The sequence below is a fragment of the Macrotis lagotis genome, chromosome 1, assembly GCF_037893015.1.
Source record: "Macrotis lagotis isolate mMagLag1 chromosome 1, bilby.v1.9.chrom.fasta, whole genome shotgun sequence".
Taxonomy (NCBI): domain Eukaryota; kingdom Metazoa; phylum Chordata; class Mammalia; order Peramelemorphia; family Peramelidae; genus Macrotis; species Macrotis lagotis.
In genome coordinates this window covers 335,843,986-335,988,164 of record NC_133658.1, presented here as the reverse complement: position 1 = coordinate 335,988,164, position 144,179 = coordinate 335,843,986, and the positions used below count along the sequence as shown (strand labels likewise).

At 34.9% G+C, this 144,179-nt stretch overlaps 1 long non-coding RNA gene across 5 annotated transcripts; it reads right to left on the bottom strand.

Moving 5' to 3' along the window:
- Window positions 1-43,359: 43,359 nt before the first annotated feature.
- LOC141505678 (uncharacterized) lies at window positions 43,360-126,990 on the bottom strand. 5 transcript variants are annotated; one of them, XR_012473668.1, is made up of 8 exons: window positions 126,788-126,990; window positions 121,748-121,800; window positions 79,107-79,274; window positions 72,080-72,255; window positions 63,372-63,457; window positions 62,517-63,043; window positions 53,913-54,039; window positions 43,360-45,464 (listed from the first exon to the last, which is right to left on the bottom strand). It is a non-coding gene; the product is annotated as an uncharacterized LOC141505678 (long non-coding RNA). The 5 variants fall into 5 exon arrangements; XR_012473667.1 differs by having other exon boundaries at window positions 126,894-126,990; XR_012473669.1 differs by lacking the exon at window positions 79,107-79,274 and having other exon boundaries at window positions 62,517-62,606; window positions 62,692-63,043; window positions 126,894-126,990.
- Between the last annotated feature and the right edge of the window lie 17,189 nt (window positions 126,991-144,179).

Sequence of the window (144,179 nt, the reverse complement as noted above, 5' to 3'; positions counted from 1 at the left end):
TCTGCACTCCCCTACCTAGGCTGAGTACTCAAGGCTCAGTTACCTGGGGATTTCTGCTTACTGGCTCTGCCTGCTTCTGGTTCCTGGATCTGGGCTGCCAAGACCATGCTCCTTGCTGAGTGCCCTGAGGGCTGGGCTTCATGTGCTTACTCTGGCAGAGAGATCTTACAAGTTGTGCTCGGTGCTCCCCAGGGTGTAGATCAGGAAACTGCTCCCGCTGCTATGAGCTTTGGCTCCCAGGCACCCTGGGGCTGCCTCTAGGAGGTTGAAGTTCCTTCACTCCAACCCCATGGAGTGGAACTTTTCTGCTATTTTCCAGGTTTCCTTGAGCTGGACAACTGCCTCACTGGATCCCTCTGTGTGGGTTCTGTCTCTCAAAAATTTAGTTACAGTCCTTATTTTATAAGTTTTGGGAGAGAGCACCTAAGAGAGCCTCTTCTCCTGTCACCATCTTGGCTTCCCCGCAGGAGTTTACATTCTAATGAAGTAGTTTCATATGTTTATAAACATATAGTATTTGAAAGGATTCTAGGTATATATATATATATATTTACACTTAGATTCATAAATACATCAATAAATTCACACACAAATAAACCTACATATGTACACATAATATATTGCTGTTAAATACAAATTAGTTTCGGTAGGATGGCACTAGTAACTACTGAGAGGATTAGAAAAATCTCTCTAAATAAGAGAGATCTTGAGGGCCATGTTAACAAAGTTTGAACATCTATGAGGTAGAAATGAAGCATTACTTAAGAAGGAGAATATTCTAGATATGAGGGATAATCAGGGTAAAGGAACAAAGGTAAGATTTTATCAGTGTCAAGGGTAAGAAAGTGAGCCTTTAGATCAAATATAAAAACAAGTAAACAAGTAATCCAAAACTGTTTGACATTAGAAGTTTTTCACAATCTAGTTGCTTCCTACTTTTTCAGACTTCTTAAATCGTTTCCTTCAATGAAATCTAAAATCCAGTAACACTGACTTTTAACTGTTCAACACTGTGACATGCTAGTAATAAAAATAATTCAATAAATAAACATTTATTAATTGCCTACCAAATGCCAGACACTGCTAAGTGCTCTCTCCTTATTATACCTGACAACCCCCCACTCTTAGAATATTTTCTGTCCAAAAATTTATCTGTTAGCTTCTTGGATTTCTGTCAAAATTCAGATTAAATAAAGTTTTTAGAAGAGGCATTTCAAATTCCCTTATATTTCATTCATCTCTGCTGCCATTTTCTTAAATATTTAATTATTTCCCACTTATTCTGTATTTAATATATACATTCATAATTATTTGCATTTCGGATACTTCAACAGAACATGAGCTATAATGGGAGCAAGAATTCATTTTTGCACTCCTTTTTTCTTCAGCACTTAGCATAATTCCTTCTATACTGTATAAATAATAACAAATTAGTAAATGCTTGATGAATAATTGAGCATTGAATGGTAATCAATCAATGAAGTGAGAAACATGAAGCAAGGAGGCAAATCTAGCAGACTGGACAATGGTGATGTCTTTAACAGAAACAGAGATAAGTTTTTAAGAATTAAGCATTTCATGACTCAGAGGGGAAATAATATATACACTTAGTAGGGTGAGGAAATCTATCTTACTATAGAGAAAAATAAGAAGAAAGGGACAGTATAAGGGGGAATGGGGGCAGGAAGGGGAGAATAGGTGATAGAAGTGAGGGAAGTTTGAGGGAGAGGGTACTCAGATTCAACACACTTTTGGACAGGTCCAGGATGAAAGGATAGAATGAATAGAATAAATGAGAGTGGGAAGAAATAAAGTGGAGGTACAGGTAGTAATAGCAACTGTGGATTTATGATAAAGAAAGCAACTCACCCCAGAGACAGAGCCATTGGAATTTGAACATAGACTGAAGTACATTTTTAATTTTTTTTCTTTCTCTCTCTCTCTCTCTATTCTTGAGGTTTCATATCTTCTTGGTGGGGAGGGGGTTTATGTCTACTCTTTTGTTTACTCTTGGAACACATTTAATTTACATCAATGTATGGCATGGAAACAATGTAAAGACTATCAGACAGCTTTCTGTGGGCTGGGGGGAGGAAAGGGAGGGTGGGGGAAAATTGTAAAATTCACAACCTTACAAAAAATGATAGGTTCATATTACTATTGTATATAATTGGAAAACAAATAAAATGTTAAAGGTAAAAGAAGATGCTAAATAAAAAAAAAGAATTAAACCTTTCAGAGGAAAGATAATCAAATCAGTTTTGAAAGTTTTAAGTTTGAGATATCTGCAATAGATACATTTGAAATGTTCAATGGGTAACTTATGATGCATGTCTGAAATTCTAGGGGGGGAAATGTATGTTTGTACAGTGGTAATAGTTAAACAAAGAGTAGATGATAAAGTTACAGAAGGATGGTTTAGAGGGATAAGAGAATAGGAATTAATACTGAACTATGGAGACATTCATCTTTAAGGGACATGATATAGCTGGTGAACCAGGAAAGAAAACTGAGGAAGAGAAAAAATCATCAGAGTTGAAAATTAATAGCTCATTGAAAATATTGAATGGGTCAGGTTTGTTTGTAGAATGAGACATAAAGCCCTATTGTAAAGGGCTGAGAAGTAAGTTAGAGGAGAAGCCATGATCATAGATGGATATCAAGGAATTTGATTAACTATGGAGGGGAGATTTGGAGATGATAGATTAAGACTATGGTAAGATTTTGTGAAGGCTTTTTTCTCCCTTCAGAATAAGGCTAGATTTGGATGTTTCTGAAGATAATAGAGAAGCAATTAATAGCAAAAATTTGAAGATTTAAGAGAAAGCATGTGATTGAGTATGTAATCTGCTAGCAAATTTAGGAGGGTATGCATTCAAACATACATGAAGAAAGATTTATCTTGGCAAGGAGAAGAATTATCTCTGTCAGAGATTGTGGAAAAAAGAGGAGAAAAATTGAACATTATGTCAATAATGACTGAGATTAAAAGAAGGGCGAAAAGCAAGTTCACATTGAATGACCTAGAATTTCTCAACAAGAATCTGAGTACCTAGGTGAAAGATATTGGGGAAAAGTAGATATAGGAAGTTTGAGGAAAAGAAAAAAATGTATATCAGTTCTATAGAGAATGAGATAAGGAATCTATTAAGGAAGAATAAAAAGAATACCTTGATTTTGTGGTGATTCAGTTGAAGTTAGATAGAATGAATTTATGAAGTCCCCAGTCAGCATAGTTGTGAAAGTTCCATACATGGTTTTTAACAGATCTTGTGCAGAAGCAAAGAATTCAGCATTTAGAGGTTTTGTGGAAGATATGAGCAATAGCAGGACAATGGAGATCAAATCATTCAAAAGAATATGGCAGTATAAAGTTGAAATGGTTACCTAGTAGATTTGAATTTATATAAAGAAAAAAGTGAAGTGCGAGGGGGTATAATAGTGTGGGAAAATATTAAAATTTAGATATTTTGGATATTTCAATAAGGAAAAAGATAAGGTTCAGCAGGGGAGAGGTATAAGGGAGTAGAATAATTGGAAGTTATGGGCAGATAAAGGACTGCCAGTTTTAAATTAGTGAATATAATCTTTTGGGGTAATGGTGAGATTGAGTATGTGATTTTCCCTGTTTGACTTAGGAAAAATGAAGGACTTGATCATGTGATTAAAATAATATGTAGAACTGGGATATTAGTGAGTTGGGGGTGCATCTATGTGAATATTAAAATCCTTTACTAAATAGGCAGGAATTAAGGAAGAAAGAAAGATTATGTATCAGGGCTTGAAATCCTTGAGAAAGGAAGAATAATTCAAAAGTTGGAGTGATATAACTACCAGAATTTGAATTATGTAGAAACTTTTGATTTAAAATATTACAAAGGAGAAGAGATTATTGAGCTAAGGAGGTAAATGGAGAAAGCAACAGTAGAAACCAATAGTATTATGACTCTTATCCCTAGAATGTACAGTCAATATTGGATAGGATGAATGGAGAGACTAGCTTGGGAATGGGTTGAAGAAGGAACATACCTAGAATTGATTGAATGCTACAAAATACTCATAATATGATCATCTAGGGGAAGCTAGGTGGTGCAGTGGATAGAGCACCACTCTGGTGTCAGAAGGACCTGAGTTCACATTTGACCTCAGACACTTAACAATTACCAAACTGTGTCACCTTCAGCAAATCACTTGACCCCATTCCTTTGCAAAAACTAAATATATATACATATATATATATATATATTATACATATAATACATATATATATATATATATATATATATATATATATATATATATGATCATCTATCATCTAACACATCCCATAATGGGAAATCATTTCCTATATTTCACTTCATGCACTCACCATTGTAGAAGCAAAGGGAGATGCAAGGGAAATTTAGATAAGACTGGTAAGTACTAATGGTAGAGAAGAAAGTCAAGAGAATGGGATATTTTTCTACCATCCTCTTCCCTTAACCTTGACATTAACATACTTGATAAATAGTGTTGTGGAGGAAGATAAAAGCAAATGTGGAATAATTACAGTCATAAATTATGCCTATATCAAACAAGTAGACCTATAAAGAAAAATTTGTTTGCTATAGTGTAGGAAAAGTAGAGAAGTAACTTTCTACTCAAGATCTTAATATTGGCTTCAGGGAGTCAAGGTCAAAATTTAGGAAAGAGAAGTGAACTGAAATATATTATACAATAAAATATGATCATTGCATCATAGAAAATAGACTATTAAATCTAGAGGACAATTGGAATAGAGATTGCTAGAGCTAGAAAGGCCCTAACAGCACAAAACTTTGCATTTGTGTATGTCTGTGTATTTATATGTAAGTGGGTATAGGGGAGAAAGAGACAGTGAGAGAGAGCGAGAGAGATTTTGTGTGTGTGTGTGTGTGTGTGTGTGTGTGTGTGTCTGTGTGTGTGTCTGTGTGTGTGTCAATGTGTGTGTGTGAGAGAGAGAGAGAGAGAGAGAGAGAGAGAGAGAAAGGGGGAGAGAGGAAGACAGAGACAGTGAGAGGATAATGTATAAAAAGAAAGGAATAGAAAGGATTTTTATGCAAATACATGCAAATTATTATGTAAATATATCTAAAGAGACATGGAGTGATAGAACCCTGCTAGCAGTAATAATTCAGTGCTTACACTTTCTTTAGAATAATGCAGTTTCCCAGAATCCCTTAGCCTTATCATGCTCAGTAGATGACTTATTGTTATTTTGGAATTAAGATTATGGGACAAGGATCAGTCCTTTGTTATCCCTGAGAATCTTCTTCTCTCCCATCCTCCACACCAAATGACCATGACAAGAGAAAACTGGGCAGCTCTAAATGAAAGCTTTCCAGCAAAGCATGGCTGACATTGCTTCATTATGAAGATGCATGGGGTGCCTAGTTGCTAATGAATGCCGGTGCTCCAAAGGATAAACTCGGCTTCTCTCTGATACAATTTAACATCGTATTTCCCTAATTTGAGGCTGATTTAGTCACTGGGGTATTTGGATGCCTCCTCTATGGTGCCGATAGTTAATTAAACAGATGTTGCAGAGGGAATCATTAATTTTAGTGCTGCAGATGGGAGCAGAATGACTTTGCGAAGTTAATGTTTCAGCAAAACAATAGGCTTCTGTCATCAGTTGGTATAAACCAAGTAAATTAAGAGAACAAGTAGAGTAGTGGAGGTTGTTTTGAAGAAATATCAATTACTCATTTGAGTCTTTGCCTGTTCTTACTTTTCATCACCATAAAGAACAGGGAGTGGAGAGTGGGAAGAGGGCAAGAAGGAATCAGGAAAATTGGGGGATTTCAGCTGTCCAAGGATATTAATGTTCTTTGAATTCATTTGGCATGTAATACTAAATGAGCTTGTGAGATCTACTGAGTCAGAATAAGCAGGAAAGCCATATGATCAGAAACATCAAAACCACAGAATGGGAAGCATAGGGTGCATTCCTAGAAATATTTCTTAAAATGATAATACTTTTGAACTGGAAGACAATTTAGAGGAAAGAAAATTAGAACAAAGAAAATAGAACATTTCAACTTAAATGTACCATGAATATAAAATATTAAATCTGTGAGGGACTTAAACATGATCTAGTTCAATGAATGGGGAAATATCTTGCTCAAGATCAGAGGCCTAGTTTATCATATAGCTGTGACTAGAACCCAGATTTTCCAAAGACCACCCCAATACATTCTTCATTTTGCATTGCTTGTCTTTATATTGTTTTCTATCACTTCATTTGCTTGACCTTAAAATGCTGTAATTTGTGAGATCATGCCTACAATTAAGATAATTTGCAACCAGAAACCACTTCCACATTTAACTTTACCCTTGCTTCAGAAGGTTTCTCCTTTTCTGGTCCAATGGACTAGAACCCACTGATAGAGAAAACAAGATTATTCTTTACTGTTAAGTGTGGTGCACTTTTAGAGTACTGGAACCCATACAATATTCAGCTGTTACTACTGAGTGTATCTACTACATTCAGGCTCCTCATTGAAACTGCTGTCCTACAATACCTAGTGACATATTTCATGGTATGTTATATCATAGCAAACTCTAGCAATCACAAAGAATAAGGATGTACTAATAATGTATACTACTGTGCATGAAAATATCTCACTCGCTGAGAAATATTTTTTGAAATAAAATTAGAAAGTCTTGAGATTTTCTGGAGCAAATTAAGAATCCTTCTGGAAGATCTCTGCAATATAGTTATACGGTTCCCACAAGGATATTTACAGGAATAAAGTTTGCTAACTCTCAAGGTGATCTATTCTACTTTTGTTTAGGCTCTATTGTTTTCTTTAAGCTATTTATTTCTATGTTTTATTGCAAAATAACCACACACCTGTAGGATACAATTTACTCAAATTTAAATTATCTTGAACCTAAAGGAATCTATACTTGATGATTCACAAGACACTTTTATTATCTAGGGATTAGCACCATACAAGTGTGGATTTATTGAGGGCAATTGGTATGATTTCTACCCTGTTGTGTTCCTGTTTCTGCATTTTTTTAATAATTGCAATTCTGAGGTAACCTGCACACCAAAACTAAGTGGTTGCCAACTGTTTAGTATAAGAAAGGCAAAGAGATAATGTCTGAGAATAAACAGATTCATGGTAAAAGACAAAGGATATTCCTGATGGAAGGAGGAAACAGTAGGTAAGATATGATATTGGCGTTTTGGTAAGTCCTTATTACTCTTTCTCCTAGAACATTTTATGAACAAAAATATAATAATCATGTAAATATGAATTTATGAATGGAAGTTTTCCATATATTAGTGTAACATTCAATAGTAAAAGAGGTTTAAGCTATCTTTCAATCCTTCATACCTCTCAATTAAGTAGCATTTTGCCAAGGCAATAAGTGATATTCACTCAACAAGCATTGGGGAAGTTCCTACTGGTTTGAGAACTTCATACTAGACTTTTAAAAGGAACATAAAGGTAAAGATGTAATTACTTTTTAACCTCAATGATTTTATAGTATCAATCCTGGAATTTTTTTATTAAATAAGGCTAGATTTAATCTTGTTCCAATTAATTTTAACTTAATTATTTTGCATTATCCAATTGTTATATTGCAGTAAGTCAGGAATACAAAGTCTCAAAGTAACGAAATAAATATCACCCAAAAAGCAACAGAGAAGTGCATGGGTCAACCTAAGCAAGTTTGAAAAACTAGAGGAAAATATATCATCAAAGAAATGTGTGTTTTTCATCATAGAAAATATCATGATGCAATATGTCATCACAAATAAATATTAGGAAGGCAAGAGAAGGTTGTTATGTAAAGAGGAGGAAAGGTGAAAGATAAGAACTGTGTTAGAAACAGCACAATGACAAGAGAAAGTGAAAAAGGCCTTGGCCTTTTGGGTGAATCCTCTTTGTGAATTTTCTGGAGAACATGGATAAGAGACATACAAGAAGAGAAAGCATGTGAGTCTAGATTTGAATCATGGAGAGAGTAATCAGTTCTTAGAGATCACAGAAGTATTTGAACATCTCACCTTATTATATGCTGTTTTAAAAATTCAGAATTCAAACAATTTTCATAACCATATTTTGGATATTTCTAAAATATATAGAGAACTTAGACAAATTTATAGGGATACAAGTAATTCCCCAAGTGATAAATAGTCAAAAGATATGAATAGGCAGCTTTGAGGGGAAAAAAAATTAAAGTTATCTATATTCACATAAAAATGTTCTAAATCATTATTGGTTAGAGAAATGCAAATTAAAACAATTCAGAGGTAACATCTCATACCTATCAGATTGGCTAAAATAACAAAAAAGGAAAATAATCAAGGAACAGGAACACAAATGTCTTTTGGGGACAGTAGTGGATCCAACCATTCTGGAAGGCAATTTGGGCATTAAAACTTGGCATACCCTTTGATCCAACAAAACTAATACTAGGCTTGTATCCCAAAGAGATCATAAAAAGGGAAAAAAGACCCACATGTACAAAAATATTTATAGCAACTGTTTTTTGTAGTGACAAAGAATTGGAAATTGTAGGGATGCCCATCAACTGGGAAATGGCTGAAAAATTGTGGTATATAAATGTGTTGGAGTACTAATGTTCTCTGAGAAATAATGAGTGAACAGACTTCAGAAAAACCTGGAAAGACTTGCATGAATTGATGCTGAATGAAGTGCACAGAACCAGGAGAACTTTCTTTGCTTTAATGGCATCATTGTTAGACTTAACTCCTCTCAAAAATTCAATAATCAAGTATAATTCTAAAAGACTCATGATGAAAATGCCATACACTTACAGAGAAAAAATTGAGGAGTCTGAATGCAAACTAAAGCATATGATTTTCATTTTTTAAAACTTGTTTTATGTATTTTATGTTTCTTCCTATTTAATTTCAATTCTTTCACAATATAACTAATATGGAAATTTGGTAAATATATTTATATATGCATAACATATATCAGATTACTTAGTATTATGGGGAATGGGAGAGAAAGGAGTGAGGTAGAAAAATGACCAATTCAAAAATTCTTACAAAATGATTAATGTTGAAAATTATCTTTGCATGTAATTGGAAAATAAAAAAAATAAGATTAAAAAATCACAACCCATGTGTAGTAGTAGTAGTGCAGGTTGATGAATTATATAATATTGCATCTTTGGGCCATTATATAACAGATTTTTTCCCCTTAAATGGACACTAGTTATACAGATGAATATATGGAAGAGGCAGGTAGGCAGTAAACAACAATATTATTAATGATATATGTGTAGAAAGCCAAGTCACATATTTTTTTTCCTTTATGGGCAAACTTCAAATTATCAAGTTGAGTTATTTCACATGATCTTTACCGACTGAAATTCTTCAGAATTGCAGTTCATGTAGGTCTTAACTTTAGCAATGCATTCCACTACCTGTAACAGGAAACTAAATGAGGAGAATGATATTTGATTCCTAACTCACAAGTGATGCTGACTAAGTCATTTCCTGTATTTCAAACTTAGAATACATATATTCAAAATGAGGGAGCTGGATTATCTAAATGTTTATCAGAAGATTTGAAGTAGAGTTACATAGGATGGACAGGCATGATTCATCTGTGATCTCCATTGCTGGGAAAAACACCTAAAGTCATTAGATCTTGTGTCTGAGTCAATTCTACTCTATTTTTGTTGTTTTTGTTTAAATTTGGAATCCACATATGTCTAAAAGGTCCATTGAAGACCTAAAACTCTATGACCATGTCTTCTTCTTCATCTTAAACTTGTTCATTTACTACTCTCTTGGGAGTTGGCAAAGTCATCATTATAAAGTCATTCTCCTGAATCCCCTAATCCATTTCCTAGCTCACTGATCCACCCTGTCCTAGCTGGAAGACACGGGATACAAGATTCTACAGAGGGACAAAGCAGCATTGATACATAATGATTATTGTGCTGGATCTCAGCATGGGAACAACATCCCAGCTGTGCAGAGCCTGCTCATGTGCTATGACTGAAAGTGCCCTGATTAAATCCTTATGCACATAGTTCCCTAGGGGGTCTCATTCAAGTTATCCCACTGACTCAGCTGGGAGAACAACTTGTTATTTTTTAGCAATGAGCGCATCTTAGAAAGGTCACATGCTCTTATTCTTACAAGCTCCTAAACATAATTAATTTCACTCTTCTTCTACCCCTGATTCTAAGAAGTAGGCACTTCCCACCAACAACCTCTACTTTTTATTTTCTCTCCTCCTGTATCTTCCTATTTTAATTATTTAGAAAGGTTTCCTCACTTATAGACGTGTCTTCTATTTCCAACCAATACTATCTAGGGATTCTGGCCAACATTTACATATAAAATTAAGATCATGCGTGAACAATAAAAAGTTGGAATAATATCTTCTACTGATCAATGACCTCTGCCTTTGACCATTTTTATATATTTATTTGTTTTTGATTTAAATGGCGATAGTAGTCATATAACTGAATATATGACCTGAAAGCAATTAGGATTTTTCTCTGAGCAGGAAGTGAAGAAATAAGAATGTTAATGCAAGATTGAAAATAAAACTTTAAATGCTGGCAAAAGTATTTTTGGTTGGAAATTATTTTAGTATGATGGCAAATTGTTCAGTTTATCCTAAAAGGTAGGTATACGGATGCCTTATTAAATATCTAGATGGAAAGGATTGTCTTTTAAAGTTCTGAACAAAATGTAGCATGCTGAGGACATTAAATAAATATGAAATACTCCCCATCAATCAAAGAACAATTCTATGGAGTATGCTAGAGGGCACTGTACATGTCTAGACCCCTATGTCAGATTTAGTCAACTTCTAAAATTATCAAACTATATTTGCTCACTTAAACCCCCATCCTACTCAGCTTCTATCCCTGCCCACAGCAGTCTCTAATAACTACATATGCCTTTATCAGAATTTAGTTTAGAAGAGACCTTTGATTAGAATGAACCACAAATAGACATAGTGTTTGCATTGCTGTGATTACCATTTTTAGAATAGGGTTTCTTATTTAGTAGTTTATTGTCTTTTTTTAGCTTACCCTAAGCTTTTGAAAAGTGAATTTAATGTTGACAGAGAACTTTCATACGGAAATCTGGGATGCTCAAAGGGAACTCTTATATGTCATTTTAGAGGTTAATTTTTTTTAACTATGAAATCAATGATGCAGGATGAAAAAATTCAGAATTTAATTAAATGTGACATAAAATAATGTCTCTTTTGATATTTTAGGAGATGAAATCTCTTTCTGGAACCACTACAGTGAAGGAATACTTAGAGATTTAAACTATTTTTAGATCAGGTTGAATTTATATTAATAGTCAATAAAGCCCAGACTCACTGATTGAAGATTTGAAAGGGGCCTTAAGACCATCATCAGTCCAAAGATCATAAGATCATAGATAAGAGTGCTGAAGATGTCATCTAATTCAACTCGCTTATCTTTATAAAAGAAGAAACTAAGCCCTAGGGGGTGTTAAGCAAAACATCCAAGACCAGAAGTAAGAAATGGCAGAAGATATATTTGTACTTCTCATTCCATACTCTGTTTGGTTTGTTTATCCAAAACTTCCAAACTCACTTGCTCTTTACCAGAGAAATATTAATGAAAAGGAGAATAAGATGCATCCTTATTACTTAATATACTTTTATAATTTATTCTGATTTTATTCACTTAATATATTATTATTTTACTTTTTCAACAATTAGAAACATGAGTTGCCGTACTGAGAGTATATTATTCAGTATTTGCACTGGTTAGTTTTATAAAACATAGAATCTATGAAAGGAAAGAGAACTTAAAGGTAACCAAGTTCAATCATCTATTCATAAATTAGGAATTTAAAGTTCTTAAAGCGAAGTGATTTGACCAAGGACGCACAATAAATTAATCACAGTCATGGTAAGAATATGTTTTCAGTGATTTATTATGTCAGTGATCAAGGAAAAGGCATATTTTGAAATGCACCTTTAAAGAATTTGGATTGACAGAGAATCACCAGGATGCCTATTCTAGATAGTGAGATGAGAAGGAAATAAAGGGGAATATCTGCTTTGTGCAGAACTGTGAGCACTTGTTTCCTGTTTCTCCAAAGGATTTGGAGAAACACTTGATTGGGGCAATCAGGAAAAAGCAAATAAGGTTACACTAATAAACACACAAACACACATACACACACACAATACCACATACCACACACACTCTCAAAACACTAATATTTAGATGCAGAGTCAGTCACCCTAACTCTATCACCTATGTGATCTTGTCAAGTTACTTAAATTCTTTAAGAATTCTTCCTCAGCAGTAAATGAAAGAATGGGACTAAATTACTCCCAAGGTCTCTTCTAAAGTATAATTGACCCTAGGCCTGGTCTTTGGTTATTCAGTCCCTCTCTTGAACTGCTTTGATCCATGGTGTGAATGTTCACCATCATGATGGACTCCAACCTCATCTAGTACATTACTTTCCCAAGAAGAAGTTGCCATAGGTTTTCAGAGAAACAGATATTAGTGATATTCCCCATGATCTCCTTCCATTTTTGCAGCTAAAAATCACACAAACCAGCCACTTGCTTTCATATCCCTGTAATACCAAAAACATATTCAGTGCAACTGGTTTGAAGCCTCCTTAAACTCCTCAGTAATGAAGCTCAGCAAAACAGCACATTCTAATTCTTTATTTAATTAACTGAAGGTATGAATTAATGAGCTTAGATGAGGCATTTGAATCAGTACTTACTCCCCAACCCTACCCCCATACACATACACATAAGAATTCATTCTTTTTTTCCCTCTCAACTTGCCAACAATTCCCTTCTACTGATATATGGAAATAATCAATGGTATATTCTCATCTCTTTTATAAGAGCTACCAATTTCAATGCCAAGAAAGTAATTATGAATCCAGCAGTCCCAATTCAGAATAAATCTTTCTGAAATGTATTCTCCTCTGTCTGTAAACAGCATCTTTCTTCCAAGGGACCATAAAGACTGTACACAGTATTAGGAGATTTAAACACAACACAACACACACACACACACACACACAAACACACACTCACACTAACATGAGTGTACCAACCTGAAAAAGAGAAAAGTGGACCCTAAATTCAAGTTTATTCTCCATCTTCCTAAGAAGATTTCACACTTGGATTTACTTTTCTAGACCTCAGCTGGATCAAGACATTGTACCTTAATGAGAATTTGCTAAATTTTCTTATTTCAGGAAGTTGAATTAAGCATCAAAATCAATATACTAAACTATTTTTAGTATTTAAATTTTGATTTTAGATCTGTTAGAGTAATTCAACAAATATATTGGCATTGGGAAAGGGAATATTTCATATATATATATATATATATATATATATATATATATATATATATATATATGTTCTTGGAGTCCTTCTCTTGATCTGCTTTAACCCATGATGTACCCCAATCTGATCTAGTAAATTAATTTCCCAAGAAGAGGTTGCCATAGATTTTCAGGGAAGAAGACACTAGTGATATCCCCCATACTCTCCTTCCCTTGTAGCAGCTAAAAATCACACAAACCAGCCACTTAATTTCACACTCCTGTAATACCAAAAACATATTTAGTGCAACTGATTTGAAGTCCATATGTATATTTACTCTAAGAATATTGTTTGAGGGCAGCTAGGTAGCACAGTGGATAGAGCACTGGCCCTGGAGTCAGGAGTACTTGAGTTCAAATCCAGCCTCAGACTTAATAATTGCCTAGCTGTGTGGCCTTGGGCAAGTCACTTAACCCCATTGTCTTTCAAAAAAACTTAAAAAAAAGAATATTCTTTGAATGTGAACTATATGAGAGTAATCAATTAATATGTCTATGTATGAACTAAAAGTCATTGCTGAGGCAGTGTGGTAAAGAGAACATCATTATCACTGGATTTATATTCAGGCAATGTCAGTTAAAATATCAGTTCTTCCACTACCTATAAAAACTTGGACAAATTGCTTAACTTCTCTGGACTTGTTTTTTTTTAATATCTGAGAAGAGGTGCATGTAGATTATTATTAAGATTCCTTCCAGCTCTTCATCCTATCCCAAGATCCTAAAACTGCTAAATTTCAGAATCTAGAATCCAGTTCTTAATATTCATCTGGATTGGTGAAGTAAGGATTTACATTTAATATCAAAGATTACTTTAGATACTAGCACATAGATCCTATCTCTTATTTTGACCCATTTACAATCCCAGATTACAAGATTCACTAAATTTTCCTGATATTTTCTAACCTAAGGCTTCAAACATTGGTCTTCTGAGTTGTAAAAAATATTCCTATAACATTTTAGTGGTGATTGATCAAAATTAAATAAATTTAGCCTAGAGATTAAAATAGTTGAGGTCTTGTCTTTAACTTTAATAACCCTGGGATTTTAAGTATTTCATTTCTTCATGGGTTTCAGTTTCTACATCTATTGTGTGAGAGTAGATTGTGTAATTGCATATGAGGGTTCTCAGTGATAACATTTTATGTTCTAACATTCTATATTTGCAGGCTTTTCTATAGTGCTAAATTTCCTTACAAACAATATATAAGTTTTAGTATAGAAATAAGTCTGGATTAGGAACAAGCAAAAATAATGCATAAGCAGGAGCTGAAAAGTTTCCAAACACTCAGTAACTAACAATGGTAACTTTGTTACATATTTCATCTGAGCTAATTTTGCTGGGTGACTTCCACCTGAGAGCATGTGAACTCAGATGAGACCAAAGCTACTTTCATAGTGTGACCAAAAGATTTTTCAGTTTGCCACCAATTTGTAAACTGCTAATATCTAAGTGACTTCTAACTACTTCCAAAGAACAAGATGAAGTGAGGCCTTCTCCACCAGTCATCTGCCTTCACTGGTAGCCTTCACTGGAAGTAATTGATAACAAGTCCCTTCAGAGCCCTAATTGAAAGTGCACTGAATTAAAATGAAAATATACTGAAAACAATTAGCTCTCTCTTTTGTCTTTCCACTCAAATCCCTAATGCAAAGCAGTCAGGTGTCATGTTCAACCAATGTCCATTAGGTGATGATTATGGAAGAGGGCAAAGTTGGAAAGCTTCATATAGACTTGCAGACTATTCTCTAGAGAGCCTTATTCCAGCCTTTCCAAGTTCATGGCATCACACTTTTAACCATGTCACTTATTTTGCCCTTTCTTGCTACTTCTCTACTATCTTAAATACTCCTTTACTTCAGTTAAATTAGCATGGGGTTGGAACTCTCTGCCAGTAGCTCCTGTTCTCATTACCACTTGAGGTCTAGACTATAGCAATAGTTTCCTGTCTCATTTTTCTGCCTCTAGTCTTTGCTCACCTTAATTTATCCTGCTCACCACTGACAGATTGACCTTCCAGAAAAGAGTACTCTCATTTGAAACTCCTTTTCAAAATTTTTCACTGACTTCTCCTTGCCTGCAGGATCAGTTCCCAAATCCCTATTTAAGATCTTCTTCCTTAAGGTCCTAAAGAGTACTTGATTTATAGTCAAATAACCTGGAGTTAAATCCTAGCATTTTAGACAAATAACAATCTCTAAATTGCTCTGAACCAAAATTGTTTCATTTGTAAAATGATCATGGAAAAAGTTAATGATTAAGAGGACAAATCTAATAGTAAACCTTTCTTAGAGAACATTTACTATTAGATTTGTTATTACTGTAACTCTAAATTGATCTCACCATTGTAGAAAACAGTTTGGAATTATTTGAGAAAGGCTATTGAATTGTTTATCTCATTAATTAAGAATTGCCTCTACTGGACAAAATCTATATCTACGTATTACAAGAAAGATAAGGTAGAAATAAAGGTCTCATATACACAAGTATGCACAAAGGTTAAGGAGGAAGGGAGGAGGGAAGAGGAAATAAAGAGAATTGAGAAGGAAGGAAGGAAGATGATAAATTAGAGAATTTGAGAATTCTTTTAAACGATATAGAACCAAAACAAAATACACAATGACTACAGTGACAAAGAAAATCAGTACAAAAATGCATCAGAATTCATATTACTATATATAGACTGGACCTGATTACATAAAGGATATTCCTTAGATACAGAGGTGACAGGCACCTTGGAGGTCATCTATTCCAATGCCTTCATTTTATAGTTGATGAAACTAAAAACCATGAATGTTAATTTAGTTGAACAAGTTCACATGGGTAGTAAGCATCAGAGACAGTGTTTAAATCCAATCCTCTGATTCAATACAGCATGTTGTTTCCAGAAAGCACTAAAAATATAAAGAAGTCAACATAAAATGAAAGGTAAGAATTGGCTATCTAGAGAATAATGTTTTGTGTTAGTTACCACATTTTAAAGAAATATATTGATAATCTGGAGGGTGAACAATAGAACCTGCACAAAATTGTAAAAGAACATGAAATAATTTTCACATGTGGATCAATTAAAGGGACTGGGGATGTTTATCCTAGAGAAGACTTAGAAAGTCCAAAATATCTTTTCAAGTAATTGTAGGAATTTTATGTTGAAGAGTGATTCATTTTTATGTTTAGTTCTAGAAGGCATAACTAGAAACAAAGGATAGAATTTGTAAAGACGACTATTTTGTCTTGATGTAGTGAAATATTTCCTAACAATTATACTTACAGCTGGATGATCATCTATATGCATTTTAAGGGTTGGGATAGATGGGTACCAAAGTCTTTACTTTTGTGAATCTATAATAAAATTGTCACCAAGATTCCTATTGAAATAAAATATAGGGTGTCTAGGTGGCTCAGTGTATACAGAGCACTGGTCCTGGAGTCCTGGGAATATCTGAGTTAAAATCCAGCTTCAGACACTTAATAATTACCTAGCTGTGTGTCCTTGGGCAAGCCACTTGAAACCCCATTTGCCTTGCAAAAATCTAAAATTAAATCTAACTCTAAATTAAATCTAAAATTAAAAAAATAAATAGAAACTTCTTTCATCCTGTTTATTTCAGTGGTAACCAAACTAGACTACTCACCATGCCCAATAAAGCTCCCAGAATTCACCTGCAACTACAGCTTCCATACTTCCTTTCCAAGATAGATGCTGTTTCTCTCATAGTCATCAGAAAATTCAGATCTGCTTGCACACTAGTAGCAGTCAATTAATCTGTAATTGAATTTAAAGGAAAGATCTCTGGCCTGCAAATCAGAAATGTTAACTTTTACTAACTGTGTAACTTTAAACAGACTGTGTCTTCTCTTTGGACCTTAGTTTATTCATTTGTAAAATGAAGGATTTAATTTACATGATCTGAACTATTGCTTCTAATCTTGATAGTCTATATTCTAACATGTTATGCTCTTCTTTTCTTCAGCATATTATATGTTATGGTATAAGCCCAGTCCAAAAATCTTGTCCTCTATAATTTTGGGCCTCCTAATAATAGTAATTATTAGGTGGCTTTGTGAGTGTATCTCATATGATTTGGAAAAGATTTTATATAGATTCTCTCACATGACTCTCCTTACAGCCCTGTGAGATATGGACAACATTTAGTAATGTTCTCCTTTGTCAAATAAAGATATCATTATTCAGAAAAGAGAAATGACTTGCCAAAGGACCCACAAATACTAGAGAGAGGATAGGAAGTCAGTTCTAAGGCTAAACTTTGTTAGTATATCCTAGGGTGTTTTCCTCTCCCACTCCAACTCTTGCCTAATAGTCTTGGTCTCATTACTTTCAACTCAACAATAAAACAATGGTGGAACTTCAGTCATCAGTGGAGGGGGGCAATCTTATGCAAGGAGGGCATTCTTATTGACTTTTCAACTGTCTCATGTGAAATCTTTACTTTTGGAGAAAACTGATTTTAGAATGGGACAATGCCATGTGCATTTTGTGATGTGAATGTATGGAGAAGTCACTGGGAAATAGCAGAAAAGAGAAAGGGCTTGAATTACCTGGGATTCTAGGCACCTAGACAAGAAAATATTAGAAAATTCAATGGTATTCCTTTCATGGGTTTGGGGGCTGGGGCCTTTTGGTGATCAAATAAGAAACACAGTGAGTCTAGGAAGAAAACTGGGTATATGCTTTTTTAAAGGAGATAAGTTTAGAAACAGCTTTATAGGCCTAGGGCAAAGGGCGAAGGAATATTTCCCAGAAGCCTTTGCTATTTAAGCTACTTCTTTGTTCAGTGATCAAAAGCTTCTTCTACCCCCCTAATCTAGGGCTATCTATACCACATGCCCCCTGTGAGGAAGTTTTTCTTTCTTTTTTCCCTCTCTGACCACTTTGTCTTTTCCCCTAGCTTATATGAGTATTGAGCTCCAGTGCTGTCAGACAGAAGTATTTTTTTCCCTTTTTTTTTCTTGCTCCAATTGAAGACCCATTTTGATTTTATCTTTCTCTCTGAATGGACTTAGGGGTCTCTGACTTGAAATTGCCCACGTCCATGAGTCCACTCAGATCTGCAAGACCACATGGTCCAGAGGATGCCCAGTGTTCCATTCCCCCAACACTGTAGTCAGGATACAATCCCCTTTATTCCAATGATGAAAGTTGGGAGATTGTCTGTCCCAGTTGATTTATTGCTTACAGAAGCAATTATGATATAAAGAAAGGTTTTCAATCTATTTATCAAAGGCCTCCCAGTTCCCTGTTTCAAGGTAGGTAAATCAATTAGCCAGTATTGAGCTGAGAAAGTTAATCTGCATCCAGAGCATTTTACTACACAAATGAGTTAAATCAAAAATTGACAGGAGTCCTATTGATTTTGCTTGACTTTTGTTGGAAGTGGAGGAGGAGTAACTACCCCGCCTCCTCCCATACCACCCCTTCCCCTCCATCCCCTAGCCCTACTTCTTGGTCATTTATAAGGAAGGCTTCAAGGACAGAGGCTATACATGGACTGCTCCTAGAAGGGTGAGGAGGATGATAAAAAACAAAACAAACAAAAAAACTGGAGGGGTAAACAGAATCTTGAACAAAGTTGTAGTGGGAGGTAGAAAAGTGAAGGAAGTTTAGTTGAAAGTAAATGTAGAAGTTTGGCAAAAGCAGAAGGATTGTTCAAAGGAATAAGGGGAGATAAAAATAATTTACTTCTATTTATAGTTAGCTGATTATCATTGCATTTTATAAAGGAATAAGGAAATTGAATGGAAGTCATGTCTCTTAAGATCCATTATGTCTTTACTTTGATCTGCTTTTAAGACACTTTAATTTTAATAATAATAATAATAATAATGAATAGTAATGATAGTAAAGAGCTTGTTTATATGGCTATATTATTTTATATGCAAGCATGCTTACATTAAAATTTTAAATAAAGTGCACTTATCTTATTTTAACCTCTTGACTCAAATAGAAAAGGAGTGCAAATATTTTGATACTGACTTTATTAGATGGGAAGGTCATATGGTTAATGTCAAAACCAGTCCTCTAATTCAATTGACTTCATATCAACTCTAGGATTATTTCTACTGCACTATCAAAGTTGGAATGGACTATAAAAAATCTGAAAAATAAAGTATAAACTTGAACTTTCTTCCATATGCAGTTGGGAGCCAAGTAATAATTTTGAGTAGAAAAAGTACATGATGAAAATAGACCTAAATGAAATGCAGGGCAAATGAAGTCAAAGGAGAAAGCAAGACAGAGCTAGCCAACAAGGACCTCTGAATAGATAGCTCTGTCCCTTGTCCTGAACTGTTCTTCTCCTTCCATGGAGTAGGACTTGATGAATACTGATCCAGGATTGAGGTAGGACTGTTCCTCTGGCCCTACCACCTATTTAGTAGCTTAATCTTTTTCCAATCTCAGCTGCTACCTCATAATGTGTTTCAGGCCCAGGAATTTCATTAACTCCTCAACTCTGCCCATGGATTTTAGGCACAGATTTCATCTGTTAAGCTACTTTTATTTCAGCCAAAATACAAATTACCCACTGCTCAGAAAAAAAAGGCCCTAAACAAAACAAAACAAAAAAGAAATGAAAAAAAATGGATGAAACCCTTCCATATTTTTCAGGCTCTCATCAAACAGCTTTCCACTTTTTAATGAAAATAGATGTACTGAGATGAAATTGAATTCCAAAACAATGCCTTAATAATGGAAAAGCTTTAGTTTCTACTGTCGCAGATGTAGAGGGGTGGGTTTGGGAGGCAAGGGGAAGTAGGGAAGAAGAGGAATCATCTCAGAGTTAGAAAATACTGATTATTTCCAAGCTACCTTTATCAGTGCTTTGGAATCTGGGTTTGAGATCAGAAAAATTATTTAGGAACTGATTTCATTATATAACCAGCTATAGGACCTTGAGTAAGTTGGTTCTCTTTTCTGGGGCATAGTTTACTCCTTTTTAAAGTAAAGGAAGTCAAAGAAATAAATTTTAATGTTATATCACTTGTGATAGTGGATATTTTATCTCTTTCAAATTCCAGAGTTTAATTTCTAGCAAAAGTAACTAATATAAAATTTTTTCCTAATTTTGTCCAGAAACAGGCCTCCACAGTCTTGCCAGACATGTCCAAATCAGATGTGTCCCCATCCCCTTCTTGCTCCAATCTATATGTTATCACCTCCATTGAATCTAAGCCTATTGGGGGGGGGGGATTATCTTGCTCATTTACATTTCTATATCAAGTACTCAACCCACAACTTGGTTTATCACAATTCAACAATTTTTAAAAAAATTATTCATATAATAAAAATAGATTCATTTGTTCCTTGATAATTTTCTAGAGAATCTTTTGCTATTTTGATTGTTTACATATTTTTCAATCATAGATTGAAATTTTCCATTTTTATGACTATTTTGTATATGAAGAACAGATTTAAGTTTGAGAAAAGATGTAATTTAGTGGAGTAGAGGTGTCCTAGTGTTCTGATTTGTAGCCTTGAAGGATTCTTTGGTGTTCATATTATCAGACTAAGTTTGGAAATGAACTAGTTTTTGATAATGAATGGAGTCTCTGGCATTCTCTTAATCTTCTTTGAAGTAGTTGATAGAAGTTGAAAATTCCTATCATTAAGATTAGAGATCCAAGCTTATGTGACTTCTCTAGGATAATAAAATGAATCACTGGTGTACCTAAATAATGTTTCTCAAAATAAGATTTCTCATGTCCCAGATAGTATTTACAGAATCATCAAAAAGAAACTGAAACTAACAAGTAACTAGCTACTATGAGAAAATCTTTAGTGAATGGGAACTTTAGTATTTTTATAGAAGGTCCTTTCCATGTCATCGAGAACTTCAACTCATCTCTAAAATTTAGTCTAGATCAGGAGCCAAGACAGTGGATTGAAGGTAGGAAATAGTAGAAGCTCTCTACCTAACCCCTCTAAATACTCTAAATATTGACTCTCAACAAATTATAGGGTGACAAAACCCACAACAAAACAACAGTGAAACAGTTCTCCAGTCCAAGACAACTTGGGAGGTAGGCAGGAAAGGACAATTGCACCAGGGTGAGAGAGGAGCACAGCCCACAAGTCACACCAGGAAACCAGGAATATTCCTTGGGATTACTGATCAGTAACAACTACTCAGAAAAACTGAGCATACTATTTTAGGGGGAAAATGGATGGATATTCAATGAAATAATGGACTTCCAAATTTTCCTGATGAAAAGACCAGAGTTAACAGAAAATTTGATCTTCATATACAAGATTCAAAAGAAGTATAAAAATGGTAAACAAAGAAAGGAAAATCATAAGGGACTTGATGATATTGAACTATTTATTTTCTGACTCCAGAAGAAAATACTGGTAACTCATGAGACCTTACTTTTTATATCAGTTCATGCAAGTCCTTTCATATTTTTCTGAGAGGATTCTGCTCATTATTTCTTAAAGCAGAAAAACTTCCATCACACACACCACAATTTGTTCAGCCATATCCCTCAATTTCCAGTTTCTTACTAGTAGGAAGAGAAGGAGATGGGGAGTGTGATGGAAAGGACAGTTTAGGGAAGAGGATAGCAGAAACAACATTTTTGAGGAGGGACAGGGTTAAAGAATAGAGAAAATAGAATAAATCAGGTGAGCAAAATGGCATAGAGGTAAATATAATTAAAAATTTTAACTGTGAAAAAACTTTTAAGTAAAGTTTTTCTGATAATGGATTCATTTCTCAAATATACAATCAAATTTATAAAAATAAGACACATTTGATAAATGATCAAAGGATATGATCAGTTTTCAGATGAGGTGATTAATGTTATCTATAGACATATAAAAATGTCTGACTCACTACTGATAAATTAAAACATTTCTGAAGTATTTGTCTATTGGATAGAAAAGAAAAATGACAAATATTGGAGAATATAAGGAGAAAATGAGACATCAATGAAGCATTAATTGTTGATGGTGTTGTGAACTGATTCAACCATTCTATGGAGAAATTTGGAACTATGTACAAATGGCTCTAAAAACATAAATGCCATTTGGCCTAGCAATGATATTACAAAATCTGTATCCCAAAAGAGATGAAAAGAAAAGGACATGTGTGGCAGTTCTTTTCTGATGTTAAGGAATTGGAAATTGTGGGGATGCTCATCAGTTGGGAAAAGACTGAACAAATTGTAGTATATGTTTATAATGTTGTGATTTTCTGCTAAAAGGAATGATGAGCAAGATACTCTCAGAATAACATGAAAAGACTTAAGAAATGAAATGTACTTTTATAAAGGGAAATGTATTGTACATACAGGAGCAAGTTTATAGGATGATCTATTGTGAACGATTTAGTTTTTCTCAGAAATGCAATGACCCAAGACAATTCTGAACAACTTATGATGAAGAATACTATCCATCACAGAAAAAGAGCTAAAGGTTTTCAGAATACAGATTGAATAACTTTTTACTTTATTTTTCTTGAGTTTTCTTTTTTTGGGGGTCTATTTTTTTTCATTCACAACATGACTGGTATGGAAATGTATTACATGACTACACACTTATTATCTATGTAAAATTGCTTGCTTTCTCAATAAGGTAGTTTGGGAAGGGAGGAAGGTAGAGAGAATTCAAAGTTTTAAAAATTAACATTATAATTGTTTTTACATGTAACTGGGAAAATAAAGTATTAAATAAATATATTTTTAAAATGAGATAAAATCATTCTTTTCAATTTTGACTGTTTGATCATAGTGCTATTCTCTGGGTCCAAGCATGACTCTGTATTCTAATATTCTGTGATTTAATATATAATTGTTCCCCTTATCTTCGCAGTTTTAGGCTCATAAATATGCATTTATAATGGGCATTACAATTTCCAAAAGGCAAATAAGAAAATGGTAGAGGAAAGCTTTATACAAAAATATCATACTCAGAGGTGGCTAGGTGGCGCAGTGAATAGAGTACCAGCGCTGGAGTAAGGAGTACTTGAATTCAAATCTGGCCTCAGACACTTAATAATTACCCAGCTGTGTGGCCTTGGGCAAACTACTTAACCCCATTGCCTTGGAAAAACAAAACAAAACAAAATATCGTACTCTTCCCCAATACTATCCCCCTATCCCAGACTATCAGTAGAGTTATTTCTTATACAATAACCCAATGGTCATTTGATCTGGGATGAGAACTCCTCAACCACCAATAGCTGCATACTTTGAGCCCTTACCTAAGAGACCGAAGCAGCTTGTATCTCACCTCTAATACAGATCTCCTGCTAAATGGAAAGCCTTGAGATTGCCACTTTCAGCAGATGTCTGCAAGTGCCCTACTTCAATTGTAGTTGCTGATATATTTGTCTTACAAGCTCATTTTTGAGCAAATGAGGTGTAATCTTGAATTGCTAGAGAAGAGGAAACTGATGCTTGATAGCACTCATTCTGGTAGTCCCTATCTCCCATTTGGCAGCATTTTAATGGCAGTAGTGTCAGATAAAACCTTGAGAGAAAAGAATAAACGTTGTGTCCTTGTTACCTCTTTGAGGAGGAAGAAAGCTTTAATATACAATGCTGTTCCAAATGAATAAAGAGGAAAAAAAATCCTCTTAACTGTTCTGAGAAGAACTGAAGGAAATATCAGAATCACAGAATATTATATTTGAAAGAAATTTCCAATTTCTAGTCTTGACCCTCTTTTAATAGAGAAAAAGAAAATCAATTAAGGTTTAATAATTTCATACTCCTTGCCAGGCACAATGTTTAGTGCCCAGTCTGTATGTTTGTGTGTCTGTCTTTAAGATGTTTACATTCTAGTGAGAGAGACAACACATACACACATTATTTAGTACATACAAGATAAATATAGGGTGAAATAGAATATAAATACGGAGTAAATGGAAGATAACTTTAGAGAAGGCACTAACAGTTAGGGGCATAGTGGGTGGTGAGACCAAAGAAAACCTCCTTCAGGAAATGGTTCTTGAGTAAATTTTAAAAGAAGTCACAGCTTCTAAGAGTCATACTTCTAACAGTCATAATTAGGAACGAAAACATTCCAAGAGGAGAAATGCAACATTGTATGTGATGAATAGCAAATAAGCCAAAGTGGCTGGACCATGATTTGTTTAGAGAGGACTAGTATATTAAAAGTGACCTACTTCAGAGAGAACACTGATGAACTCTAATGGCGAATTGAAATATACTGTTTTATTATTCTTGATATTTTGGTAATATGGCTAATATTAAAATATTTTTGCATGACATCACATGTATAATTGAAACTTACTGCTTCCAAGTAGTAAGTTGGGAGGGAGGGAGCAAGAAAGGAAGAGAACGTGGAACTCAAATATTTTAAAGATGAATATTAATAATAAATGAAAACACTATTTGACAAAAAATTGCTGGGGAACCTGGAAGACAATAGGACAGAAAGAAGTATAGACCAACATCTCACTCACATATAAAGATAAGTTCAAAATGGGTACATCATTTAGACATAAAAATGATACCTTTATTATACCTTTAGATGCTGATTTTTTCTTCTTTTGTCCCAGTGCTGGATATTTTGTGCCAAATTTGGGCCAAAATATCATTTTCACGATGACAGTTGCTGTTAATGTTAGTTTCTTCCTAACAACCCTATAAAGGAAACTAAAAATAACCAGATAATAAATGAAACTTGCAAAAAATGCAGTTTTCAACATAATGTTTCTTCATCGAAAAAGTTAGAAAAACGAGGAAACATCTACCTCTAATATTTATGAGAAGGGGAAGCATTATGACCAAACAATAGAAAGTGAACATTATAAAATATAAAAAAGATAATTTTGATTATATTAAGTTTAAACAACTTTTGAACAAACAATCAAAGGAGTGATAAGACAGATATGTTTATGTGATGAACTTTTCAATATGAGGGAGCATTTTCAAAATATCCTATGGATATAAAATTAACTCCTATAGGAAAATAGAGAAAAAAATTTGTGTCACTGTAGGACAATAAGTCAAAAGTTACCTGTAGGAATCTGAAGGGCTGAAAATGGAGCAGGTTATTCTAAAATAGAAGTAAAAATCATCAGGTTTAGTGTTAGAAAGAACTTTTGAGATCATTTAGTCAATTGCCCCATTTTATTAATGGGAAAAATAGAGTCTAGATACATATAATGACTTGCCAGGCAATGAACATATAGTAAACAGCAGAAAAATAATTTAAGCACCAATCTTTTTATACTTAATCCACTGCTAATCATACTATATAACATGTTCTAGTAGAAAGGAAACCAGTTCTCTGGGGATCAAAATCATAGTTGTATAATGATGATGATAATAGCAAAACCAGATAGGTGAATCAGGAATCAATAAAAATGAGTCACAAAATCAGACTGAAAAGTATAGTAAGATGATCAAGAATTATAAAACTGACAAAAACAATTCTTATCTAAACTTCTTAAGGTTTAAATATTTTCTTCAGAATAGACCTGTCTTTGACATTGCTTCTTTTCTGAAAATCTGTTAGCAAGTACTGACTATACATATTCTCTTGTCACTTAAAAGGAGGAGATTTTGGTGATTTGAAACCAACTATAATTCCTTCCCTATCCAATACTATCATTCAGCTAGAGTGCTGGCCCTGAAGTAAGATCAACCTGAATTTAAATCAAGCCTCAGATATTTACTAACTGTGTAACAACGGGCATGTCACTTAAACTCCTCTAGTTGCCTCAATTTCCTTCACTGTAAATAGTTGGAATAATAACACTTCTTTTGAAGGATTGTTGTGAGGATAAAATTAGATAGAATTTATAAAATATTTAGCACAGTGAATGGCTTTATAAATACTCATTCACTTCTTCCTTAACTCCTTTACTTTTTTTAGGACTGACACTAGCATCTCACTCCAGGTCAGATTCTTTCTAGCCTATTAGCAAGGCATTTGTGATAAATGGTCTGCTAAAAACTGGGTGTTTTCCCATGCCTAATGTACTTTATGGGTGCAAACATATAAATTAAAGAATAATTTAATATTGATTAATTAGAAATAGGGATGAAACTGCCAAAACTCAAGAAAGCTATTTAGGATTTCATGAGTCCCACTCTACATCGGTCCCCTTCTATTCTCAGAAGTTGTAAATATCTTTCTGGCAGTTTTGTCCCTTCTCCACTAGAATGTTCTAAACCTTCCTATGTCCCACAATGGCCATTTCCAGTTTGCATTTTGGGCAAAAGTTTCACACACTATTAAAGGTAAAAAAATCAAAGAGGAAATGTTTTCTTTTTTTCTTAAATGGCTTGCAAAGAAAGGATATTGATGTGGTAGGAATGTAGCATTATGATAAAAATTATGAGTACATAAAATGAGGCATAAATAACAGGCATTTTATTTTTTCCATCAATGAGATAACTTAGTATTCTACTGATCCCACCTTACACTTCCTATAAGATATATTTAGAAAATCCTTACCATCATTGCTGAAAAGTAAAACTCCAACAATAATATATGACATTTTGATAGGTAGCTGGTCAATAAATATTTCTAAGAATTTGCTATGTACCAAACACTATATTCAGCTTTGGGGATCCTTGCTTTTCAACACCACACTGTCTAATGGGGGAGATAATATATAAGAAAATGTAAAAACAAGTTGTAGACAAGATAAATTGGACATAATCAATAGAAGAAAAGTACTAGAAAGGGATTCCCTATGATCTTGTAGAGGGAGAGGTAAGCTCTATTGCTTCTTGTGGACATTATGCCTCCTTCTTCAGAAGGTTATTAATGTTTTTTTAGTTTTTGCAAGGAAATGGGGTTAAGTGACTTGTCCAAGGTCACTTAGCTATGTAATTATTCAGTGTCTGAGGTTGGATTTGAACTCAGCTTCTCCTGACTCCAGGGCCAGTGCTCTATCTTCTGCACCACCTAGCTGCCCTAGTTTATTAACTTTTTGATGTGTCACACACTTTCAATAATCTGGTGAATACTATGAGCCCCTTCTCAGAAAAAAAATGTATTGTTACTTTAATGATTGACTGAAAGAATTGTTAAATTTAAAATTGTTTTTCTGATCCAAGTTCACAGACTGCTGTAATCTATCCATGAATTCGTTGGGGATCTGTGGGGAATTCATTGGGAATAAATGTCCTTAAGATAGTCTTTTGTCTATTGCAGGGTCATCCATGAAGTAGATTCAAAGTTATAATAATAAAAATAAAAATTTAAGAAAACTCTTTCATAGTCCTTTTCTCCTGCTCTTCACAGTTCTCTTGTAAGATACATCATCATCATCACATTATATTGCACTTTAAGTTTACAAATAACAGTACCTATATTACTTCATTTGTTCCTCAGAACAACCCTATGAGTAGGTGCTGTTATTATCCTGATTTTATACAGGAGAAAATTAAAGCTGAATGTGGTTATCTATCTGAGTTAGAATTTGATTTCTTCTTCCTGATTCCAAGTACAACACTCTTGCTCATTGTTCTGCATAACTTCCTCCACAGGTTTAATTTTATGTATTTTAAAGATTTTTCAGATGAGTGTTGACAATATATTGAGATGAGTACTAATCCTCATGAGACTGCTTAGTAGGTCAAAACTTATGTGGGCTTGTTATTTATAAAAGAAGTACTAGCTATAATAGTTAGAGGTAAAATAGATCTTTAACATTTCCTAATCCAGTTTTATTATTTTTTAGATAATGACACTGATGTCTGGAGAAAGAAAATGACTTGTTGAGATCACACAATAATAAATAGCAAAGCTGGGATTTAAACCCAGATCATTTGACTATACAGATTTATGACACTTTATATCTTACTTCAATGTTTCCACTATGGTGTTCTATTGTCCTTTATGATTAGAAGAATCTACTATGTATTCAATTCTGCCCCAAGACACAGTAATTCTACACTATAAAATTCTATTGGTAAACAGGGTACAAAATGAGAGTTGACCCTTTCCCTCATCAGTGCTATTTTAAAATTGCTCCATTGCATTGAGATCTTCAAAAATGGAATTGTACTTAAATGAGTGGACATCACACACACACACACACACACATATGTGTATATATGCATATGTTTATATACATGCACACATGTATATTTTACACACGTATGTTTATATATGCATATGTTTATATAAATGCACATACACACACACACACACACACACACACACATATATATATATATATATATATGTATATGTACATATATATATATATACATCTATATTTCAATGTACCCCAGTCCTTCCAAAACTGGAAAATGACACAGTCTGAGCTAGCATCTTGTTCTCATTTAATCTGATTTGACTCTTCCATCAGAGTGCCCTGTCAGCTAGGGGTATATAATGCAATGACTACATCCTAGCCAATGAGGGATGGCTCAGAAAGAAAATCCACTGGCCTTGCAGGCTTCTTCCTAATAGTTTCCCTCTTGAGCTTATTATTTTGTTGATAACACACAAAATCACTTTGCAAGAGTTTATTTTTCTGTAGCTCCTCGTCAATGTGTTTGTGTGTATGTGTGTGTGTGTATGAATGCAGTATAAACTGTAGAATTTAAAGGACTAGATAGAATCTCACCTGACTTTTAGTCATTATGGTGAATGGGCAAGAATTAGGCATCAGAAAACCTGGATTCCTATCATATTTCTCCTGTGTATCAGCTATGAGATCCTGGTCAAGGTTACTTAAGCTCTCTGAGTTACAATTTCATCATATATAAAATGGGGATTATAATGAAGAAGTTATAGGAGTAAATAGAAGATACAGTGTGGTAGGATAGAATGACTCCCTCTGTTACAATCAGACAACTTAAGTTTAGGTCCTACCTCTTCATTTATGTGAACTTGTGTGCTCCTTAATATGTCTGGATCTAAGTTTCATAATCTATTATGTGATGAGTTTGAAAAAGTTGACCCTTCAAATCCCTTCTAGGTCCTAACTATTGTAAATATCATTTTAATCATTAACTATAAATGCTTTACTCTGTCTTCCCTTAGAGGGAACATGACTTAAGTTTTCATCTACTTAATGGACTATCACACTGAAAAAAAACACCAGAAGGTAGAATTAGGAGCATTATATGGATGTTACTTAGAAGCAGATTTCAGCTAAATATAAAACAGAATGTCCTAATGAAAAACTTTCAGGAAAGTGATAGCATGTTATCAGTGAGGAAAAATCTGAAAATGGAATGGGCTTCTTTGGTAGACAGTAAATTTATCTCTATAGGATGTTACTTAAGCAAAGACTGGAAAAAAGATGGCAGAGTGTCTATGTTTGTTTATCTGAAGTCACTTTCAGGCTATATTATTACACGATAATATTTTCTTTAATTTTTACATTTTTTATTCATGAATGAATAAAACATAAGTTGCTATAATGTGCTAAGCATTGTAAAAAGCTTAAAAAAGGACTCTCAAGGACCTCTCTTTCTAATTGAGGAGGTAGGACAAATAGGACAGTTAAAAACAGTAACAGGGCAAATGAAAAGATTATAAGACCTTCATAATTTCAGATAGAGGTTAGATGCCAAGGTCCAGGAAATCTTAGGATGCATTGGAATATCTGCCCTCAGTGGAGGAAAAAATGGCCACAATAATTGGGAAAGGCAAAGTGAGCAGAAGCCTTAGAGTAGACTGAAAATTCTGAGAAAAATATCAGAGAACATTCTAAAAAAATGAGGCCACAACTATGGGGAAGAGGGTGAAAATTCCCTAACAAGCTCAAAGGGCTGGATCAAACTGAGGCCTTGATCTCCTCATTTTATTATGATATGAAACTGAATTTATCTAAAGATGAAAAGTCAGCACAAGTGCCCTAAAATCTAAATAGAATGAGACCTCAAAAAAACTTTGGGTATAGACTTCTGGCCAAGATGGCAGAGAGAAGATAGGCACTGTGCTGAGGTCTCCTGGTTTCCCCTCATATATAATATGAAACAAACCTCCTAAAAGAAATTATATCTAAAAAACCCAGAAAGTGAAACGAGAAGAACATCCACCAACAAGTTCTATTTCAGGGAACCATGGATGAACATGGAGCAGAGAGTAGAGAGGCATGGAGGCTGGGTGAAGCCGGAGGACCAGCCTTATCTACATAGGTTTTAATTATGAGAGCTAGGATCCAAGACCAGCAGAGCTTTGGCTGTGGGAGCAGTGGTCCAGGGAGCCCCAGCGGGGCTGGAAAGCAAGTTCCAACACTGAGAGTTGCAAAGTGTGGATGGACACAATTGGCTCAACTCAGGGCTGTAGACCTCTTCCCAGAAAAATTAGAGTAATAGTGCCCCCCTTTCCCCCCAGGAAGAGGTGTGGACAACAAAATAGGGAGACAAACATTCTTGCCCCAAGGTCCAGCTCAAATTGTTCAAGGATAATTCAGACCCTACTGTTCCCCTCACTCCCTCCAGGCCTAGTGAGAGGGCCTCAAACACTCAAAATCAAGGCCAGAGACACTCCAGAGGAAGCAACTAGCACCCCCTACTGGCTAGTCCATTTGGCATTACTAAAGCCAGGCAACAAAGCCTCTATGGTTTTCAAAACCAAACCTCTGAGAGCCAGCCCCTTTCCCAAAACAAGATCTTAGGAAAATAAAGAAAGGCCTTCAAGAAGGGGAGCCCCTGCAAAGCTACTTTGAAGACAAAGACCCTAACCTAGAGAGAACATTTTTTTAGAAAGATTTTATTTATTTGGAATTTTACAGTTTTCCCCTAATCTTGCTCCCCTCCCCCACCCCACAGAAGGCAATCTGTTAGTCTTTGCATTGTTTCCATGGTATACATTGATCTAAGTTGAATGTGATGAGAGAGAAATCATATCCTTAAGGAAGAAAAATAAAGTATGAGATAGTAAAATTACATGATAAGATAATTTTTTTTAAAATTAAAGGTAATAGTCTTTTGTCTTTGTTCAAACTCCACAATTCTTTCTCTGGATACAGATGGTATTCTCGATTGTTAGATACTCCAAATTATGCCTGATTGTTGCACTGATAGAAGGAGCAAGTCCATTAAGATTGATGATTAGTCCCTTGTTGCTGTTAGGGTCTTCTTCTGGTTCTTTTCCTCTTGCTCAGCATCAGTTCATGTAAATCCTTCCAGGCATCCCTGAATTCACATCCCTCCTAGGTTTCTAATAGGACAAAAGTGTTCCATGACATACATATACCAGAGTTTGTTAAGCCATTCCCCAAATGGAGGACATTCACTAAATTTCCAATGCTTTGCCACCACAACAGGACGGCTATGAATATTTTTGTACAAATGATATTTTTACCCTTTTTAATAATCTCTTCATGGAATAAACAAAGTAGTGGTATTGCTGGATGAAAGGGTATGCACATTTTTGTTGCCCTTTGGGAGTAATTCCAAATTGCCCACCAGAAAAATTGGATGAGTTCATATCTCCACCAACAATATATTAGTGTCCCAGATTCCAGAGAGAACTTCTAAGGATATTATGAATTGGTCTCCAGTCCAGATAGAGTTCCTAGGAAGGAGTTTTAAAATCAATTGGAAGGAATGGGAAAAGAAACTCAAGAGAAAATTAACACCTTGCAAGAGAAAAATTAACAACTTGCAACAAGAAAACAAATCCTTGAAAAATGCAATTACACAAATATAAAAAGAAAATAATTCTCTCAAATACTCAATTGGGCAAATGAAAAAAGAAAATAATTCTCTCAAAACCTCAAATGAGTAAATGAAAACCTTCTTCAAAAAATAGACCTGACAATTTGAAAAGAAGTTGCAAAATGTAAATGAAGAAATTATTCTCTGAATAAAGGAATGTAATCTGTGGAAACTAATGACTTTAAAAGACAATAAGAATCTGTTAAACAAAACAAAAAAATTGAAAAAAATAGAAGAAAATGTAAAATACCTCACTGTCAAAACCACTGATCTTGAGAATAGAACCAGAAGAGACAACATAAGAATCATTGGACTTACTGAAAACATTGAAGAGAAAAAAGTTCTGGACTTAACATTACAGGATTTAGTGTTGGAAAAAGATGGCAAAATAGATATTGAAAGACTTACATTGATTTCCTCCAGAAAGGGATCCTCAAATGAAAACACCAAGGAATATTGTGTCCACATTACAGAACTAGCAGATAAAAGAGAAAAATCTTCCAAGCAGCCACAAAGAAATAATTTAGATAACAAGGAGCCACAGCAAGGATTACACAGGATGTGGCTGCATAAACATTAAGGGATTGCAGGGCCTGGAATGCAATATCTCAGAGAGCAAGGGAACTTGGAATGCAGGCAAGAATCCATTATACAGCAAAAGTGTGCCTTCTCTTGCAAGCGAAAAGATGAACATGTAACAAAATATGAAACTTCAAATTTTACCTGATAAAAAGACCAGAACTAAATAGAAAATTTGGACAACAAACTGGAGACTCAAGAGACACATGAAAATTAAAAAAAAAAAAGGTAAAGAAAAATAAAACTGCTATCCAATAAGTTGAAACTGGCTATATCCCCAATTGGGAGAAAGATTCTCATAATTCTCAAAAATTGTAACTTTTTTAGAAAGAATATACTTAGCCAGAATTGATAGATACTTATGACTTATCTGTGACTCTGACAGGATGATTTAAAAGCAACATCTCCTTAAAATAGGGGCACAGGAAAGAGATGGGAGGATTGAGGAGATTAAATGAGCTGAATTTTATTGCATAAAGAGGTACAAAGGGCCTATTGCAATAGAGGGGAAGAAAGGAGGAGGTGATTACCATCTGAAAAGAACAGATGTTAGAAAGGGTAAAGGGAAAAGGGAACGAAAGGTGAGGGGGGTTGGATACAAGGTGGTAAGCACAATGAAAGTGGTGATATTCAGAAACAAAATACGGGGAATATGGATAAAGTGAAAAAAGGAGGAAAATATAAATAGAGGGAAGATAGCATGGAGGGCAATAAGGTGTTAGTAATTATAAATTTGAATTTGAATGGGATGGACTCTCCCATAAAATGTAAGTGAATAGCAGATGAAATTGAAAATCACAATCCTACAAAATGCTGCTTACAAGAAACTCATTTGAAGCAGAGAGAAAGATACAGACTAAAATTAAAAGGTTAGAGCATAATATATTTTGCTTTAGCTGATGTGAAAAGAGCAGGGGTAGCAATCTTTATCTCAGACAAAGAAGCTACAAAAATAGATCTCACTCAAAGAGATAAGGAAGAAACTATATCCTCCTCCAAGGTACCATAGACAATGAAGCAATTTCAATATTACACATGGATGCACCAAGTGGTACAGCATCCAAATTCTTAGAGGAGAAGTTGAAGGAGTTACAGGAAGTCATAGACAGCAAAACTCTAATGGTGGAAGACTCCAATATCCTGCTCTCAGATTTAGATAATTCTAACCAAAAAATAAAGAAGAAGGAAATTGAGTAAGTAGAATTTTAGAAAACTTAGACATGATAGACCTTTGAAGAAAGTTAAATGAGGATAGAGAGGAATGTACTTTTTGTTCCTGAAGTACATGATACTTAGACAAAAACTGACCATTTACCATGGCATAAAAACCTAATAATCAAATGCAGAAAGGCAGAAATAATGAATACATCCATCTCAAATAATAATGCACTAAAATCACATGTAATATTGGACCAGGAAGAGATAGACCTTAAACTAATTGGAAACTAAATAACCTCAGTTTAACGAATGAGTGGATCAAACAACAAATTATAGTAAGAATCAATGATTTCATTCTAGATATTGACAATAATCAAACAACAAACCAAAACTTAGGGGATGCAGCCCCGCAGTTGGGAGGGGATATATAATCTCTTTTAATGCTTACATGAATAAATTAGAGAAAGAGGAAATCAATGAACTAAACATACAAATAAAAAAAATTAAAGAAAGAACAAATTAACCCCCCCCAATTTAATACCAAATTAGAAATTCTAAAAATAAAAGACAAATGAAATTTAAAGCAAGAAAACTATTGAATTAATAAATAAAACCAAGAGTTGATAAAAATATTAAAAAACAATAAAATTGATAAACCTCTGATTAATTTGATTAAAAAATCAAATTTTGAGTATCATAAATGAAAAAGATGAACTCACCACCAATAAGGAAGAAATTAAAGTAATAATGTGTAATTATTTTTCCCAGCTGTATGCTAATAAATTTGATAATCTCAGAGAAATGGATGAGTATTTACAAAAATATAAGGTTCACAGGTTAAATGAAGATGAAATTAAATACTTAAATAACTTTGTCTCAGAAAAAGAAATTCAAAAATCTCCAGGGTCAGATGGATACTCCAGTGAATTCTATCAATCATTTAAGGAGAAATTTGTTCCAATTCTATATAAACTCTTTGACAAAATAGATGAATGCTGCCTAACTCTTTCTATGGCACCCATATGGTGCAGATACCTACTAAATGAGGAAGAGCCAAAATAGAGAAAGAAAATTATAGACCTATATCCCTAATGAATATAGATGTAAAAATCTCAAATAGAATCTTAACAAAGTGATTACAGCAAATTATCACTAGGATAATACACTATGATCAAGCAGGATTTATACCAGGAATCCAGGGTGGGTTCAATATTTGGAAAACTGTTAGTTAATCTATATTAATCGCAAACCTATCAGAAATCATGATTATAGCAATAAAAGCTGAAAAAGCCTTTGGTAAAACATAACACCCATTCCTACTAAAAACACAAAAGAGCACAGAAATAAATGGTTTGTTCCTTAGAATGATAAACAATTATCTATCTGAAACCATCAATAAGCATTATATGCAATGGGGATGAGCTAGAGACATTCCTAATAACATCAAGGGTAAAACAAGGATGCCTGTTATCACTGCTACTATTCAATATTGTTTTAGAAATATTAGCTTCAGCAATAAGAGAAGAAAAAATTGAAGGAATTAGAATTGGGAAGGAAGAAACAAAACTCTCACTCTTGCGGAAGGCATGATGTTATACCTAGAGTATCCTAAACTTCATCTAAAAATCTACTAGAAACAATAAGCAACTTTAGCAAAGTCACAGGATTTAAAAATCAGCCCTCATAAATCTTCAGCATTTGTATGTATTACTAGCAAGTTATAGCAGCAAGAGCTTGAAAGAGAAATCCAATTTAACATAACTTCAGACACAATAAAATACTTGGGAGACTACCTGCCAAGGAAGACTCAGAAACTCTATGAAAACAACTACAAAACTCTTCTCTCTCACAAATAAAATCAGATTTAAAAAACTGGGCAAATATCAACTGCTCATGGATAGGCCAAGCTAATATAATAAAAAAATGACAACTCCACCTCAATTAAATTACTTATTTAGTGCCCTACCAATCAAAATTCCAAAAAATTACTCTGAGTTAGAAAAAATTGCAAGTAAATTCATTTGGAGAAATAAAAAGTGAAGAATTTCCAGGGATATTGTGGCTACCTGTCACAGTAGGGAGTGGCTAGGTGGCCAATGGATAGAGCACTGACCCTGGAGTCAGGAGTACTTGAGTTCAAATCCAGACTCAGATACTTAATATTTCCCTAGCTGTGTGGCCTTGGGCAAGCCACTTAACCCCAATGACTTTCAAAAAATTAAAAAGAAATAAAAATTTAAAAAAAAGAATTTCTAGTGATTTAATGAAAAAAATTACAAAAGAAGGTGGCTTAGCCCTACCAGATCTGAAATTATATTATAAATCATCAGTCATCAAAACTTTCTGGTATTAACTAAGAAATAGAGTGGTGGATCAGAGGAATAGACTAGGTAAAAATAACAGGAAATGGTTATAGTAATCTACTGTTTGATAAACCCAAAGTGTCCAGCTTTGGGGATAAAACTTTCTTTGATAAAAACTGTTGGGAAAATTGGAAGTTGGAAGTCCAGAAACTAGGATTAGACCAACACTTCAAAGCCTATACCAAGATAAGAATGGATACAGGAATTAGACATAATAAAACAATATTATAAATAAACTTAGAGATCAAGGAATAGTTTGCCGTCAGATTGGTGGAAAAGGGAGCAGTTTATGACCAAGGCAGAGATGGAGAACATCATTAAAAAATTACATAACTTTTATTACATTAAATTAAAAAAGCTTTTGCATAGACAAAACCACTGTAACCAGGATCAAAAGAAAAGTAGTAAATTGGGATCCAATATTTACAACCAATTTTTCTGATAAAGGACTCGTTTTTAAAAAATAGAGAGAACTATGTCAAATTTATGAAAATAAACAAGCTATTTCCCAATTGACAAACAATCAAAGTATATGCAAAGGCAATTTACAGATTAAGAAATCAAAATGATCCATAGTCATATGAAAAACTGCTCTAAATCATTACTTATTAGAAAAATGCAAATTAAAACATCTCTGACGTACCACCTCACACATCTCAAACTGGCTGATATGACCAAAAAGGCCAATGATCATTATTGGAAAGGATATGGGAAATCTGGGATACTAATACATTGTTGGTAGAGTTGTCAACTCATCCACCCTTTCTGGAGAGCAATTTGGAATTAGTCCCAAAAGGGCAATAAAAATGGGCATATCCTTTTATCCATCAATACCTCTATTACAGATGTTCCCTGAAGAGATCATGAAAAAAGGGTATAAGTACCACTTGTACAAAAATATTCATAGCAGCTCTGTTTGTGGTGGCAAAGAATTGGAAATTGAGTGAATGTCCATCAATTGGGGAATGGCTAAACAAATTGTGCTATATGTATATTTTGGAAAACCATGGTTCTATTAGTAACCAGGAGGGATGGAAATTCAGAAAAGAATGGAAGGATTTGCCTGAACTGATGCTGAATGAGATGAGCAGATCCATAAGAATATTGAACACCATAACAGCAACATGGGGTTGATGATCAATCCTAATGGATTTGCTCATTCCATCAGTGCAATAATCAGTGACAATTTGGGGGTATCTGAGATGGAGAATACCATCTGTATCCAGAGAAAGAAATGTGGAGTTAGATCAAATATGAAAGATTATTACCTTTAATTAAAAAAAACCCAATTTCTTATTATGTAATTTCATTATCTCTTTTATTATTTTCCTTAAGGATATGATTTCTCTCTCAACATATTCAATTTATATCAATTTATATCATATAAACATTGTAAAGACTAACAGACTGCCTTCTGTCAGGGTGGGGGAGAGAAGGGAGATTAGGGGGAAAAGCGCAATTTTAAAATATATATATATATATATATATATATATATATATATATATATATATATATATATATGTGGAAGAAAGGGAAAAAAAAGCAACTTTAGAACTTTAGGGGCAGCTAGGTGGCGTAGTGTATAAAGCACCAGCCCTGGAGTCAGGAGTACCTGGATTCAAATCCAGTCTCAGACATTCAGACACTTACTAATTACCTACCTGTGTGGCCTTGGGCAAGCCACTTAACCCTGTTTGCCTTGCAAAAACCTAAAAACAAAACAAAACAAAACAAAAAAAATAAAACCAACTTTAGATGAATCTATATCAGTTTTGTCCCCTGACATGAGCATTTATAAAGAGTTAGCAATAGATATGGCAGTGCCCTTTTCACTGTGAATGGACTATATATTAATATAACAGGACTGGGAATTAAAAAGAGGTATAGTCTTTAGGCTTTAATTAAAGAGAAAAAAATAATCAGATACTTCTTTCACAGGGAAAAGAACATTAAACTGTTTTTTGTTTTCTTCTTTTTTCTCCACATATTAAGGGCTAACTTGGTCCAAAGTGATCTCTGATAAACAACTGCTTATTACCCAGGAAAAAATTGATCTCTTATAGAGCTGATAAAAGTAATATAAAACTCAAAATTGCTGCCCCAGAAAATGTAAAAACTTTCTTAATAATTTAAGAAAGTAGACTACTGCTCCCTCTAGTAAATTCTACTTTACAGTGAAGTAAAACTTATTTGCCATAGCCTGTCACCTCTCTGTCAGGAGGATAGTATCCTTCATTTTCAGTCCTTTATTATCTTTATAATCATCAGTCATTGTGTTGATCAGAGTTCTTAAGTCTTTCAAAACTGTTCATTTTTACTTTGGTGTTATTATATAAATTGTTCTCCTTGTTATTGACTTTTCTCTGCAACAATTTATATGTTTTCCAAGATAGTTCTGAAACCATCCCCTTCATCATTTCTTATGGCATAACCATATTCTACTATATTAATTTTTCATAATTTGTTTAGCTATTCTCCAATTAAGAGGTACCCCCTTACTTTTTAATCATTTGCCATCACTACAGAAAGAATGTCATATTTTGTTGTTTTCAAAATAAAATTCATATATATATATTTATTAATTAACATATATAAAGTTATTTGCAAATCAAAAAAATCCATATTAATCTTGTTTTTGTCCTTTTTACTTAACAGAATATATTTTCATCTTTTTTGGAGATCTTTGGCCTAGAGATCCAGCATAAAGTTCCTTATCTCATAAATCCTGATAACATTTACAAAAAAGTAGGTAAAATTTCACTAGTCCCCGGTTATATTCTGGAAAGTATCCTAATAAGAAGTTTGCTGATCTCTATCTCTCTTTGGAGTTAATGTGAAAACTGACTTTAGGTTAGTAAATTTTTATGTAGCCATCTAACATAGTCAATGATTTCCTTCTAACCTTTGACTAAAATTCAATCATAGTAATATCTACAAAAGAGTCGGTGACTTCTGATTGAAACTTAGTTACCCAATGTCATTATATATAAGTATCAAGGTTGTAAAGGCGAATGTTAGAGTGGAAAGACAACTGATGTTAAAACAAAGGATTTTTGATCTACCAAGGACCTAAGAGACAATCTGTTTCAAACATCTCAATTTACAGAGGGAGAAAATGTGAATCAGAGATATTTAAAAATGTTCCCACTGTTCCTTTTGACTAATTAGTATCAAAGGAAGAAGGCAAATAGGTAGACCAATGGATAGAGCTTCTGGGTTGGGAATCAGGAAGACTCATCTTCCTGAGTTTGAGTCTGTCCTCAGACATTTACTAGCTGTATGATCCTGTGCAAGTTAATTTATTTCTGTTTGCCTCAATTCCTTCATCTATAAAATGAGTTGTAGAATGCAATGACAAATTGATCTAATATATTTGCCACAAAAACCCTAAATAGGATTTTGAAGAATCAGGTATGATTGAATGATAGAAAAAAAACAAACCAAAGGTAGAACTGAAACTCAAGTCTTTCAATTCCCGGGTCATAGAACTTTCTACCATATCAGTTTATCACCACACGGAAATTTACCTGAAATAGGGAATGCTCAACACAACTCCAAAAATAACTCACTCATTAGTCAAGCCAAGGTGGAATCCAAAGAATGAAATGATGATTGGTCAAATTGCAAGCTAGATATCTCGCAAATTTGTAATAGGTTGCATTTCTTTATGAAACAATACCAATGCACAAACTGGTCAGGAGAGTAAGTGGAATGACTTTTCCTGGACCCAAACCTACCTTTCCTATAGATGCCTGGCAAGATGGAGAACCTAGAAAGTGGGTGAGGGGAAGCTGACATTTAAATAACAGAGTGGATTGATCTTCATGGTTAGAGTACACTTCTAACATGCAGAGAATAAATTGGGTCTTTTCATATATTTTCAAATCATCCCCCCCTTATCATCTTGAACTCCCTACCCTGGGCCAGTAAATCTATCCTACCACAAGCACAGTAAATTATATACCTTCTGTTGACCTGTAAAAACAGGAGCAAAATGTAGGGCTATTTCTATAAAGCTTCTGCCAATGTTTACTCTCTCCAGACTTCTGCCTCTTTGGAGAAAGAGAGTAAGGCACTTGTTAGGGAAGCCAATTAACTCATCAGCTTCTATTAGCAGGCTTAATGAGTGCCAGGATTTTCTGGGAAATGGTGAACCTCTCTCTGCCCTTCCCAGAAAGCCCTTCTTCTTGCCAGGAGGTTTTTTAATAAGGCACACAAACAAACGTGCAGAACGGAAGGTGGGATAATTATATACTGTTTCCTACATAGAGGAGCACAATAACTTTAAGGAACTTCCTCTTTCCTGAATTGGAAAGAAATATATCTTAATTTGGTGCAATTGGACTTAGCTTAGTACCTCCTAAAAGCTTTTTTCAACTAGCTACTCACTTGATCATATCCTTGAATGCTTTCAGGTAAGCTTTGCTGTGATCATTTTGATCATGAATGAGATAAAGCTTTGTAAGGCCCAGTTATGATTATTAGTCACTACAAATAAAAATAAAACCTATATTGATTTTAAATGGTTTACAAGATAAATAACAGACATTGGAGATGCCCATAATCTGACTCCAATATACCTATCCTTTACCTACACTGATACCTTACCACTACACTTCTCTCCCTAAATATATTCTATATTCTAGCTAAAGGAGTTTGATCTGGATCCCCAGTATATACCTTAAGTCTTCTTAGCACCATGGATTTGATTACAGTGTCCCTTTGTATAAAGTTTTTTTTTTCTTTTTCCTTTATTCCCTTTCACTCTTCAGGAATTCCTCATATTTTGAAACAAATTCATTTCAAATGCCAATTTCTCAATGAAACATCATTGGTCTTAATATTCTTCTCCATAGTCTTTCCTAATATTCACCAACTACTAACACCTTCCTCTCAAGATAAAATGTAAATCATATTATTTCTGCATAAACCTTGTGTCTGCCTTCACTAAATCCCTTCATTAGATTTTAAATTCTACAAGAACTCTCAGTCCTTGTAGCCCCAGTACCTAAGACAATGTCTAGCACATTGTCAACACTTAATGGCTGGTTATTGATTGACTAAACAGTCAGAAATGGTCTTCCCTTCCTCAAATTATCCTTAAAGGTAGTACAAGAGAAAGGAAAGAACAATAAATTTGAAACTGAACATACTGTATTCAAATATTGATTCATTAACCAACTACTTATGCAATCTTGAATAAGTTATTTCAATTCTCTGAACCTGAACTACTTCACCTGTAAATAAAGAGTTTAGACTCAATGATCTCTGTGTTCCTATCCCAAATCTCATGATCTTAGCTTAAGGTAACCTCACATTCAATATTGGCTTTACATCTCTTAGGCATTTATATTCTATTTTGGGATACACCTTTTTTCTCTATGTCACAGGCTGGATTGCATTTGGGAAAATGTGGAACATTTAAAAGAGCAAAGTTAGCATTTCTTTATACTTATCTTAAAAGTCATGAATGGACTATTTCTTTCTTTATACTCTTTTAATCTGTGAATAGATAACTTAAGGTATGATCCATTCATGGTTTCATATTCTTATCAAGCTGTTAAGGCAGCTACTCAAAGTCTAAAAGATTTAAAGCTTTTTCACCATTGTATGCTACCTTGTAGTGTCAAGTAATCAAGGGTGGGTTACTTGATCAAATGGTATTTTTCATACCCCAACATCTTTACATAGCCATGAGAAAATAAAGATAAAAATAAAATAAATTAAAAAAATAAAAAGAGCAAAATCCACCAATTTGACAAAGTACTAAAGACATTATGGTGCTACATCCTAATAGATAGTAAGGTCTTTGAGGACCTGTATCATGAGGTATTAATTTTTTTGTACCTTTTTTATCTCTCTCACTGACCAGGATATCTTAAACACAGGAGACACTCAATATATAATAGTTTTGATTGAATGTGAGAATGAACTGACATTTATTTCTCTGAAATTTTCCCACAATTTTTTCCATATGTATTTCAAAATTCTATTAATAGATTGTGTTGTCCAGGAATGCAGGGACAACCCTCTTCTTTTATCCCAAATAGATCATTAAGTTATTGAGGGTCTTTGAATAAGTCACTTTTATAAGAACAATGAATCATAGGACTTGTTAGTTATGAACTTAGATGTTATTCAGTTCAAACTCCTTATTTAGTATGTGAGAAAACTGAAGACTAGAGATATTAAATGGCTTATTCGTTGACTGCAATTTTTAGTTATTTTGAAAAAAAATCAAAATATGGATTACTCAACTCCATTCCCAACATTAATTGAGGAAAAATAGAATTGATATGAACAATGTATTGAAGATTTGAACACTGTGAATATGAACAACAACAAAAAAATGTATTTGGTGTCTCTGGGCTTCAGTTTGTTCATTGAGAAAATATAGAGTAAATGTTTATTGAATTTGATTAATTTAAAGCATTTTTTTAAAAAAGGAAACTGTACCAAATATTTTCCAAGGTTAATTTCTGCTTAAACAATCTAAGTTTGTGTCCTAGCATTTTGTGTTCAAATGATCATTTTCATCCTAACAAACTAGAGACTAAGGATATTAAAGGTAAGGTTAAAAAAATAGATTGAAAGAAATGAAATGACTTTGCAAATTCAATGTTCTTTAAATTAGTCTATGTGTCTCTGTCAAAGGGTAGATTGCTTTCAAATAGTCTGTCAAGAAATATTTAATAAACAACTATTCTAAGGAGAAAAAAAACATTCCTTAATTACTGAATGTTAATGAGATAGATAGATAGAGAGAGAGAGAGAGTGTGTGTGTAGTGTGTGTGTGTGTGTGTCAGAGACAGAGACAGAGAGAGTGAGACAGAAAGAGAAAGAGAGGAAAGAATACTAAAAATAAAAAAAGAATATCTTTAGGGCTTGAATCTTAATTCTCCTATTTATTTCCTTTTAATCTTTGAAAATTCATTCCTAGATCTTAGGATCTTCATTTATGGTCATGGACTATATTATATGCCTCATAGTTATGTGTTTGTCTAAGAAGAATTACCAATTTCTTCATTTATAATAACCAGGAGTTATCACCATTAGGGACAAATCAAGACATAATCAGTAAATCTTTTTTATGGAATGATAAACGGCTTATTAATTCTTTTACTGCTTCCTATTATATGACAGTTGCTAGTTTCCATACTTGTATATAAAATATCCAATGTGTGTATATATAAATATAAATATATACATATGAATATACAATGCATATATAAGAATATATAAATTTCAAAAGACAATGTTTACATAAATGTGAATATATATAACATATATACACACACAAGCACAAAACACACATGCATGCTATTATTCAGTTAGTTTTTTTATGTCACTATCTTTTTCTTTCACTACAAATAGATGGCTTCTTAGTCAGCTGTTTAGATACCTAGATAAGTAGGTAGCTAGGTAGTAGAAAGGCAGATTTGCATAGATAGATAGATAAATAAATAGACTGACCACCCAACAGACAGACATAAAGACAGACAGATGAGAAGAAATTTTGCTTCAAATACTACCTATGTGATTCTGGAAAATTTCTCTAACCTTTCTTGCTTTCTGTTTCCTCATTTGTAAATAAGAATATAATTTATTTCACAGGGCTGTTGTGAACCTTAAATGAGTTAATATATGTGAATCATTTCGAAAACATTTAAAAATGTTAGCTTTTGTTATAGCTATATAGATCCTATAATGATGTACCATCTAATTTTTTTTTTATTTCTAGTTGTGCATAGTCATAAAGAGGAGACGACCACTTTTCCTAGTGCTTTTGGGATCACTGTTTCTGATATATATGAAACTATATGAGAATGACATCACATATTTGAATGAGATTTTGAGACTCACCAATCATCACTACGAGAAATGACATAGCTGATATTGCTTTTGTGAGTATTTTTTTTTTCTCATAAACAACATGGGTAAGAAAGTTGCTTAGTTTTTGGGGTGTAGAACCAATTGATGATTTATATTCTCAGTTGCTTTTAGATGAACTCTAACATATATCCAGTTCCCTGGGTCCTAGGCATTAAATGCATCATCAGGATGCTCATCCAAGACACACAACATATTATATTCTCAGTTTTTGGAGACTATTGGGTTAACATGTATTTCTGTGTATCCCTCCAACTAATCTAAGCTTATTCTATAAAGTTCTATTCCTGCATCTCTTCTGTCTAATTAGAGCACATATTGGTTTGTACATAAGGCTAACACATCTATAAAAAGAGAGATATAAATTAAATAATCTCTAAGGTTTACTTCAAGCTCTATAATCTTATTAGCCTAGGGAAAAGTATTAGATACTTAAAGAAGAAAACATAGACCATTACCAGCAGTAAAAATAGAAGTACTGAAAAGCACCACTAGAGGGCAGTAGGCACAAGATGCTGTCAGCAAAGATAACACAATGTCCTCACCTTGGAGGTTGTCTCATATCATCCTTTCTCTCTCCTCCCTCTTCCCCCAATCATAGGGCATTCTAACCAAAGGGAGTTAGAGAGGGAAAGAAGCCAGTGGTACCAGTGATCCTGTGGCCCTGAAGTTGAATGTCATAATAAACATTTTTCTGACCACATCTACTGTGGTCAATTGGGAAGATCAGGGAGCAGGAAGAGGTGGGATACTAGGAACACAGGAGCTTCCCTGAGAGCCAATAAGGTTATGAATCCATATTTTGGGTGGCCCTGTGACCTGAGGATGTTGCCCTCCTGGAGAAACTCCTCCTTCTATTTGACTTTTAAAAATATTCTAGAGCTTAATCTTGCTTACCATATGGATCCTATATGGCACAGCTATGTGTTTATTTCCATAGACATCTTGTGGAACATGACTAAAGTTTATTGGGGAAAATAAGAATACCACTGAAAACATGATTATTTTTCTACTGAATGATTTGTCCTGCTGGTTTATTTCTAACACTTTGCTTTTGCAAAAATAGGATGTTATAGCAAGAAGACACCTTATAGTTGTAGACATAGAATTGGAAAGTTTCATTTGGAAAATTATGTGGAAGACACATTGAGGTCAAACTCTGAATTAATTCCATCACTATTTTCTAGTAGGAAAGAAATGGAAGATTTGAAGATTTCAGGACTTCTCTAAAGTCCTTGTTATTTACCTTATTTGAAGGAGGACAGCCCTCATGTGATGACTATTATTTTTCCTCAATAGCATGAAGATGTACTCAATCAAGGGACCACTAGGTGATATAATAGATAGAACACTGGACCTGGAGCCAGGAAAATGTGAGTTCAGATTTGATCTCCAATATTTTCTGTGTGTTCCTGGACAAGTCACTTAACTTTGCCTCATTTTCTTCATCTGTAATGTAATCTGGAGAAGGAAGTGGCATACCATTCTGATATCGTTACCAAGAAAATCCCAAATGGAATCATGAAAAGTTGGACACATCTAAAAAATGATTGAAAATACTGCTTCAAAATAAGAATTCTGAAACCTCAATCTATCTGAGATCAAAACAGGATTAAGAAATGCTGTACCTCATAAACCAAGTTCAATTACTGGGTCTATAAATTTCTGACAGAAAACTTTCCACAAAATGTCCTCAAAGGGTATCAATCTTTTCCTTTTAAAGTTTATTTTCTTAGTCATGGAGAAAAAATAATCTTGAGTAGCTCCAAAATGATCTTTTGTACAACTAACTCACATATATAGAAAATAAAAAAGAATGTTGCTTACAAAAAAATTAGAAAAAGAGTAGATTGGATAGGGCAAATATTACTTCTGTTTAAAGTAAGTTTTAATATATACACATGGATAAATACACATCATAGGTATATTAGGATTAGGAATTTCCCTGAAACTGGTATTTTTCAACTTAACTGAATTTGGGGAATTTTAGTTCCAATCATAGAGGGGTGTTTTCTTCTCTCCTTTGAGATGGAAAGAAGAGGGATATTCCCGATTTCTAGAGGAGCAAGTGTGGTGACAATAGAATAATGACAGATACACACAGGTGCAGGAAAAGGAGATGTTGAAGGGAGGAAGATACAGAAAGAGAGGAAAGACATATACTTAGAGGCAGATCCAGAAAAAGACAGCAACCAAGATAGACAAAGAGTGACATAGAAACTCAGAGAAAAACATAGAGACAGACATATAGAGATAGAGGCTAAGAGAGGTAGGGATTGAAATAGAGATAGATGAAGAGGCAAAAAGACACATGGGAGTCTTCTTTGGACTTTGTCAGAGACAAGGACAGTTAGAGAGAACAAAGAGAAATAGAGTTAGAGACACATGGAGAGAAAAATAGACAAAGAAGCAAAATTAATTTAACTATTCAAACTTCAAAACCAGACACTGAACATTCCAGGTGTGGCAAAAATAGTCAAATTGTTCAATTGTTAGAGAAAAAAGAATCTCTAATGAGTGTGACTGGAATGTACTAGCTTTGTTGTAGGTTGTTATTCTGAGATCAGGGAGAAAACAGGAAAATTTCGACAACCTCTATATTTTCCTTTTTTGCTGAGGCTTCGATGCATTTTTAGCCAACTTCTCTCCTTAAATTGTTCTTAATTCCCAAATTATTACATATAAAACTATGATTGAACATAACCTCTTTTCAATTCAGGTCTATTAAGTGATTGTTTATGATGTAATGGTATTGGAGAAAGCCAGGTAATAACTTAGAATCTACAAAACTAAATAGGACAGAGCTTTGTACCTTAGTTCAAACTGCTGTGTTCTCCCCAACTCTTCACCTCAACCAAGGACTAATCTTAATAAAAAAAATTCTCATGATTTTGATTATATCAATAACTTGAATAACTTCCTAAATAGCAGAAAAAAGTATCTGGTTTGAGGACATTTATACCTAGGCTATCAAATTCTGAGTAAGCATGAATCTCATGGCCTAGGATGACCATGTGACTTTGCAGGTGAGAGTACATAAGAGGACTAGAATAAGAGAAGTAGGAGAAGAGAACATATGGCATTATAAAAATTACCAGATAGTGCAGGAAAACCACCCAACTTTTAACTTTTAGAAGCTAATCTCTCACCTATATATCCAACTTTGAGAGTACATTCTGGTAATCACACACACACACACACACACACACAAACACACAGACACACAGACACACAGACACACACACACACACACACACACAGACAAAGAGCCAAACATAGAACAAATGCAGAATTTTTCTTGCTGCCTTTTTTAGATTCTTGCTTTGAGAGGCATGGTCTTGCTTTTATTCTATGACATGGAGAGAATATGTTCTATTTATGTTTCTTTTTGTAGGTATCCCTTTGACTATGCATTACTTTTAGAATTTTTAAAAGTAAGTTACTCAAGCAAAAATTTGCAATCCAGTGCATTCTGTAGAAGAATGGTTCATTTGAACAAGTCAAATTTAATACAACTTGTATTGTTCCCAATTTTACTCTAAGACACTGTATTTCTCAATAATTTATTTTCCTGTTTACAATGAAAGTTCTTTCAGAGAATGAGTCATTGGGTACATTTTACCTGGGTAAATGATTGCCAAAACTAACAAGTCCAAAGTTCTCAAGATTTCAAGTACTTGTATAAAAGTATGTATATATGCACAAAATTATACAATTAAGTATTCTGATATAAAATAGTAGAATAGAAATTCTTTAAAAGCATATCTCACCAGTTAGATTCTGTAAAATATAGGATATCAGCTTTGCTTTCAAGAGGTTCCTAGAAACCATTTTGCTCAATATTATAATTTTATAGATGGGCAAATTGACATCTAGAGAAGAAAACTGATTTTCTTCACATTACACTGTGCAGCTAGACCTAGATTAAAATCTAGTTCTTGGCTCTTCTGACTACATTTCCTCTTCTCAATTAGATTGGGAACTCTTTGAGACCCTGAGATCCCATGTTATATATTTTTTAAATTCTTACTTGGTATCTAAAAGAGGAATTTGCACATAATAGGCCTTGTTCTGTAAATAATCATTAGTATTTTTTCCTCTTTGTACTTGAATTTGAATTAGTGAAAATGAGTCTTATTGACTCCAGGTCTGGCATTCTATCTATTCACTGTGCCACTTAGCTGCCCAGAATCCAAGGATAATTTAGCGGTTTTACAGATGGGGCATGAAAGGCTGAGAATTGAATATGGTCATGTTATAATCAAATATGTCCATCTTGAATTGGAACTCATATGTTCTGACTCCAATGCACTGTTTATGTCAATTCACATTGTAGTCTTGGGAAAATGTAGCTGGATTCTCTGATTCTATGTTAGTCCTGGAGTGGTCTCATGAAAATTGTGATAAGGAACATTCCTTTGCTTCTTCCATGATATGCAGGCTACTTTTCTACTCTCTTAAGGCCAGTTATTTCCTAGAATTTCTCACTTCCTAAGTCTAGCCAAGAAAGATAACTGCCTCCAGGAATTTGGCAAATTTTAGTTCAAAGTTAAACCAAGTGGAAAGCATAAATATGAATAGTTATTCTTGACACTTTCAAAAATTAAAAAAACATCCTTGATCATAGTATTTTTCTATGACCCAGAATCCATGGTGTTTAAAACAGATGGGAAAAAGTGGGAGTCATATTATGAATAATCTTCAATGTCTCACTGAGGAGATCCTATTTATCCCAGAAGTTTATAAGCTCGTAGATTTAGAGCTGGGAGGAATCTATGAGGTCAAACTGTCCAAACTTTTTATTTAACTGATAAGAAAAACCAAGACCCTAAGGGTTAAGTCAGTTGCATGAGACAAAGGAAGTGAGGAACTAGAGAAGCAAATGGTGGTGCCTATTGGGGGAACTACATCAAGTCTGTCTTATGCCTCATTTCTGGAGTTAGTTCAGTTCCCTTTCTTTTCAATTATGTCTAGTCTAGGTTCTGTTTTGTGATAAAACTTTACCTAATTGCAGGAATTGGAAGGAAATCTTATTTCATTGTTTCAAACTAGTGTATATTGAAAGCTAGACAACCTCTACTTGCTGCTTAGAGACCTTTAATTAAGAACCTAGCTATGCTAATCATAAACCCTTTCAAATCCTAATATTGATGAAAGGAGTTTTCTCTTGTACAAATGTACAAGAGAAATGTACATCTCAAGCAGCCTATATATCTTATCTGAAAACTGGCCTCATATCATTAAATTAGTTATAGTTTCCATATTCCTTTGATTGTTCACAGACACTTGTGGGTAGTTGTTCATCTCTTTTTCTGAATTCTGGGAATTTTACTTGTTGCTCTCTCCTTTCCAACTTGGAAAGTGCCTAATCTTTCAATTAACTAAGTTTGTATTGCTTTCTTTTAATTAATTGGTCTTATTTGATTAATTGTTTTTAATGTATAAAAGTTTGTATCTCCCTGTTTTGGACTCCAGGCCTCTGCTGAGGCAGTCTGGACTTGGTTTATTAGATGTTTACCTTAAATTGTTTAATAAATATCAATGCTCAGAAGATTGAATCTTTGTTTTCTCAGTCATTTAATCTTTCACCTGCTACAAAAGTCATACAGGTAAATAATTGGTAGATCTCTAATCTGACCCTAGGTAGTCCAAGTAGTCATCGTGTTTCCAACTTCAAAGTTTTCTTTCCACTCTATAGAACAATAGGAAACAAGTGAAGAAAGGGGAGGTTTATAACCAGACATTAGGAATTTGATTCTGAAAGGTATACATAGCATAAACTGGAAGGAAATAAAAACCAGAGATAATATTAGGAGATTGCAATTGACAAATCAGTGACATAGTTGATAGAGCATTGGTCCTGGAGTCAGGAAGATCTAAATTCAAATCTAGTCTCAGATACTAGCTAAGTGAACTTGAGTGAATCACTTAATCTCTTTTCCCATTAAGTGGAAAAGGAAATCTAAACCACCACAATACCTTTGCAATGAAAACACCATGGGATCACAAAGAGTCAGACACAAGGAATGACTAAAAAGCTGCAATAGGTCTGACAATAGGTCATAATTTTATAAGGAAAAGTAGTAATACTTTATGGAGAGAATAGGAAGAATAAGACAAATATGGAGGTAGATATTGTAGATGAGAGGGAAGAATTAAGGATGATACCAAGGTCATGAACATGGGTAACAGGTAGAATGGTTTTACTCTCAGGAGAAAAAAGGTTTTTTTTTTTTTTTTTAAGAAAATGAGCAGGTTTCCTAGAAAGATTATGTGATTTAAAATGTTTATAGTGGTTTTGACATACTTAAGGATCGTCTAGGAAATCGTGGTTGTTGTGGTAACACAGATTAGAAGAATGAATATTATTTTTTCTTCATTTTCAAAGTGGATCGATGACATTGTAGGTTGATGTCTTGACTTTTGCATGAATTGTATTTAAGTGAGGTAGAATTGCATAAAGTCATTGACCTTTCAGAGTCATCGAATTCCAGTGGCAAGGCAAAACTCAGGAATACTGATGAAGGCCAAGGAGGCAGTGAATGACCTTGGCATTTTTCATATCTGATCAAGATCTAAGCCCTCCATAAATCCTGCTTCAGTCACATTCATGGCCATTGGAAAAATTGTTCTCATCCATGTTGTCAACTATCCAGCATTAAAGTTACTACTTTCTCTTTTTTTGCAAGGCAATGGGATTAAGTGACTTGCTCAATTCATACAATTAGTTAAATATCAAGTGGCTGAGTCTAGATTTGAATTTGGAACCTTTTGACTTCAGGGCTGGTGCTACCACTGATAAAGAGGTTTTGAATGCCATTAGGCTCCTTTCAAGTGTCAAAGCATATGGTGCTGATACTATTCCATCTGTGGTATACAGAATGGGGAGTCCAATGCTCATTCAAAAACTGACTGAAATTTTCCAGGTGATAAGGAATGAAGAGGGTACCCCTAAGAATTCAAGGATACCTCCATTGTCTATCTCTATAAAGATAACAGGAATAGATTATCCTGTGACAATCACAGGAGTATTTCTCTTTTAGTCATTGCTGATAAGATTATTGATTGGGTCCTTCTCAATAGCTTGATCCTTCACCTGGAAGATAGTCACCTCCCTGAGAGCCAGTGTGGCTTCAGAAAGGGCTGAGGAGCAGGCAATATGGTGTTTGCTGTCCAACAATTCCAGGAAAAATGACTAGAAGTTTTAGAGGTCTAAAAATGGCCTTTGATACCATCAGTAATGAGGGTTTATGGAAAATTATGTCAAAATTTGATTGCCTGGAGGAATTCATCTTTATTGTACATCAATTTCATGATGGCATGCCCAGGTTCAGGATAGTGGACAATGCTCTTGAGATTTCCCAGTCACAAATGGAGTGAAACAAGAATGTGTCATTGCTCCCATGTTATCAAATGCCTTCACTGAGGGTTAATATGATCTCAAATTTAGCTACTGTACTGATGGAAAAATTCTTCTACTTGAACAGACTAGAAGCCAAAACCAAAGTGTAGGAGTGTTGGTGCATGATATTTTGTGTGCAGATGATTGTGCTCAATGCAGCTTCTGAAGTTGAGATGCAACAAAGTATGGATCGATTCTCTGCTACTTGTACCAATTTTGGTCTAACAATTGGCATCAATAAAACAGAGGTGCTCTCTTAGCCAGCACCACACCATCCATATATCAATTTCAGGGAATGGAGAAATTATGAATTCTGTGAACAAGTTCAGTTACCTTGGCAGTGTCCTTTAAAAGGAAGCACACATTGACAATGAGGTTGACACATGTATTGCCAGAGCTAGCTCTGTACTCAGGAGAAAGTGTGGAAGAGAAAAGATTTCAGACTGACTACCAAACTGAAGGTCTACAGAGCCATTGTGCTGACCTCATTGTTGTATGCCTGTGAAACCTGGACAGTTTACCAGCACCATATCAGGAAATTGAATTGCTTCCATTTAAATTGTCTTAGGAAGATTCTGAAACTCACTTGGTAGGAAAAGATACCAGACACTGAGGTACTTTCTCAAACTAAATTACCTCAAATTCCAAGATTACTACAGAGAGTGCAATTACAATGGCCTGCACAAGTTGTTAGAATGCCAGATGTTCACTTGCCAAAAAACTATTTTATGGAACACTCACACAGGGCAAGCACTCACAGTGGGGTCAAAAAACAGTGATACCAAGATACCCGGAAGGTTTCATTGAAGAACTTTAGAATTGATTGTACAGCATGGGAGAAACTGGAAAAGAACCACTCACCATGGCATGCCCCTTATCAATGAGGGTGCTGCACTCAATAAAGAAGGTAGAATTGCAGCAGCTCACAAAGGAAACATGGCATACATAAGTTTAGAGTACCTACCTAGGTCTTCACATGGACTATTTGTTCCTGAACTTTGATAGAAATTCCAAGTTTGTATTGGTCTGCTCAGCCACAGTAAGACACACTGTAATTTATCTCAAGCATAGTGATGTTGTTTTGGTCTTCTTCAATAATGAAGGGCAAGAACCAATCAGCCAACCAATCTCATCCACCCATTCCACCAAGTAAGACCTTTAAATGCTTAGGGTACATATGCCCTATTTCACAAAAGGGTTTGAGGTCTGTAAATTATCCTCAACCTGGTTTAGCTGATCTGCCAAAGTAGTTTTAGACAATTGTGTCCACTACTCATGTTACTGCTATTAGGAATCACAGGTAAGAATTGGGGGAGAAATGAACATCAGAGGTAGATGAGCAAATTGATAATGAGGGTATCAAGTTCTCATATCAAATGTCCCTGAATATTATATATATATCTGTAATTCTAAGAAAAAAGAGTCCCTGAGGGCTGAGTTGGATAATCTGGCTAAGATATGCCTGAGATAGAAGATGAGGTAGGAAAGAGTTTGAGAAGAAATGGTTAGACAAGTAGAAAAAAATGTTACACAACTTGAGAAAGAAGAAGATACCTGAAGGGATAATCTCACTGAAAGGAACATCAAAGAGTCAAAAAGAGACAGAGACAGAGACAGATAGACAGACACCTACACACACACTGAGAGAAAGAGAGACAGAGAGACAGAGAGATGGAGAGAAATTTAAGTAGTCATATTTAGACTTTAAAAATTAACTTATAGTCCAGGCCAAGATGGTGGAGAAAAGACAGGCAAAGTTCTAAAGTCTCCTGATCTCTTCCCCATCTATCATATGAAAAAAACCTCTTAAAATAAATCCAACCCACAAATCCCAGAAAGAAAAGCCAGGAGAAAGAACATCTACCTCAGGATTTGTCTCCTGCAGCAGCTTTCGCCAAATTAGGGCGGGTGAGTCTGGGCTCAGAGGGAGGATCAGCCCAGGATCAGCCAGATTAACAGCTGAGTTGGAACCTGGAGTCTGCGGGCAGGAGAGCCTGATGTGCTGGATCAGTGGTGGGGCTGGACAAAAGGGGCTTGGGTCCGTGGGGAAGTAGAGGTGCTGGTGTTGGTGCTGTCACCCGGGAGCTTGGGGACCAGGCTGGGGGGAGAGATCTGGTGCAGAAAAGCTGTGGACACCATCCCTGGGATCCTCAGGTCTGGGAAACTCTGAGTCCATGCCTCCATTGCAGTGGGGCCTCTTCCCAAAGAAACAAATGCCAACTACTTCTGCCTCAGGCCCAGGTGTGTGAGCAGAAGAACCAGGCCAGCTGAGGAATGACCTCAGGCAAGGGTAAGCACCACCATTGATTGAAGGCAAAAGAATTCAATAGCTCCAACTTCTCCCTTCATGTAAAGGGAGAAGGCCTCTCAACCAAGGTCACAGACACTCCAGAGAAAGCAACCAGCAACTCCTACTGGCCAGCCAGAGAAACTGGACTCAGTAAAGCATTTAGCGATCACAAGCCCAGGTGAACCAGCCCCCCCCCCCCCCCAACTCAAGGTCTTACCATAATTAAGAAGGGTCAGTGGAAAGGTGGATCCATATAAAAATTCCTGGAAGGGAAAGACCCCAACTCAGAGAGACCTGGAACCTCTGAGGAGAATACAGTCTGGTCTCCAGCACACAAAGACTTCCTTGAAGAAATAAGGAAGGAGGTTAAGAATTTGGGAGAGACAATTAATAACTTGCAACAAGAAAGCACAACATTAGAAAGTACAATTGGACAAACACAAAAGGAAAATAAATCTCTCAGATCATCAACTGGGCAATTACAAAATGAGAATAAATCTCTCAGATCCTCAAATGAGCAAATGTGAAAAGAAATTAATTCTCTCAAAACCTCAATTTGTCAGATGGAAAGCTCTTTCAAAAGTAGAATTGACCAATTGGAAAAGAAGTTGCAAAAGGTTAATGAAAAAAATGCCTCCCCCAAAAAAGAATGGAGTCTACAGAAACTAATGACTCCATGAGACAGAAAGAGTCAGTTAAACAAAATAAAAAAAATAGAATAAATAGAAGCAAATATAAAATACCTCATCAACAAAACCACTGAACTCCAGAACAGATTGAGGAGGGTCAACCTGAAAAATTATAGAATTCCTGAAAATATTGAAGAGAAAAAACAGCTTGGACTTAATATTACAGGATCTAGTGGTGGAAAACTGCCCTGATATCACAGAATCGGAGGGCAAAGTAGTTATTGAAAGAGTACATCGATCCCCACCAGAAAAAGATCTTAAAATGAAAACACCAAGGAATGCTGTGGCCAAACTCCAGAACTATCAGATAAAAGAGAAAATCCTGCAAGCAGCCAGAAAGAAACAATTTAAATATCAAGGATCCACAGTAAGGATCATGCAGGACCAGGCTGCATCAACTTTAAGGGATAGAAGGGCATGGAATGAGATATTTCGAAGAGCAAGGGACCTTGGATTGCAGGCAAGAATCTACTTTCCTGCAAAGCTGAGCCTTCTCTTCCAGGGAAAAAGATGGATATTTAATGAAATGGAAGAATTCCAAAAATTCCTGATGAAAAGACTAGAGCTAAACAGAAAATTTGGACATCAAACAGGAGGTTCAAGAGACACATGAAATGGTATAAAAAAGGGGGGTGGCAAAAGGAAAAAAATGCAATCCTGTAAGTTGAAACTGGCTATATCCCAGCATGGGCGGGGGGGCTAAAAGATTCTGATAAATCTTGAGAAATGTAACTCTAACAGAGAGAATACACCTAGCCAGATATGATGGACAATCACTACCTATCCATGAGATTACTATCTAATGGGATTTAACTGGGCTTTACCCCACTAGGGAGAAAGATGCTAATAACTCTCAGGAATTTTGACTCTATTCAATAGAATATACTGAACTAGAAGGGACAGACACTCAGAATTTTCTATGACTTAGATAGAATGATCTAAAAAAAACACTACCTCCCTAAAAAGTGGGACAGGAAAGAGACGGGAGGAGGGAGCCAATTGAATGGGGTAAATCTCATTATACTAAGAGGTACAAAAAACCTATGGTAATAGTGGGGAAGAGGGAGAAACACCTGAGTCTTCTTCTCATCAGACTTGGCTTAAAGTCAACCTACACATACTCAGTTAACTTATAAAACATCTAACCTTTCGAGTATTAAAAGGGGAAAAGGGGAGGGGGGGATGGAGAAAGGGAAATGGAGTGGGGAAAATAAGGGGAAATAACAAAAGGAAGGGAAGGGAAAAGGGAAAAAGGGAAAGGGGAAAGAAAGGGGAGGGTGTGATTTAGGAGGGAAAACACACAGAAGGGGGTGGTATTCAGAAACAAAAGACTGGGGAATATGGATGAAAGTGGGGAAAGGGCTGAAAATAAAAACAGAGGGAAGATAGCACTGAGGGCAATAAAGAATTAGTAATCATAACTTGAATGTGAATGGGATGAACTCTCTCTTAAAACGTAACCAAATAGCAGAGTGGATTAAAAACCAGAATCCTACAATATGCTGCTTGCAAGAAACTCATTTGAAGTGCAGAGACACATATAGAATAAAGGTAAAAGGTTGGAGCAAAATATATTTTGCTTCAGCTGAAGTAAAAAAAGCAGGGGTAGCAATCCTTATCTCACACAATGAAGCAGCAAAAATAGATAGCATTAAAAGAGATAAAGAAGGAACCTTTATCCTCCTAAAAGGTACCATAGACAATAAAGTCATTTCAATATTGAATATATATGCACCCAGTGGGACAGCATGCAAATTCCTAGAGGAGAAGCTGAAAGAACAACAGGAAGACATAGACAGCAAAACAGTACTAGTGGGAGAACTCAGCCTCTCGCTATCACATCTAGATAAATCGAATCATAAAACAAACAAGAAAGAAATTAGGGAGGTAAATAGATTGTTAGAAAAATTAGATATGGTAGACTTATGGAGGAACCTGAATGTGGATAGAAAGGAATATACCCTTTTCTCTGCAGTACATGGAACTTATAAAAATATTGACCATGTACTAGGACATAAAAACCTAACGATCAACTGCAGAAAGGCAGAAATAGTGAATACTTCTTTCTCAGATCACAATGCAATAAAAGTCATATGCAACACTGGGCCAAAGAGATATAGACCCAGAACAAATTGGAAACTGAATAACCTCATTTTAAAAAATGAGTGGACCAAAAAACAAATTATAGAAAGAATTAACCATTTTATATTAGATAATGATAATAATTAAACAACATACCAAAACCTATGGGATTCATTCAAAGCGACTCTCAGGGGATATAGTATAGCTCTAAATGCTTATATGAATCAATTGGAGAAAGAGGAAATCAATGAAATAAGCATGCAACTAAAAAAATTAGAGAAAGAACAAATCAAAAATCCTCATTTAAATACCAAATTAGAAATTCTAAAAATTAAAGGAGAAATTAATAAAATCGAAAGCAAAAACTATTGAATTAATAAATAAAACAAAAAGTTTGTATTATGAAAAAAACAAATAAAATTGATAAACCTCTGGTCAAATTGATTAAAAAAAGAAAGAAGAAAACCAACTTTCTAGTATCATAAATGAAAAAGGTGAACTCACCACCAATGAGGAGGAAATTAAAGTAATAATTCGAAATTATTTTGCCCAACTCTATGCCAATAAATTTGAAAATCTAAGTGAAATGGATGAATATTTTCAGAAATATAAGTTTCCCAGGTTAAATGAAGAAGAGATTAAATACCTAAACAACCCTATCTCAGAAAAAGAAATTCAACAAGCCATTATTGAACTCCCTAAAAAAAAATCTCCAGGGCCTGATGGATTCACAAGTGAATTCTACCAAATATTTAAGGAACAATTGGTTCCAATCCTATATAATCTCTTTGAAAAAATAGGGAAAGATGGAACTCTGCCTAACTCTTTCTATGAAAACAATATGGTATTGTTACCTATACCAGGAAGAGTTAAAACAGAGAAAGAAAATTATAGATCCATTTCCCTGATGAATATAGATGCTAAAATCCTAAAGAAAACCTTAGCAAAATGATTACAAGTTATCACTAGGATAATACATTATGATGAAGTAGGATTTATTGCAGGAATGCAGGGTTGGTTCAATATTAGGAAAACTGTTAGTATACTCAATTATATCAACAACAAAACTATCAGAAATCATATGACCATATCAATAAATGCTGAAAAAGCTTTTGACAAAATACAGCATCCATTTCTATTAAAAATACTAGAGAGTGTAGGAATAATTATCAGTATCTATCTGAACCCATCAACAAGCATTATATTCAATGGGGAGAGGCTAGAGGCATTCCCAATAAGATCAGGGGTGAAACAAGGGTGTCCCTTATCACCACTACTATTCAATATTGTATTACAAATGTTAGCATCAGCAATTAGAGAAGAAAAAGAAATTGAAGGAATTAGAATTGGGAAGGAAGAGATAAAACTCTCACTCTTTGCAGATGACATGATGTTCTACCTAGAGAATCCCAAGAAAACATCTAAAAAACTACTAGAAACAATTAGAAATTTTAGCCAAGTTGCAGGTTATAAAATAAACCCTCATAAATCCTCAACTTTTCTATATATATCTAGGAAGAAACAGCAGGAAGAGCTAGAAAGAGAAATCCCATTCAAAGTAACCTCAGACAATAGAAAATACTTGGCAGTCTATTTGCCAAGACAGACTCAGAATCTTTTTGAAAACAATTATAAAACACTTCTCACAAAAATTAAATTAGATTTAAATAACTGGGCAAATATCAACTGCTCATGGATAGGTAGAGCTAATATAATAAAAATGACAATTCTACCAAAACTAAACTATCTGTTTAGTGCCCTACCAATTAAAATTCCAAAAAAAATTATTTTAACGAGTTAGAAAAAAGTGTAGGTAAATTCATATGGAGAAATAAAAAGTCAAGAATTGCCAGGAGCTTAATGAAAAAAATTTCAAAAGAATGTGGCTTAGCCCTACCCAATTCAAAATTATATTTTAAAGAATCAGTCCTCAAAACTGTTTGGTATTGGCTAAGAAATAGAGTGGTGGACCAGTGGAATAGACTAGGTGTAAAAGCAGGAGATGATTATAGTAATGTGCTGTTTGATAAACCCAAGTAGTCTGGCCATTGGGATAAAAACTCCCTCTTTGATAAAAATTGCTGGAATAATTGGAAGTTAGTATGGAAGAAACTTAGATTAGGCCAACACCTCACACCCTTTACCAAGATAAGATCCAAATGGCAACAGGACATAGACACAAAAAACCCCCAATGCTATAAGCAAATTAGAAGAACAAGGACTAGTTTATCTGTCAGATCTATGGAAAGGGGAACAGTTTATGACTAAGGAAGACTTGGAGCACATCACCAAAACCAATTCGATGATTTTGATTACATTAAATAAAAAAGCTTTTGCACAGATAAAACCAATGTAACCAAGATCAAAAGAAATGTAGTAAATTGGGAAATAATCTTTACAACTAATGATTCTGACAAAGGACTCATTGGTAAAATATAGAGAACTGAATCATGTTTTTAAAACAAAAAGCCTTCCCCAATTGACAAATGGTCAGAGGATATGCAAAGGCAATTTATAGATGAGGAGATCAAAGTAATCCATAGCCATATGAAAAAATTCTCTAAATCATTAATTATTAGGGAAATGGAAATTAAAGCTTCTCTGAGGTACCACCTCACACTTCTCAGATTGGCCAGTATGACCAGGAAAGATAATGATCATTGTTGGAAAGGATGTGGGAAATCTGGGACACTATTACACTGTTGGTGGAGCTGTGAACTCATCCAACCCTTCTGGAGAGCTATTTGGAACTATGCCGAAAGGACAACAAAAATGTGCATACCCTTTGACCCAGGAATACCACTACTGGGTCTATACCCTGAAGAGATGAGGAAAAAGGGTAAAAACATTACTTGTACAAAAAATGTCTATAGCAGCCTTCTTTGTGGTGGCAAAGAATTGGAAATCCAGTAAATGTCCTTCAGTTGGGGAATGGCTTAGCAAATTGTGGTATATGTATGTCATGGAACACTATTGTTCTATTTAAAACCAGAAGGGATGGGATTTCAGGGAAACCTGGAGGGATTTGCATGAACTGACACTGAGTGAGATGAGCAGAACCAGAAAAACGCTGTACACCCTGACAGAAAAATGGGAGTGATGTTCATCCTTGAAGGACTTGCTCATTCTATCAGTGCAACAATTGGGAACAATTTCGGGCTGTCTGCAAAGGAGAGTACCATCTGTATCCAGATAAGGAGTTGTGGAGTTTGAAGAAAGTGCAAGGACTATTCCCTTTCATTTAGAAAAAAAAACAGATATCATATTGTCTGATCTTGTTACCTCTTAGACTTCTCTTCTCTTTAAGGATATGATTTCTCTCTCATCACATCCAATTTGGATCAAGGTACAACATGGAAAGAAAGTAAAGACTGACAGAGTGCTTTCTGTGTGGGGGGAAAGCAAGATTGGGGAAAAATTGTAAAAATCAAATAATATCTTTAATAAAAATAAATTTAAAAAAAGGAATGGGTCTAACTGGAAAAAAATTAACTTAAAGAAATTGTTTTTTCTTTAGCTTAGAATATGTGTTTTTATATTTATATATACTGCATATTTGAAATGTTCAATGTGTATCAAAGATAAATGAATAAGGATTTAAATAACGAGATCAGTGTGACCTAGAATGGTCAAAGAAAATTTTTGACAAGTCAAACTTAGACTTGAATGCTTCGTTAAATTGCACTTTTACAAGGCTCCGTGAAATATTAAATTTCTCTGTTTTTTAAAATACATAAACAAAGGTATTGAAAATCAGATTTAATATTTTTTCAAAACATGAATAAAGATAGAAATAAAGAGTTAATCAAAATTAACTGATTTTGGGGTAGACGTAGTGCTAAAGAAGGTTCTTATAGGGCATATCAAAGAGGAACTTGAATGAATGATTCATTGAAGAATGTAAACATTTTCCTTTATGTATGGAGTGGAGTGTTGGAACTGATTATTTTTTCTGGAAAGATTGATAAAAATGATGTTTGAAAAAAAGATTAATTTGGCATCAGTAAAGAGAATGACTTCTCTTTTACAATAGGAGGATGAACGGGACCACAATTCATCAATTCATTAATTGCTCTTTTCTGTTGTGTACCTCAGAGTTGGATCTGGAAATGTAGCACATTCACTGTGAAAATGCAGGTACTATGGCATTCATACATGGTAACATATGCATCACTAGGAAATATACTGTCTTTGTACTGTTCCAAATCTGCTACTCTCCAATTGTTTCTTCCTGGGCAAAGTTGGTTTTCCCATATGTGCAACAGCATATAACAACCTAACAGGGGGCCCACAGTGGCAAATCTTATTAGATATAGAAAAATAAATGAAATTGAGTATATTAAAAGGAAGGTTTTCAGCATCATTTAATAGTTTTCAAAACTTGAGCACTCTAGTTTTTAAAATAAAAGCATGGAACAACTTATAAAGCAAGCATGGCATGAGAGCAAGATTGCATGGTTCGAGGGGAAGTGGAAACAATAGTGGCCTACTGTGGAATCAGATATTAAGCAAGATTCACATGGGATGGGACAGATAGCGTGAGAAATAGAAGAATAGAATCTTTCCTTCTATCTTCCTATGGAATATATTTCTTTACTTAAAAGGAAAATCCATTCTTCATGGCGCAGCTAAAAGGTCACCTTGCCTTTAAAACCAGCCAGAGTACCATCACCACAAGTGATCTCTTCTGCCCCTTAAGTTTAGAATGCTAGAACTCAGATTAGAAAATAGAGGTCAACTGCTTAACTGGTATCTGAGTAGAATCTCCCTTAAACCATCTCTGTCATCTCTTAGGTTCCTTACAATTATATGTAAATGCCATTCCTAATTCAGGCATTCTATATTCTAATATGTTGTGTTCTAGATTTCTTCCAGTTCTGACATCCTATGTATTCATGGCATTTAACTGAAAGAATTATCCTCAACAAAGTGTCTCTGATGATTTAGTTATTGCAAGACCTCAGACACCAAAACAGATTGAGATAATGTAAGAAAAGGCAGTTAACCTATCTCTGCTCCTCTCTTAGCTTACTAGTTTATATAGCCAAAGTACATTATATTTTTTCCAAATTTCTCCTCTATTTTCTTGAACTACTCCATATATCACTTTGACTGTAGGAGACTGCTTTTCTTTTCCCCTTGTATTGTAGGTAAGGGACAAGTAGTTCCTTATGCTATCCAGAGATTTTCAGTGTGAAAAGTAGTATTATAAATCTAAGCCAGAAGAAATTGAGTATGGAATCAGGGAGAGTTCGTTTGGCACTAGCACCAGTCAATCCTCAGACGACAAAGTATTTTATTTCTACTATGTAGAGAAGTCATGGGATTATTGGATTATTGGAAGGATTGGTGGAGATTGCTAAATCATAATGTCTTGAACAATGGGAAATGATTACTGAATTTAAATAATGTATATTCCTAAAGAGATTCCTTGAATAGCTATTTCCCTCACTACAAACTGCCAATGGGTCAGACTTTTGACGAGATTTTGTTATCATTAATTCATAGTTTTTATTCATAGCAAGGGACCTTAGAAGTCTTTAAGTAGACTGGCACCCAGCAGAGGACTCTCTTCTATATCAAACTTGAAAAAAATAGCTAAGCAGCCTCTTATTATACCCTTTTAGTGACAGAGTTCATTACCTCATAGAGCAATCTGAAGAACTTTTGGATTGTTCAATTTTTTTTAAAGCTGTATATTATTTTGAGTCGCATAAAGATAAAGTAACATATAGAGAAACAATAATTGACCTTATGAACTCCCGACTCATTTGTAATATTTAACTTTCTTATAACCCTGGGCATTTCCCTCTATGAGACTCTGTTTGTATATCTGTAAAGTACCCTCCATAATTCATAACTCTGTTCCCAGGAAAGTGACCTGTAAATCTCAAAATGCTACATTAATAATTAGCAATTGTAGTGGTAGTAGTAGTGGTAGTATCATTTGTGATGTTTATGGAAAAGAAGATGAATTGAATGTCATCATTCTCCTTTCAGGTGGCAAAGAGCCTGGTTGCTGATTTTATCTTAACAAAGGCAGAACTTACCTCTTTCAGAAGCTGACTTAAATATTACATATTATATGAGAAGAGGAAGTTCTCTTCCAGGAGTTCAAGAATTTCCTCCATTGTTCATCTCTATAAAGGGAAAAAATACAAGTTTTCTAAAGACTACCACAAGAGGGAGAGATCCTTTCTTAGACATTACTAGCAAGCTTCTCACCAGAGCTCATTATTCAACTGGAAAATGGTCCTCTTCCCTAGAGTCAGTGTGACTCCAAAAAGGGCTGTGGAATGGTCAATATGGTGTTTGCTTCCCAACACCTTCAGGAAAGATGCCAGAAACAGAACAGGGATCTATATACAAAATCCTTTGACCTAACCAAAACTTTTGATACAGTCAGTAAAGAGAGATTGTGAAAGATCAATGTGAAATTTGATTGCTCAGGGAAGTTCATCATTATTGTATGCTGGCAAGCTCTCATTCTGTTCCAATCACCAGTGGAGTGAAGCAGGACTTCATCTCTGGTGATTATGCTTTTTAGCATGATGTTTTCCATAATGTTGTCAGAAACCTTCAAGAAAGATGAAAATGGAATCAATATCAGCCATCAAACTGATGACAAGTTTCTCAACTTGAAAAAGCTATTAACCCAAGACCAAAGTGGAAGGAGAGTTGGTGTAGTTGGTGTATGACTTTGTTCCTAGGCTGCATACTCAATGAAGCCTCAGACTGAGATATCAGAGTATGGAGCCATTTTCTGATTTTTCTAGTAAATTTGACTTGACAATCCATAACAAGATCACTGAGCTCCTCCACCAGATAGAACTGTATCATACAAATAAAATACCATTGGTAACAGAAAACAGAGAAATTTTGCATGCCATGGATATTTTACTTACCTTGGCAGCATATTTTGCAGGGATATCCACTTCTATGATAAGATTGATGCATGCATTGCCTACGTTACCTCATCAATGTGAAGATTCTGAAAGTATAGAAAATAAGGGTATTAGGCTGCATACCAACCTAAAAGTCTACAAAGCTACTATACTATCTTCACAGTTGTATGCCAGTGAAAGGTGAACAGTCTATCAGTGCCCTACCTAGAAACATTACTACTTCCACCTGAATTGTCTTAGAAAACTTCTGAAAATTACCTGGCAAGAAAAAATATCAGACACTGAGGTGCCCTCTGAAATTGTACTGCCAAGCATGCAAACTTTATTACAGAGAGCTTACCTTTGATGGGTGGCCCACGTAATTTGAATTCAAACACACACGTAAGTAAATGACTATTTTTTCATTTATTTCTTCTTTTGTAAATACTATTTTATTTTTTATAATTAAATATAAAGATAACTTTCATTTTTCTTGTTTATTTATAAATTTTTAATTTTAAACTTATCTTCAAATTAATAAAAGGAAAAAAAACAGCATTGCAAAGTACAAAGCAGAATATAGGAGAAGAGGATTTTATATAAAACAATCTATTTCCCATTCAAGAAAGTCTGGATAGTAAATCTACTTATTGTATTCAAGATTGTACAGTTTTTCTTTGCTTCTTTGTAAGTTTTGTTTTGCTCTCTGCTAAGCACTATTTATTTTAATTTCCCTCTTCCTCCACCCCCAAAACAGCTTAAAATTAAGCACAAGAATATGTATGTGTGTGTGTTTGTGTGTGTGTGTGTGTATGTGTGTGTGTGTGTGTGTGTGTGTGTGTGTGTGTGTGTGTGCTCTCAGGTATTTTATACTACTTATTTTACATGGGCTAAAACAATATTGAATAGCATAGTTGACATATAGAATAGTTTCCTCAATTTTCTCTTTTGATTAAATCTATTTTAACTTTTATTATGTCTGAAATCATGACTACCATCGTTGCTGGATTTTTTACAAAATAAATTCCACTCCTCAAATGCTCACACATATACATACATGTGGCAATATAAGTATAGATATATATGTATTTATATCTCTCTCATTTATATAGCATTTCCTGAAATTAACATTCTGTTAAACTCATATTTTTAATCAGTTATCAGTTTCCACTCTATAGGCAAATGAAATTTACTTTTCGTTTCATGAATTCATGTCATCCACATAATAACCTATAAATACTTGTTCTATATTTCCCTCCTTCCTATTTATCCTCATTTATCAACTCACACTTTGAAATCCCTTCTCTCTCCTCTGCTTTGCTTCTACTTATTTATCTTGTCCTCCTATAATTTTAGCCACCCCACCCACCCACCTCTACAAGAATTCCTTTCTTTTCCTCTGCCCTCACCCTATCCTCATACCCTCATATTTTTTTCTGAATTTAGAAGACTTTATACTCATATACATACATATTTGTGTGTGTGTGTGTTTGTGGTTCTCTCTTATTAATGAGAGTAGGGTTTTAACACTACTTATGCTCATCATTACTAGCTTCTTTATCTTCCTCTTCCCCCTTTTTTTGCCTAATTACTATGATACAATTGTTCTTTTTCATCTCTCCTTCTATTGTCTTATTATTTTTTGTATTTAACCCAACATTCTCAGCTCAGCTCAGGTCTTATTTTCAGACTACTCAAATAGAAATGATAGAAAGGAAATGATAATAATTTCACATATAAAAGTAAGCATTGTGATTTCCTTGTGTCCCTTAGGTTGACATTATTTTTCTCCTGAATGTTATATATTGAAGTTTCCCATTAAGTTCTCTTGTTTTTGTCACAAATACATGAAAATCTTTAAATGTTCATTAAAAGTTCTTTTATTCCATTCAAGATTATACCTATAACCCCTGCTTTTATTAAAAATTTTTTTGCTCTTCAAAACTATCATCATAGTAGCTTTAAGGTCTTGTATTCTTTATTGTAGCTCCTCAATATTATTTTCCCTTGCTGCTTCTGAAAATTTCTCCTTAACCTGGGAACTTTGAAATTTGGTTAAGATATTCCTGTATATTTTCCTCCTAGAATCTTTTTTGGATTGTAATCACTGGATTTTTTTCTATTTCTGTTTTACCTTCTTGCTCTGCAACTTTATGACTATTCTCTTTAATAATTCCTTATAATGCTGTATTTGGATTATTTTTAAATTATAATTTAGGTAGTCTAACTATTGTTATATTATTTCTCCACGATCTACTCTTCAGATCATTTGTTTTCTGAAGAATAGAAAAGACAATTTCATTCTTTTAATTTAATGTTATTATTTCTCTGTGTCTTAGAACATCTTTAGATTTTCATTGCCCAGTTCGAGTTTCCAAGGAATTATTTGCTTCCTTAAGTTTTTGGATTCTCTATTTAAAGTTGGTTGACTTTCTTTTCATAATTTTCATGATATCCTTGAATTACTCCTATTTTTCTTCAATTATTCCTCAATCTCCCTTTTTTGATTTTTAAAGTCCTTCCAAAAAAAACGTTCTTCCAAAAAATCTTTTTGTGCTTGGGAGCATTTGACATTTCTCATTGAAAAAGCAGAAGATCCTTTATCTCCATTATTTTCCTTTGAATATGAACCCAGATTGTCTCTATTCCAATTGTAATTATCTCTAGTTTTGTTCTTTCTCCTTTTTTATTTGCTCATTTTAGTAAAATTCTTATTGTATAATTTGTTTATTATTATAACTATTACTATTATTATTATTATTATTATTATTATTATTATTATTATTATTATTTAGCATTTAACATGATCAAGTTCTAGTCTTGAGTTATGGGGAATAATGGGCAAGTCTTACTTCCTTGTTACTTTTATTTTTTGACATCTGGCCCAGGGTTTAACTTTGGTCTCTCCCATTCATTCTTAAGTCATGGCTAGCGCCCCCATTCACACTGTACCACAAAAGACTTTATTTCCTTTGATCTCTCAGATGACTGAAAACTATAAATTCTTCTCTACCCTAGAACTGAAACAAGAGACTCTGTTCTCCTAAAAATTTCCACAGCCAAGCAGGGTTCCTGCCTCTGCTACTACAATCAACAAGTATGTGCTAGCTCTTTCTCCCCTACAGCAGCAGCCTAGCCTGGGCTATTTCTGGTCAGTACAGCTGTGCTTGGTGTCCCTAGACAGACAAAAGTTCTTCAGTCTCCTCCTGTTCAGCAGTCAGACCCCCAAACTGTCTATAAGATAAAGTATTCTAAGGTGGAGACTGCCTCCCAACCCCAGTTGTCCCTAAGGTGTATTGCTGTGGATTCCACAGACTTTACCTGTTTATACTAAACTTATGCCAAACCTGGGGGTCAAATCTTCCTGGGGGTATCCTCAAGCTGTCTTAGGAGAACAACTGCTTTAATCTATGTTTATTCCTGCTGCTCTGAGGTAATGTTCTTTCCTTTTAGGTGGAGAAAATTTGTAGAGCCAAAAGTTTTCTGACCTACACTGCCATTTTTCCAGAATCTATCAAAATTAATTTTTTAATTTTTTTCTTTTACTTTTTTTTATTATATTTATTTTTATTTTTATAAAAATGATGTTTTTATACATTACTAAAATATTCTTGTTTAAGAGTAAACATAAGGGCTAGCTAGGTGTTGCAGTGGATAGAGCATCAGCCCTGGAGTCAGGAGTACTGGAGCTCAAATCCGACCTCAGATACCCAACAACTACCTAGCCACCTAACCCCATTGCCTTGCCAAAAAAAACCCCAAAAAGAGTAAACATAATAACCCCCCCAAAAAAATATAGACCCTCATGATCAATAAAGTAGAGGAAGGAGAAAAGAATAAAAATAAAAAAATGATAATAAAAAATGTGCTTTGGTCTGTGTTCCAGCACCACCATCTCTGTCACACGTGGATCACATTCTTTATGATAAGTCCATCACAAAAGCTACTTCCATATTTTTCCACCCTGCCATTGCTGATTGCAACTGCCTCCATTTGTATTTCCCCATTACCATATACTATATTTTCTCTCTCCTTTCACTCTGTCCCTCTTTTTAAATGTGCTGTAGGGTAGCTGAGTGGCACAGCATACTGATAACCAACCCTGGGGCCAAGAGGGCCTGAGCCCACATACCACCCCCTAAGGCCCAGCAACCACCCAGCCCCATGGTACTGGACAGGTCATCCAATCCCAGCCCCTTGCAAGAAGTGAAAAAGAATATGTATTACATCTGACCACTCTCCCCTATGATTCACCCTCTCCTACATCACTCACATCCCTACCTTCCCCCTGTCTCCCTTTTCTCCTTCTTACTCTAGATGTCTATATCCCATTGAGTATATATGCTGTTTCCTTTCTGAGCCACCTCTGATGAGAGTGAAGGTTCCTTCATTCCCCCTCACCTTCCCACCTTCCATATCATTGCAATAGCTCATTGTAATAAAAAAATCTTATACGAAATATCTTAGCCTATTCCACCTCTCCTTTCTCTTACTCCCATTGCATTTCTCTTTAGGTCATTGACTCCATTTTACAGTATATTATATCTTCAAATTCAGCTCTCTCCTGTGCTTTCTCTATAAAAGCTCCTTCTACATGCTCTATTAAATGAGAAGTTTCATATGAATATTATCAGTATCATTTTTCCATGCAGGAATACATTCAGTTCATCATCATTAAGTCCCTCATATTTTACTCTTCTCCTCCACTCTCTGTACTTCACCTGAGTCCTGTATTTGCAGATTAAACTTTCTTTTCAGCTCTGGTTGTTTCAACAGGAGCAATTGAAATTTATCTGGTTCATTGCAAGTCCATCTTTTTCCCCTGGAAGAGGATGTTCACTTTTTCCTGGGTAGTTGATTCTTGGCGGCATTCCATTCTCTTTTGCCTTCTGGAATATTATATTCCAAGCCCTATGAGCCCTTAATGTAGTTGATGTTAAATCCTGTGTGATCCTGACTGCAGTTCCATGATATTTGAATTGTATCCTTCTGGCTGCTTGTAATATTTTCGATTTGACTTCGGAGTTCTGGAACTTGGTTATAATATTCCTGGAGTATTTTTTTTTGGTTCTCTTCTGGGGGAGATGGATGGATTCTCTCAATTTCTATTTTGACCTCTGCTTCTAGTGTATCTGGGCAATTTTCCTTCAGGAATTCTTTAAAAATGAAGTCAATGTACTTTTCCTGAACATGACTTTCAGGTATCCCAATAAATTTTAAATTATCATTCCTGAAATGGTTTTCCATATCTGTTTTTTTTTTCAGTAAGATGTTTCACATTTTCTTCTAATGTTTCATTCTTTTGGTTTTGAAGTATTGTGTCTTGACTTCTCATAAAGTCAACAGCTTTGTTTAGCACCATTCTAAATCTGAAGGAGTTGTTTTCTTCAGAGTTTCTTATCTCTTTTTCCATCTGACCAGTTCTGCTTTTTAAAGCATTCATCTCCTCAATAACTTTTTGACATGTTTTATCCATTTGACCAATGCTGGTTTCTAACATGTTATTTTCTTCAGCATTTTTTGATCTCCTTGACTAAGCTGCTGAATGCATTTTCCTGCGTCTCTCTCATTGCTTTTCCAAATTTTTCTTCTATCTCCCTTACTTGATTTTCAAAATCTTTTTTGAGCTATGTACCCTGAGTCCAATTTCTGCTTTTCTTGGAATTTTTAGATGTAGAAGCTTATACTTCCTCATCTTCAGAGTGAATATTTTGATTCTTCTTGGGATCATAGACAACATATTTCTCAATGGTGCTCCCCTTTTTTTCTCTGTTTACTCATTTCTCTAGCCTGTGCCTGGTTTTAGGGCAATTCCTGACCTTTTGAGTATTATTGGGATGCCCACAGTTGCTATCACTAGCTGTATTTCCCTCCATTCTATTTCTCACCACTCTCATCTATTCCATCCTCTCTCTCCTTTCATCCTGTCCCTGTTTCAGAAGTGTTTTGTATCTGAGTACCCCCTCCCACTTCCCTCTGTTTTATCATCTATTCCCTCATTTCTCCTTATCCCATCCCTTTGATCTAATTTTTCTCTAGGGTAAGATAGATTTCTATGCTCCATTAAATGTGTATATTCTTTTCTCTAAGTCATTTCTGATGAGAATGAGGACTCACTCATTCCCCCTTGCCTTTCCCCATTCCACTCCATTGTCAAAGCTTTTTCTTGCTTATGTGACATATCTTAACTTCTTCTTCCTCTACTTTCTCTTCCTCCCACTTTATCACCCATTGACTATCTTTTTGCTATATTATATTATTATATTCAGCTTCTAACTGTTATCTCTCTCTCTCTCTCTCTCTCTCTCTCTCTATATATATATATATATATATATATATATATATATATATATATTCCTTCTAACGGCTCTTCTAAATTAGAAAGTTCATATGAGTTATCAGTATCTTCTTTCCATGCAGGAATACAATCAATTCAACATCCTTAACTTCCTTATAATTAGCCCTTCTCATCCATCCCCTCTATGGCTCACCTGAATCCTGTACTTTGAAATGAAAATTTCAGTTCAGCTCTAGTTGTCTCAATAGGAAAGTCTGAAAGTCCCCTGTTTCATTGAAAGTCCTTCTTTTCCCTTCAAGAAGATATTCCGTTTTTCTGGGTCTCCTTTATCAGTTGTAAAAGAAGATCGTTTGCCTTTCAGAATATTATATTCGAAGTCCTGCAAACCCTTAATGTAGATGCTGCCAGATCCTGTGTAATCCTTACTAGAGAGCCATGGGGGTTGAATTGCCTGTTTCTGGAGGATTTTAGCATTTTCTCTTTAATTTGGGAGTTTTGGATTTTGGCTACAATATTCCTACAAGTTTTCCTTTTAGTATCTCTTTAAAGGAGTTGATCAGTGACTTCCCTCAATTTCTATTTTACCCTCTGTTTCTAGGATTTCAGGGTAATTTTGTTGTATTATTTCCTGAAGAATGAAGTCTAGGCTCTTTTCCTGGTCATGACTGTCAGGAAGCCCAACAATATTTAAATGATTTCTTCTGGATCCACTGTCCACATCACTTGTTTTTCTAATGAGATATTTCACATTTTCTTCTTAGTTTTTTATTTTTTGCACAGTTTTAATTCATTCTGAGTTCTATCAAAGTTATCAGCTTACTTTAGTTCCATTCTGCATTTGAAGTAGTTATTTTCTGCAAAGAGCCTTTTAAATCTCCCTTTCCAGGTGGCCAATTCTACTTTTTAGAGCATTCTTCTTTTCATTTGCCTTTTGTCTTGCTTTTTTTTTCATTTGGCCTAAACTGCTTTTTAACATATTTTCTTCAATATTTTTTGCATTTTTTTTCACCAGGTTGCTGATTGGTTTTCATGATTTATCTGCATCACTCTCATTTCTCCTCCCATTTTTTCTTCTACCACCCTTATTTTTCAAAGTCTTTTTAAATCTCATCCATAGCATGAGACCATTTTCTATTCTCTTGGAGGTTTTGGATACAGAAGCTTTGATTTTGTCATCATTTGAGTATGTATTTTGGTCCTTCATGGGACCAAAGTAATTTTCTGTGATCAGATTTTTCTTTCTCTTTTGTTTGCTCATTCCTCAGCCTATGACTGATTTACCACACTTCCAAGGCTTTGAGGGGTTTTGAGGAAAACTCACAGGGACCTTAATTCCTCCATGCTTTTATGAGATACTCTGACTTCTCTCTTGATCATGTTGAAGCCTTCCTCTCTGCCCTGGAGCTGTGAGGATGTCCCTGACTGGCTGCGTTGATTGGGAGCCCAAACTGCAACCTAGATGTGAATGTGGGCAAATGGCTGAGTCCTTCCACAGGGAGAGCAGAGAGATCTCTGTAATCTCCCAAGTCCCCTTTATTGTCTATGGGCTGAGAGTTCTGGACATGCTAGGTGACTCTGCCAACTCCCAGTGCAGGTACTTACTACAGGACTGCTCTGAAGATAGAGCTCTATTCTGCCTACTCTGATGTGGCAGAATTCTCTCACCAACCTTTCCAACTGTTCTAGATACCAACTGTTCTAGATAATTAAACTTCCCTCTCTGCCATGGAACCAGGCCCTGGGCAGTCTATTCTGCACTGCAGCTATGCTGTGGCTTATTTCCAACCCATGGTCACAGTGGAAAAGACCTGTACCAGAGATTTTCTAACTTGTCTTAGACAGGGAAATTTCTCACTCAGTCTTTATATGGGTTTTGCCTCTCTAGATTTTGGCTAGAGTCACAATTTGATGGCTTTTGGAATTTTTAGGGGGAATGAGTTTCTGGGAATTCCTGTCTTCAAGCTGCCATCTTTGTTCCACCCCTCCCTCAATATTCATTTTTTCATAAAATTTTGAGTTTCAAATTATTTATTATTTCATCTATCAGTCCACTCCAAGACAGCAATAAATCTAATCTATTTTATACATTTTCAATCATTTAAACATAGTTCCACGTGAGTCATGTTTTAAAAGGACAGAACAAAAGGGGGAAACCACAAAAAACAGAATGAAAATTGTATAATATGTTCAATTTGCATTCAGACTTTATAATTCTTTCTCTGGATGTGGATAGTATTTTTCATCATGAGTTTCTAAAAGACAATTTACAGAGAACTAACACAAGGGTAAGCACTTACCTGGTCAAAAGAAACAGTACAATTGATAACATTCTCAGGGTCTCTCTCTGAGGAACTTTGCTATTATTTGGGAAACATGGGAGATGCTGACACAGGACTACCTAATATACTGGCATGCCTATATTAAAGATTACCTGTATTCCATGAGTAAAGAAGAATTGAAGTAGTATAAAGGATATGTGAACTGGATAAACCCAGGCATATCTCCATCCCATAGGTTCCAATGGACTTCATTTGCTCAGCCTGTAGTAGAGTCTTCAGAATTTACATTGAATTGAACAGCCACAATGGAACACACAGTATCCTGACCCTAAAATCATAATTTCATTGATTCATTATAAAAGCAAACAATGACAATTATAGCCTGATGTAACATTGTTTTCATTTATCCATTCCACCATTGGATGTCTTCATATGCCTGGAGTAGACACCCCTTTAACTTGCCAAAGGGTTGGAAACTCCTTAGATACGTTCCCCCTGCTAAAATGGTGGATCATGTAGACACAAAAAGTGGCAAGTAGTCCTGAAAAGGACTTAGCAGCTCTTACACCAGAGAGTACTAGTCTTATCTTAATATATCTTACACTCCATTCACTGAAAAGTTGTGATAGTGGTGTTAATAGTGGCAATTGTAGTTGTATTAATAGTTATAATAGTAATGGTGGTAATAATAGTCATAGTAGTAGCAATATTAGTGGTAGTTGTGGTGATAGTGGAAGTAGTAGTAGTAGTAAATGTGAAATATTTAAATTCATCTATCATACTTTCCTTTAGTATTCTCTTCTCCAAGCTAAACCTATCCAGTTCTTTCTATTTATCATATGCTATTTACAGATCACTCACCATCCTTGTTACCCTCTGAAAGATGTTAAAGTTGTCTCCTAAAATGTGTGGCCTCTAACTAAGAAAAATACTGCAGAAGTGGTGTGATTATGGCAAGCACAGAGTGAGAATGTTATTTCTCATTATTTGGATTCTGTCATTTTTAATAATGACTTTAGTTCACATCCTTGTTTGGACACCAAAGTTTGTTTTTTATTTCATACACTAGGGTTGTATTTCCTCATATTCCCCTAAGTTTCTCCAGCATAATAGAGACCACTTCAAGAATCATAATAATTATATTTTTAAAAAGCTTTTAATTCCCTCTGACAGCTTGGAGTGTCTAAAGATGGCAAAGTGAAGGAGATAAATACATTATTGATCAGGCAGACTTGTAATTCCTTAGTGAATTGGATTGAATTCCTTCATTGTGATCAGGTCAATGATATAAATCTCCCAAGAAATCAATACCATGGAGAGTTCCTAGCAGAAATATGTTTCCATGGTCACTGACTGACCCTAGAGTATAACTCTCTTCTATAAGAACAAGCCAAGAAAGGTTCTAGTCCAGGAAGAAGATGCTATGTATAGAGGAGATCAGTTTTGAGCTTTCCACAGGTCTAGGAATTAAGCTAAAATCACTATCTCCAAATCTCCATGACACAAAGAAATGTCCTTCTAAGCAAAAGAAAGATAGCATTCTTGGTTTATTACTTCCTATTGAAAAGGAGGCCCACATATCAAAGCTATTGGGATAGTAGTCAGAAGAACTCGGATTGAGATCTGCTTAAACTCTTTACCTTTGAACAGGTTAAATTTGGACAAGTTACTTTCATAAGTTTCATTTACTATATTTACAAAGTGGGCATAACTATATATGCAGATAAATATATATATATATATATATATATTTACATATATATCTATATATTTACATATATATGTATATATAAATATACATATTTATATATATACATATAACCTTAGTGGATTGTTGTGAAAAACCAAATAAAAGAATTTATGTGACAATATTTTGTAAATACAATAGATGCATTGATTATCATTGTTATTCCTATTATTGTCATGAAAGAACAAAAGGTGAAAAAGATGGTGAGTTGGGGATCATAACTTCATCTTTCCCATATAACACTGAAATTGTCAAGAGTTAAGGCTTATTTTCTCCACATTGTAAATCCCTGTCAAGGTCAGCATGTGTAATGAACCCTGGAGAATAAGTGGCAGCGTCACTTATTTCTTAGCTCACATTCTATTGGACATCCTATTCTTACAAAAGACTGAGAGTTAAATCTGCATTATTCTAATAACAAGGCTAGGGGTAAAATGTGGAATAAGGAAGTGGAGTAGGGTATGAGGAAGGTAATTTTTTAAGGCTCTCTGAGAAAGAAGGACAACTGAGTAGAAAGAAGGTTGGCATGTGTTTTGGTCCCAGTTCTTCTGTTCAATTGTTATTTGACAAATGAGTAGTTCATTTCTCATTTTTAGGCCTCAGTTCCAAATGAGAGAATTGTTCCATCTCTAAAATTCAAAGTCAAGGCAGATTTTCTATCCATATTCCTAATCACTTCTTATCTGGAGAATTTTATCTGATCACTGTTATATCTAAGCACACACACACACACACACACACACACACACACACACACATATAAATTTATATATATGAATATTTATGTTTATACATTTATTTATATACACAGGCAAACATGTGAACATATGTATGTTTGTATGTGTATGTATGCTTATATAAACATGCATATATGTGTATTTAGTATGAATTAATAAATGTTTGTTGAATAACAATTCTGACCATTACTCTATTTCCTTTTATTGCCCTCTAGGATTCTGAAATACCAAGATTCCATAAAGGAGAGCAAGATGAGGAAAAAACTTTAGTATTTTCTCAGTTCTAGTTTTATGAATGACATGGTAAATAAACAGTTTGGGGTATCCTGGGTTCTTTAACTACACCAGTCATGTTTCTCTAGTGCTTATCCCATATCATTAGTTCTCCATTCTAATGAGTCTCTCTTTGTTGCTAGGGAACCAGAGATAAATATTATCTATATTATACCTTAGAGATCATGTTGTCTTACCTAATCCTATAAATTAATATTCTGAATCCCATAGAGTAGGTGAATTACTCAAGGTGACATTAGTAAGTAGCAGAACTGAGATTTGAACTCATTTCATCTTGACTCCACATCTAGTACTCTTTCCGGCTGGTGTTTCATCCTTAAGTACACTAAACAAAGAAGAAATGAAGGCTTCACCTTAAAACATCCCTTAAATAGTTATTGAAACCATGGGTTCCATTGTGTTACCAAATGTAAATGACTCCCAAGTATACATATGAAACTCCAATCTCTCCTGAGCTATTGTCTAATAAAATACAACTAACTTTGCAAATTTGCCTTGATATCTGAAACTCAACATTTTCCAAACAGAATTCAATATCTGTCTCCACCATAACCATCCTAGTTCTACCATTATATATTTTTGTTTTTGTTGAATAAATCACCATCCTTGCAGTCACTAATGCTTGCAACTTCCTCACTCTCCTTCACCTCACACATCCAATTGACTGGAATACTGAACTAATTCTACCTTCACTACAATTCTTGTATCAAACTCTTCTCCAGTCTCAAATAGCCAGCTTTCTAGTTCAGTTTTTCAACATTTTCTCCAAAAGGATTACAATAGCTTCATAGCAGATTTACATTTCTCAAATCTGTCTGTTTTCTGATTCATATACTAAACAGTTTCCATCGTGGTATTTCTCAAATTCTGACCCTACTAACCCTTTGCTCAATTAACTGCAGTGACACCCTATTACATCTAGGTGCAAACATATAATATTTTGCTTGACTTAAAACCCCTTTCACAACCCAACTTAAACCAACTCCAAAGTCTAAGATTTTATTATTATACTTTATTTTATCTTGGCAGGAGGACAGGAATTCAAATCCAGCCTTAGACTCTAGAATCTTTACTAGCTGAGTATATTGGGCAAGTCACTGAACCCTGATTGCCTCACATCCAAGGCAAACTCCAGTCATCCTGATTCATATTTGGTCACTGGGCTCAGATGACTCTGGAGGAAAATGTGAGACTAGTGACTTAGCACAACAACCCCTCACTCAAATCCAACTCATGTGCTTGTCATGGCATAACCTCCTTTATGACGTGTTCTTCTTATAAAATGAAGGACCAACAAAAGACCAACATTGTAATTCTCTCTCTCTCTCTCTCTTTCTCTCTCTCTCTCTCTCTCTCTCTCTCTCTCTCTCTCTCTCTCTAATATATGTATATGTATATATATATATATATATATATATATATATATATATTCTACAATTCAATCAAAATGTACTTTTTGTTCGTTCATACATATTTCATTCTATCCCTTAGCCCATCTGCCCTTTGACAACATATTCCTTACAATTTCTGGAGAGGAATTCCTTCCCATCTTCAACATTTAGAATCCATGGTTTTCTTTTTTTTTAGGTTTTTGCAAGGCAAATGGGGTTAAGTGCCTTGCCCAAGGCCACACAGCTTGGTAATTATTAAGTGTCCGAGACCAGATTTGAACCCAGGTACTCCTGACTCCAGGGCCAGTGTTTCATCCACTGTGCCACCTAGCCACCACAAGAATCCCTGGTTTTTCTTCAAAGCTGGATTCAAATACCACTCCTAAATATGGTCTCTCTATCCCTTCCCCAGCAGCTGGAGCTTTCCTCCACATTGTACTAATCATATAAAATTTGTATGCATTTAGAACTGAATATACTCTCTCTTCCATTAGAATGTAAACTCTATTAAGTTTCCAATTTTTTTTAGGTGGGGTTGTATCCTCAACTCCAAGCATAGTATCTGGTATTAAATAGGCATTTAATGAACATTTTTTTTTGTTTGATTGAGAATCTTCCATGTGCTCAGCACAGCGTTAGGCACCAGATAGGCAGGCGAAAATTTGAATATATATATCCCCTTTTCCAGAGAATAATCAGTAGAGTAGAAGAAAATATCAATTCAAGTATAAAAATAGCACATTTGTGTAATTTTTGTATTGAGAAGCAGTTTTCTTTATTTTTTCCAATTACAGAGAGGCATTTTTGCCTAAGAGATCAAGTCCTAACCTGAAAGGCAGAAAGAAGTTTAATTATTGTCTCTGACATAGACTAACCATCCAACTTTTGGTGTATCCTTTAAACCAGCAAGGCTCCTGGTTGAGGCATGAAGTGGCAGAGATGTGATCAGCTTGAATTTGTTGAGTTTTAGGATTTAGAGAAATGTAATGTAATCACTTTAATGAAATCACAGATTTTCTCCTACAACTAAGTTAAGGTATAGAGAATATTTCCCTCATAACATCTCTATCACATAGGTGATTCACATTTTATAATATTTTTCATTTATTTCATTTGACTTCTCAACATCTCTCTGAAGAAGGTGGGATAATAATTATTTTTATTATTATTATTGTTATTATCATAAAGAAGGGAAAACCTTCAGAGAATAGAAATGAGGTACTGAGGGTCTTATCAATAGAAAGTCCAGGGCCTATGATTTTCAATTTAAATGTCCTTTTCCAATTCTGTACAGAAAATAATTAAGTAAATTTAAGGTATAATGTGGGGGAGAGGTCAAAGGGAAAACTGATTTTTTCAGTATCTTTAATGTCAGCTTCCCTGAAGGAGAAAAGATAAAGCTGGAGCTTTGCCTTGGGGAATAGAAAAAGGAAAAATGGGGGAAAAAGACCAAAAGCATTAAGCCAAACAGAAAGGGAAGTGGAAATTTAGGGCGGGAGAAATAGGAATGATAGTGTTTGAACAGATGCACTGTAGCTCATTGTGTTCTAAAACCGCATTTTTGGTAATCCCTCATTAGGAGATGCCCCATTTATTTTACCATATTTATCCCCTTTTTATTTTGTATGCAGAATTCATAAATGTTTAATGACTTTGGTATGAGGCATGCCTCTGCAAACTTAATAAAGTCACACAAGGTATCTAAGGGTGAGCAGGAGGCAGAGAGAGCAAGAGGGCATCCATGAATGAAGAAGGAGGGGGCATGTGAGGAATGGGGTGGGAATTAAGGCAGGCTGAATATCCTTCAAGTAGCAAGTCAGGCAGTTTTCCTGGAAATCAGGTTGTACAGCAAGGTTTCTAGGAGCTTAGGGCTACAGCTACACTTGTTATTCTGCAAAAACTCTGTAAAAGCATGAATAAGAAGGATGGAGGACTGTATGAAAAGGGCAATGGAGAGTTGAATGGAAAAGAGGAGAAAAATATATCTAAGGCAGGCTGGCATTTTATGTATGCCTACTTAGACTACTTTGAATTTCATCGAGTCCCCTATGACCCCCAACTCTTTAATTAACTGTCTGAATCTTTTAAAGTGGTGAGTCCTACGGGGTTGATCTTTTCCACCATCTTATTGACATCTCTTTTCAGTGACTCTTATCTACTCTGTCCAGTTTGGTTGCCACTTAGGTAGAGAGTAAATTCCTTTCATTGTTCCCTTTCTTTTACTACAGTTCTGAGAAATGGATATCATTGTATTTCTTTCCCTACTTTCTAGTTTTTCCTCCTCAGTTTCCTCCTTCAACTTTAAGTCATGGTGACCTTGGAGCCAAGATTTTAGATTGCTGCAACATGTCAGGATCGTATGGAAATCCTGAAAACCAGATTTCCTGAGACTTGGGCCCAAGGTGTTTCAGATTTGGAACTAGGACTGAGCTTAGATATGAAACAAATTTCCTTCTTCTTCCCATGGGCTGAGGATGATTCAGGGGAGAGGGGAGATTATGCACTCACTTGAGGGTTGAGATTAAATCTGTATATTTATGATTATGTATTTGGAAAGAGAGAAGTTGGAAATAGTTCAAAGAGGGGGAGGAGAGAGAGAGAGAGAGAGAGAGAGAGAGAGAGAGAGAGAGAGAGAGAGAGAGAGAGAAGGAAGAGAATGAATAAGATGAAAATTAGGCAGAAGGGGAGGAAGACAAGTGAAAGGAGAAAACAGAAAAGGGGAAAAGATAAGGAACAAGAAGAGAACAAAAGAGAAGAAAATGAGGAAGAGGCAGAAAATACACATTTGGAAGAAGGAAAGAGGAGAGGAAAAGAAAGAGGAGATGGAGCAAAGAAAAGGAAGAGATTCAGAGAAAATAGGAAATAAAAAGGAAAAGAAGGGAAAGAAGAAAAAGAATAGTGAAGGGGGTGGGGACAGCTTGCAGTGCTAATAAGTGCAGAAAAGTGAATAGGCCATGCGTGATAAGAAGGCAGTTTTAACATTTTTCAGAGGTGGTTGGAGTTTCCTTACCACAAGAGTAGCAGCAGGCCTTCTCTGCTGGTTGCCTCCCCAAAATATCACCTTGGAGTCCATCTGTAGCAAGAATCCTTTAGTGACAGATGATAGGCCTTCTATGAAATGTATTCAGAGATTTGCATGAAGATCTTTCGATATAAATAAACGAGTTTCTCTCTTTCCCTAGGAATAGGAAATGACCCTAGAATCCAGGTTGGCAAAATTCTCTTTGAATAGACTGCTATGTCTCAGTACTGAGATAACTACACACTCATACAACTTGAAAAAGTGCTATGTTTACCTTTGAAATTCCACATTTGGGACCCAATAGAATACAAATGATTTGGCACTATTCAGCCCACTCCCAATATGGAATTATCTCATTTTCTTCTCCATTTTGCACTTTTTTGTAAAGATTTTACCCATCTCTCTCTGCCTTCTTCTTCTTTATTAATCCAATGAGAGATAGACAGACAGACAGCAGATAGATTTGCAGACAGACAGTCATGTTTAAACATGATTGCATATGTCCAACTTTTACCAATTTTTTGATGCCATAGAGAAGGGAGGGAGGCAGAAACATGTAGAAACCATAAATCTGAAAATTGATGAATGTTAAAAGACTACCTTTACATGTAATAGGAAAAACAAACTGAAGTAAAAATAAAAATAAACATGTTTCCTCTATCTGGCTAATAATAATAATAAATAAATTTGTGGACTCTATGTTTTAATTGGATGATTCCTTAAACCTGGGATTGATTTTCATAAAACCTATAATGAGGGTCACATATACATGATCAAAATATTATCTATTGCATATCTTTATATTAATCATAGAAGCATTTAATATTTAAGATGAGAGTTTAGAAAGAATATTAGCAACATTAAAGATTAAATATGAGACTTAGGAAGCAATTTTCCACAGAGAATATGAGACTTGAAATGGATCTCACATCATTTAATTCAACCCACTCATTTCACAGAAGAGGAAACTGAGTTCCAGAGAAGAGAAGGGACAAAGAAAAAAAAAGATTTGCTAGCTAGTTCAAGCCTGGAACTTAGTTCTCTGACTCTCTGTCCAATTTTCTTTATATTATATCTTGCAGCCACTTCCCTAAATTGTCGGAAATAGTAGCTACTATTTGAGTTCCTTTTTTCAACACAAAACCAAGGGAAAGAAGGAAAGGAGATCTGTTGAAAGTGCAAAGGCTTACTTCAATGGAAAATAGTTCTCTAAGACCTACTTCCTCTGTGCTCGCCTTTAGGAGAAGCAAGGAGTGGAAGCAATGACAAGGGGAGCCACAGATCTGATTGAGACAGCGTCTGGCAACCACAAAAAGGACAAGTCCAGAAGCGATTACTACAGAAAAATACAAACTTTTCTTTCCTTTTCTTATTTTTTCCTCCCTGCTGCCTGCTTCCTGACAGCACAATACTCCAAAGACCCAGCAAGGCACAGACAGAGCTCTCAGTAGCTCCAATGTTCTTTGAAAAACATTGCATTATTACAAAAGTAGAGAACAGTAATGCAAAATGAGAGAAAATTGTCAGTAAATCTATTCATTCACACACACACATCACAGTATACACAGTATATTTTCAGTCAGGACTGAAAATTGGAGGAAGAAAAACTCTGTCAAAATAGACTGAAAGACATGGGAGTTTTAGCAATAGTAAAGGGACAACCAAGAAATTTTATTTATAAATGAAGCAGATTAGGCATTATTATAATGTATTTTAGACTCAAATGTTAATTACTAGGAAACTGTTTTATAGGGTCATTGCATCAGAACTATAAAAGAAACTTCAAAGTCATCATATATAATATCTTCCCTCTAAGTAGATGAACCCAAAATAATGTAAAATATAAACTTGGCATATTGATTAGGTAGTGATAATGAAGAACATTTTCTGAAATTTTAACTTACTCTTGTAATGATTCATCATATATGTACCTCTATATGTATGTGTGCATGTATAGTGTTCTACATCTTAATAACTCAGTTTTACATTGTGAGTTAACATTTAGAAAACACTTTCATTGCAATCATTCTCCAATCTTATTGTAACTGTTGCTTTAATTAGTGAGAAAATGGAGAAGAAACCCCTTTTGTGATGGGGAAGTCAACAGATCTTAACGTATTACATGTGTTTCACTTTTTCAGTACATTGATCACCTACTCTTATTCCCCTCTTTTTCCTTTTAAAAATATGATTTTTCATAGAAAATAATTCTCTGGAGGGGAAAATACATGGATTCTAGAATGATGTAAGAAACATAACCAATAATAGTATAATAAAATAAAATATCAATATAACATATTGAAAAAGAGAGAAAAAAGAGGTCCAAGCAAATTAAACAATCATTGCAAGGTCACAAAAATATGTAGCACATCAGACCCCCTGATTTTCTGATTTTAAATGAAGCATTCTTATTAATACTTCAGTCACCTCCCTTTAAAAATCACTTTCCTTACAAGAATTTTGTGAAATGAATAATATTTCATACATGAATTGTCCTCTCTTGACAGGTAAAAAAACTGAGACAATTCAGACATGTACAATAATTTATCTAATTTTACATAATTGGAAAAGGCATAGTGAGAACTACATGGTTAGTCAAATTTGCCTATCTGGTACCACAATCTCCCCAGAACTATTAGATGATAGAATGTAATAAGGAAGAAAAAGAGATTTGAATAGCAAGATGCTGTCAGTGAGTAAAAAGTGGGAGACCTAGAGTGTAAGTTCTGGGTGTCATGCTTAGAGAGGGAGAGTGTGGAGTGGCTCTATTATTCCATAAATGACAGTAAGGGTCAGTCAACTTGTCCATTCAGGTTATAGTGAAGAATAATTTTGTGTATTCAGGAGTGATTGACAGAGCTACAATTGTTCAGTAGACTGTCATAACAGCTGGTGGGGGGTTTGCAAACAGCTGAATGAATAACTGGTATTTGGCATGGCAGGCCCCAGAAAGGCCTAAATAGGCAAGAGAGAATGTCGATTAGCTTCTTCTACTATCTGACCAAGAAACTACCACCTCTCCTCCTTTCCATTTCCTTTCCCCTCTAGATAGTATTTCCAGATGTTCCCACTTCACTTCATATGGAATGTAATGAAAAATGAAGAGAACAATGAGAGTAATGGTATTATGTTTATAAAGAGTTTTTATTTTCAAAATATTTTTACTTATATATGTAGAATAGAAGATAGAGAACTATACTGTATAGAGTTCAAAAAGTTCAAAAGGAATGAATTTCACTCAAATCCCATCTCTAACATATTTACAAGGAAAGCCTGGTCAAGTCACAATCTCTCAATACATTAAACAACTCTCTAAGGCTAGAGGTTGCAGAAAAGTTGCTGATCTGCATTGGTGAAGGAAATTCCTTATATTAAAGAAATAATGAACCATTCTCAAGAGATATCCAGTTACCTGGATCTTAGAACTTCTTTCTACCAAGTCTGTAAGCTCCTTAAGGACAAGATACTTTTCTGATAGCTGTTGAGTCTTTTACTGGAAAAAGTAGAGACTCAAGGGGCAAGAGACTAGATCTATAGCAATAATCACATATTTAAATTGCATTTTAAGTTTTGTCATCATAACTTTTGTGTCATCTTGATAACGGTCCTATTAGAAAGAAATTTTAAGGACTGTTATTCTCATTTTGCAGATGAGGAAACCAAAGTACAAAGAGATAAAGAAACTTATCTCATATCACACAACTAATATGTTAGATAAGGTTTAAGATTATAGGTATTTCCTGAATTCCTTTATACTGTACTTTCCACTATCATTCTAACCCCCTGATCTGGTCTTTGATCTATCATTGATAAAAAGAAAGCAAGTACATGTTATCTTCCTGGAGAGACTGTAAACTCCTTGAGAACAAGTACTTTAAAAATTTATATCTTTATATTCCTATCACTTAGTATAGTAACTAGTACCTTTTTGGTGCTTAACAGTCTTACTTATTGTAAAATTTTTTAACCATGGCCAAGTCAATCGAATTTTCTGTACTTCATTATCTTCCTATATAAAATAAGAGAGTTTTGTATCGTAATGGTCCATTTAAACTCCAATGTGCTATAGTCCAGCATAAATTATAAATGCTTTAAGAATAAATATGATATATAAAACATAAATACTATATAGGTGTAGGTATTCCAATGTTCATTCAAGATATAATATTCTCTCCTCCTCTATTCTATTTTGTTCTGTTTCCTGTTCATCTGATTCTATCTTTTTTCCTGCTTCTTTTGTGTTGCCTATAGTATATATTACAGAAGCACAGAATCTCAGAGATAAAAGAGACCTCAGGAGCTATTTAATCCAAACAATGCCTAAACAGACACATCCTTACAAAATATCTGAAAATCATGATTCAGAATATGCTGAAAATTTATAGTGAGGGAAGCAGAAAAATCACTACTTCTTGAGAAAGGCATCTTTGAATAATTCTAATATATAGGAAGTGTGTTTGTTGCTATTATTTTGTTCTCCCAAAATGAAACCTGTATTTGTTTTTATGTTTGTTTGGTTTTTTGCAATTCCTGCTCTGCTCCCTCTCCTTTCAAATAAAAGCAACAAAGAAAAGTAGCATACCACCCCAAGTCTTCTTCTCCATGCTTAACATCATTCAGTCTTTAAAGGAATCTTTATACTATAAATCTATCAACTAATACTTATGTTCTCCCCCCATATGCTTTTTCCATAATTTTGAATTCACTACTGAACAACAGTTGTGAGAGTCACACAATTGTACAAACTGATCCCACTAGAAATTTAGGTGATAATCTTAGTTGGACACTCATTGATGAACAGCAATTCCTTTATTCTTTCTCACTTGACTCTCTATTGCACTCTCCAAATTTACTATTCAAAAGCCTCTCTTCTCAAAGCTTTTGCACTGAATCTCCTTAGCATATGACTATGATTGATGCACTATTGAGAAAAGAGTGGTCCTTATAGTACATCAAATACTCCCTTTTTAATAAAAATAATGTGTATGTTATTTTTGAAATCTTTTTGGAATCATTTTCCACTTTTTCTTCCCATACTCCAGTCTGGTAAAAAAAAAACCATAAATTATACTTTACTCTATAAAGTCCTATCTCTCTAAATCTTTCCTGCTTTGTCCTATGCCCTCTGCATCCCAGCCTTGGTCTGATCTTCAGTGTAGTTTTTTCTCCTAGTCTTTTAATGCCTTGATTCCTTCTCATGTAAAGAACGGAAGGAAGAAAGGAAGAAAGAAAGAGAAATAAAGAAAACAAACGAAAGAAACAGCCTTTCATTTAATCTCACCATTCTTTCAGGTGATAGCCTATATTTCTCAGCATTAGCAAAACCACACTTTGAAAAAGACATACAAACCCACTCACTGAATCACAGAATTTCAAAGTGCAAAGGTATTTTAATAGTTATCTAGTCCAGTGTATAAGTTAAAGGAATCACCATTTTATCAGAGTTGATGAGTAGATACACAACCTCTGCCTGAGGACTTCAAAGGAGGAAGAATATATCCTTTACAAGAAACGTATGTCTCTTTAAAACAATTCCAATTTATAGGAATTTCTCTTGATATTGAGTCTAAATTTGCCTCTTTGAAACTTCTATTCTTTGTTCCTGTTTCTGATCTTCTGTCAAGTAGAAAAATTTGAGTCCATTTTCAATAAAATGTGCTTAAAATATTTGAAGACAGTTACCCTCTCTATTCACATTTCCATATGTAACTCAATAATGTTAACATATCCACTATGGCAATTCCAAAAACATGCCTCAGTCTATTTTCCATTTAGTTAATTTGAAAATTTTGTCACATTTTTGTTTTGTTTTGTTTTATACTTTCATTATATTAATTATTCTTCTGATTCTTCTCAGTTTGCTCTGCTTCATTGCAAAGGAAGTCATCCCAGTTTCCTTTAGAACTACTCATTTAATCATTTCTTATGGCACAACAACATACATTACATTCATATACCATAATTTGCCTATCCATTTCCCAAAACTAGGGCACTCCATTAGCTTCCAATTTGAGGATACTATGAAAAGAATTGCTCTAAATATTTTGGTACATGCAAATCCTTTTTCTCTTTTTTGAATTCTTTAGGGAGATAAGGCTATTACACAAACACACATACATACATACATACATACATACATACACACAGAGACTCTCACAGAATGAGGATGTCAAAAATTTTATGCATGGCTTAGTGTATTTTGGGGCAAACTTGCAAATTATTTTCTATAATGGTTGGAACAATTCATATTTTCCTCAATAGTGTATCAATATGGCTAACTTATTATAGCCCTTGAATCTTTTGTCAACGGTGTTAAGATGATGAATATGAAAGTTAAACTTTAGCATTGTTTTAATATGAATATTTGTTCACGTTGTTGTTGTTGTTGTTGTTGTTGATAATTAGGATTTTTCTCTTTGAAAATTGTATTTTCATAGTCTTTCCAGATTAATATAATGAGACTAGGCTCTTAGTATTATAAATTTGAATCAATTCATTAAATATCTTGACTATGAGACATTTATCAAATAAAATTGCCTCAAGGATTTTTCTCCATGAACTTTTAAATTTTAAAATTTTAATTTTAAATTCATTAAGTTCCTATGAAAATTTCAATTTTATATAATTAACATTACTCATTTTATTTTCTGTGATTGTCTTAAGGCTTGTGCTTTTCTAAAATCTAAAGATCTTAAATAATTTCTTGATCTAATTAGCTTGTGATTCTCCTCTCATGACTAAATCATGTGTCTGTTTGGAACCTATTTTGGTATAAGAGGTAAGATTTTGGTCTATAGCTAATTTCTGCCAAATTGTTTTCTATTTTTCCTAGTAATTTTCAGTCAAATGATCAATTGTTCCTGTAGCAACCAGGGTCTTGGTGTTTTTCAAATTATGCTACTCTATTATTTACCTTTATATATTGTGTTAAGCTATAATAAATCGTTTCTTTAGGTTTTTTTTTTCAAGGCAAACGGGGTTAAGTGGCTTGCCCCAGGCCACACAGCTAGGTAATTATTAAATGTCTGAGACTGGATTTGAAAACAGGTACTCCTGACTCCAGGGCTGGTGCTTTATCCACTGTGCCACCTAGCTTCCTCTCATTTTTGTTAATTGCTTTAGTACTAACATTTCTTTGTCCTTCCCACTTTTTTTCTATTTTACTGTAGTAATTATTAATCCCTTGTTTCTCTATAATCTGTCATCATTTTATTTGGTCCACAAAAACTTTCAGATATCACTGATGATGTTTCCATAATCACATCTGCTAGTAATTTCAGGATTTAGTTCTTCTTGGTCAGGGATCTTGAATTCATTTAGGCAACTAAAAGTTCAGTAATGCTTCCTTATTTAATTTGACTATCAACTTACTATAAGTCTTTGGTGTTCTCTATCATTTCATATAGAAAAAACATCATCTTTTCTGGGAATATAGATACAGAGATTTATATATATACAGACATGTATGTTTGCATATACATACATATATATACATATATGTATATATATATACATGCATGTACACACACACACACACACAAAGGGGGGGACTCAAATTCAGGCACCTTGGTGGTGCAGAAGACAGAATGCTGGGTCTAGACACAGGAAAACTTATTTTTCAGGGTTTAAATATGACCTCAAACACTATGTTATGATTTTTTAACCCTTTTTGCCTCAGCTCCTCATCTATAAAATTAGACTGAAAAGTAAATGACGAATCACCATACTATATCTGCTAAGGAAACCCCACATGAGGAAATTAAGAGTCACTCCTGACATAATAGCAACATGCATGTTCACAAATCATACATATTTGCATTATACATGTTTATACACGCATATATACACAAAAGATGTGTATATGCATGTAGATGTATATATCTATACCTGTCTCTATGTAGGTGGATAGATAGAAATATTGATATTCATCTTCCATCACCTGTCCTTACTTCCATTTTGTGTATACATACATACATACATACATACATACATACAAGGATATATTATATATGTATATAAATACATGTGTATATTAACATCTGTTTGTGTATATATGCATGGATTTATGTAGGAGGATGGCTGTATGCATTAATGGATATTAGTCTTTTCATTTAGGCTGATGAGCTTCCTATGAATATATATTAGTCTGTTCAGAAAATACCATTTTTACTTTTTCATCTGTCTCCACTATTTATTCAATTGGAACTACTCTCAGTGTTTCTATCTACATCACTGTCTTTTTCTTATTATCTCTCTTTTGTGTCTGAGTCTTTCTACTTCTCTTTCTTTGACTTCTCTGTCTCTCTGCCTTTCATTGTCTCTATCTCTCAGCTTTTCTATTTCTCTATCTCTCATATTTTGTGTCTCTGACTCTGGAGCTCTATCTCTTTTTTTTCTCTGTGACCCTGGATCTGGCTCTGTCTCTTCTCTTTCTATGTCTCTTCTTCTCTGTCTCTGTATCTCTATCTTTGTCTGTCTCCTTCTTATACTACAACTTTCCAGCCTCCTTCTCAGGATTAACATGAAGATCCATCATCTAATTGTGGCTGCAGCTGAAGGTTTTATCTTTGCCTCCTTTGCCTTTTCCATGTCTTCAATATTGATGAACTTGTTAACTCTAAAGACTTAGATGACCATCTAAAGACTTCCAGATCAAAGTATCCAACACTAATCTCTGCAGTCCACAAATTCAATTGCCTATTGGCCATCTATAAATAAGTATATAGACATCTTAAAAAACAAATTGATCAATACAAAGTTCATTAATGTTTTGCAAAAATCTACTCCTGGAGGGTGGAGCAAGGTGCCAGCATGAGGACAAGCTTTCCCAGGTATTCTCTTTCAAAATATTTTTAAAAACCTTAAAATTATGACTCTAAATTTTCAAAAGACAACCCATGGAAAGATCCATTGAGGCACTTCTCCAGCCCAAGGCAACCTGGAAGATTGTGAGAATACTATGTACCATGGGGTTAGAGGGGGCAGCAGTACAGCCAGAACTACCATGGGAGCAAAGGAACTCCAGTCTTCTGGGAACAACCTTCAGAGCTCCTGGGTCCCTGGGTGGAGCTGGCTCATGGCAGTAGAAGCAGTTTCCTGAACTGACAACCTGGGGAGCAAAAAACAGAACCTGGAAGATCAGTGGGGAAATCCTGCAGGGTGAGTGTGAATCCCAGGCCAGAATGGCACTCAGAGCAGCAAAGATCCCAGAAATGGAAGCAGTCCCACAGAGCAGCCCAATAGGAGCTGCCCTGCAGCTGTTCCCAGATTTCTCAGCCCACTGAAAGTAGGGGGATGGATGGAGATTGTTGAGGTCTCTACTCTGTCCCTATTACAGGCCTGCTGCAGGACTTTTTCCATGTTCAGAACCTGGTCACAGCCTGGGCCCTCAAGCTAGCATAGTGGAGCAGAGACCCTCCTCACACTCCAGGGATGAGTGATGTGCTTGTGGTCAATGACCTGAGCACAGTCCAGGGGAGCAGTGAGAGGCTCTCAATAGACCTTAAAGGAATTGAGGTCCTTTCAAAGGTACCCCAATAACAACTCAAAAGCTCAAGAAGCAACCCAAACCAAGGGCATGGGCTGGGGAAATGAGGAGAAATAAAAGGTACATGACCATAGACAAATACTTTGGTCCCATGGAAGATCAAAACATCCATTCAGAAGATGACAAAGTTCAAGCTTCTGTATCCAAAGCCTCCAAAAAGATAGGAGTTGGGCTCAGGCTATGTCAGAGCTAAAAATAGATTTTGAAAATCAAATAAGGGAGGTAGAGGAAAAATTTGGAAGAGAAATGAGAGAGAGAGAGACAGGAAAAACATGAAAAGCAAGCCAGCAGTTTAGTCAAGGATATCCAAAAAAAAAAATGCTAAAGAAAATGACATATTAAGAACTAGTTTAGGTTAAATGGAAAAGCAGTCCAAAGAGTTAATGAGGAAAAGAATGCCTTAAAAAGTAGAATTGGCCAGATAGAAAAGGAGATAATAAAACTTTCTAAGGAAAACAAATCCTTCAGATGTAGAACAGAGCTAAAGGAAACTAAAGACATTGTGAGAGGTCAAGAAACAAAAACAAAATACCAAAAGAACGAAAAACTAGAAGAAAATGTGAAATATCTCATTGAAAAAACAATGGATCTGGAAAACAGATCCAGAAGAAACACTTCAAACACATTGGGCTACCTGAAAATAATGATCAGAAAAAGAATCTTCACTTCATTTTTAAAGTATTTCTATAGGAAAATTGCCCTGATATCCTAGAAGCAAATGGTGAAATAGAAATTAAAAGAATCCACCAATCTCTTCCTAAAAGGGATCCAAAAAAATAAATACCCCCCAAGGAATATTATAACCAAATTCCAGAACTCATGAGTCAAAGAGAAAATATTACAAGCAGCAAAAATGAAACAATGCAAATATTGTGGAACTACAGTCAGGATTATATGGGACTTAGCAGCATCCATATCAAAGGGTCATAGGGCTTGAAATATAATATTCCAGAAAGCAAAAGAGCTTGGAATGCAACTGAGAATCAATGACCCAGCAAAACTGAACATCCTCTTACAGGTGAAAAGATGTACTTTCAATGAAACGGGAGGATTTCAAATGTTCCTGTTGAAACTGCAAGAGCTGAACAGAAAGTTTGACCTTCAAGTACAGAACTCAACTGTAGCATAGAGAGGGTGGATGGGAAGGGTCAATTATGAAAGATGTAATGATGTTGAATTGCTTATATTCCTTCATGGGAAGATGATACTGATAATTAATATGAAATTTCCCATTTAATAGAGCAGTCAGAAGGAAGATAAATAGACAAGGCACAGGTGGGAGCTGAATTTGAAAGTATAATTTATTGTAAAAATAGAGTCTTCTTGCAAGGGGCTTGGATTGGATGACCTACCCAGGACCATAGGGCCAGGTGGATTCTGGGCCTAAGGGGTGGTATGGGGGCTCAGGGCTTCTTGGCCCCAGGACCAGGGATCTGTCTGCTGTGCCACTCAGCAACCCTACAGCAGAGTCAGAGTGAAAGGAGAGAGAAAATATAGTACATGGTAGTGGAGAAATAAGAAAGGAGGGAGTTGAGATCAGCAATGGCAACGTTGGAAAAATATGGAAGTAACTTTTGTGATGGACTTATCATAAAGAATGTGATCCACTCACAACAGAGTTGATGGTGTTGGAACAAAGACTGAAACACATTTTTTGTTATTATTATTTGGGGGAGGGTGCAGGGCAAGTGGGGCTGGGTGGCCTGCCTGGGGCCCACATAGCAGGGTGATTGTTGGGTGTCTGGGGCCGGATTGGGACCCAGGTGCTCCTGTCTCAAGGGCCAATGATCTGTCTGCCACCCAGCCACCCCTACTATTATTACTATTTTATTTTATTTTGGGTCTTTTTTTTTCTTCTTTTTGGTTTTTGCAGGGCAGTGGGGATCAGGTGGCTTGCATGTCACATGGCTGGGTGATTATTGAGTTTACGAGTCTGAATATGGACTCGGGTGCTCGTGGCTCCAGGGCTGGTACTTTGTCCATTGCACCACCTGGCCATACCTACAATTATTACTATTATTTTTTAATTTTAATTTTTTTCTCCCCCCTTTACTTTTTTGCCCAAGCAAGTCTATCTATATTCATGGGGGGAGTGGTATTTTGTTTACTTGTAAACAAGTATATTTTATTAATGTAAACAAAAACATTTGTACAAAATGAGAATAAATATAAATTTTAAAAATAAAAAACCAAAACAAACAAATAAAAAAATAGAGTCAATGGTTGAAATTGGAATATACTTGGAGAAACGGAAAGGAGAGATAGAATGGGCTAAGATATTTCATGTAAAAGAGTCAAGAAAAAGCTGTTGCAATGGAGTGGAAGAGGGGAAGGTGAGAGGGAATGAGGGAGCCTTTATTCTCTCTTTTAAAATTTATTTTTATTAAAGACATTAATTGAGTTTTACATTTTCCCCCCAAATCTTGCTTCCCTCCCCCCCCCCCACAGAAAGCACTCTGTCAGTCTTTACTTTGTTTTCATGTTGTACCTTGTTCCAAATTGGGTGTGATGAGAGAGAAATCATACCCTTACAGAGAAGAGAAGTATAAGAGGTAACAAGATCAGACAATAAGCTATCTGTTTTTTGTTTCTAAATTAAAAAGAATAGTCCTTGCACTTTGTTCAAACTCCACAGCTCCTTATCTGGATACAGATGGTACTCTCCTTTGCAGACAGCCCAAAAATTTTTCCCGATTGTTGCACTGATTGAATGAGCAAGTCCTGCAAGGTTGAACATCACTCCCATGTTGCTGTTAGGGTGTACAGTGTTTTTCTGATTCTGCACATCTCACTCATCATCAGTTCATGCAAATCACTCCAGGTTTCCCTGAAATCCTGTCCCTCCTGGTTTCTAATAGAACAATAGTGTTCCATGACATACATATACCACAGTTTGCTAAGCCATTCACCAATTGAAGGACATTTACTGGATTTCCAATTCTTTGCCACCACAAACAGGGCTGCCATAAATATTTTTGTGCAAGTAATGTTAAAAACCTTTTTCATCATCTCTTCAGGGTATAGACCTAATAGTGGTATTGCTCGGTCAAAGGGTATGCACATTTTTGTTGCCCTTTGGGCATAGTTCCAAATAGCTCTCCAGAAGGGTTGGAAGAGTTCACAGCTCGGCTAACAGTGTAATAGTGTCCCAGATTTCCCACATCCCTTCCAACAATGATCATTATCCTTCCTGGTCATACTGGCCAATTTGAGAAGTGTGAGGTGGTACCTCAGAGCAGCTTTAATGTGCATTTCTCTAATAATTAATGACTTAGAACATTTTTTCATATGGCTATGGATTACTTTGATCTCTTCATCTGTAAATTGCCTTTGCATATCCTTTGACCATTTGTCAATTGGGGAATGGCTTTTTGTTTTAAAAATATGTCTCAATTCTCTGTATATTTTAGAAATGAGTCCTTTGTCAGAATCATTGGTTGTAAAGATTATTTCCCAATTTACTACATTTCTTTTGATTTTGGTTACATTGGTTTTATATGTGCCAAAGCTTTTTAATTGAATGTAATCAAAATCATCTAAGTGGTTTTTTGGTGATATTCTCCAACCCTTCCTTAGTCATAAACTGTTCCCCTTTCCATAGATCTGAAAGGTAGACTAGTCCTTGATCTTCTAATTTGCTTATAGTATAATTTTTTATGTCTATATCCAGTAACCATTTGGATCTTATCTGGTTAAAGGGTGTGAAGTGTTGGTCTAATCTAAGTTTCTTCCTTACTAACTTCCAATTTTCCCAGCAATTTTTTTTCAAAGAAGGAGTTTTTATCCCAATGGCCAGACTTGTTTGGTTTATCAAACAGCAAATTATTATAATGATCCCCTGCTTTTACACCTAGTCTATTCCACTGGTCCACCACTCCATTTCTTAGCCAATACCAAACAGTTTTCATGACATGCTTTATAATATAATTTTAGATCAGTTAGGGCTAAGCCACCTTCTTTTATACTTTTTTCATTAAGCTCCTGGCAATTCTTGACTTTTTATTTCTCCATATCAATTTGCTTACAATTTTTTCTAACTCATTAAAGTAATTTTTTGGAATTTTGATTGGTAGGGCACTAAACAGATAGTTTAGTTTTGGTAGAATTGTCATTTGTATTATATTAGCCCTACCTATCCAAGAGCAGTTGATATTTGCCCAGTTATTTAAATCTAATTTAATTTGTGTAAGAAGTGTATTATACTTGTTTTCAAAAAGATTCTGAGTCTGTCTTGGCAAATAGATTACCAAATATTTTATATTGTCTGAGGTTACTTTGAATGTGATTTCTCTTTCTAGCTCTTCCTGCTGTTTCTTGCTAGACATATATAGAAAAGTTGAGGATTTATGAGGGTTTATTTTATAACCTGAAACTTTGCTAAAATTTTTAATTGTTTCCAGTAGTTTTTAGGTGATTTCTTGGGATTTTCTAGGTAAAGCATCATGTCATCTGCAAAGAGTGAGAGTTTTGTCTCTTCCTTCCCAATTCTAATTCCTTTAATTTCTTTTTCTTCTCTAATTGCTGATGCTATTATTTCTAATACAACATTGAATAGTAGTGGTGATAATGGGCACCCTTTTTCAGCCCTGATCTTATTGGGAATGCCTCTAGCCTCTCCCCATTGAGTATAATGTTTTCAGATAGTTACTGCAAATTATTTTAAGGAACAGTCAATTTATTCCTACACTCTCTAGTGGTTTATAATAGGAATGGATGCTTTATTTTGTCAAAAGATTTCTCAGCATCTATTGATATGATCATATGGTTTCTGATAGGTTTGTTATTGATATAATTGAGTATACTAACAGTTTTCCTAATATTGAACCAACCCTGCATTCCTGGAATAAATCCTACATGATCATAATTTATTATCCTAGTGATGACTTGTTGTAATCATTTTGCTGAGATTTTGTTTAGGATTTTTGCATCTATATTCATCAGGGAGATAGGTCTATAATTTTCTTTCTCTGTTTTAACTCTTCCTGGTTTAGGTAACAGTACCATACTTGTTTCATAGAAAGAGTTAGGCAGAGTTCCATCTTTCCCCACTATTCCAAAGAGTTTATATAGAATTGGAACCAATTGTTCCTTAAATGTTTGGAAGAATTCACTTCTGAAACCATCAGGCCCTGGAGATTTTTGGTAGGGTGTTCAGTAATGGCTTGTTGAATTTATTTTTCTTACATAGAGTTGTTTAACTATTTAATCTCTTCTTCATTTAACCTGGGCAACATATATTTTTGTTAATATTCATCCATTTCACTTAGATTATCATATTTATTGGCATAGAGTTGGGGAAATAATTTCAAATTATTACTTCAATGTCCTCCTCATTGGTCGTGAGTTCACATTTTTTATTTATGACACTAGCTATTTGGTTTTCTTCTTTCTTTTTTTAAATCAAACTGACCAGAGGTTTATCAATTTTATTAATTTTTCATAATACCAACTTTTCATTTTATTTATTAATTCAATAGTTTTTTGCTTTCAATTTTATTAATTTCTCCTTTAATTGTTAGAATTTCTAATTTTGTACTTCATTGGGGATTTTTGATTTGTTCTTTCTCTAATTTTTTAGTTGCATGTTTAGTTCATTGATTTCCTCTTTCTCCAATTTATTCATATAAACATTTAGAGCTATAATATATCCCCTGAGAGTTGCTTTGAATGAATCCCATAGGTTTTGGTATGTTGTTTCATTATTATCATTATCTATGATAAAATGGTTAATTCTTTCTTCAATTTGATTTTTGGTCCACTCATTTTTCAAAATGAGGTTATTCAGTTTCCAATTTGTTCTGGGTCTATATCTCCTTGGCCCAGTATTGCATATGACTTTTATTGCATTGTGATCTGAGAAAGATGTATTCACTATTTCTGTCTTTCTACAGTTGATCATTAGGTTTTTATGTCCTAGCACATGGTCAATTTTTGTATAAGTTCCATGTACTGCAGAGAAAAAGGTATATTCCTTTCTAGCCCCATTCAGTTTCCTCCATAAGTCTACCATATCTAATTTTTCTAACAATCTATTTACCTCCCTAATTCCTTTCTTGTTTGTTTTATGATTTGATTTATCTAGATCTGAGAGCAGGAAGTTGAGGTCTCCCACTAGTATAGTTTTGCTATCTATGTCTTCCTGTAATTCTTTCAGCTTCTCCTCTAAGAATCTTGATGCTATCCCACTGGGTGCATATATATTCAATATTGAAATGACTTTATTGTCTGTGGTACCTTTTAGGAGGATATAGTTTCCTTCCTTATCTCTTTTAATGCTATCTATTTTTGCTGCTGCTTTGCCAGAAATAAGGATTGCTACCCCTGCTTTTTTTACTTCAGCTGAAGCAAAATATATTTTGCTCCAACCTTTTACCTTTACTCTATACATATCTCTCTCTGTTTCAAATGATTTTCTTGTAAGCAGCATATTGTAGGATTCTGGTTTTTAATCCACTCTGCTATTTGTTTACATTTTAAGGGAGAGTTCATCCCATTCACATTTAAGGTTATGATTATTAATTCTTTATTGCCCTCCATGCTATCTTCCCTCTGTTTGTACTTTCCGTCCTTTCCCCCCTTTTATCCATATTCCCCAGTCTTTTGTTTCTGAAAACCACCCCCTTCAGTGTGTTTGCCCTCCTATATCACACCCTCCCCTTTCTTTCCCCTTTCCCTTTTTCCCTTTTCCCTTCCCTTCCTTTTATTATTTCCCCTTATTTCCCCTACTCCCCTTCCCTTTCTCCATCCCCCCTCCCCTTTTCCCCTTTTAATACTTGAAAGGTTAGATGTTTTATAAGTTAACTGAGTATATGTAGGTTGACTTTAAGCCACGTCTGATGAGAAGAAGATTCAGGTGTTTTTCCTCTGCTCCCTTCTTCCCCACTATTACCATAGGTTTTTTGTAACTCTTAGTGTAATGCGATTTACCCCATTCAGTCCCCTCCCTCCTCCCGTCTCTTTCCTGTCCCCCTTTTTAGGGAGGTAGTATTTTTTTAGATTATTCTATCAAAGTCATAGAAAATTCTGAGTGTCTGACCCTTCTAGTTCTGTATATTCTATCGAATAGAGTCTAAATTCCTGAGAGTTCTTAGAGCCTCTGTCCCAAATGGGGTTAAAGGCAGTTACATCCCATTAGATAGTAGTCTCATGGATAGATCATGAATGTCCATCATTTCTGGCAAGGTGTATTCTCTCTGTTAGAGTTACATTTATTGCATTTTTTTTCTTTTACCGCCCCCCCCTTTTTTTACCTTTTCATGTGACTCTTGAACCTCCTGTTTGATGTCCAAATTTTCTGTTTAGCTGTGGTCTTTTCATCAGAAATTTTTGGAATGCTTCCATTTCGTTAAATCTCCATCTTTTTCCCTGGAAGAGTAGGCTCAGCTTTGCAGGTAAGTAGATTCTTGGCTGCATTCCAAGCTCCCGTGCTCTTCAAAATATGTCGTTCCAGCCCCTTCATTCCCTTAATGTTGATGCAGGCAGGTCCTGTGTGATCCTTACTGTGGCTCCTTGATATTTAAATTGTTTCTGGCTGCTTGCAGGATTTTCCCTTTTATCTGATAGTTCTGCAGTTTGGCCACAACATTCCTTGGTGTTTTCATTTTAGGATCTTTTTCTGATGGGGATCTATGTACTGTTTCTATAACTACTTTGCCCTCTGATTCCATGATATCAGGGCAATTTTCCATCACGAGATCCTGTAATATTAAGTCCAGGCATTTTTTTCTCTTCAGTATTTTCAGGAAGTCCTATCATTTTCAGGTTGCCCCTCCTCGATCTATTCTCAAGGTCAGTGGTTTTGTTGATGAGGTATTTTACATTTGCTTCTATTTTTCCTATTTTTTGATTTTGTTTAACTGACTCTTGCTGTCTCATGGAGTCATTAGTTTCTGTAGACTCCATTCTTTTTCGGAGGGAGGAGTTTTCTTCATTAACCTTTGCAAGTCCTTTTCCAATTGGTCAATTCTACTTTTGAAAGAGCTTTCTATTTGACCAATTGAGGTTTTGAGAGAATTAATGTCTTTTTGCATTTGCTCATTTGAGGATCTGAGAGAATTGTTCTCATTTTGTAATTGTCCAATTGATGATCTGAGAGATTTGTTCTCCTTTTGTCTTTGTCCAATTGTACTTTCTAAGGTTTTGTTTTCTTATTGCAAGGTATTTATTGTCTCTCCCAAATTTTTAAGCTCCTTCCTTATATCTTCGGGAAAGTCTTTCTGTGCTAGAGACCAGATTGTATTCTCCTCAGAGGTTCCAGGTCACTCTGTGTTGAGGTCTTTCCCTTCCAGGTATTTTTCTATGGATCCACCTTTCCGCTCACCCTTCTTCATTATGCTAGGACCTTGAGTTGGGGGGGGGGGCTGGTTCACCTGGGCTTGGGACAGCGAAAAGGCTTTACCGAGGGCAATTTATCTGGCTGGCCAGTGGGAGGTGCTGGTTGCCCTCACTGGAGTGTCTGTGACCTGGGTTGAGAGGCCTTCTCCCTTTGCCCAAAGGGAGGAGTTGGAACTATTGACTTCTTTTGCCTTCAATCCATGGTGGGCTTTACCCTGCCCTGAGGTCATTCCTCAGCTGGCCTGGTTCATTGACTCACACACCTGGGCCTGAGGCAGAAGTAGTTTGCAATTGTTTGTTTTGGAGGAGGCTTCAGTGCAATGGAGGCCCGGGCTCAGAGTTTCTCAGACTGAAGGAGCCTAGTGATGGTTTCTGCAGCTCTCCTGCACCAGACCTCTCCCCACAGCTCCTTACCCAAGCTCCAGGGTAACAGCACCAACACCAGTGCCTCTGCTTCCCCACGGACCCAAGCCCCTTTCATCCAGCCCCACTGCTAATCCAGCAGGTCCCGCTCTCCGACTCTCAGACTCCCGGTTCCAATTCAGCTGTTACTCTGGCTGATCCAGGTCTGATACTCACCCACCCGAATTCTACCAAAGTTGTAGCAGGAGACAAATCCTGAGGTAGATGCTCTTTCTTCTGGCTTCTCTCTCTGGGTTCCATGAGAGGTACTTCCTCTAAGAGGTTTGTTTCATGTAATAGATGGGGAAGAGATCAGGAGACTGTAGAACTGTGCCTGTCTTCTCTCTGCCATCTTGGCCAGAAGTTTGGGAGCCTGTATTCTCATTGGAAATGACTCAGAGAAGAAATATCATATCCTTAATATGGTATAGAAATCTACAGGGAAAAGGAGAGGAGGGGGATGGGAGAAAGGGGACAAGAGGAGGGCAAGGGGCATGTAGGTGATAGAAGAGAGGGTAAATCATGGGAGAGGGTTGTCAGATGCAACACATTTTTCTTTTACTTTTTACAAGGTAGTGGGATTGGGTGGCCTGTCTGGGACCATGTGGCTTAGTGGTTGCTGTGTCTCTGGAGTGGGATATAGGCTTGGAGCTTCCTGGTACCAGGGCCAGTGTTCTATCTCCTGTGCCACTCAGCTAACCCATAGCACACTTTTGAAGAGGGACAGAGTGAAACAAGAGAGAAAATATAATAAATTGGGATTGGGAAAGAATGGATGGAAAGAATTACAACCAGCAGCAGCAACTGTGGAAAAATGTGGAAGTAACTTCTCTGATGGACTTATGATAAAGAATGTAATCCACCTATAGACAAAACTAATAGTATATGAACACAAAATGGGGCACATTTTTTTTTCTTTCTTTCCTTTTATTTCTCATGAGGACTTTTATCTTTTTTTGGGGGGGGATTATGTTTACTCTTACAACAAGACTATTTTAGTAATGTGTAAATAAATCAAAATGCAAATTAAAACAATAACAAAAAGTCAACTCCTGTTCTTAACTTTAATTCATTTCAATTAGCCAAGTATTTATTAATCATATAATATTTATATGGTGCAATGTCAGGAAGCAGTGAAAAAAAATTTCCTCCTATCTCTATGAAACATCTGGCATTAAGAGATTTATAATCTCCTGGAAGAAGATGTCATATATATAGATGAAAGAGAATCCTTTGGAAGAATGGAAAGTGTACTGTCTTTGGAGCCACGGGTTCTTGATTCAAATTTGGATTATCACATTTTCAAGATAGTTCATACTGAAAAAAGGTAATTTATCACACTGAAGCTCCATTTCTTCCTATGTAAGAAAGGAAGATCTATAGTTTATGAACTCTGAGGAAATTTCTTGATATAAGATTATTATATGTAAGTTAACATAAATTATGCATTAAATTAAAACAATACTATCAGCAATTCTATAATTCTCATCAATTCCATTTCTACCATAACCTGTTACCAAAACTTTTTGATTTTTTAATTAAAACCTTGCCTGCATTTATACCTTCCTCTACATTCATTCAGCTAATACTCAAACTCATATACTTAACATTCATATGCAATAAAAATGATTAGATAATTTCAGAAAAAAATGAAAAACTTGTATGATGTAAACCAAAATGTATGAATCCAGCAAAACATTGTACACAGTATGAACAACATTGTGTGACAATCAAATATGTGTGACTCAGATCTTCTCAGCCATACCACAGATTCAAGAGAAGCAAAAAGGACTCACAAAGAAAAATGCTATCCACATTCAGAAAAGAAGTGATGAATTCTGAATGCAGAACAGAACACTTTCAATTACTTTATCCTTTTTACCCTTTGATGTTTCTTGTTTTCTAACTATGATGAATATTGAAGTATGTTTTACATGATAGAACTTGTATAACCTATATCAAATTGCCTACCATCTTCGGAAGAGGGAGAGGAGGAAGAAAAATTTAGATCTAAAAATTTTGTAAAAATGAATGCTACACGGATGAACTTCAGAGAGTCTGGAAAGACATCTATGAACTGATGCTGTGTGAACCAGGATAACATTGTACACAAAGGACTTAGTTTTTTTCATAAGTTCATGCACCTATTTTGACGTAATCTTGGTCTAGGTATGAGATGTTCATCTATGGCTGGTTTATGGCATACATTTCCTAGTTTTTCCATGAGTTTCTTGTCAAAAAGTGAGTTCTTATCCCAGCTACTGAAGGTTTTCAATTTATCAAATCATTAGAATACAATACTTATTTACCATGGTATATTCTGTAACATTTTATTTCTCAGAAAAAATAAATAGTTTTGAAAATTGCCACTTATTAATAAAGTTTTAGATTTGAGGATTCCCTTAATATTCTTGACTTTTTTCCAGATATATTTTGTTATTATTTTCCTAGCTCTATAAAAAATTATTGGCAATTTGATTGGCACTGAATAAGTTGATTAATTTAGGAAGAATTTTATTGTATTACATTAACAACAATATTTAACTCAAATTAGCATTCTTATGATTAGTTTTCTGAACATTTCTTTGCACCTTCCATCTTGGTGCCTTTGCACAGATATCCCTTCTTACCTGGAATGTGCTGCCTTTTTATTTCAACTTTTTATTATCGCTACAAGAATAACCTTAAATGTCACATTTTAAGTTTTATCCTAATTCTCTTCCTTCCAGTTGATAGCACCATTCCTCTTCTGTAAATGTTTTGTCTTTAAATGCATATTGTTTAAGTAAAGATATTTTATTTTTCTCTATTACATGCCAAGACGAAGTTAGCATTCAATTTAAATGCTATTTTATTTTATTTTTCCTAATTATATGCAAAGATAATTTTCAACATTCATCTATCTATACAATTTTGAGTTCCTCATTTTTCTATCTATTTCCTACCCTCTATTTCCTACCCTTTCCCCAAGACAGGAAGTAATCTAATAGAGGTTACACTTGTACAGTCACAATATTAGACATATTGTGAAAGAAGAATATGAACTAAAGGGGAAAATTTATGAGAAAGAAAGAACCATAAAAACAAGTTTTGACAGGTGAAAATAGTATGCTTGGTTTGCATTCAGACTTCATAATTTTTCTCTTTCTATGTGGATGGCATTTATCATCACAAGTCTTTCAGAACTGTCCTTGATCATTGAACTGCTGATAGCATCTAAATCAATCATAGTTGATCATAACACAATGTTGCTGTCAATGTGGACAATGTTGTCCTGGTTCTGTTCACTTCACTCAGTATCAGTTCATGCAAATCTTTCCAGACTTTTCTCAAGTCCGCCCATATAGCATTCATTTTCACAGGATTTTTTAGTTCCAAATATTTGTCGCTCCATCGATTCCTGTCTCCTAAGATGGTAAGCAGTTTGATATAGGTTATACATGAACTAACATGTAAAACATATTTCAGTATTAACCAAAGTTGTGAAAAGAGAAACATACAAAAGAATAAGGCAATTGAAATTAAAAAATCTAGATGTGGATAAGATTTTCCTTCATGAGTACTTTTTACTTGTCTTGGATCATTTTGTTGCTGAGAATAGCTGAGTCATACATAGTTGATTATCACACAATGTTGCTGGTATAGTTTACAATGTTTTCTGATTTAACACATTTCAGTTTGAATCAGTTCATGACAAATCATTCCATGTTTTTCTGAGATCTATCTAATTATTATTTATTTCATAATTTTGATTAAATTCATATATCAAAACTTGTTCAATTATTCACCAATTGATAGACATCCCCACAGTTTCTAATATTTTGCAACCACAAAAATGGCTACTATAAATATTTTTGTGAATACAGATCCTTTTCCCCTTTTATATATTCTCTTTGGGATAGAGTAGTAGCATTGCTATAGTAAAGGGTATGTACATTTTCATTTTCCTTGGTCAGTTCCAAATTGTTCTCCAGAGTGGTTGGAAGAATTCACAACTTCACTAAAAATAAACCAGTGGTCCAATTTTCCCACATTCTCTGCAACATTTACATTTTCCTTTTTTTGTCATATAAGCTAATCTGAGTTATTTTAATTTGCATATTCATAATCAAAAGTGACTTCGAATACTTCTTATATGATTCTGGAAAACTTTGATTTCTTCTTTGAAAACTGACTGTTCATATCATTTGACCATTTATCAACTTTTTATAAATTCAGTTCCTATATATTTGAGAAAAGAGACCTTGATCAGAGATACTTGCTGGAAAATTGTTCCCTAGCTTTCTCTTTTTCATCTGTTCATGGTTGTTTTGATTTTATTTATGCAAAAGCTTTTTAATTTAATAAAATGAAAATGATATATTTTATACTTCATAATTTTCTCTATCTCTTTTTGGTCATAAAATTGTATCTCATTAATCTTTTCCATTAAGAATTTGGATGCTAGGGTAGCTAGGGAGTATGGTGGATGGAGCACCAACCCTGGAATAAGGAGGGCCTGAGTTCAGATTTGATCTCAGATACTCAGTACTTACTTAGCTATGTGATCTTGTGCATAACAACAATGTCATAATACCAACAAGAGAAGAATTGGATACTATACCAATTAGTCATATATATTTTGTATTGATATTATTTTATTGTCTATGGTACATAGGAAGACATAATATAATGTGCTTCAGTTCCTTACCTTTAATTTATGTTTGTTTCTCTGTTTTAATTGTATTTCTTATAAACAATATATTGTTGGATTCTGTTTTTTATCCAATTTATCTGCTTTTGTTGCTCGTTTATTTTCACATTCCTGATTGCTAACTGTATATTTTCCTGCATTTTTTGCCTGTTTATCCTCTCTCTCCTTTTTAATTTTTATCTTTTCAACTATGTTTTACTTCTTTCTACAGTCTCTCCCAGTTTACCATATCTTCTGTAAGTTCCCCAGACTTTTTTTTAACTTTATTCCTTTCCCTCCTGCTTTCCTGTTCAGTAAGATAGTTTTCTACATTTAACTGTATGTACATGTTATTGCCTTTTTAGCCATTACTGAAAATAATAAGGTTCAAACATTGCCCATCATCCACCCTCCTATTTTTCCCTGTATTGTAAAAAATTTTTCACTCATGTAAAATAATTTGCCCCATTAAACTTTTTCCATTTCTGCACCCATTTTAATTCTATTTCATCTTTTCTTAATTATTTTTTACCATTCCCTCAAATTCACCCTATTCCCATACCCTCTATCTATGTATGTATACTTTTTCTAGTTGTATTGTTAGTTATATAATTTTAAAGAATTACATGTATCATCTTCCTTTGAAGGTATTTAAACAGTTCAACTCCATTGAATGCCAAACATCTTCTTTTCTCTTTTCCCCCTTCTTAGTCTTTTTTTGGATCTTGTTCAATTCTGATCTTCACTTTATGGCAACCTGAAATCCTTTTATTTCACTGAATGATCTTTCTTCCCCTTTGAAGTGTTTTGCTTTATTTCACTGGGTAGGTGATTCTTGCTTGTAGTCCTAGTTACTCTGCCTTCCTGAATATGATGTTCCATGAGCATCAATCCATTAATATTGTAGCTAAGTAATATGTGTTCCTGATTGCGGCTCCCCAGTATCTGATTTTTTTTTTCTTTTTGTTTACTTGCAGTATTTTGTCCTTGATCTGATAGTTCTGAAATCTAGCTAAAATGTTCCATGGAGTTTTTTCTTTTGAGATTTCCTTCCTGAGTAAGATTCTTTCTTTTTTATTTATTTATTTATCTATTTATTTACTTACTTATTTATTTATTTATTTATTTCATTTTTTTCATTTTTATTAAAGATATTATTTGAGTTTTACAATTTTCCCCCAATCTTGCTTCCCTCCCCACCCACCCCACAGATAGCACTCCATCAGTCTTTACTTTGTTTCCATGTTTTACCTTGATCCAAATTGGGTGTGATGAGAGAGAAATCATATCCTTAAAGAGAACAGAATTCTCAGAGGTAACCAGATCAAACAATAAGACATCTGGGTTTTTTTTTTCCGAATTAAAGGGAATAGTCCTTGTACTTTGTTCAAACTCCACAGCTCCTTATCTGGATACAGATGGTACTCTCCTATGTAGACAGCCTAAAATTGTTCCCAATTGTTGCGCTGATTGAATGAGCAAGTCCTTCAAGGCTGAACATCACTCCCATGTTGCTGTTAAGGTGTACAGTGTTTTTCTGGTTCTGCTCAAGTTAGATTCTTTCAATGTCAATTTTTGTCCCCTGGTTCCTGGATATCAGGACTCTTTTCCCTGATAATTTCTTGAAAGATACATTCTACATCTTTCTTTTGACTATAGCTCTCAGGTATTTTCTGACATTGTCTCTCCTGGATTTCTTTTTCACCTCAGTTATTTTTCTAAAGGGGTATTTTATATTTCCTTCTATTTTTTTCATTCTTATGAATTTGATTGTTTCTTGAAGTTTCATACAGCCATTGGTTTCTACTTACATAATTCTAGCTCTTTGAGTTACTTTCCTCAGCTCTTATATTTCCTTTTCCATTTGGCCAATTGAAATTTTAGGGAGTTGCTTTTTTTTCAGTAGATTTTTGTATCTCCCTCTCCATTTGATCAGTTCTATATTCTAAGCAGTTATTTTCTTTTAACAAGCAGTTGACTTTTTTCATAACTCTCTTGCATCACCCTCATTTCTTTTCCCAGTTTTTCTCCTACCTCTCTTAGATGATTTTAAAATTCTTTTAATCTCTTCCATGAATTCTTTCTGGGCTAAGTACTGCTCCTGTTTTTCTTTTATTTTTTTTCATTTATATTTTGACATTCTAATCCTTTTCTGAGTATGTCAGATCTTCTATGTTCATTTTCCTTTTGTTGATTTTTTGCTCATTTCTTTTGCCTTTTTTTCTTTTAAATTTTAGTTCTACTCCTGGAGTGGAAAGGGCACTGTCTCAAACTTCTATGTCTGCCGGGTTCTACAAGCCCTGGCTGTTTACCTTCAGCTTCATTTTTGCTGCCCTGAGGCTTGTGCTGTTTTATGGTGAAAGGTCAAAGAGGGGGAGGGAGTAGCACTGCTTGAGGCCATAGCAACCTGGCAACTTACCTATAACTGAGTCAGGGTCCTACTCCTGATGTCTAGCATGTTTTGTTGCTTATGGGTTGTTTCTTTGTTTTCTCAGAGCTATGCTGAAGATTACAGTGTTCTGGCTGCTGGAGAATACCTGTTTGCCCAGTGCTATGCTGAAGCATGTCGCAGTTCTCAGTGCTGAACTCTGACCATTCCCCAGTCTATGCTAAGGCACATTGAGAGTTCAGTTGTTGACATTTGCCTGTTCCATCACAATAGGATGCAGAATCGCCTGTTGGTTTCCTGAGGTGGATGTTTTCTTTAGCATTAAAAAAACTGTTCAGAACTTTGAGTCCTTCATAATGGAAAAAATATTGATTATATATGTATAAACAAATTATATTGACAACTTTTGTCCTGATATCAGTAACAATCTCAAACACCACTATATATCCTTCACCATCCTAAAAAGTTATATCCATAAAAGAATGAAAAATAATAAAACAACAAAATCTTGTTTAGCAAAACTGGCCAATCCATCAGCCAACTCTGACAACCTATGTAGAATTTCATTCCCATAGTACCTCACATTTACCTAGAAAGTGAGGTGCTTTCTCTTATACTTCTTTAGAATTCATTATGCATTAGAATTTCATATAATTCAGTTTACCATTGTTATTTCCATTAGCAATGTTTTATTAATTCTATTTATTAGAAATTAATGATATTTTAACATATAATGTGGAAAGGACTACCAAATAATGAAGAGGGAAGTACAGCTGTGTGACCCTCGGCAAGTCACTTAATCCTATTTGCCTCAGTTTCCTTCTCTGTAAAATGAGCTGAAGAAATGAAAAACCACTCTAGTTTCTTTACCCAGAAAATCCCAAATGAGATCATGATGATTCAGACACAACTGATTGTTGAGATGTTTCCTTTCCTGAACTGCACTCCCCTTTTACCCAAGTGAGATAGACTTTTCTTGCCTATCTTCTTGGAATTAGAAATTGCTTCACCCCATATTTTTTCTTGATTTACTCTCTGAGATTTGTTTTGGGGCAATATTTTATGCGTGTTTGGAAGTAAATTTGGGAAAGTTACAATGATTTCCTATTTACTTTGCCTTCTTGGCTTACAGAAGACTCCATTGTGTAAATATTATTAGTTTACTTATTAGTGATTATTTTCTTTACCCCAGTAGAATATTAGCTATTGGCATTCAGATACAAATTCCTATTTATCATCTTATCCCTAGGGACAAACATAATGCTTTATATACTGTAATAATTAGTAAGTGTTTCTTAAATGAAAAGATGAAGGAACGAACTAGTATGACATGGGCTCACTTTCCTTTTAATCCTGATTTTTCTTCTTCCATAAAGTCCCCAGATTATTAATGTGTTTTCAAAAATATGTTGCTTAGATTTAAAAACAACATTACATTAGGCCTAGATTCAGGACCTCTTTTAATGCAACTTAGAATATATAATCTTTCTAAACTGCCCAAATATATACCTGACCCTCTGGTCTTTTTCAAATGAACTTCCAGCTCTTTTATGCTTTTCTTAGAAAGTCAGTGGAACAGGAGATAGAGAAGACCCGTGTGTGGACTCAAAACTTCAGTTTGAATTTCATTTCAATATCCACTATTTAGGTGACTGAATTCATAACACAAGCCATGTATGCCTCAAATACATCAAATGTAAAATGGAAATGAAACACCTATCTCATAGGGTTATTCTATGGATTAAGTATAACACTATTTGTAAAGTTCTTAAATGTTTATTTCTTCTGTCCCTTATAAATTTATATTTTTATCAGGATTCAGTTGAAAGACTTGACATGAATCATTATTAAATACTATAATATTATATTCAATCCAATGTTCTAACCTGTCAATATTATTTTGAATACTGACTTTTATCCGTAATTTTAGTTATCTTTCCCAGACTTGTGTCATCTTCAAAACTGATAAGCATTATATCTAATTTGTTATGAGCATCATTAATTAAAAATGTTAAAAAGACAGACCAAACAGAGATACCCAGAATACTCCAAAAGAAGCTTTTCCCCCCAAATTAATATCAGACCATTAATCTCTAATTTTTAGATCAGGCCACTCCAATAGTTCCAAAATTCCAAATATAATCAATTATAATTTTAGTAGTTCTAGGAAAATTAATAATTTGAAATCATCTAGGACAATTAGGTACTCTCTTATTATCTTCCTGCTCATCTTGTATTTGATGTTCTTGTTGTCTAATCATTTCAGTCGTGTCTGATTCTTCTTCAGTCTATTTGGGGTTTTCTTGGCAAAGATACTACTGTGGTTTTACATTTCCTTCCACAGCTCATTTTACAGAGGAGAAAACTGAGGTAAAAAAAGGATTAAGTGACTTGCCCAGGGTAATACAACTGTATCTCCTCCTTGGTTACTTAAAGGTTCTTTCATATTATATGTTAAAATATCATCAATTTCTAATCAACAGAATGAATAAAACAGTGCTAATGGAAATAACAATTGCAAAATTTTATCCAAACTTAATTATGTGAAATTCTAATAAATAAGGAATTCTAAAGAAGTATAAGAGAAATCATCTAACTTTCTAGGTAAATGTGAGTTACTGTGGGAATGAAATTCTGCATATGTTGTAAGAGTCAGCTGGTGGGCTAGTTAGTTTTACTAAACAATATTTTGTTGCTTTGTTGTTTTTCACTCTGTTATGAAATGGTGAAAAATATATTGACATTTTTGAAATTGTAGCTAATATCAAGACAAAAGCAGTCAATAACATTTATTTATACTTATATACAATCATTTTTGTCTTTTTTTTAACAACTCACAAAGTTCAAGGCATTTTTTAAAGCTAAAAGAATATATCCATGCTATATAAATGTCAGGTGTCTGCCTAGCCTCCAAAAATTCTTGGTTTCTCTTAGTCCTTATTTCATTATTCATGTTTTTGTTTTTATTTATTTATTTTTACATAAAGCAGTTTTTAAAAATTGAAGATAGTATGCTTTTGTCAGCATTTAAACTCCATTGTATACTCTCTCAATATGGATAGTATTTTCCATCATAAATTTTTTGGAAATATCATTCATTAGTATACTGCTGAAATGATAAATCCATCATAATTGATCATTATACAATGTTATTATTAGTGTGTATAATAATCTTCACTTTCTGCTCATTTTCCCAAGTAACAGAAGCTTCCTTATTTGTTTAGATTTTATTTAAATTAAGAAAGTCAAACCTTATGAAATTAAATCCCTCTAGGAATAAAAACTTATTGATCATTGACTAAGGATCTAGGCTTTATAATATCAAGAACAATGTTACAGTTTATACAGTGTCTGAAAATTATGTGATATTGAGTCCCCTCCCATTAACACTACAGAAATGAGTGAAGCCACAGAAGAAAAAGACAAAATTTTCATTTTCCTTTATTTTATGTATTTTCATGAGTAAAGAATCCAATAGAAAGTGATCAACCCATTGGAAATGAGCTCTGCTATATTTTAATAGCCTAAACCTCACAATGCATAACTCATTTAATGTCAGAATAGTACTTAGGATCTTTCCATCATGACAAAACCTGCACAAATGAAAACCATTTACTAGAAGAAATATAAGAATAAATAAATACAACAACAAAAATCTTTTTACAGAATAAAAGACCAAAATAAGGGAAATGACATTAATTTTTCATGAGTAGATCATGGAAATATGCTAAAAAAGGCAATATTATCCAAATTATTTTATGATTCATGTCCATACTAATCAGATTCTCAAGCATTTACTTTAGAGATCAAGGAAAAATAATAAAAACATTTTTCTGGAGAAGCAAAAGACCATGGCTCTTCAATAAAGATAAGAGGAAAAAAGTAAGAATGAAGGGGACCTAGTAATGTCAAATCTCAAACTAAAACTAGAAAGCCATAATTCTCAGGGGCAGCTGGGTAGTGCAGTGGATAGAGCACCAGCCCTGGAGTCAGGACTACATGAGTTTAAATCCAGCCTCAAACATTTAACAATTACCTAGCTGTGTGACCTTGGGAAAGGTCATTGCCTTGGAGAAAAAGGAAGAAAGCCATAATTATCAAAGCTACTGGGTATATTTGCTTAAAGTAACTGAAAATTTGAGCAATTGAAAACTTAATTACATAACATCAGTATATAACATACAGAATCAAAAGAATATAATCTTTAAAATCAAACACTACTATAGCAAGAAATTACTATTCAAAAAATTTACTAATTAAAAAAATTATGACAGAATTTGAAGTTAGATGAAGATCTTCCACCAAAATCTATAATAAACTCCAAATGGAAACAAGACAGGTATCAAAAAGTCATCTTATAAATAGCTAAAGGAGCAAGAATAAAGTTTTAGAAACAAGAAAATATGTGTTAATAGAGTGAAATATAGAAAATAAGATGCATAGGTTTGACTAGGAAAAAAGTCTTTGAATATACAAAGTCATTGTCATTAAATGTAGAACTATAGTGTTAGTTCTATTAGTAACAGATCCAGAAGAGACAATCTAAGAAATGATTGGACTACTAGAAAACCTGGATTAACAAAAGAATGTGGGAATCATCATACAGAAAATTATAAGGGAACACTGCCCCAATCTAGTAGAACAAGATGACAATATAACAATTGAAAGAATCTACAGAAGACTACCAAAAAGAGACCCCAGGATAAAAAATCCAAGGGCCAAAATTCCACAAGATTCAAATAAAAGAGAGAATAGCACTTCTGGCCTAGATAGCTGAGAGAAGAGAGGCACTGTGCTAAGATCCCTCATATATAAAATATGAAACAAGCCTCTTAACAGAAATTTGATGTACAAAATCCAGAAAAAGAAGGTAGGAGAAGAATGTCTACCTCAAGGTCTGTCTTCCAAGATTGTAGGTGACCAGGGGGCAGACAGAAGAGAACCTGCTGTGAATGGGTGATACTGGGACCAACTTAAGATCAGCCGTGGAGGTTGACTGTGGGAGCCATGGTCCAAGAGCTACCTGAGGTACAGAAGCTTGGCTTGTGGGGCTGATGATCTGAAGTGCTCTGGCAAGCCTGGAGGGTGAATTCCAGTGTGGAAAGTTGCAGAAATCAATTGCTGGGCTCCTCTGGTCTGGAGGACCTCAGACTATACATATTGATTTCAGCTGGAACCTCTTCCCAGAACAAACACAGCAAAAGCAGACACCACCCCCTCCTCAGGATCAAAGGTGAGCAGCAGAGCTCCCTCAGCTGAATAGGGAGAGTAATTACTTTGCCCCAGGACACAGTTCACATTGTTTAAGGATAGAAGTATCCAGCAAAGACCACCCATCCCCCCAGGCCAAGGGGAAGGGTTTCAAATCAAGGTCACAGAAACTCCAGAGAAAGAAATCAGGACCATCTACTGGCTGATCCACTAGGAGTAATTAAACCCAGGGAACAAAGCCTCTAGCACTCCCTACTGGCCATCCCACTTTGAGTTACAAAGCCCAGTGAGCAAAGCCTCTAGCACCATCTACTGTCTGGCCCACTTGGAGCTTTTAAACTCAGTGAGTAAAACCTATAGGGATCTCATCAGAAAAGTTCTGTGAACCAGCCCATTTTCCAGCATAAGATTTCAGGAAAATGAAGAAAGGTCAATGAAAGGGGAGGTCCATAGAAAACTACCTGGAACCAAATGACCCTAATTCAGAGAGATCTGGAACTTCTGAGGAGAATATGATTTTTCTCCAGCCCAGAAAGAGTTCCTTGAAAAATCAGGAAGAACTTTAAAAATCAATTGGAAACTTTGGGAGACAAAATTAACACCCTGGAACAAGGGAACAAATCCTTGGAAATAAAATTGGACAAATGCAGAAAGAAAATCATTATCTCAAAACATCTATTGGGCAAATGGAAAACTCTTTCAAAAATAGAATTTACCAATTGCAAAAGGAGTTGTAAAAGATAAATGAAGAAAATTCTTCTCTAACAAAGAATGTAATCTGTGGAAAATAATGACTTCATGAGACAACAAGAATCTGTTAAACAAAACCAAAAAATCAAAAAAAATAGAAGAAAATGTAAAATACTTCATTGGCAAAACCCCCCATCTTTGAGAATAGAACTAGGGGAGACAACATAAGAATCATAGGACTCCTTAATAATATTGAAGAGAAAAAAACTCTGGACTTAATATTAGAGGATTTAGTTATGGAAAATTGCCCTGACATCATGGAAGCAGAGGGCAAAACTGTTATATATAAAGAATAATCTGTCCCCTCTGGAAAGGATCTCAGAATGGAAATGCAAAGGAATATTGTGCCAAATTCCAAAACTATCAGATAAAAGTGAAAATCCTGTAATCAGTCATAAAGAAACAATTTAGATACCAAGGAACCACAGTTAGTATTAGATATGACCTGGCTGCATCAACATTAAGGGATTGAAGGGCCTGGAATGTGATATTCTGAAAAGCATAGGAGCTTGGAATGCAGTCAAGGATTCAATATCTGGCAAAACTGATCCTTTTCTTCAAGGGAAAAGATGGACATCTAATGAAATAGGAGACTTCCAATTTTTCTGGTCTTCCTGATGAAAAGACCAGAACTTAATAGGAAATTTATTCTTCAAACAGGAAAACCAAGAAAACATGAAAAGGCAAAAAAAAGAGGGTAAAGTAAAAAAACTGCTATCTAATAAGATGAAATTATTTATATCCCTATCTTGGAGAAACACTAACCTCTTGAAAATTATAACTATTTAAATGAGAATATACCTCATCAGAAGTGATGGACATTCATGACTTTTCTGTGAATCAGATAGAATGATTTAAAAAATACCTCCTTAAAAACTGGGACACTAAAGAGACAGGACAATGGAGGAGATTGAATTTGGTAAATCTCATTATATTAAGAGGTTAAAAAGAACCTATTACAATAGAGGGGAAGTAGGGAGGAGATGAGAACCGCCTGAATCTTACTTTCATCAGATTTGGCTTAAAGTTCACATGTACACATTCATTCAGCTAAATTAAGAAACTTATCTTACATTTCAAGTATTGAAAGGGGGAAGGGGTGGGGGAAGAAAAGGGGAACCAACAGAAGGAAGGGAAGGAAGAAGGGGCAAAGGGAAAGGGGGAAAAAGGGGATGGGTTTGGATACAAGAAGGCTAACACACTGAAGGTGGTATATTCAGAAACAAAGTACTGGGGAATATGGAAAAAGGGAAAAAAGAGGGAAAATTACAAACAGAGGGAAGATACCATGGAGGGGAATAAAGAGTTAGTAATGGTAAATTTAAATATGAATGGGATGAACTATCCCTTAAAACTTAAGTGAAAAGCAAAGTGGATTAAAAATCAGAATCCTACAATATGCTGCTTACAAGAAACTCATTTGAATTAGAGAGAGATACATTTGGAGTAAAGGTACAAGATTGCAGCAAGATATATTTTGCTTCATCTGAAATGAAAAAACCAGGGGATGCAATCATTATCTCAGACAAAGAAGCTGAAAAAATATATAGCATTAAAAAGATAAGGTAGGAAACTAAATCCTCCTAAAAGGTACCATAGACATTAAAGTAGTTTCAATATTAAATATGTATGCACCAAATTCTTAGGCGAGAAGTTGAATGAGTTACAGGAAGACATAGAAAGCAAAACTCTACTGGAAGGAGACCTCAATGTATAGCTATCAGATTTAGATAAATCTAATCATAAAATAAACAAGAAGGAAATTAAGGAGTTAAATAGAATGTTAGAAAGCCTAGACATGATAGACCTATGGAGGTCATTGAAAGGGGATAGTGTTGAGTCCCTTTCCAGACTCACTTAACTTTTACCCATTGAAGGGGTGGGATACAAGAGAGACAAGAGAGACCAGTTATTTATGTATATCAAGATCTCCATTTATTGAAGCAAATATAAGTGCTTAAATATTCTCCCCAGTCCCTGGTCCACTCCCACACCCATGGCACTTAGTAAAACAACCATCTTGTGTTTAAGGACATCAGGTGATGATAATTTAACAGTACTCCCTAACAGGATATAAAGGAAAATGCTTTTATTTTTCTTCAGTTCATGTCACTTACATAAAAACTGGCCAGGTACTAGGACATAAAAACCTAATAATCAATTGTAGAAAGGCAGAAATAGTGAATACATCTTTCTCAGATCATAATGCAATAAAAATCACATGCAATATTGGGCTAAGGAGATAGAGACCCAAAATTAACTGGAAACTAAATAACCTCATTCTAAAGAATGAGTGGCTCAAACAACAAATTATAGAAAGAATTAATTATTTCATCCTAGATAATAGCAATAATGATACAGTATACCAAAACATTAGGGATACAGTCAAGGCAGCTCTCAGGGTATATATTATATCATTAAAAAATTACATGAATAAATTAGAGAAATAGGAAATCAATGAACTAAACATGAAGCTAAAAAATTAGAAAAAGAGCAAATTAAAAAATCCAAATTAAATATCAAAATAGAAATTCTAAAAATTAAAATATAATATAATAAAATCAAAAACTTAGAAAAATATTGAACTAATAAATAAAACCAAGAGTAGGTTTTATTTAAAAAAATAAAATTAATAAACCTCTGGTTAATTTGATTAAAAAAAGGAAGAGGGAAACGAAGTTGCTAGTATAATAAATGAAAAGGATGAACTCCTCACCAATGATGAGGAAACTAAAGAAATAATTTGGAATTATTTTGCCGGACTCTATGGCAATAAATTTGATAATCTAAATGAAATGGATGAATATTTACAATATAAATTGCCCAGGTTAAATGAAGAGGAAATTAAATACCTGAATAAGCCTATCTCAGAAAAAAGAAATTCAAAAATCCATACTTGAATTCCCTAAGAAAAAATCCCCAGGGCCAGATTGATTCACAAGTGAATTCTACCAAACACTGAAGAAACAATTGGTTCCAATTTCATGTAAACTCCATGAAAAAATAGGTGAAGATGGAACTCTGCTGAACTCTTACTATGATACCAATATAGTATTGACACCTAAACCAGGAAGAGTTTAAACAGAGAAAGAATATTATAGACATATCTCCATGAGGAATATATATGCAAAATTCTTAAATAAAATGTTTTCAAAGTTATTACAACAAATTATCACTGGGATACTACATTATGACCAAGTAGGATTTCCCCCAGGAATTCAGGGCTGGTTCAATAGTAGGAAAAATGTTAGTATAATTAAGTATATCAATAAGAAACCTAGCAGAAATCATATGATCACATCAATAGATGCTAAAAAAAAAGTTTTGAAAAATTACAGCACCCATTCCTACAAAAAACACTAGAGAGCATAGGAATAAATGAATTGTTCCTTAGAATGAATTGCAGTATCTATCTGAAATCATCAACAGGTATTACATGCAAATGGGATATAAATATACAGTTTTCAAATGACAAAAGTAAAACTACATATAATCATATGATATGAAAAAATGCTACAAATCATTATTGATTTGGGAAATGAAAATTAAAATAACAATGAGGTATCATCTCACATCTATTTGATTAGCCCAGGAAGATGATCAATATTAGAGAGGTTGTGGGAGAATTGGGACATTGAAACATTGCTGGGGTTGTGAATGGATCCAACCTTTCTGAAGAGCAATATGTAACTATGCTCAAAGAGCATTAAAATATTTCATATCCTTTAAGCCAGCAATTTCTGGACTATATCCAGAAAAAAATTGTAAAAAATAGGAAAAATCCTATTAAGAAATAGAGAAATATATAAGTGGATTAATATAGGTTCAAAAGAAACTGCACTAAATTGCACTAAATCCAATTTTCTCATAGCACCTTTTTTACATAGTGGCAACGAATTGGAAATTGAGGGGATGCCGATCAATTGAGGAATGTCTAAACAAGTTATAGTCCATGAATACTATGGAATATTATTGTTCCATAAGAAAAGATAAATGCTATATGTATGTCATGGAACATTTTTGTTCTATTAGAAACCAAGAGGTATGGGAATTCAGGGAAGCCAGGAAGGATTTGCATGAACTGATGCTGAGCGAGATGAGCAGAAGCAGAAGAACATTATACATCCTAACAGAAACATTGGGGGTGATGATCAACTTTGATGGACTTGCTCATTCCATCAGTGCAACAATCAGGGACAATTCTGGGCTATCTGTGATGCAGAATACCATCTGTATCCAGAGAAAAAATGTGGAGTTTGAACAAAGACCAGAGACTATTACCTTTAATTTAGGGAAAAAACCATTATCTTATTATGTAATTTTGCTATGTCTTATACTTTATTTTTCTTCCTTAAGGACATAATTACTCTCTCATCACATTCAACTTAGGTCAGTGTATACCATGGAAACAATATAAAGACTATAAAGACTAACAGACTGCCTTCTGTGGGCGTTGGGGTGAGGGAAGCAGGATGAGGGGAATTGTAAAACTCAAAATAAATAAAATCTTTATTAAAAATAAAGAAATCATAAATGGTTGGACTCTAGAGAATTATGGAATGATTTACTGGATCTGATTTTGAGTGAAGGGAGAAGAGTCAAGAGAGCAATGTACACATCAACCATATTATGAGATGAACAACCTTGATGGAAACAACAACCTTTGACAGTCCAGAGAGCTAAGACAACTGTATTAGACTCATTATGGACTATATTATCCTCAGCCAGAGGAAGAAAAACAAAACAAAACAAAACACACAGTAAAAACATACCCCTACCCAATCTACTGAACAGTTTATAAAAATTATCTTTTACTTATCTCTTTCCCTTTATCCTAATTTCTCATGCCAAAAATTACTAATTTTTAAGTATGTTTAACAAAATATGCATGTAAAATGTTACCCTGACTATTCCCTACTAAGGGGAGAGGGGGTGGGAAGGAAAGGTGGAGGGAAGTTTGTAACTTGGAAATATGCACGTACAAATGGATAAAAAAATTTAGAAAGAAATAAAATTTAAATTAAATAAATTTAGTAATAAAAGAACCTTAGAATTTTTTTAAAAAAGTAGTGTACTATCTAATTAAGGGGGAAAATCTTTGCTTTAAGTTTCTCTATAAAGATTTCATGCATGATATATAAAGAATTAAGTCACCTTTATGCAATGGGAACAGCCAGGTTCCCATTAAATTAATATTTATAAGGTATAAGAAGAAGAAGAAATTCAAGCTGTCAATAGCTATATGAAAATAAAAATCCAAATAAGCATTAATAACAAATTGAATTTTATGGGGTATCCAAGAAGGATTAATAATTCTGGTATGAGGGTTTGATGAATCCTTTTCAAAATTACTTATACATTTTTGCTATCCACCTGTAATCTAACTCTATCCCGTGTCTCTAAGAAGCTGTAGCTTGAACAGTGATCAAACCCTAATAAAACTGTCTTGGCACACTGGCTAAACAAGTTTGAGAGTCAATAGCAAGATGGTGATAAAAAGTTGGGGAGTTCCCAGAGTTTTTAACCACAACAACTTTAAATGAATCCTCTAAATAGACCTTAAGTCAATAGAACACACATTCACAATAAAGTGATAGAAGTTCTCAACTTAAGATATCATGGAGGAACTTCAGTAAAAGTCTGTCTCATGTGGATAAAAGGGGAGTATAGCATAGTCTAGATGGGAGAGATGGAAAGTCAGTAGGATACTCTTAGCAACAATGGAACACAAGTCCAGACCCAGCAAGCCAGAGGTGCAGTAGATCAGCAGTAAAGATCCCAACCCTAGTTTGGAAGAAAAAGGTCGATCACCTGGAATGCTGGGGCAACAGATGACATTGGGCTGGACTACGCTAATGCAGGGGACACATCAGTAGCACTAGACCTCCAGTACCAGCACAAAAATCTTGGTTCTCTGCCACCTTTTCCTCAGGAGTGGAGCTCAATTTTCAAAATGAGAATAAAACAAACAAACAAAAACAAAGAGAGTGTTTACTATAAAAGCTTATTTAATAGGGACATTAAAACACCATCTCAGAAAAAAAAGCAGTGACAAAATGTCTACATGTGAATACTCAAAGGGGGTTTTGAATTGGTCTCAAATCTCAAAAGAACTTTGGGAAGCATTCAAAAAGGATTTTATTAACAAATGAGAAAAAGAAGAAAAATGGCAAAAAGAAATGTCATTTAGGAGACTTATGAAAAATTGACTGAAGAAAACAGTAACTTTAAAACTAAAATTAGCCAAATTTGGAGAAAAAAATCATCTCTAAAAGTAAGTAGATAGTAGAGATAATTTACAAATGATTGATTTGTCTGAAAAGCATGATCAGAAAATGAACCAGAAAAATATCATGCAGAAAATTAAAGTGGAAATATGTCCTATATCTTAGAAGATAAGAAGATAAAAAAAAATCACTGAGCAAATTTTTTTCAAGCACCCCCAGAAAAAGATTCCAAAATGAAAACTCCAAGGAACAAGGAACAAAGTGCAGAATTTTTCAGCTAAAGGAGAAGATTTGCAGAAAGCCAAGAAGCACTTTAATTACCTGGGAGTAACAGACAGATTCCACAATGCTTGTCAGTTTCAACATTAAAGGATCAGAGGACTTGGGATATGATATTCTGGAGGGCAAAGGAATTTGGATAACAACTAAGAATCATTTACCCTGCAAAACTCAATATATCTGTCAAGGGAAAAGATGGAGTCTCAATAAAACAGAGAACTTTCAAACTTATCTGATAAAAAGACCAGAAGCAAAGACAAAATTTGGTTTTCAAATGCAAGACTTAAGGAGATGCATAAAAAGGTAAATAGAGAGAGAATCAAAGACAAGCCTGAAAGTCACTACTGAAATGGACATCTCTATCCGAAGCCTGTGATTATTTCTTCCTGCAGAAAGGGTGGATGATAAAAATTTGTATTAATACTCATTAAGATGGTAGAAGCAAGTGCTGTGGTGCATTTATAGTTTGGTCAGACACTAAACACATCCTTATCGACCAACAACTGCTTTGACTTTTTTTCTTCCTTTCTTTCTTTTTTTCTAAATTGATTTTATTTAGTATCTTGTTTCCCGGTTACATGTAAAAACAATTTTAAGCATTCATTTTCTATTTTTAGGTTTTTGCAAGGCAAATGAGGTTAAGAGGCTTGCCCAAGGCCACACAGCTAGGTAATTATTAAGTGTCTGAGCCCGGATTTGAACCCAGGTATTCCTGACTCCAAGGCCTGTGCTTTATCCACTATGCCACCTAGCTGCCCTTAAGCATTCATTTTTAACCTTTGAGTTCCAAATTTTCTCCCTTCCTCTCTCCCTATCTCATGCCTTATTGAGAAAGCAGGCAATTCAGTTTAGGTTATACATGTATAGCCATGCAAAATATTTCCATAATAGTCATGTTATGGAGGAAAATACAGAAAAAAAATCATGAAAAATAAAGAAAGCAAAAAAAAAACTATGCTTCAATCTGTATTTATACACCATCAGTTCTTTCTTTGGAGGAGACTAGCATTTTTCATCATAAGTCCTTCAGAGTGGTCTTGGATTATTTCATTACTGAGAATAGTTAAAACATTCACAACTGATCATCTAACAGTATTCTGTTACTTGTGCACAGTAAATTTCACTTTTTTTAAATTTATTTTTTATTCTCATTTTTTACAAATATTTTTACATTAATAAAATATACTTGTTTACAAGTAAACAAAATACCCTTCCCACCATAAATTTAGATAGACTTGCTTGAGTGAAAAAGTAAAGGGGAAAGAAAAAAAATTAAAATTAAAAAAATAATAGTAATAATTGTAGGTATGGCCAGGTGGCTCAATGGATGAAGCACCAGCCCTGGAGCCATGAGCACCCGAGTCCACGTCCAGCCTCGTAAACCCAATAATCACCCAGCCATGTGACATGCAAGCCACCTGATCCCCACTGCCCTGCAAAAACCAAAAAGAAGAAAAAAAAGACCCAAAGTAAAATAAAATAGTAATAATAGTAGGGGTGGCTAGGTGGCAGAAAGAGCATTGGCCCTTGAGCCAGGAGCACTTGGGTCCGAATCCGGCCCCAGACACCCAAAGATCACCCTGCTATGTGGCCCCAGGCAGGCCACCCAGCCCCACTTGCCCTGCACCCTCCCCCAAATAATAACAAAAAATGTGCTTCAGTCTTTGTTTCAACAACATCAACTCTGTGGAGGGTGGATCACATTCTTTATGATAAGTCCATCACAAAAGTTACTTCCATATTTTTCCAACATTGCCATTGCTGATCGCAACTCCCTCCTTTCTTATTTCTCCACTACCATGTACTCTATTTTCTCTCTCCTTTCACTCTGACTCTGCTGTAGGGTAGCTGAGTGGCGCAGCAGACAGATCCCTGGTCCTGGGGCCAAGAAGCCCTGAGCCCCGATACCACCCCTTAGGCCCAGAATCCACCTGGCCCTATGGTCCTGGGCAGGCCATCCAATCCCAGCCCCTTGCAAGAAGTAAAAAAGAAAATGTGTTATATCTGAACACTGTCCCCCCATGGTCCGTCCTCTCCTCCTTTATTCACATCCCCAAACCCTTCCCCCGCTCCCCCCCCTCCTTCTTACTCCAGCTGTCTATACCCCATTGAGTATATTTGCTGTTTCCTCTCCTAGCCATCTCTGATGAGAGCAAAAGTTCCCTCATTCCCCCTTACCTTCCCCCTTCCATATCATTGCAATAGCTCATTGTAATAAAAAAAATCTCATTATGTGAAATATCTTGGACTATTCCCCCTCTCCTTTTTCTTTCTCCCATTCCATTTCCCTTTTTTTACCCCTATTGACTCCATTTTTACACCGTATTTTATCTTCTAATTCAGCTTTCTCCTGGGCTTCAACTATAAAAGCTCCCTCTACCTGCTCTATTAATTGAGATGGTTCATATGAATATTATCAGTATCAGTTTTCTATACATGCAGTTCATCCTCATTAAGTCCCTGATATTTCCCCCCTCTCCTCCAATCTCTATGCTTCACCTGAGTCCTGTATCTGAAGATCAAACCTTCTGTTCAGCTCTGGCCATTCCAAAAGGAACCTTTGAAATTCCCCTGGTTTATTGAAAGTCCATCTTTTTCCCTGGAAGAGGACATTCAGCCTTACTAGGTAGTTCATTCTTGGCTGCATTCTAAGCTCTTTCGCCTTCCGGTATATTGTATTCCAAGCCCTACGAGCTTTCACTGTAGTTGCTGCTAAGTCCTGTGTGATCCTGATTGCAGCTCCATGGTATTCAAATTGTGTCCTTCTAGCTGCTTGTAATATTTTCTCTTTGACTTGGGAGTTCTGGAACTTGGCTATAATATTCCTGGGGGTTGGTTTTTTGGGATCTCTTTCTTGGGGGGGGGGGGCGCTGGATTCTCTCCATTTCTATTTTGCCCTCTGCTTCTAGAATATCAGGGCAATTTTTCTGTAGTAATTCTTTGAAAATGTTGTCAAGGCTCTTTTCCTGATCATGACTTTCAGGTATTCCAATAATTTTTAAATTATCTTTCCTAAGTCTGTTTTCCATATCAGTTGTTTTTTCAGTGAGATATTTCACATTTTCTTCTAATTTTTCATTTTTTTGGTTTTGAAGTATTGATTCCTGATTTCTGGTAAATTCATCAATCTCCCTGAATTCTATTCTTTGTCTGAAGGATTTGTTCTCCTCAGAGTTTTCTTATCTCTTTTTCCATCTGGCCAATTTTGCTTTTTAACGCATTCTTCTCCTCAATAACTTTTTGAACTGTTTTATCTATTTGACCTAAGCTGGTTTTTAGCATGCTATTTTCTTCAGCATTTTTTTGGATTTCCTTGACTAAGCTGCTGACTTCATTTTCATGTTTTTCCTGTATCTCTCTCCTTTCTTTTCCCAGTTTTTCTTCCAACTCCCTCATTTGATTTTCAAAGTCTTTTTTGAGCTCTATCATAGCCTGAGCCAATTTCTGTTTTTCTTAGATTCTTTAGATGCAGGAGCTTGTGCTTCCTCATCTTCAGACTGAGTATTTTGATCCTTCTTGGGCTCATTTGAAAAATATTTCTCAATGGTCTTCGTCTTGTTTCTTTGCTTGTTCATTTTCCCAGCCTAAGCCTGTTTTGGGGGGTGCTTCTTGAGCTTTTGGGACACTCCCACAAGGGAGTGAGGTGTGTGAGGCTCTGTCCTCCCTCCTGGTCTGTGAATGACCATAAGCGCCCCCCTCTGCCATGGGGCGAGGTGGGGGAGCCCTGTTGTTCTATGGGGGGGGCCTAGACTGTGATCAGGATCTGAAAGTGTTCAGAGCCCCAGATCCCTGTTGCAGGGGCAGAGGACAGAGCTGGAGCTGTGCAGTCTCTCTCTCTTCACTACCTTCCCTCAGCTCAATGGGCTCATGCCCTGGGGACTCCTGCTTACCAGCAGCCTGCTTCTGTTTCCGGCTCTGGGCTGCTGAAAGACCAAGCTGCTTGCTGTGTGTTCTGAGGGCTGTCCTCCATGTGCTCCCTCTGGCAGAGGTCCCCCACAGTTCCCCCCTTTGTGCCTGGTGCTCCCTGGGGTGTAGCTCAGGATACGCCCCCACTGCTGTGAGCTGCGGTTCCCAGCTCCCTGGGGCTTCCTCCGGGAGGCTGAAGTTCTTTGGCTCTGGCAGGCCACACCTCTGGCGGGCTGCCCCTCTGACCCCGGGGAGCAGAGCCTTTCTGCTCTTTTCCAGGTTACCTTGAGTAGTAGAACTGCCTCACTGGGTCCTTTGTGGGTTCTGTCTCTCGAAAGTTTAGTTAGAGTCCTTAGTTTATGAGTTTTTATCAGAGAGCTCCTAAGACTCGATCCCTTCATGTCACCATCTTGGCTCTGCTTTTTGACTTTTTTCTTACCATTGGACATTGAGGATTGTGGAAGAGAGAGTGAGGACAACAACTGTGCACAAATCTATGCCATACTTAAATCCAATTCACATAAAAGTAATGACATAATACATATTATTTTACATTTTATATTTTACTGTGTTATTATTTTACTGTATTACTGACTTTGATGTCCCATGATGACAGGTAAATGACATAGCAACACGTGCTAATACACAATTGTATATTTAAGTGTCATAGGAGATATAATCATCTTTACACCAGATTGAAGAATTAATAGAATTCAGAAGCCCCCCTGATTGTCTAAGCTATTTCTTTCAAGGAATGCATTGCTCACCTCCTGGAGTGAAGAAGAGTTAGAAAAGTTGCTCTAAAAAGTGCTTGCTTCATCCTGATCTGTTTACTAAAGGAGTCAGATATCCCACTATGTGGTCAAAATACAAAAAAAATTCAAAAAATTTTTTGAAGAAGATTCAACTCACCACGGGAATAGGGAATGTATATATGCTCAGGGAAAATAAGATATCCAGCATACCTGAAAGAGAAACAACTTTTGTTACAATAGAACTCATCAGTTATCTCATCCAAATAGTAGCTCTGAATGAAACAAGTCTAGAAAATGAACATCAGCTTACTAAGATCCAAGCGCTGATACACATTTTTCTGGAGAGATCACTGGGATGGGGAATACTAGGAAGCTGATATAGCTTTCACAATAAGATCTAATCTAGTCAGCAAGTTTGTATTCTTCTCTAAAGTAATGAATGACAATCTCATGATGATGAAACTGCCACTTCCAGGAAAGTATCATCCCATCATTATCAATATGCACATTCCCACAATAATGAACCCTGACAAAGAGAAAGAAAAGAATTTATGAAAACGTGAAGATCTTCATCATCAGTGTGCTGAAGCAGAACAAACTTGTAATTCTTCATGATATTAATACAACAGTAGAAACAAATTATTACATATGGCAAGAAATCCTCTGGATAAATGGAGTCAGAAATAGCAACAGCAATGGTCACTTTACTAATAAAAGTCTCATCTCCAACTCTGTCTCCCATTTATTTAAATATAATAAACCATCATAGATGCATCCTCACTGGAAGCACTAACATTTAATAGACTATATCTTTGAAGGGAGAAAAGATAGACAGGATATGAGAATAAAAAAGTAGTGTGTGGCAAAGAGCTCTGAACCAATCATAGACTTATTATCTCCAAGCTAAATATTTTTTTCAACAAAAAAGACAACTCCTCCAAGACAAGGCAACTATCAGAAGAGTCCATGAGGAAACAGATTATTGCTGACCTCGAGACAAAGCAGAGTCATCACACACTTAGCCAGAGTGCAGAAAAAAAAGAAGTGGACAATTTTCAAAGATTTGGTGTACAGCACAGAATTTGTTCATCTGGGTAAGAACACTCTCAAATATCTGCTGGTTTCATGAAAATTATGAGGTAATTCAGAAGGTACTAAATGGAATATAAGAACTCTACAGGCTTTAGCAGCAGGAAAGTTAATTTTTCATTTAGAAGCCAATATTTAACATTATTAAAAGTTGCAAATGAAACTTAGAAAGATGCAAAATTCTTGACTCAGTAACAAAACAGATTCAATTTTTAACCAGCAACAATATTCCAAAGCATTTTTACAATACTCTAAAGACCATTGATGAATCAAACACCACTGATGCATCTTAACTACTCAGTGATGAGTAACACTTATAAATGATGAAGAAAGACATGATTCTGGAAAGATAGATAGATTGAACCCTTCCATGTTTTACTCAACAAATTGTTCTCAACAAATACTATTCATTGTTGATATTCCTCAATTTGAAGTCAATTTCTCTCTAGCTGAATGCTCAACTAAAGAAGATCTATTGGGGCATCTATGGGCACAGTGGATAGAGCACTGACCCTGGAGTCAGGAGGAACTAAGTTCAAATTTGGATTCAGAAACTTAATAATTACCTAGCTGTAACCTTTGCTAAGTCAATAAACCCCACTGCCTTGAAAAAAAACAAAAAATAAAAGAAGATATATTTAATGTCATTAGACTACTCTCATATGGCAAAGAGTCTGACAATGATTCCATCCTAGCAAAGTTCTACAAGGCAGAAAATCTCCAGTCACAGAAATTGCCTGATGTCTTCCAAGGTTCCTCCAAGAGATCAAAGATGCCTACATTGTTCATCTATAGAAAAGAAAAGGAAATATGTTGTCCTGTGATAATCTCAGGGAATCTCTCAATATTTTTGGGCAAGATTCTTAACTCAAGTCTCCTTAATCAGATGGTCCTTCACATGGAAGAAATAATTTACCCAAAAGCCAGTCAGTGTGGTTCACAAAGGACTGAGGAATGGTAAATATATTTGCTGCTTCACTACTCCAGGAAAATGCCAGACAAAACATAGGTCTGAAAAACAGTTTGTAGACTTAACCAAGGTTTTTGATATTGTGATGTTGTGTTGTGAGACCTTGCAGAAGCTCATGGTGAAATTTGATTTTCTAGAGAAGTACATCAGGTTTATACACTAACTTCATGAGTTGTGGATGAAAGATGATATTCTCATGCTTTACAAGCCATCAATAGAGTAAAGGAGGACTCTATTAGCAAAGCAGAATTGCAGTAGCAAAAAGGAAATGTGAGTTGTTTAAAAACAGAGATATCTCCATCCTACATGTTCAAATGACTATTTGTGCTTGACCTGTGGTACAGCCTTGTGAGCTTGGATTGAACTGATCCGCCATTGTCAAACACACTCTAACTTGATTCCAATATCATGTCATTTGTCCTCTTCAAGTACAAATGCTGGAACAACAACAATGGGAGAAATGTAGATAAAAATGACTGATATTTTACATCATTTTTTATCAAAGTGGCAAAGTAGACACAAGGAAAATGAATTCTGAACTTTCAGGAAGACTGCAAAATGAATGTACTGCTGATGAAGTTTCACGTTGATCTAGCCATTCTGGAAAACAAATTAGAGCTATACCCCAAAATCAATAAGACTCATTGATGTCACTATTAAATTATTCACATATTAAAATATACAAAAGACATAAAAGAAAGAAAAGACATATACATATGTATATATATATAAATATATATTTTATAGAAGTTCTTATTGATTGTTTCTGCAAAACTTTGCAAGCAAAGAGAGCATTCATCAATTAAAAAATACCTAAGTATATTATGGTATATAAATGACAAGACTTGTATGAACTGAATTGGCTTAAAAAACCCAAGGAAAATAATTAAAGGAACAATTTCTCATTAAAAAATAAAATAACTTGAAAATACCCAAGAATTCTGATCAATGACAATACCATTCATGGCACCAGAGACTCATTTATGAAGTATGTTACTCATCTTCTGACAGCGGAAGAATGAGACATACATTTTTGGATAAGGTAAATCTGTTATTTTGGTTTTGCTTGACTACATTCATTTATTACTTGGCTTGTATTCCCTTTTTATTTGGAACAAATTAATTGAACTTGTGATATTATCAAATATACAACAGAAAAGGAAATTATTTTTTTCTTAATCAAAATATGTTTTACTTTTGGTCTTCCTAGAACTGTATTTAAAAATATTCTTGCTTACAGAGGATGATTGAAAAAATTAAATAGCATTTTACTAATATTTATAGTAACTTATTTTTAAAAATGTTTTACAACTCTTTTTAAATATTTCTACAGTAACATTTTAAAGAAGTAGAAACAGATCACAGAGATTCCTTCTTCTTCTGACTGTCACTGAAGGAGCTGAAAAGACACTCTAAGGTCTTCAGGAGTCTAGGGAGAGGAGTTAAAGACAAGATACTATTTTAAATTCTGTCCACCTCTACCACCTTTATCACAAGGTAAATTCAAAGAATCTATACAATAAAAGGATTTGTGTTGGATCCTACTAGAGGGAATACTACAGAGGATTTTCCATTTTTTCAAAGAAATTGCACTGACTAGAATCTAATCTAGAGAGATTATTTATTGCTCTAGGGGAATATAGTTCGGATTTTATAATTTTAAGTTTCAGCATTCCAAAGGACACATTATTAAAGCATCTTAAAAATGCTCATAGAAAGAATAGAATGAACTTCAGGAGATATAAACAGAAAGTAAATATTTGAAAACAACATGAATGCATTATATAGGATGTCCAAAAATCCTGGTGCAGTTTTAAGCTCTTGCTCTAAGGCTTTTGGGCCATCCTGTATCCAAAAAATTTTTAAATTTTACAATCCAAAAATTGCTCATAATGAAATTCCTGGATTTCATATTTATTTTCTCTGCATATTAAAACTTTATGTTTTTCAGTATTTCTATTTTTCTTTGTCTTTGCAACTTTCTCTCTTTTTTCCTTCTATAACTATCATCTATCTTATCTCCCTCTCTCTTTCCCTACTTCTGCCTTTACTCCCCCTGCCATTCCAATTATATTTCAGGATAAAATAAATATTAAATTCTTGGTCATTTCTGAGAGAACCTTCAGTGTAAGTACAGTTTAAGGTAGTGAACTGACCCCAAAAGAAAAAAAAGAAGTTGGTATATTGGGGATGATTACACAATGTGCCTTTTCATGATATCTTTCCCAAATTTCTGACCTCTTATTTTCAGTCCAAGTGTATCTAATGATAAGGTTAATTTGACTCTTCTGTTTTTTTCCTTTCCTTCATTTCATAGTGTAGACTTTCTCCAAAATGTGCTTTTCCTCTGATCACTGGATTAACTTGCATTGGTATATCATCATCAAATTCTACTCAATTTCCATGTTTTAATGTGCTGTTTCTTTTGAATAAGCTATACTTCTTCTGGATCAAATTGTACTTATATCTTATCTAATTGATTTTGGGTCTCTTATCTTTCTTCTTTCCCACACAATGCTTAGGCCTCTATACTAATCCATACAGAAATGGACACAGTATAGTCATTTAAATATTAATTTGTTTTCTCATTTATTTACATTTTTTCTAGTTTTTTGTCAGTTTTAAATTATGGTTTTGCCATTTACTCTCTGAAAGACTTTTAAGAATTAGCCTAAAATCTCTGGGATACTGTTTTGTCCTCTATGGAAAAAGGAGATATATATTTTTATCATATTTTCTAGCTCTGGATGTTCTAGCTTTTGATGTTATCTTTAAGAAATTAACAAGTGGAGACTTCCAGCCAAAATGGCAAAGAGAAGACAGGCAGAGTTCTAAGGTCTCCTGATCTTTCCCTATCTATCATATGAAACAAACCTCTTAAAAGAAATCCAACCCACAAAACCCTGAAAGAAAAGCCAGGAGAAAGGACATCTACCACAGGATTTGTCTCCCTCAGCTGCCCTGGATGAATTCTGATGGGTGAGTCTGGGTATAGAGGGCAGATCAGCCCAGGATGAGCCAGATTAGCAGCTGGATTGGAGCCTGGGAGTTTGAGGGTCTGAGAGCCAGACCTGCTGGATCAGCAGTGGGGCTAGAGAGCGAGGGCTTCAGTCAACTAGGGAGCAGGGGTGTGCTCACCCTCTGAAGCCTGCCAACAGGGCTGGGGGGGGAGAGCTCTGGTGCAGGATAGCTGCAGACACACCATCCCTGGGCTCCTCTGGTCTGATGAACTCTGAGTCCATACCTCCATTGATGCTGAGGGCTCTTCCAAGAACAAACAATAGAAGACTACTTCTGCCTCAGGAATAGATGTGTGAGCAGAAGAACCAGTCCTGCAGACAATCTAGAGAGGAATGACCTCAGCCCAGGGCAAAGCACACTATTGATTCAAGGTAAAAGGACTCATTAACTGTAACTCCTCCCTTCAAGCTAAGGGAGAAGGCCTCAATCAAGGTCACAGACACTACACAGAAAGCCACCAGCACCACCTACTGGCCAGCCAGAGAAATTGCACTCAGCCTCTAGCAATACCAAGCCCCTGTGAACCAGCACCTCCCCAACTCAAGGTCTTAGCAAAATGAAGAAGGGTCAGTGGAAGGTGGATCCATAGAAAAATACTTGGAAGGGAATGACCCTAACTCAGTGACACCTACAAGCTCTGAGGAGAATATGACCTGGTCTCCAACACAGAAAGACTTTCTTGAAGAAATAAGGAAGGAGTTTAAAAACCAATTGGAAAATTTGGGAGAGACAATGAATACCTTGCAACAAGAAAACAAATCCTTAAAAAATACAATTGGACAAATAGAAAATTAGAATAAATCTCTCAGATCATCAGTTGCACAAATACAAAATGAGAATAATTCTTTCTGAACTTTAATTGGTCAAATGGAAAGCTCTTTAAAAAGTAGAATGGACTAATTGGAAAAGAAGTTGCAAAAGGTTAATGGAGAAAACTGCTCTCTAAAAAACAGAATGGAGTCTGCAGAAACTAATGACTCCATGAGACAGCAAGAGCCAGTTAAACAAAACCAAAAAATAGAAAAAATAGAAGAAAATCTAAAATACCTCATCAGCAAAACTACTGACCTTGAGAATAGGTCGAGGAGGGGCAACCTGAAAATTATTGGACTTCCCGAGAAGAGAAAAAAAGCCTGGACTTAATATTACAGGATGTAGTGATGGAAAATTGCACTGATATCATGAAACCAGAGAGTAAAGTAGATATTGAAAGAATACATCAACCCCCTCCAAAAAATATCCTAAAATAAAAACACCAGGGAATGCTGTGGCCAAATTCCAGAACTATCAGATAAAAGAGAAAATCCTGCAAGGAGCTAGAAAGAAACAATTTAAATATCAAGGAGCCACAGTAAGGATTACACAGGACCAGTCTGCATCAACATTAAGGGATTGACGGGCCTGGAACAAGATATTTCGAAGAGCAAGGAAGCTTGGAACGCAGCCAAGATTCCACTATCCCACAAATATAAGCCTTCTCTTCCAGGGAAAAAGATGGACATTTAACAAAATGGAAGAAATCCAAAAATTCCTGATGAAAAGATCAGAGATAAATAGAAAATTCTTTCATCAAACAGGATGTTCAAGAGACACATGAAAAGGTAAAAATACAGGGGGGGGTGGTTAAAAAAATTGCTATCCAATAAGTTGAAACTGGTTATATTCCAGCATGGGGGAAAATATTCTCATAAATCTTGAAAATTGTAACTCTAGCAGAAAGAATATACCTAGCCAGAAGTGATGGACATTCATGATCTATCCATAAGACTGTTACCTAATGGGATGAAACAGGCTTTAACACCACTTGGGAGAAAGACTCCAAATTTTAACTCTATTAGACAGATTGTACATAGATACAAGTGACAGATACTCAGAATTTTCTATGACTCAGAATTTTCTAAAAAACACTACCTCCTTAAAAAGGGGGACAGGAAGGAGACAGGAGGAGGGAGGGGATTGAATGGGGTAAATCTCATTACTCTAAGAGGTATAAAATACCTATGGTAATAGAGGAGAAGAAGGGAGGAGATGAGAAAAACCTGAATCTTCTAATCACACTTGGTTTAAAGTCAATTTAAACATACTTAGTTAACTCAAAAAATATCTAACCTTTCAATAATTAAAAGGGGAAAAGGGGAGGGAGGATGGAGAAAGGTAGGGGGAGTGGGGAAAAAAGGGAACTAACAAAAGGAAGGGAAGGGAAAAGGGAAAAAGAGAAAGGGGAAAGAAAAAGGAGGGGGTGATATAGAAGGGCAAACACACTGAAGGGGTGGTATTCAGAAACAAAATACTAGGGAATATGGATAAAGAAGGGGGGGGAAATATAAATGGAGGGATGAAAACATGGAGGGCAATAAAGAATTAGTAATCATAACCTTGAATGTGAATGGGATGAACTCTCTTTTAAAATGTAAGCGAATAGCAGAGTGGATTAAAAAACAGAATCCTACAATATGCTGCTTACAAGAAACTCATTTGAAGCAGAGACATACACATAGAGTAAAGGTAAAAGGTTGGAGCAAAACATATTTTGCTTCAGCTGAAGTAAAAAAAGCAGGGTTAGGAATCCTTATATCAGACAAAGCAGCTGAAAAAATAGATATCATTAAAAGAGATAGGGAAGGAAACATTATCCTCCTGAAAGGTACCATAGACAATAAAGCTATTACGATACTGAATATAGATATGCACCCAGTGGGACAGCATCCAAATTCTTAGAGGAGAAGCTGAAAGAACAACAGGAAGACATAGACAGCAAAACTCTACTAGTAGGAGACCTCAACCTCCCACTCTCAGATCTAGATAAATCAAATCATAAAATAAACAAGAAAGAAGTTAAGCAAGTAAAGACATCATTAGAAAAACTATATATGGTAGACTTTTGGAAGAAATAGAATGGTGATAGAAAGGAATATACCTTTTTCTCTGCAGTACATGGAACTTATACAAAAATTGTATGTACTAGGACATAAAAACCTAATGATCAACTGCAGAAAGACAGAAATAGTGAATACATCTTTCTCAGATCACAATGCAATAAAAGTCATATGCAATATTTGATCAAGAAGATATAGACCCAGAACCAATTGGAAACTGAATAACCTCATTTTAAAGAAGGAGTGGATCAAAAACAAATTATAGAAATAATTAACCATTTTATCCTAGAAAATGATAATAATGAAACGGCATACCAAAACCTATGGGATTCACACAAAGCGGCTCTCAGTGGATATATTATAGCTTTAAATGCTTACAAGAATAAATTGGAGAAAGAGGAAATTAATAAACTAAACATACATCTAAAAAAATTAGAGAAAGAAGAAATTAAAAATCCCCAATTAAATGTCAAATTAGAAATTCTAAAAATTAAAGTAGAAATTAATAAAATCGAAAGCAAAATAACTAATGAATAAATAAAGCCAAAAGTTGGTATTATGAAAAAGTCTATAAAATTGATAACTCCCTGGTCAATTTGATTAAAAAAAGAAAGAAGAAAACCAAATTGCTAGTATCATAAATGAAAAAGGTGAACTCAACACCAATGAGGAGGAAATTAAATTAATAATCCAAAATTATTTTGCCCAACTCTATGCCAATAAATTTGATAATCTAAGTGAAATGGATGAATATATATATATAATATATATATATATATATATATATATATATATATATATATATATATGTGTGTGTGTGTGTGTGTGTGTTGCCCAGGTTAATTGAAGAGGATATTAAATACCTAAATAACCCTATCTCAGAAAAGGTAATTCAACAAGCCATCATTGAACTCCCCAAGAAAAAATTTCCAAGGCCTGATGGATTAACATGTGAATTCTCCCAAACATTTAAGGAAAAATTGGTTCTAATTCTATATAAACTCTTTGGGAAAATAGGGAAAGATGGAACTCTCTCTAGCTCTTTCTTTGAAACAAATATGGTGCTGTTACCTAAACCAGGAAGAGTTAAAACCGAGAAAGAAAATTATAGACATTTCTCCCTGATGAACAAGGATGCAAAAATATTAAACAAAATCTTAGCAAAACAATTACAAGAAGTTATCACTAACATAATACATTATGATCAAGTAGGATTTATCCCAGGAATGCAGGGTTGGTTCAATATTAGGAAAACTGTTAGTATACTCAATTATATCAACAACAAACCCATCAGAAATCATATGATCATATCAATAGATGCTGAAAATGTTTTTGACAAAATACAGCACCCATTCCTACTAAAAACACTAGAGAGTGTAGGAGTAAATGGACTGTTCCTTAAAATAATTAACAGTATCTATCTGAAACCATCAACAAGCATTATATTCAATGGGGAGATACTAGAGGCATTATCAATAAGATCAGGAGTTAAACAAGGGTGCCCATTATCACCACTACTATTCAATATTGTATTAAAAATGTTACCTTCAGCAAATAGAGAAGAAAAAGAAATTGAAAGAATTACAATTGGGAAGGAAGAGATAAAACACTAACTCTTTGCAGATTACATGATGGTCTGCCTAGAGAACAGAGAATCCCAAGAAATCATTTTAAAAACTACTGGAAACAATTAGCAATTTTAGCAAATTTACAGGTTATAAAATAAACCCTCATAAATCCTCAATTTTTCTATATATGTCTAGCAAGATACAGCAGGAAGAGCTAGAAAGGGAAATCCCATTCAAAGTATGCTTAGACAATATAAAATACTTGGGAGTCTATTTGCCCAGACAGACTCAGAAACTTTTTGAAAACAACTACAAAACACTTTTCACACAAATTAAATCATATTTAAATAAGTAGGCAAATATCAACTGCTCATGGATAGGTAGAACTGATATAATAACATTGACAATTCTACCAAAACTAAACTACCTGTTTAGTGTCCTACCAATCAAAATTCCAAAATATTACTTTAATGAGTTAGAAAAAAATTGTAAGTAAATTCATATGGAGAAATAAAAAGTCAATAACTTACAGGAGCTTAAGAAAAAAAGTGCAAAAAAAGGTCACTTAGCCCTACCTAATCTACAATTATATTATAAAACATCAGTCATCAAACTGTTTGGTTTTGGCTAAGAAATAGAGTGGTGGACCAGTCGAATAGACTAGTTGCAAAAGCAGGAGACAATTATAGCAATCTGCTGTTTGATAAACCCAAAGAATCCAGCTATTGGGATAAAAACTCCTTTTTGATAAAACCTGCTGGGATAATTGGAAGTTTGTATGGAAGACACTTAGATTAGACCAACACCTTACACCCTTTACCAAGATAAGATCCAAATGGTTACAGGACTTACATAAAAAACAATACTAAAATCAAATTGGAAGATCAAGGACAATTTTACCTGTCAGATCTATGGAAAGGGGAGCAGTTTATGACTAAGGAAGAGTTATAGAATATCACCAAAAAACAACTAGATGATTTCAATTACATTAAATTAAAAAGCTTTTGCACAGATAAAATGGCTGTAACCAAAATACAAAGAAATGTAGTAAATTGGGAAACAATCTTTACAACTAATGATTCTGACAAAGGACTCATTTCTAAAATATACAGAGAACTGAGTCATATTTTTAAAACAAAAAGCCATTCCCCAATTGACAAATGGACAAAGGATATGCAAAGGCAATTTACAGATGAAGAGATCAAAGCAATCCATAGCCATATGAAAAATTGCTCTAAATCATTAATTATTAAAGAAATGAAAATTAAAGCTTCTCCAAGGTACAACCTCACACCTCTCAGATTGGCCAATATGACCAGAATGGATAATGATCATTGTTGGAACTATTGTGGGAAATCTGGGACTGTGGACTGGGAGCTGTGAACTCATCCAACCTTTCTGGAGAGCTATTTGGAACTACACCCAAAGAGCAACAATCGTGTATTACCTTTGACCCAGAAATACTACTACTGGGTATATACTCTGAAGAGATGATGACAAAGGGTAAAAACATCACTTGTACAAAAATATTTATAGCAGCGCTGTTTTTGGTGGCAAAGAATTGGAAATCAAATAAATGTCCTTCAATTGGGGAATGGCTTAGCAAACTGTGGTATATGTATGTCATGCAACACTATTGTTCTATTAGAGACCAGAAGGGATAGGATTTCAGGTAAGCCTGGAGGGATTTGCATAAATTGATGCTGAGTGAGATGAGCAGAACCAGAACAACACTATATAACCTAACAGCAACATGGCAGTGATGTTCAACCCTGAAGGACTCACTCCTTCCATCAGTGCAACAATCAGGACAATTTTGGGATGTCTGCAAAGGAGAGTGCCATCTGTGTCCAGATAAAGAGCCGTGGAGTTTGAACAAAGTTCAAGGACTATTCCCTCTAATTTAGAAAAAAAACATATCTTATTGTCTGATCTTGTTACCTCTTAGACTTCTTGTCTCTTCTTAAGGATATAATTTCTCTCTCATCAAACTCAATTGGGATCAATATACAACATGGACACAAAGTAAAGACTGACAGATTGCTTTCCATGGGGGTGGGGGTGGGGGGAGGGATGTAAGATTGGGGGGGAAATTGTAAAACTCAAATAATATCTTTAATAAAAAAATGTTTAAAAAAAGAATGTTTACCCCCCCAAAGAAATTAAAAAGTGGTATAAAACCTTAAGACACTGTCTACATCAAGATAAGGAGAAAGGATGATCTATGGTTTAATTGGTATGAAGACTTTTCTAAATAAGAAAATCACTCTACCAATATAAGTTATCATTTAATACACACATAAATACATATATATATATATATATATATATATACACAGACACATATATGTAGAAAGAGATAGTTATAGATATAACTATATAGACACAGATATATAGGTATCTTATAATATTTGAGAGTGGCCTAGGGCACTGAGAGGTTTAATGATTTTCACATGGTCACATATTTGGAATTTGTTAAACATGGAGTTTGAAGTTAAGTCTTCCTGATTCCATTGTCAACATTTTAACCTTCATTAAACAGTACCTTTCTGCATTTGTCAATTAAGAAATACTATTTTTTGAATAAGATAGAAAATTCACTCACCTTGGTAGAAATTTAGCAGTTGGTGGGTCTTGAGTTGTTTTAGAGACTTGAAGGAATTAGCATGGTTTTTCAGGATGCTTCACTAAAAATAATAATATCTTTAAAGTTTCATAAAAGATTTTTAAAGGTAAGATAATGTGTATGTTGTTCATGGGTTTTTATCTTTATTTTATGAATAAAAAAATGTTATCTCAGGTGAGGAAAATGTTTGTCTAACTTTTCAGCACCAATTATTGCAGAATGAGGACTAGAACTCAGTTCTTGTAATATCAAGTCCTATGTTTTCCAATTATAATATTAAACTGACTCAATTAGATAGACTAGAACTAAGGACTTAATGAATCTAATTTAATTTATGTATTCTGTAATCATGAGAGCAATGTTCTATTTTTTTAATTTACTAAATTTTTTGCTTTGCTTTAATTGTTAGAGTAGTTGGCTTGAGTTGTCACATATGATGGAAATGTCAATATTGTGTGCATTATGGGCTAATTGACACATTTCACCTCCTATATGTCTAACTTTATAAGATCTGGGCTGTGAAGACCATCAAAATTTTAATAATTTTAAATATGTGCTTTTCTTACCATATGAAGACTGAAAAATTAGGCCTATTTAGTATAATATCTTAGAAGTCTTAGCAAAATCAAAAGACTTCAAAGACAAATTTAGTAATGTTTTCTCTCTGAGGTTCAGCCAAGTAGCATATAAGAGTTTCATAACTAGATAGCAAGTCACATGCTGTTGCAAATCTTGGCCCAATAATTCTTGATGGCCATTAGCTAAATAAGTTAGACAAGTTAAAAGCCACACCAATGGCATAAAGAGCATAAAGAGGTATTAAAGTAAATTCTTCTCCTATCTTTTTGAGAGTCCTTATGATATGTTACAATAAACTAAAATAATTGAATTGCCCTCTTTACTCTTGGCTAGTTTTCCATCTGGACTTACCAGTTGAGTAGTATCATTTTTTGATGTAATTACTTGTCCTGTATTTTTTGTCAAAATTCAATCAAGGAAATTAGATCTGGGCAAAAAAATGGAAAATCACATTCTCATGATTCTATTTTGCTTTTAAAGAGAATTATTCATTATGTTTCCATGTCATTGCAAGTCTCTCTCTCTCTCTCTCTCTCTCTCTCTCTCTCTCTCTCTCTCTCTCTCTCTCTCTCTCCTCCTTCTCCTTCCTATCTTTCTTCCTCCTACACCTCTTCCCTTCCACTTTCCTTCTTATTTTATTTTTTCTTTTTCTTTATGTGCCACCTTCACTTTTCGTCCTTCCCTTCATTATATTCTTTCTTCTTTCTCCATTATCTTTTTTTCCTTTTCTATCTATTTTCCCTCTTTATTTTCACCTTTATTATCCCATCTTCTCTTTGTTATCCATTCCCTGTGCTTTTTCTCTTTTCCTTAATTTCTCTATCCTGATCACTATCTCTCATTTTTCTTTGTTCTTCATTATTGGACCTTTCTTTCTTCCTGATTCTCCTCTCTCTTCTTCTTCTATCATTATGGCTAGAGTTCTCCAAATGGTCATGTAACTGAGAACCAGTATGACTTAGATGTGAAACAGTTGTTAAACTGTTTACTTCTCAACAACTCCAGAAGAAATACCCAGAACAGAACAAACATCTGTGCATAATGTTCTTCATTCGGTTATGAAGTCTTTTGGAAATTTATAGCAAAATTTTGATGCTTAGAAAAGGCCAACAGTATTAAACATCAGTTTCATGATGGTCATGATTTCATGGATTCTGTATAAAGGATGAGTTTTCATGCTTTCCCAGTCACCAGTTGAGTAAAATAGGGCTATGGGGTTGCTGTCATGTTTTGTAACATGATGTTTTCAACTGTGTTGTCAAACATCTTTAATGAGGATGAAAATGGATTTGTCAGGTACTGAACTAACAATAAGTTATTTGACTTTTAAAGGTCACATGCTAATACTAAAGAAGACAGAAAATTGGTCCATGACTTTATTCACAAATGATTGTGCACCCAATGCAGCCTCCAAGGTTGAGATGCAGCAAAATAAGAATTGATTTGCTGTCACTTGTGTTAATTTTTTTTAGGTTTTTTTTGCAAGGCAAATGGGGTTAAGTGGCTTGCCCAAGGCCACATGGCTAGGTAATTATTAAGTGTCTGAGACCTGATTTGAACCCAGGTACTCCTGACTCCAGGGCCGGTGCTTTATCCACTGTGCCACCTAGCCACCCTACACTTGTGTTAATTTTTGCCAAGAAATTTATACGAAGAAAACAATGGTTTACCATCAGCCAAGACCACATATCTGTGCATGGAACCATAGATTTTAGCAAATTGAGAAATTTTTATTTGTAGTTAAGTTCGCTTTTTTTTTGGCAGTATTCTTTTCATGTATGTCTACAATGATGATGTGTTTGGGGAGAGAAGCATAATACTAACTACGAAACTGAAGATCTACAGTGCCATCTTGCTGATGATATTTTTGTATCTGTGAAATTTGGACAGTTTATCACTATCATGTTGGGAAATTGAATTGCTTCCATCTCAATTGTCTTAAGAAGATTCTAAAGATTGTCCAGCAACACAAGGTACTAGAAACAGAGATCTTCTTTCAAGCTGAACTGGCAACATTCAAACTCTACTACAGAGAGTGCCAGTGCCACTTTAATGAGTTAGTCAAGATGTATGAATGTCAAATATATATTTGCTTAAAAAGTATCTTACAGAGAATTCACACAGGGAAAATACTCACATGGATGTCAGAAAAAGTGAAACGATGACACTTTCATAGTCTCTGAAGAACATTGGAATCAATTGTGAGATATCGAAGTCCCTGAAACTAGACTGCCCAGCATAATGTATTCTGAGCAAAGAAGAATTACAGTAGCTCAAAAGAAACATGAGATATATAACATCTCCACTCCAAATGTTCACATGGAAAATTTTACTTGATTTATGTGCTAGAGAATTTAGAGTAATATTGAACTGATCAGTCACAATTATAGTGATATAATTTTTACCTTCTTAAATAATGAAGCTCAGATTTAAAGGAAGAAGGGATAGAGCAGATAAAAATATGACATATGCCAGACACTGTGGCAAATTTTTTTTTCACAAATATGACTTCCTTTTTTCCCTAAGAACAATACTATGAAATAGGTGCTATTATTTCTTTTCTGAGGGATGCAATTCATTATTTTGATTTTATTTTCCCCTAGCAACATGGAAAAGCAAGCTTTAACACCTGATTTTTTTTAACCTTTTGAAGTCTGAATTCTTTTCCTTCCTCCCACCCACTCACCCTCATTGAGAAAGCAAAGTTATTTGACATAGGTTAAAAATATATCATCTTACAAAACATTTTCTTAAATCATGTTGTGAAAGTAAACTTAACCCCCCCAAAAAAAGATAAACCTCAAAAAATAAAGAAAAAAAGAATTCTACCATCTGGATTCAGACAAAATCAGTTCTATCTCTGGGATGGGTAATATTTTTTATCATAAGTTTGTCAAAGTTCTCTTGGGTAACAACATTGTGTAGAAAAAAGAAGCCATTAACATTAGATCAACCTGCAATATTGCTGTTACTCTGTATACAGTACATTTCTCATTGCATCTGTTCATGTGTTTACCCATTTTACTGAGAGTACCTTGTTCATCATTTCTTATAATAGAATAGTATTTCTTCATAATCAAATACCATAATTTGCTCAGTCATTCCCCAACTGATGGACTTCCCCTCAATTCACAATTCCTTGCAACCAGAAAAAGAGTTGCTATTAATATATTTAACCTCATAGATCTTTTACTTTCTTGTTTTTCATCTTTTCTGGAATGGAGACCAGGTAGTGCCATTGCTTGTTCAAAGGGTAGGCATTGTTTTATAATCCTTTGGAAATAGTTCCAAAGTTTTCTACAGAATTGTTGAATCATGTCACACTTCATTTAACAGTGCATTAATGTTTCATTTTCCCTACATCCTCTCCAAAATTTGTCAATTTCATTTTCTGTCCTATTAGACAATCTAATAGGTATGAGATAATACCACAGAATTGTCTAATTTGCATTTCCAAACTAATTTGCATTTTCCAAATTTTCATTTTAAAGTAGTGAATTAAGCCTTTTTTTAATATGGTCATAAATAGCACTGTTAACCTCATCTGAAAATTATTCATATCTTTGATGATTTTTCAATTGTCAAATGACTCATTCTTATTAAATTTGACTCAGATTGCTACATTTGAGAAATGAGGTCTTTATCAGAAAAAGCTGCTTCAATAATTTTTACACAGTTTTTATAGCTAACTGTATTTTCCTTAAATTCTACTCCCCCACCCCCATTTATGCCATTCTCTCTCTCTTTTCATCCTGTCCCTCCTCAAAAGTATTTTCTAACTGACTTTCCCCTCCCAAAATTGCCTCTGTCTACTTTCACCTCTCCACACTTTTCTCTCATCCCCTTCCCCTCCTACTTTTCTCTAGGATAAGATATATTTCTATATCCAATTGACTGTGTGTATATTTTCTGACCCAATTTTTGATGAAAGCAAGACTCACTCATCCCTACTCAACTACCCACTTTCCCACTTCACTGAAAAAGTTTTTTCTTCCCTCTTTTATGTGAAATAGTTTAACACATGTTATCTTGCTGTTTTGCTTTTTCCCAGTATATTCATCTCTAATCCCTTAACTTCATCTTTTTAAATATATTATCCCTTTATATTCAACTCCTGTATGTGTCTTATAGATAAGAAAGTACATATGAGTTATCTGTATCATCTTCCTAAACAGGAATATAAGCAATTCAATATCATTAAGTCCATTCTGATATGCCTTTCCCAGTATTATTTTTATTTCTTCATTTGAGTCTTACATCTGAAGACCAAATTTTCTATTCAGCTCTGGTCTTTATAATCAATAAAATTTGAAATTCTCCAATTTCATTGAATAGTCATCTTTTGCCATGAAAGAATAGGCTCAAATTTGCTGGGTAGCAGAACCTTTGTTGTGATTTCAACTTTTTGTCTTCCAGAATATTATATCCCAAGTTCTATGATTCTTTAATATAGAAGTGCTAAATCTTGTATTATCCTAACTTTTTATGCAATAAATGAATTCTTTCTTTCCAGCTGCTTGCAATATTTTGTCCTTGATCTGGGAGCTCTGAAATTTAACCAAAATATTCCTGGCAATTTTATTTTTCAGATCTCTTTCAGGAGGTGGATTTCTTCAATTTGTATTTTACTCTCTGCTTCTAGAATTTTAAGGTGTTTTCCATGATAATTTTGTTCTTTTTCGTTCTTTTTTTTAAAGAAAGATTTTATTTATTTAGAGTTTTACAATTTCCCCCCATTCTTGCTTACCCCCCCCCCCCAGAAGGCATTCTGTGTTTACATTGGTTCCATGTTATACATTGATCTCAGTTGAATGTGATGAGAAATTATAACCTTAAGGAAGAAAAATAAACTATGAGACAGTAAAATTACATAATAATATAACACTTTTTTTTTCTAATTTGCCAGTAATAGTCTTTGGTCTTTGTGCAAAGTTCATAATTCTTTCTTTGGATACAGATGGTATTCTCCATTGCAGATAGCTCAAAATTGTCCCTGGTTGTTGCACTGAAGGGATGAGCAAGTCCATCAGGGTTGATCATCACCTCCTTGTTGCTGTTAGGGTGTACAATGTTTTTCTGGTTCTGCTCATCTCACTCAGAATGAGTTCATGCAAATCTTTCTAGGCTTCCCTGAATTCCCATCCCTCCTCGTTTCTAATAAAACAAGTGTTCCATGACATACATATTCCACAGTTGGTTAAGTCATTCCCCATTTGAAGGACATTCACTTAATTTCCAATTTTTTTGCCACCACAAACAGGTCTGCTATGAATATTTTCATATAAGTGATATTTTTACCCTTTTACATAATTTCTTCAGGGTATGTCCCCAGTAATGGTATTGCTGGGTCAAAGAGTATGCATATTTTGGTTGCCCTTTGGGCAAAATCCCAAATTGCTCTCCAGAAAGGTTGGATGATTTCACAGCTCCACCAATAATGTACTAATGTACCAAATTTCCTGCATCCCTACCAAAATTGATCATTGTCCTTTCTGCTCATATTGGCCAGTCTGAGAGGTGTGAGGTAGTATCTCAGAGATGTTTTAATTTGCATTTCTCTAATAAGTAATGATTTGGAGCAATTTTTCATATGACTATGGATTGCTTTGATTTCCTCAGCTAAAAATTGCCTTTGCACATCCATTGATTATTTGTCAATTGGGGAATGGCTTGGCTTTTTTTTTTGAAAATTTGACTGAGTTCTCTCTATAATTTAGAAATGAGTCCTTTGTCAGACCAAAGACTATTACTGGCAAATTAGAAAAAAAAGCTTTATATTATTATGTAATTTTACTGTCTCATAGTTTATTTTGCTTCCTTAAGGTTATGATTTCTCATCACATTCAACTGAGATCAATGTATAACATGGAACCAATGTAAACACTAACAGAATGCCTTCTGTGTAGGGGGGGTGGGAGGAGGTAAGCAAGAATGGGGGGAAAATTGTAAAACTCAAAATAAATACAATATTTCATAAAAAAATTAAACCACTTTACATGTTAAAATTGGCTTGTTGAGGGGTGGAGCCAAGATGGCAACAAGAAAGGATCATGTCTTAGGTGCTCTCTCATTAAACTTATAAGCTAAGGACTCTAACTAAATTTTCGAGAGACAACCCACAAAGCGATCCAGTGAGGCAGTTCTCCTACTCAAGGTAACCTGGAAAAGAGTAGAAAGGCTCTGCTCCCTGGGTCGGAGGGGCGGCCTGCCAGAGGGGTGGCCCACCAGAGCGAAAGAACTTCAGTCTCCCGGAGGCAGCCCCAGGGCACTGGGAGCTGTGGCTTACATCAGGGGAAGTTTCCTTAGCTATGCCCCCTGGGAACACCAGGCACAAATTAGCAGAAAAAGTGGTGGACCTCTACCAGTGCAAGCCATGAAGCCCAGCCATCAGAGCACACAGAGAGCAGCACAGCCACCCCCAGATCCAGGAAACAGAGAAGCAGGCAGAGCTGGTAAGCAGGAGCACCCAGGGCATGAGCCCATTGAACCTAGGGAGGGGAGTGAATAGAGAGAGACTGCAGAGCTCTATCCTCTGCTCCTGGAACAGGACTCTGGGGCTCTGACCACATTCAGATCCTGATTGCAGTCTAGGCCCCCCCATAGAACAGCAGGGTCCCCCCCACTTCAGCCCAGTGGCAGAGGGGGGTGTATATGTTCATTCACAGTCTAGGAGGTAGGACAGAGCCTCTCACACAGAGACCCTTGTGGGAGTGTCCCAAAAGCTCAGGAAGCACCCCAAAACCAGACTCAGGCTTGGAAAATGAGCAAGCAGAGAAACAAGAGGAACACCATTGAGAAATATTTTGCTTATGAGCCCAATAAGGATCAAAATACTCAGTCTGAAGATGAGGAAGCACAAGCTCCTGCATCTAAAGACTCTACGAAAAACAGAAATTGGGCTCAGGCTATGACAGAGCTCAAAAAAGACTTTGAAAATCAAATGAGGGAGTTAGAAGAAAAACTGGGAAAAGAAATGAGAGAGATGCAGGAAAAACATGAACATGAAGTCAACAGCTTAGTCAAGGAAATCCAAAAAATGCTGAAGAAAATAGAATGCTAAAAACCAGCTTAGGTCAAATGGATAAAACAGTTCAAAAAGTTATTGAGGAGAAAAATGATTTAAAAAGCAAAATTGGCCAAAAATAGATAAAAAGAGATAAAAAAAAAACTCTGAGGAAAACAAATCCTTCAAATGAAGAATAGAACTCAGGGAGATTGATGAATTTGTGAGAAACCAGGATTCAATACTTCAAAACCAAAAAAATGAAAAATTACCAGAAAATGTGAAACATCTCATTGAAAAAACAACTGATATGGAAAACAGACTTAGGAAAGATAATTTAAAAATTATTGGAATACCTGAAAGTCATGATCAGGAAAAGAGCCTTGACAACATTTTCAAAGAATTACTACAGAAAAATTGCCCTGATATTCTAGAAGCAGAGGGCAAAATAGAAATGGAGAGAATCCACCGATTCCACCGAGAAAGTGATCCCAAAAAACCAACCCCAAGGAATATTATAGCCAAATTCCAGAACTCCCAAGTCAAAGAGAAAATATTACAAGCAGCTAGAAGGACACAATTCGAATATCATGGATCTGCAATCAGGATCACACAGGACTTATCAGCAACTACATTGGAAGCTCGTAGGGCTTGGAATATAATATACCAGAAGGCAAAAGAGCTTAGAATGCAGCCAAGAATCAACTATGCATCAAGGCTGAATGTCCTCTTCCAGGGAAAAAGATGGACTTTCAATGAACCAGGGGAATTTCATATGTTCCTGTTGGAATGGCCAGAGCTGAACAGAAGGTTTGATCTTCTGATACAGGCCTCAGGTGAAGCATGGAGATTGGAGGAGAGGGTGAAAATATGAGGGACTTGATGATAAACTGTATGTATTCCTGCATAGAAAAATGACACTGATAATAGTAATATGAACCTTCTCAGTTAATAGAGCAGGTAGAGGGAGCTTTTATAGTTGAAGCACAGGAGAAAGCTGAATTTGAAGATAAAATATGTTATAAAAATGGAGTCAATAGAAAAAAGGGAAATGTAATGGGAGAACAAAAAGGAGAGGGGAATCAGCCAAGATATTTCATATAATAAGATTTTTCTTTATTACAATGAGCTATTGAAATGATATGGATATGGTACGGGGGAAGGCAAGGGGGAATGAGGGAATCATTATCATCAGAGGTGGCTAGGAGAGGAAACAGCCTATATACTCAATAGGTTATAGACATCTGGAGTAAGAAGGAGAGGGGGGACTGGGGGATAGGGTGGGGATGTGAATGATGGAGGAGAGGATGGACCATGGGGGGAGAGTGGTCAGATATAACTTATTTTCTTTTTTTACTGCTTGCAAGGGGCTGGGATTGGATGGCCTGTCTGAGACCATAAGGCCAGGTGGATGCTGGGCCTAAGGGGTGGTATGGGGGATCAAGGCCTCTTGGCCTCAGAGCCAGGGATCTGTCTACTGCACCACTCAGCTACCCTACATTAGAGTCAGAGTGAAAGGAGAGAGAAAATATAGTACATGGTAGTGGAGAAATAAGAAAGGAGGGAGTTGCGATCAGCAATGGCAATGGTGGAAAAATATGGAAGTAATTTGTGATGGACTTATCATAAAGAACATGATCCATGTGTGACAGAGTTGTTGGTGTTGGAACAAAGACTCAAGTACATTTTTTTATTATCATTATTTGGGGTGGCAGGGCAAATGGGGCTGGGTGCCCTGCCTGGGGCTGCATAGCAGGGTGATCATTGGGTGTCTGAGGCCTGATTTGGACCCAGGTGCTCCTGGATGAAGGGTAAATGCTCTGTCTGCCACCCAGCCACCCCTACTATTATTACTATTTTATTTTATTTTGGGTCTTTTTTCTTTTTCTTTTTTTGGTTTTTGCAAGGCAGTGGGGTTCTGGTGGCTTGCATGCCACATGACTGGGTGATTTGGGGTGTATGGTGCCGGATGTGGGATCAGGTGCTCATGGCTTCAGGGCTGGTGCTCCTTCCATTGTGCCACCTGACCATACATCCAATTAGTACTATTATTTTTTTATTTTAATTTTTTTCTCTCCCCTTTACTTTATAGCTCAAGCAAGTCTATATATGGGGGAGGGGGTATTTCATTTACTCTTAAACAAGAATATTTTATTAATGTATAAAAAAACCATTATTTGTACAAAATTAGAATAAATATTGAAAAAAGTTAATTTGGTAAAGAATAAAAATTTTAAAAATGGCTTGTTGAATTTCTTTTTCTGAGATTGAGTTATTTAGGTTTTTAATCTCTTCTTCATTTAATCTGGGCAATTTATATTTTGGTAAATATTCATGCATTTCACTTACATTGTCAAATTTATTGGCATAGAGTTGGGCAAAATAATTTCAAGTTATTATTTTAATTTCTTCTTCATTGGTGGTTAGTTCACCTTTTTTTTCATTTATAATACTAATAATTTGGTTTTCTTCTTTCTTTCTTTTAATCAAATTGACCAGGGGTCTATCAATTTTATTGGGTTTTTTTTCAGGAAACCAGATCTTGGTTTTATTTATTAGTTCAATAGTTTTCTTGAATTTGATTTAATTAATTTCTCCTTGAATTTTTAGAATTTCTAATTTGTCATTTAACTGTGTGTTTTTTTAATTTTTCCTTTCTCTAATGTTTTTAGTTGCATATGCAGTTTATTGATTTCTTATTTCTCTAATTTATTCATGTAAGCATTTAAAATTATAATATATCTCCTGACAGTTGCCTTGACTATCCCATAGGTTTTGGTATGTTGTAACATTATTGTCATTATCTAGGATGAAATAATTAATTTTTTCTATAGTTTGTTGCTTGATCCACTCATTC